Source organism: Lissotriton helveticus, chromosome 7 (genome assembly GCF_964261635.1).
Source record: "Lissotriton helveticus chromosome 7, aLisHel1.1, whole genome shotgun sequence".
NCBI classification, from domain to species: Eukaryota; Metazoa; Chordata; class Amphibia; order Caudata; family Salamandridae; genus Lissotriton; species Lissotriton helveticus.
The window spans coordinates 1,202,248-1,346,426 of NC_136068.1; the positions used below are offsets into that span (position 1 = coordinate 1,202,248).

Sequence of the window (144,179 nt, forward strand, 5' to 3'; positions counted from 1 at the left end):
GGGTACCTGAAAGCAGAGGGGACAGAGTCTGGGTCACTCAGCAGTGACCAGGGTGGAACCAGGACGGAACCAGGCAATGTCGGGCGCAATCAGGTGGTCGTTGAGGAGCTTCTCTTCGCTGTCACGTGGGCTCTGGGGCATCTGCGACGTCCAGGAGCAGGTCACGATCTGTCCCACGCAGGCTCTCGCCGTCGGCACTGTCGGCTTCAAGTTTGGAGCAAACAACACTTGGCAAGAGCAATCCACGCGGAATCGGAAGATTGCTTCTCACTCGGACCAGGAAGGTCAGAGTCGGGGCTCCTTTTCAGGGGAGCTGGTGTGGATCTGGAGCAACCAGATTCACGAGTCTTCTTTGTAGTTTCGTCGGCACAGGGACCACTAGCCGGCTGGCAAGTGACCGGGCCAATGCGTTGAGCCAAATGGAGCAGAAGGGCCCCACGCAGCACTCGTCGAGTGTGGAGGGCTGAACTTCGGTTCAAGAGTAGCTCAGGGTGGGGGCTTCTCAAACCCCAAACCCCGGTGCACAGCTTCGAGGGTCACTCGTGGGCTGCACGGTCAGCGTCTCATGGTCAATTCAAGATGGCGTGCCCCACGCTTCCGGTCGCCTCCACGGGTCTCAGCTCTGCAGGGACTGTGGATCGGGCTGTTGGAAGGCAGGCAAGCTTGATCTCGTCGATCTCTGTCGCTCGAGTTCCGGCGGGAACTGCAACAAAGTAGACGTCGAGGGCTGGATGGTGCCTGTTTGCACAGGGTGGTCACTCCTTGACCACAAGGGAGATTCTTCGGGCTTCCACGTTGAGTAGGAGGTCCAAGGGTCCAGAGTTTCGTTTCTTATGTTTCTTTCAGGAAATCTGAAGTGCATTGGCACTGCTCCCACTCTTATTCGAATCTGGGGGGCGTGATTACCTGCTAGGTCCCCCCCTATGGGTGGGACCCAGGAAGTGGGTGGATACACCCCCTTCCTTTGATCCAGGCCGCCCTGGCACGAGGGCTGGAGTGCCCCAGAACCGGTTTGGCCGGATTATGCAAGGGGCAGCCTTGTGCGCCCCAGGCAGTGTCTGGTTTCTTTCAGACCTCCCTGCTACAATCCACTATCTCCTGTCTGGAGGGCGGTGACACCCTCCTGTGACAGGAAACTCTTTGTCCAGGCCCCATTTGGCCGAGTTTCGGTCAGCTGCAGGGGTCCAGACATTTGTCTGTGGCAGAGGCATCCATTTTGTGGATCTTAAGGTCTTTGGAGAAATTAACCGCATTTAGTAAAGGAACATGTCTTACCCCTCTAGAGGGGTGGAATGCTATCCCCGTCGCCAGAACTGGCGAGGGGATAGTATTCCAAATCGTATGACACCTTACACGACATGTTTTGATAAAGCCAAACCAAAGTTGCTATTTAACCGCGAGAATTATAAGGCACTTAAGAGTATATGGTATGGCATTATCCTGAAACAACTTAGGGAGTTGTTCCCGACAGCTGCAGACAGGCTCAGCTCATGCTAGAGCTCCATCTCACATAAAACCACGCACTCAGCCTCCAGGATTGATGAGGCCTTCCATAGGAGTGGCTCACAGGTTTACATGTGTCCAGATATAGGTTTAGATATAGGTATACTATATCTAAGCAAGGGGTGATTACACCACCTTACCCCAGCTGAGTGATCAGCCAGTTGTGTCAATTTAAGAACCAGCCAGGGGTGGCAAAAGATATGCTGCAGCCCCTGGTAGGCCTTGGTGGCCCCTATGCCCTGGGCACCTATAGTGCATTATACAGGGGCTGACAAGGAGTCCATTTCCAATTGTGGTATGTACCTAGGGTACATGGAATCCATTTTACAGAGAGAGCAGATGGCCTGGGGCCCTGATTAGCAGGGAACCAGGTCAACTAAGTCAAAAAACCAGCTAAACACAGGCAAAAAATCTGGGGTAACCATAGTCAGGTAGCCACCTTCCTACACCACCCCAAATAACGCACAATACCGTTGGTAGGAATGGAAATGTAAGTGACAAGGCGTTAGAGAGCAGGCCCGGCCCAGCCTCCTACAGCCCCTGACGGCCACAGACGGCCCGCCCTTGTCCCGGGCTTCTCCCGCGCGCGTCCCGCGGCACGAGGTTCCGGCCTGTCTGTAGGAAGGTGGCTACCTGACTATGGTTACCCCAGATTTTTTGCCTGTGTTTAGCTGGTTTTTTGACTTAGTTGACCTGGTTCCCTGCTAATCCGGGCCCCAGGCCATCTGCTCTCTCTGTAAAATGGATTCCATGTACCCTAGGTACATACCACAATTGGAAATGGACTCCTTGTCAGCCCCTGTATAATGCACTATAGGTGCCCAGGGCATAGGGGCCACCAAGGCCTACCAGGGGCTGCAGCATATCTTTTGCCACCCCTGGCTGGTTCTTAAATTGACACAACTGGCTGATCACTCAGCTGGGGTAAGGTGGTGTAATCACCCCTTGCTTAGATATAGTATACCTATATCTAAACCTATATCTGGACACATATTAACCTGTGAGCCACTCCTATGGAAGGCCTCATCAATCCTGGAGGCAGAGTGCGTGGTTTCATGTGAGATGGAGCTCTAGCATGAGCTGAGCCTGTCTGCAGCTGTCGGGAACAACTCCCTAAGCTGTTTCAGGATAATGCCATACCATATACTCTTAAGTGCCTTATAATCCTCGCGGTTATATCGCAACTTTGGTTTGGCTTTATCAAAACATGTCGTGTAAGGTGTCATACGATTTGGAATACTATCCCCTCGCCAGTTCTGGCGACGGGGATAGCATTCCACCCCTCTAGAGGGGTAAGACATGTTGCTTTACTTAAATGCGGTTAATTTCTAAAAAGACCTTAGATCCACAAAATGGATGCCTCTGCCACAGACAAGAGTCTGGACCCCTGCAGCTGACCGAAACTCAGCCAAATGGGGCCTGGACAAAGGGTTTCCTGTCGCAGGAGGGTGTCACCACCCTCCAGACAGGAGATAGTGGATTGTAGCAGGGAGGTTTGAAAGAAACCAGACACTGCCTGGGGCGCACAAGGCTGCCCCTTGCATAATCCGGCCAAACCGGTTCTGGGGCACTCCAGCCCTCGTGCCAGGGCGGCCTGGATCAAAGGAAGGGGGTGTATCCACCCACTTCCTGGGTCCCACCCATAGGGGGGGACCTAGCAGGTAATCACGCCCCCCAGATTCGAATAAGAGTGGGAGCAGTGCCAATGCACTTCAGATTTCCTGAAAGAAACATAAGAAACGAAACTCTGGACCCTTGGACCTCCTTCTCAACGTGGAAGCCCGAAGAATCTCCCTTGTGGTCAAGGAGTGACCACCCTGTGCAAACAGGCACCATCCAGCCCTTGACGTCTACTTTCTTGCAGTTCCCGCCAGGAACTCGAGCAACAGAGATCGACGAGATCAAGCTTGCCTGCCTTCCAACAGCCCGATCCACAGTCCCTGCAGAGCTGAGACCCGTGGAGGCGACCGGAAGCGTGGGGCACGCCATCTTGAATTGACCACGAGACGCTGACCGTGCAGCCCACGAGTGACCCTCGAAGCTGTACACCGGGGTTTGAGAAGCCCCCACCCTGAGCCACTCTTGCACCGAAGCTCACCCCTCTACACTCATCGAGTGCTGCGTGGGGCCCTTCTGCTACTTTTGGCTCAACGCGTTGGCCCGGTCACTTGCCAGCCGGCTAGTGGCCCCTGTGCCGACGGAAACTTGAAACCGACTTGTGAATCTGGTTGCTCCAGATCTGCACCAGCTCCCCTGAAAAGGAGCCCCCACTCTGACCTTCCTGGTTCGAGTGAGAAGCAATCTCCCGGTTCCGCGTGGATTGCTTTTGCCAAGTGTTGTTTGCTCCAATCTTGAAGCCGACAGCGCCGACGGCGAGAGCCTGTGTGGGACAGATTGTGACCTGCTCCTGGACGTCGTAGATGCCCCAGAGCCCACGTGACAGCGGAGAGAAGCACCTCGACAGCGACCTGATTGCGCCCGACATTGCCTGGTTCCGTCCTGGTTCCACCCTGGTCACTGCTGAGTGACCCAGACTCTGTCCCCTCTGCTTTCAGGTACTTTTCGACTCGAGTCCACCCTTGGACTCCACCGGACACTTCTCTTTCACCCCGCCTGCAGCCCTTTCATCTTCAAGCACCAAGAGCCTGCGTGTCAAAACCCAACGCCACTTCGACCCTGTGCACCCGCTTCCTGTGGGTGAGGTAACTTTGCTCCGCCGGTGTTCCCACACTGGTGCACACCTCTAGGGTCTGTGTCTTAAGTTTTGTTCCTCTAGGTTCAGCGGAAGTGTCCTTAAACTTTAACTTTACAACTTTTACGCACCATTGGCTAACATTGGTGCATGCGTGCGCTTTCCGCACTGCTCCCGAATCCCGTGGGCCTCTCCTGACTTCAGCACTGCTTGTCCTGACTGCTCCCAGCGATTCCCTAGGCCCTAGGCCTAACCACTGTTTGATTGGTATCTCTTATACCACTTGTTTAGTATATGGTTTGAGTGGCCACCCGCCCTCATCCATAATTGTGCAACTTTGTATGTTTAAACTGTGCTTTTGATTTAACGCTTGTGCCCCTTTATTCATAAAGAATACTGGGGATTGTTTTTAGTAATAAACACATATATTTTTATAATATATACTTGTGTGGTGTCCTTTCATTTGATATTACAGGATTGTATGTGGTAAAACAGCTCGCTTAACACGACCTCTTAAGTTAAGCCTTTAGGCTGCTTAGTCCATGCTACCCCTAGGATAGCTTGTCTAACAAGGTTGACTTACAACCTGACACCATAAGGGATTGTTTGGTCTGATAACAGGTGGTTCCAGAATTGGAAACATCACCTATCAGGCCAACTTCTCACATTGGTGAGCAGCGGTGCGGATTTGAGCTTGCTGTTGTTTTACCATTGCAATCTTTTATCAAATTGAAAGATCACATCAAGTACCTCTAGGTACATATAAATCAAAAGCTTAGCATATTAAGTTCTACTGAACTTAGTAGTTGTGGATTAAAGGGATTAGCACACCCTGACTACAACTCACTAGTAAGGTACAGTAGGAAAACACTTAGTGTAGGTAGGTGCATCACTTACACCACACTAGAGTCATGTCTGACACAGGAAAAGCCTCAGGGTCTACTCCTGTGACAGTTGACCTTACCCAGGCAACTTCCAGCTATGACAAACTAACCCGAAAGGACTTGATTGCCTTGTACAAATCAAGAGGGTTAAAAAGGGGTAGAAGCCCCACCTGTCCAATCCTGATAGCCATTCTAGAACAGGATGACTTAGAAAGGGCGAAGGGAATTCCCCTAGGATCAGGAGATGGAGAGAACCCACCTGTAACTGGTACCCCTCAGGAGGAAGAAGGAGAAGAAGGAGAAGAGGGGGATGAGGGCTCAGAGGTTGAGGACACAGAAGACCAGGATCAGGAGGGTAGCCAGGTTGGAGTTGCCAGGCTTAGCCAGGCCAACTTAGACCTACTGGGGAATGGAGAGGGCCAGCACCTCCCCAGACCCTATAACATTCTCCCAGGCAACAGAAGAGTGAGATCTCCCTCAGGGGACTCTCATATTTCTAGTGCCTCCAGAGAATCTCAGAGAGGCATGACTGCTTCTCAAAAGCTAGAGCATAGGGCCAGAATGAGGGCTGTCAAACTCCAAATAGAGAGGGAGGAGGTAGCCTTGGCTCAAGCTAGACTTGCCTTGGCAAGAGAGCAAAAATTGTGTGCCCTAGATGCCACTGGTGGCAGCAATATTCCTAAAGAGAAACCCAGGTCCTATGATAGTAGAAACCTGACAAAGATTGTGCCCCCCTACAAGGAAGGGGATGACATCCACAAGTGGATAACTGCTCTTGAGAGAGCCTGCATGGTACAGCAGGTTCCTGAGGAACAGTGGGCAGCAATCTTATGGTACTCCTTTTCAGAGAAAGGGAGAGATAAGCTCCTCACTGTTAGACATGAGGATGCAAACAATTACAAAGTCCTGAAGAGTGTTCTGATAGATGGGTTTGCCTTAACCACTGAACAGTACAGGTTGAAGTTCAGAGACACCCAGAAGACACAGACTCAGGACTGGACTGATTTTGTTGATTGTGCAACTAAGGCTCTGGAGGGTTGGCTACATGGCAGCAAAGTACATGACTTTACAGGATTGTATAATTTGATTATGAGGGAGCAGATCCTAAGTAATTGTCAGAACCAGCTCTTACACCAGCACCTGGTGGACTCTGATCTGACCTCTCCCCAAGAATTGGGAAAGAAGGCAGACAAGTGGGTCAGAACCAGGATTAGGCCTAAGAATCAGGACAGTAACCAGAAGAAGGAGTCTACCAAGCCTCAAGATAAGGGTGGGGATAAAAATAAAGAAAAGACTTCCCCGGGGCCCCAAAACTCCAAGAATGGGGGTGGGTCCCAAGACACTTCTTCAACAGAGAAAAAGCCTTATTGTTATGCCTGTAAACAGGTTGGGCATTACAAAACAGACAACTGTTGTCCCAAGAATAACAATAAAGAAAATATGCCTCCAAAGCCAGCTCCAACACCTCCTGTTACTGTCAGCAGTAATCCCCCAGGAGGTGGGAGCACACCCAGGAATCTGGGTGGGTTTACTTTTGGAGCCCAGGAGGACCCTGGCCTATCCAGGTCCCCATCCCCAAATGATCTTGTTTATGAGACTGGCAGGGGGTTTGCCAACTTCTCTGATTGCCCAAATACTTTGAGCAAATATAGACAAGAACCCATCATCAATGGTTTGAAAGTTGAAGCTTTTAGAGACACAGGGGCTAGCATCACCATGGTGGCTGACTGTATAGTCCCCTCTAAGCAACTTTTACCTGGTGTCACATACCAGGTAACAAACATTGATGGCATCAAAACAAATCATCCCATGGCAGTAGTAAGTCTCAGCTGGGGAGGTGTCATTGGCCCAAAGAGAGTGGCAGTGTCATCAAACTTGCCTGTAGACTGCCTACTTGGTAATGATTTGGAAATCTCAGCCTGGGCTGAGGTTGAACAGGAAACCCATTCTAGAATGGTGAATTCCAATGGAAAGGTTAGTGGGGCTGTAATGGCTACAGCCCCAATTCAAGATGTCCTTCCTGAAAAGGTTGGTAGGGCTGAGAAACTCTCTGCCCCATCTTTAGCAAAAGCTCTTCCTGAACAGAATAGCAAAGCTGTTATGATAACAGCAGAAACCCAAACTGAGTCTCCTCCTGAAAAGGTTGGTGGGGCTGTGATGGCCACAGCCCAAACTCAAACTGATATGTGTGTTGTGAAGCCTGAAATGATGGATAACTCCACACAAACTGAGAGCATGGAGGAGGAAGAGAAATCTCCCCCTCACCAGACTTTAGGACAGGATCAGCCTCCTCAGGGAACTGATCTTACCCCTGATGAAGGCACTGCCCCAGAGGTTGTTAGGCCTGGCCTGACAGAGCCTCTGATGGCGGTGGACCCTTCTCAGGTGGGACCCAGTCTGGAGCAGGTAACCTGCCCCTCTCTCCCTTGCCTTAGCCAGCCCAGGGCTGCAGAGGACAAGAAGGACAGTGAGACCCAGAGGGCCCCCTGTCAAATAAAGCACCCCCATCAACAGATTAGGGGCACCAAAACTAGTAGCCCTAGTGAGGTGAAAACTTTAAAAACTCCTGAGGGAGCCCCCTTAAAAACAGTTAGGGACCTCCCACAGATGGATTCTGTTGGGCACAGCCAAACCTGGGACCCAAAGGGCCCAAACCTGAACTGTCCCTCCAGCAAGCCAAACAGAGGGACCCAGCCTCCAGCTTTAGGTAGCCAGAGGTTGACCCTGAGAGCACAGTGCAACTCAGTTAAAGAAAGAAAGGCACACATGGTGGAAGATAATTGGAGGAAGCCAAGCCCTAACTTAGTAGAGCCTCACTTCAATACTCCATATCCAAACCAGCCTTTAACTTTGCATAAACACACCCAAGGTAGTGATTCCCTATGGTGGAGACCCTCTAATACCCACAGGGTGAGGGACTGCTTAGTGGACCATGGGACAGGGGGTACCCATGCTAGTGCAGGTACTTCCTTATATGGCCACTCAGGCAATATAGGCTTACCTGGCCAAGGATAGCCTTATCTCCTTTCGTTTGGGGGGGGGGGGGGGGTTATATAGGAAGGTGGCTACCTGACTATGGTTACCCCAGATTTTTTGCCTGTGTTTAGCTGGTTTTTTGACTTAGTTGACCTGGTTCCCTGCTAATCCGGGCCCCAGGCCATCTGCTCTCTCTGTAAAATGGATTCCATGTACCCTAGGTACATACCACAATTGGAAATGGACTCCTTGTCAGCCCCTGTATAATGCACTATAGGTGCCCAGGGCATAGGGGCCACCAAGGCCTACCAGGGGCTGCAGCATATCTTTTGCCACCCCTGGCTGGTTCTTAAATTGACACAACTGGCTGATCACTCAGCTGGGGTAAGGTGGTGTAATCACCCCTTGCTTAGATATAGTATACCTATATCTAAACCTATATCTGGACACATATTAACCTGTGAGCCACTCCTATGGAAGGCCTCATCAATCCTGGAGGCAGAGTGCGTGGTTTCATGTGAGATGGAGCTCTAGCATGAGCTGAGCCTGTCTGTATCTGTCGGGAACAACTCCCTAAGCTGTTTCAGGATAATGCCATACCATATACTCTTAAGTGCCTTATAATCCTCGCGGTTATATCGCAACTTTGGTTTGGCTTTATCAAAACATGTCGTGTAAGGTGTCATACGATTTGGAATACTATCCCCTCACCAGTTTTGGCGACGGGGATAGCATTCCACCCCTCTAGAGGGGTAAGACATGTTGCTTTACTTAAATGCGGTTAATTTCTAAAAAGACCTTAGATCCACAAAATGGATGCCTCTGCCACAGACAAGAGTCTGGACCCCTGCAGCTGACCGAAACTCAGCCAAATGGGGCCTGGACAAAGGGTTTCCTGTCGCAGGAGGGTGTCACCACCCTCCAGACAGGAGATAGTGGATTGTAGCAGGGAGGTTTGAAAGAAACCAGACACTGCCTGGGGCACACAAGGCTGCCCCTTGCATAATCCGGCCAAACCGGTTCTGGGGCACTCCAGCCCTCGTGCCAGGGCGGCCTGGATCAAAGGAAGGGGGTGTATCCACCCACTTCCTGGGTCCCACCCATAGGGGGGGACCTAGCAGGTAATCACGCCCCCCAGATTCGAATAAGAGTGGGAGCAGTGCCAATGCACTTCAGATTTCCTGAAAGAAACATAAGAAACGAAACTCTGGACCCTTGGACCTCCTACTCAACGTGGAAGCCCGAAGAATCTCCCTTGTGGTCAAGGAGTGACCACCCTGTGCAAACAGGCACCATCCAGCCCTCGACGTCTACTTTGTTGCAGTTCCCGCCGGAACTCGAGCGACAGAGATCGACGAGATCAAGCTTGCCTGCCTTCCAACAGCCCGATCCACAGTCCCTGCAGAGCTGAGACCCGTGGAGGCGACCGGAAGCGTGGGGCACGCCATCTTGAATTGACCACGAGACGCTGACCGTGCAGCCCACAAGTGACCCTCGAAGCTGTACACCGGGGTTTGAGAAGCCCCCACCCTGAGCCACTCTTGCACCGAAGCTCATCCCTCCACACTCATCGAGTACTGCGTGGGGCCCTTCTGCTACTTTTGGCTCAACGCGTTGGCCCGGTCACTTGCCAGCCGGCTAGTGGCCCCTCTGCCGACGGAAACTTGAAACCGACTTGTGAATCTGGTTGCTCCAGATCTGCACCAGCTCCCCTGAAAAGGAGCCCCCACTCTGACCTTCCTGGTTCGAGTGAGAAGCAAACTTCCGGGTCCTGCGTGGATTGCTTTTGCCAAGTGTTGTTTGCTCCAATCTTGAAGCCGACAGCGCCGACGGCGAGAGACTGCGTGGGACAGATCGTGACCTGCTCCTGGACATCGTAGATGCCCCAGAGCCCACGTGACAGCGGAGAGAAGCACCTCGACAGCGACCTGATTGCGCCCGACATTGCCTGGTTCCGTCCTGGTTCCACCCTGGTCACTGCTGAGTGACCCAGACTCTGTCCCCTCTGCTTTCAGGTACTTTTCGACTCGAGTCCACCCTTGGACTCCACCGGACACTTCTCTTTCCCCCCGCCTGCAGCCCTTTCAGCTTCAAGCACCAAGAGCTTGCGTGTCAAAACCCGACGCCACTTCGACCCTGTGCACCCGCTTCCTGTGGGTGAGGTAACTTTGCTCCGCCGGTGTTCCCACACTGGTGCACACCTCTAGGGTCTGTGTCTTAAGTTTTGTTCCTCTAGGTTCAGCGGAAGTGTCCTTAAACTTTAACTTTACAACTTTTACGCACCATTGGCTAACATTGGTGCATGCGTGCGCTTTCCGCACTGCTCCCGAATCCCGTGGGCCTCTCCCGACTTCAGCACTGCTTGTCCTGACTGCTCCCAGCGATTCCCTAGGCCTAACCACTGTTCGATTGGTATCTCTTATACCACTTGTTTAGTATATGGTTTGAGTGGCCACCCGCCCTCATCCATAATTGTGCAACTTTGTATGTTTAAACTGTGCTTTTGATTTAACGCTTGTGCCCCTTTATTCATAAAGAATACTGGGGATTGTTTTTAGTAATAAACACATATATTTTTATAATATATACTTGTGTGGTGTCCTTTCATTTGATATTACAGGATTGTATGTGGTAAAACAGCTCGCTTAACACGACCTCTTAAGTTAAGCCTTTAGGCTGCTTAGTCCATGCTACCCCTAGGATAGCTTGTCTAACAAGGTTGACTTACAACCTGACACCATAAGGGATTGTTTGGTCTGATAACAGGTGGTTCCAGAATTGGAAACATCACCTATCAGGCCAACTTCTCACACTGTCCTTTAAGCGCCTCCTGGCGCCACGCACAGATGGAGTCAGCGTCCTCGCCGCAGGTAGGGCTGCTGGGAATTGTAGTCTGTTGAGGAGGGGGCTCGGCGGAGCCAAGCCCGGCCGAGGGGAAAGGCGGAGCAATGCCCGGCCCGTGGATACGAGCGGAGCTCAGCCCGGCCCGGTTGGTGCAAAGTATATCCTTCCCAAAGACAAAAAAGTAGTGGGTTTTTAGATACTTGTATTGCTGTGTCAATGGATTCAAATATGATACTCTGTATTTTACAAAGAGTGATGAAAGATTTTACCAGTGTACGAAAAGGTGTATGTGATTGTCACGTGGATGATGCCATCAGTGATGTCATCAGTGATGTCATTTGAGATGTCATCAGTGATGTCACTGTCCATGTCATGAATGATGTAATATGTGACATCATCAGCAGTGGATTGCGGGGGCGCGAAATATAGTTAGTACAACTAACTATATAGGAGCAATTTCAATGGTTTTGTATGAGTGAAATGTCCAGCTAACTCTAACACCCCTAAAACGTATAGTTTTTTTAGTGAATTTTAAAGATTTTTTAAATGCTAATTCCTAACTATATAAGGCCTGAAACCTATGGTTTTTTCAGTGAATTTCAAAGGTTTTTTAAATGCTAATTCCTAACTATATAAGGCCTGAAACCTATGGTTTTTTTCAGTGAATTTGCAAGGTTTTTTAAATGCTAATTCCTAACTATATAAGGCCTGAAACCTATGTTTTTTTCAGTGAATTTCAAAGGTTTTTTTAATGCTAATTCCTAACTATATAAGACCTGAAAGCCCACCAGGAATCTCCAGTATGCGTCAGGGGACTGCATTGCAGAGAGGTGTAATGAAGCCACGCCCCTTTTTACACCTCTCTGCAACGCAGCCACCGTGCATGTTTGAAGAGGGGGAACTAATTCCCCTTGCATACTGGGGGCCCCTGGGGGCCAACTAGCCCACCTGAAACCTCCAGTATGCGCCGGGGACTGCATTGCAGAGGTGTAATGAGGCTATGCCCCTTGTTACAACTCTCTGCAACGCAGCCCACTGGCGCGTTTGCAGAGGGGGAATTAATTCCCCTTGCATACTGGGGGTCCCTGGGGGCCAACCAGCCCACCAGGAGCCTCCAGTATGCGCCAGGGGGCTGCATTGCAGAGAGGTGTAATGAGGCCACACCCTTTTTTACACCTCTCTGCAACACAGCCCCGTGCATGTTTGAAGAGGGGGAACTAATTCCCCTTGCATACTAGGGGTCCCTGGGGGCCAACTAGCCCACCTGGAACCTCCAGTATGCGCCAGGGGCTGCAGTGCACAGAGGTGTAATGAGGCTATGCCCTGTTTTTACACCTCTCTGCAATGCAGGCAACTGGCGCATTTGCAGAGGGGGACTAATTCCCCTTGCATACTGGGGGTCCCTGGGTCATATCTGCCCAAACGCCGATATTCTGAACGATTGAAAATGACTTTTCTTGAGAAACATTTGGATTTGGATTATCATGTCCTATACTTTGGAATTTTTGCAAGACTGACTTTGAGGATGCTATAAATTACTCAAGTCTGCCCGAATTGTGTGGGTAAAATTGATACCTAGTCACTTTGAATAAGAATGTACTTACGTCTCGTCTAACATTTGGAAGAAATATCTAGTTATATGACAACAGGATACCAACATAACTTGAAGGAAATAAGAACGCCTTGAAGAAGTTCTGTTGTACAGAACGAAACGCGTCGGCGGCTGTGGTACATAAACTTGAGGAAAATAAAAGCATGTGAATGTACACCAAGATTCAGCACTTCAATAAGGACTCTAAGTGATATGATTTGATTGGACTTATTGTGCAAGTGGTGCTGTGCCAAACTTTGGAATATTCTCCACTACTCTCTACTACTTACTCTCTACTACTCCACTACTCTCTAATACTCACTCTCTACTACTCATTCTCTAACACTCTACTACTCTCTACTACTCTCTCTCTACTACTCACTCCCTACTACTCACTATCTACTACTCTCTACTACTCACTCTCTACTACTCTCTACTCTCTACTTCTCTCTCTACTACTCTCTAATACTCACTCTCTACTACTCTCTCTCTCTACTACTCTCTACTACTCACTCTCTACTACTCTCTACTATTCTCTCTCTCTGCTACTCATTCTCTCCTACTCTCTACTACTCACTCTCTACTACTCACTCTCTACTACTCACTCTTTACTACTCTCTACTACTTACTCTCTACTGCTCTCTACTACTCACTCTACTACTTACTCTCTACTACTCACTCTCTACTACTCACTCTATACTACTCTCTACTACTCACTCTACTATTCACTCTACTACTCTCTACTACTCACTCTCTGCTACTCTCTCTACTGCTCTCTACTGCTCTCTACTACTCACTCTCAACTCTCTATTACTCACTCTCTACCTCTCTACCTCTCTCTACTTCTCTCTCTACTAGTCTCTACCTCTCTACCTCTACCTCTCTACCTCTACCTCTCTACCTCTACCTCTCTACCTCTCTCTACAAGCACACATATACACATATATATATATATGCATATGCATTTATGTATATGTATGTGTATATATATATATACATACATATATAAACATATATAATCTGCATATCTATATAAATACAAATATAAATGCATGCATACATATACATATATGCATACATATGCATGTTATTTACATGAAAGTTTTAAAAACACTAATAAAAGCAAAGCTAAAAAGCCACCTCATTACAAACAGAATGGCTTTAACTTAAACGAGGGCGAGATCTATTGCATTTTCAATGCTTGTTTACTTTGGTTCCATCAAGAAGGCATTCAGATGTGTCACACATTTGCCATAAATTCTGAATGTTAGCACTCTAGTTGCTCATTAGATCACTGTAGTAAAGCTACTGCTCACCAGGGAAGTCTGCTGCTGGTATTTCAAAGTGCATGTTTCAGTCTGCATGTCAGAATTTTTTTAATGAAATAGAAGAGGATTTGAGAAGTCTCTCAAAATGTGCCCTAATTTTTCTTTCTGCAGCACTAATCATACTTTCTATGGCAAAATGAACCCCCTAATTTTGTTCCTTTTTAAATTAAATGTTTTCAGACTTACCACTTCATTCCAATCAAGATGGCTTCTGGTGTGCCATACTTTTGTCATAAGTAAGACTGTTAGCGCTCTAGTTGTCTTTAGAACACTCTGGGACATTCTGTCATTGGGCTGTACTTGGGCTACATCTGGGTGATATTTGGGCTACATTTGGGCTGTTTTGTCTCTGGTGGCCATCTTGGGAGACTGCATGTCAGAATTTTTTAATGAAATAGAAGAGGATTTGAGAAGTCACTCAAAATGTGCCCTAATTTTTCTTTCTGCAGCACTAATCAAACTTTCTATGGCAAAATATACCCCCTCATTTTGTTCCTTTTTAAATTAAATGTTTTAAGAGTTACCACTTTATTCCAATCAAGATGGCTTCAGGTGTGTCATACCTTTGGAATAAGTAGGACTGTTAGCGCTCTAGTTGTTCTTTAGAACAGTCTAGGAGGCTGCAGTAGAACACAAAGGAATCAGCTGACAGTCTCTGTCCTTGTTGGATGTACATGTTTTACTGAGAATGTCAGACTTCATTCTCACATGACTGAGAAAGATAATGTGAATTTACAGAAAATATGCTTTCAGTTTAGCTTATAGATGCCCTTCCAAACCACTGTGGGAAAAGCATGAGATAATAGTTTTCTTTCAAACATGATTCATGATATCCCAGCAGAAGGCTTTATCACATGGTAAAATCACCTTAGAACACACCACAATTCCGAAAATGAGTATGGTACCATCAACAAATGAATTATAATGTAACTAAAGTCCTAAAACCCTCCATGAACTACAATGCTTTTTAATGAGATGCGTTCATGTATATTGGTCCCAAGACGGCTGCCAACACTTCTTGGATGAAGTGCTGACAGCCAATCAGATCTCACGATGAGATGTGTGGTTAGGCTCCGTCCAGATATATATGTGTTTTTGAAGTTTATTTTCATAAAAACCACTGGAGCAATTTTCACCAAATATAGCAAAGGCACTTCTGCATACCAGTCCCTACAATTTTGCCAAGTTTGGTGTAATTCCGTTCAGCGGTTCGGGCTGTAGACTTGTCAGAACGTCCTACGGAAATTAACATGGGGAAAACACGTTTTGGGACCCCCCTTTTTTCTCAGCCCCCACTTCACGAATCCCCCCGAAACTTTCAGGGAAGGAGCGCAGCGCAGCTGGCCAAATTTTGGAAAATTACAAGCAAATTCCTCAACCAGCGCCAAAGTTATTCCCAATAGAATGTTGCGGATTTCCTATGGTAGCTAGTGTAAAGTATCCTGCTCTTCCCCACCACCGTTGAGGCGACCAACATCTATTGTAGGCGTCCTTGTTTATTTAATTCACAACCTTACAGAGAGCGGCGAGCCTCTTGCTTCTCTGGCTCCGGCACCCGTACTGAAGCCTTCTCGCGCTTCACCTAAAATGGCAGATCGGCGTGCTACGTCATCACGCCGATCCATACACTGGAACGCTAACTCTACATATCTCCCCTTTTTATATACATTCAATTACACTATGGAGTCACTGTCCATCACTCATTTCATAGTCCCGAAATCTGGCTGGCCTCATCACTGCTCTCCCCCCTATGGTGCACCTTACCGGGGTGGAGGTCACTTCTCTCCCACTGGATCTCCCCGGGGTATCTCCTCTACCTTCCTGGCTGCTTCCCGCCTTCCGGCTCTCCTGGGACCTCTGTTCCTGCCGGGGCTTCTCTCCGCTGGGCGATCTCATCGCCCCTTGCTGGCCCCTTACGTTCCCTTCCTCAGTCTCTCCTTCCTCCATGGTCTGTTCATACTCCACCCCGCTTCTCTCCATTCCTTCCTGATCTTGTCCGCCAATGTCCCACTGTAGTATTTTGTTGCATCTCGCCATGCGGTCTTGGGACCATACATTCCCGTCATTAAGCAGGGCAGCCCTGTTGTACACCTCCTTGACTTGGAGAGGTCTACTGTACTTGCTGTCCCCCTTCCTCGGCAGTACCGCCAACTTGACTCTCACCCATTCTCCTTCTTCTAGTCCAGTGTCTCTCACGTTCCTTCTAGAGTTATAGTGTTTTGTATACACTGCTTGGGCCCTTTCCAAATTCGCTTTGACCACGGCTGGCGACCATTTGCTGGTTACCGTTTTCTCCTTCCACGCCCTGTTGTCCTTCGTGAATGGATCTCGGCCCCTCAAGATCTGGAACGGGCTATACCCCGTGCTCGTGGGGGTGATTCGATACGCCCATATCATTTGCCATATCTCTCTCTTCCAGTCCTTGTCTCTCATTATTGCAGCCTGTATGGATCCCATCAGTACACGGTTAAACCGTTCCACCAGTCCATTTCCCGCTGGGTGGTATACGGATGTGTGTTTCGAAACTATGCCATTTCTTTCCATGAATTTGGCCCACTTAACTGAAGTGAACTGTGGACCATTGTCGCTTAGTATAAGTTTGGGAATCCCTTCCCTCAGGAAGGTGTCTGTCAGAAATTTGAGTACGGTTTCAGTGTCCATTTCCTCTTCCACTCTCACATCTGGCCACTTGGAGTACCTGTCCATGAGCACACACACATATTTCTGTGTTCCCTGTCCATCGAGTATCGGACCTAAAATGTCAATCGATAGTTCTTCCCACGGATTCGTGGGGGTGTCGAATTTACCCAAAGCTGGCCTCAGTCGTTTTAGAGTCTTGTCTGCTTGCTGGCATTGGGTACACTCCCTGACATGACATTCTGCTTGTATGTCCATGCCCGGCCACCAGTACCCTTCTTTAGCCCTCAATTTCGTCTTTCCTATCCCCAAATGTCCTTTGTGTAGTAGCGTGAGTAGTCTGGGGATGATTCCTCTCAGCGGTATCACCTTGTCTCCTCTGTATATGAACACCCCCTGATTGTCCACAGAGAGTTCTTCTCTCACCTCATAGTACCTCCGTAGGTGCCCGCTCAGATGTCTTTTCTCCGGCCACCCACACACGATGCTTTTCGTTACCTCCTGTAGATCCTGGTCTTCTCTGTAGGCTTCCTCCCATTCTTGGTTGCTGATGACCCTTTCATGGTCCTCCATCAGCGCTACCATTTCTTCGATGGCCTCCTGATCCTCTTCTTCCATTTCCATCGATGCCGCCCGGCTCAAGTAATCTGCCACCTTGTTCTTGTTGCCGGGGATGTATTCTACATCGTATCTATATTCTAGGAGCTTCAATGTCATCTTTGCAATCCTGGGAGTGGCGCTGGCATGTCCACTGGACGTGAGCACCTTTACCAGGTCTGTTTTCAGCTGGAATCTTGTTCCCCATAGAAATTGTCTGTATCTGTTCATAGCCCACACCACGGCTAGTGTAGGAAGGTGGCTACCTGACTATGGTTACCCCAGATTTTTTGCCTTGTGTTTAGCTGGTTTTTGACTTAGTTGGCCTGGTTCCCTGCTAATCAGGGCCCCAGGCTATCTGCTCTCTCTGTAAAATGGATTCCATGTACCCTAGGTACATACCACAATTGGAAATGGACTCCTTGTCAGCCCCTGTACCATGCACTATAGGTGCTCAGGGCATAGGTGCCACCAAGGCCTACCAGGGGCTGCAGCATATCTTTTGCCACCCCTGGCTGGTTCTTAAATTGACACAACTGGCTGATCACTCAGCTGGGGCAAGGTGGTGTAATCACCCCTTGCTTAGATATAGTATACCTATATCTAAGCCTATATCTGGACACATATAAACCTGTGAGCCACTCCTATGGAAGGCCTCATCAATTCTGGAGGCAGAGTGCGTGGTTTAATGTGAGATGGAGCTCTAGCATGAGCTGAGCCTATCTGCAGCTGTCGGGAACAACTCCCTAAGCTGTTTCAGGATAATACCATACCATATACTCTTAAGTGCATTATAATCCTCGCGGTTATATAGCAACTTTGGTTTGGCTTTATCAAAACATGTCGTGTAAGGTGTCATACGATTTGGAATACTATCCCCTCACCAGTCCTGGCAACGGGGATAGCATTCCACCCCTCTAGAGGGTGAAGACATGTTACTTTACTTAAATGCGGTTAATTTCTAATAGTGCCTCAGATCCACAAAATGGATGCTTCTGCCACAGACACAAGTCTGACCCCCTGAAGCTGACCGAAACTCAGCCCAAGGGGGCCTGGACAAAGGGTTTCCTGTCGCAGGGAGGTGTCACACCCCCCCCAGACAGGAGATAGTGGATTGTAGCAAGGAGGTTTGAAAGAAACCAGACACTGCCTGGGGCGCACAAGGCTGCCCCTTGCATAATCCGGCCAAACCGGTTCTGGGGCACACCAGCCCCCGTCCCAGCGTGGCCTGGATCAAAGGAAAGGGGTGTATCCACCCCCTTCCTGGGTCCCACACATAGGAGGGGACCTAGCAGGTAATCCAGCCCCCTAGATTGGTATAAGAATGGGAGCAGTGCCAAAGCACTTCAGATTATCCTGATGAAACATAAGAAACGAAACTCTGGACCCTTCGACATCCCACTCGACGTAGAAGACTGAAGAATCTCCTTTGTGGTCAAGGAGTGACCACCCTGTGCAAACAGGCACCATCCAGCACCTCGACATCTGCTTTGTTGCAGTTCCCGCCAGAACTCGAGCGACAGAGATCAACGAGATTAAGCTTGCCTACCTTCTAACAGCCCGATCCACAGTCCCTGAAGAGCTGAGACCCGTGGAGGCGACCGGAAGCGTGGGGCACGCCATCTTGGAAAGACCACAAGACGCTGACTGTGCAGCCCACGAGTGACCCTTGAAGCTGTACACCGGGGTTTGAGAAGCCCCAACCCTGAGCCACTCTGCACTGAAGTTCAGCCCTCCACACTCGACGAGTGCCGCGTGGGGCCCTTCTGCTTCTTTTGGCTCAACGCGTTGGCCAGTCCCTTGCCAGCTGGCTTGTGGCCCCTGTCCCGACAAAAAACGAAATACAACGTGTGATTCTGGTTGCTCCAGACTTGCACCAGCTCCCCTAAAAAGGAGCCCCCACTCTGACCTTCCTGGTCCGAGTGAGAAGCAATCTTTCGGTTCCGCGTGGATTGCTTTTGCCAAGTGTTGTTTGCTCCAATCTTGAAGCCGACAGCGCTGACGGCGAGAGCCTGCGTTGGACAGATTGTGACCTGCTCCTGGATTTCGTAGATGCCCCAGAGCCCACGTGACAGCGGAGAGAAGCTCCTCGACAATCACCTGATTGCGCCCGACATTGCCTGGTTCCGTCCTGGTTCCACCCTGGTCACTGCTGAGTGACCCAGACTCTGTCCCCTCTGCTTTCAGGTACTTTTCGACTTCGATCCACCCTTGGACTCCACCGGACACTTCTCCTTCACCTCGCCTGCAGCCCTTTCAGCTTCAAGCACCAAGAGCCTGCGTGACGAAACCCGACTCAACTTCGACCCTGTGCACCCGCTTCCTGTGGGTGAGGTAACATTGCAACGCCAGTGTTCCCACACTGGTACACACCTCTTGGGTCTGTGTCTTAAGTTTTATCTTTCTAGGTTCAGCGGAAGTGTCCTTAAACTCTATTTGTGTAACTTTTACGCACCATTGACTAACATTGGTGCATGCGTGCGCTTTCAGCGCTGCACCCGAATCCCGCGGGCTTTTCCCGACTTCAGCATTGCTTGTCCCGACTGCTCCCAGCGATTCCCTAGGCCCTAGGCCTAACCACTGTTCGATTGGTATCTCTTATACCACTTGTTTAGTATATGGTTTGAGTGGCCCCCCGCCCTCATCCATAATTGTGCAACTTTGTATGTTATACTGTGCTTTTGATTTAACGCTTGTGCCCCTTTAGTCATAAAGAGTACTGGGGATTATTTTAAGTAATAAATACATATATTTTTATAATATATACTTGTGTGGTGTCCTTTCATTTGATATTACAGGACTGTGATTGGTAAAACAGCTCGCTTAACACGACCTCTTGAGTTAAGCCTTTAAGGCTGCTTAGTCTATGCTACCCTTAAGATAGCTTGTCTATAAGGTTGACTTACAACCAGACACCATAAGGGGATATTTGGACTGATACAAGGTGGTTCCAGAATTGGAAACATCATATATCAGGCCAACTTCTCACATTGGTGCGCAGCGGTGCGGATTTGAGCTTGCTGTTTGTTTTACCATTGCAATCTTTTTATCAAATTGAAAGATCACATCAAGTACCTTAGGTACATATAAATCAAAAGCTTAGCATATTAAGTTCTACTGAACTTAGTAGTTCTAGATTAAAGGGAGTAGCACACCCTGACTACAACTCACTAGCAAGGTACAGTAGGAAAACACTTAGTGTAGGTAAGTGCACCACTTACACCTCACTAGCAGTCATGTCTGGCACAGGTGAAGCTTCAGGCTCTCTGCCTGTGACAGTTGACCCTACCCAGGCAACTTCCAGCTATGACAAACTTAGCCACAAAGACTTGGTTGCCTTGTGCATATCAAGAGGGCTAAGAAGGGGCAGAGGTCCCACCATTCCAACCCTGATAGCCATTCTAGAACAGGATGACTTAGCTAAGGCGAGTGCAGCTCCCCTAGACTTAGAAGATGGAGTGAACCCCCCTGTAACTGATACCACTCCAGAGGAGGAGGAAGAGGAAGAAGATGAGGATGGGTCAGATGTAGAGGATCTTGAAGATCAGGATCTAAGGGGTAACCAGGTTATAGTTGCCAGGCTTAGCCAGGCCAACTTAAACCTACTGGGGAATGAGAGGGCCAGCACCTACCCAGATCCCAAAATATCTTTCTCCCAGGCAACAGAAGAGTGAGATCTCCCTCAGGGGACTCTCACATTTCTAGTGCCTCACGAGAATCTCAGAGAGGGATGACTTCCTCTCAGAAGATTGAACACAGAGCCAGGATGAGGGCTGTCAAACTCCAGATAGAGAGGGAGGAGGTAGCCCTGGCTCAAGCTAGACTTGCCTTGGCAAGAGAGCAGAAATTGAGTGGCGTAGATGCCACTGGTGGCAGCATAATTCCTAGAGAGAAAGACAGGAGCTATGACAATAGAAACCTGACAAAAATTGTGCCCCCCTACAAGGAAGGGGATGACATCCACAAATGGATGACTGCTCTTGAGAGAGCCTGCATGGTACAGCAGGTTCCTCAGGATCAGTGGGCTGCAATTTTATGGTACTCCTTTTCTGAGAAAGGGAGGGACAGGCTCCTCACAGTTAGACCTGAGGATGCAAACAATTACAAAGTCCTGAAGAGTGTTCTGATAGATGGGTTTGGCTTAACCACTGAACAATACAGGTTAAGGTTCAGAGACACCCAGAAGACACAGACTCAGGACTTGACTGATTTTGTAGATTGTGCTACTAAGGCTCTGGAGGGTTGGCTACATGGCAGCAAAGTACATGACTTCACAGGATTGTATAATTTGATTATGAGGGAGCAGATCCTAAGTAATTGTCAGAACCAGCTCTTACACCAGTACCTGGTGGACTCAGATTTGACCTCTCCCCAAGAATTGGGAAAGAGGGCAGATAAATGGGTCAGAACCAGGATTAGGCCTAAGAATCAGGACAGTAACCAGAAGAAGGAGTCTACCAAGCCTCAAGAAAAGGGTGGGGATAAAAGTAAAGAAAAGACTTCCCCAGGGCCCCAAAACTCCAAGAATGGGGGTGGGTCCCAAGACACTTCCTCAACTGAGAAAAAGCCTTATTGTTATGCCTGTAAACAGGTTGGGCATTACAAAACAGACAACTGTTGTCCCAAGAATAACAATAAAGAGAATATACCTCCAAAGCCAGTTCCAACACCTCCTGTTACTGTCAGCAGTAATCCCCCAGGAAGTGGGAGCACACCCAGGAATCTGGGTGGGTTTACTTTTGGAGCACAGGTGGACCCTGGCCTATCCAGGTCCCCATCACCAAATAATCTTGTTTATGAGACTGGCATGGGGTTTGCCAACTTCTCTGATTGCCCAAATACCTTGAGCAAATATAGACAAGAACCCATCATCAATGGTTTGAAAGTTTAAGCTTTTAGAGACACATGGCCTAGCATCACCATGGTGGCTGACTGTATAGTCCCCTCTAAGCAACTTTTACCTGGTGCCACATACCAGGTAACAAACATTGATGGCATCCAAACAAATCATCCCATGGCAGTAGTAAGTCTCAGCTGGGGAGGTGTCACTGGCTCAAAGAGAGTGGCAGTGTCATCAAACTTGCCTGTGGACTGTCTACTGGGTAATGATTTAGAAATCTCAGCCTGGGCTGAGGTTGAACAGGAAACCCATTCTAGAATGGTAAATGCCAATGGAAAGGTTAGTGGGGCTGTGATGGCTACAGCCCCAATCCAAGATGTCCTTCCTGAAAAGGTTGGTAGGGCTGAGCAACTCTCTGCCCCATCTTTAACAAAAGCTCTTCCTGAACAGAATAGCAAAGCTGTTATGGTAACAGCAGAAACCCAAACTGAGTCCCTTCCTGAAAAGGTTGGTGGGGCTGTGATGGCCACAGCCCAAACTCAAACTGATATATGTGTTGTGAAGCCTGAAATGATGGATAACTCCACACAAACTGATAGCACAGAGGAGGACGAGAAATCTCCCCCTCACCAGACTTTAGGAAAGGATCAGCCTCCTCAGGGAACTGATCTCACCCCTGATGAAGGAACTGCCCCAGAGGTGGTTAGGCCTAGCCTGACAGAGCCTCTGATGTAAGTGGACCCTTCTCAGGTGGGACCCAGTCTGGAGCAGGTAACCTGCCCCTCTCTACCTTGCCTTAGTCAGCCCAGGGCTGCAGAGGACAAGAAGGACAGTGAGACCCAGAGGGCCCCCTGTCAAATAAAGCACCCCCATCAACAGATTAGGGGCACCAAAACTAGTACCCCTAGTAAGGTGAAAACTTTTAAAACTCCTGAGGGAGCCCCCTTAAAAATAGTTAGGGACCTCCCACAGATGGATTCTGTTGGGCACAGCCAAACCTGGGACCCAATGGGCCCAAACCTGAACTGTCCCTCCAGCAAGCCAAACAGAGGGACCCAGCCTCCAGCTGTAGGTAGCCAGAGGTTGACCCTGAGAGCACAGTGCAACTCAGTTGAAGAAAGAAAGGCACACATGGTGGAAGATAATTGGAGGAAACTGAGCCCTAAATTATTGGAGCCTCACTTCAGTACTCCATGTCCAAACCAGCCTTTAACTTTGCATAAACGCACCCAAGGTAGTGATTCCCTATGGTGGAGACCCTCTAATACCCCAAGGGTGAGGGACTGCTTAGTGGAACATGAGACAGGGGGTACCCATGCTAGTGCAGGTACTTCCTTATATGGCCACTCAGGCAATATAGGCATACCTGGCCAAGGATAGCCTTATCTCTTTTCGTTTGGGGGGGGGGGGGGTTATGTAGGAAGGTGACTACCTGACTATGGTTACCCCAGATTTTTTGCCTTGTGTTTAGCTGGTTTTCTGACTTAGTTGGCCTAGTTCCCTGCTAATCAGGGCCCCAGGCTATCTGCTCTCTCTGTAAAATGGATTCCATGTACCCTAGGTACATACCACAATTGGAAATGGACTCCTTGTCAGCCCCTGTACCATGCACTATAGGTGCTCAGGGCATAGGTGCCACCAAGGCCTACCAGGGGCTGCAGCATATCTTTTGCCACCCCTGGCTGGTTCTTAAATTGACACAACTGGCTGATCACTCAGCTGGGGCAAGGGGGTGTAATCACCCCTTGCTTAGATATAGTATACCTATATCTAAACCTATATCTGGACACATATAAACCTGTGAGCCACTCCTATGGAAGGCCTCATCAATCCTGGAGGCAGAGTGCGTGGTTTAATGTGAGATGGAGCTCTAGCATGAGCTGAGCCTATCTGCAGCTGTCGGGAACAACTCCCTAAGCTGTTTCAGGATAATGCCATACCATATACTCTTAAGTGCATTATAATCCTCGCGGTTATATAGGTTTGGCTTTATCAAAACATGTCGTGTAAGGTGTCATACGATTTGGAATACTATCCCCTCGCCAGTCCTGGCGACTGGGATAGCATTCCACCCCTCTAGAGGGAGAAGACATGTTACTTTACTGAAATGCGGTTAATTTCTAAAAGGACCTCAGATCCACAAAATGGATGCTTCTGCCACAGACACAAGTCTGACCCCCTGAAGCTGACCGAAACTCAGCCAAAGGGGCCTGGACAAAGGGTTTCCTGTCGCAGGGAGGTGTCACACCCCCCCAGACAGGAGATAGTGGATTGTAGCAGGGAGGTTTGAAAGAAACCAGACACTGCTTGGGGCGCACAAGGCTGCCCCTTGCATAATCCGGCCAAACCGGTTCTGGGGCACCCCAGCCCCCGACCCAGTGCGGCCTGGATCAAAGGAAAGGGGTGTAACCACCCCCTTCCTGGGTCCCACCCATAGGAGGGGACCTAGCAGGTAATCCAGCCCCCTAGATTGGTATAAGAATGGGAGCAGTGCCAAAGCCCTTCAGATTATCCTGATGAAACATAAGAAACGAAACTCTGGACCCTTCGACATCCTACTCAACGTAGAAGACTGAAGAATCTCCCTTGTGGTCAAGGAGTGACCACCCTGTGCAAACAGGCACCATCCAGCCATCGACGTCTGCTTTGTTGCAGTTCCCGCCGGAACTCGAGCGACAGAGATCAACGAGATCAAACTTGCCTGCCTTCTAACAGCCCGATCCACAGTCCCTGCAGAGCTGAGACCCGTGGAGGTGACCGGAAGCGTGAGGCACACCATCTTGGAAAGACCACGAGACGCTGACCATGCAGCCCACGAGTGACCCTCGAAGCTGTACACCGGGGTTTAAGAAGCCCCAACCCTGAGCCACTCTTGCACCGAAGTTCAGCCCTCCACACTCAACGAGTGCCGCGTGGGGCCCTTCTGCTTCTTTTGGCTCAATGCGTTGGCCAGTCCCTTGCCATCTGGCTTGTGGCCCCTGTCCCGATGAAAAACGAAATACGACTTGTGATTCTGATTGCTCCAGATTTGCACCCACTCCCCTGAAAAGGAGTACCCACTCTGACCCTCCTGGTCTGAGTGAGAAGCAATCTTCCGGTTCCGCGTGGATTGCTTTTGCCAAGTGTTGTTTGCTCCAATCTTGAAGCCGACAGCGCCGACAGCGAGAGCCTACGTGGGACAGATCGTGACCCGCTCCTGGATGTCGTAGATGCCCCAGAGCCCACGTGACAGCGGAGAGAAGCTCCTCGACGACCACCTGATTGCGCCCAACATTGCCTGGTTCCGTCCTGGTTCCACCCTGGTCACTGCTGAGTGACCCAGACTCTGTCCCCTCTGCTTTCAGGTACTTTTCGACTTCGATCCACCCTTGGATCCCACCGGACACTTCTCCTTCACAGCGCCTGCAGCCTCTTCAGCTTCAATCACCAAGAACCAGCGTGACGAAACCCGACACTACTTCGACCCTGTGCACCCGCTTCCTGTGGGTGAGGTAAGATTGCAACGCCGGTGTTCCCACACTGGTACACACCTCTAGGGTCTGTGTCTTAAGTTTTGTCTTTCTAGGTTTAGCGGAAGTGTCCTAAAACTCTATTTGTGTAACTTTTACGCACCATTGATTAACATTGGTGCATGCGTGCGCTTTCAGCGCTGCACCCGAATCCCGCGGGCTTTTCCCGACTTCAGCATTGCTTGTCCCGACTGCTCCCAGTGATTCCCTAGGCCCTAGGCCTAACCACTGTTCGATTGGTATCTCTTATACCACTTGTTTAGTATATGGTCTGAGTGGCCCCTCGCCCTCATCCATAATTGTGCAACTTTGTATGTTTAAACTGTGCTTTTGATTTAACGCTTGTGCCCCTTTATTCATAAAGAGTACTGGGGATTATTTTTAGTAATAAATACATATATTTTTATAATATATACTTGTGTGGTGTCCTTTCATTTGATATTACAGGACTGTGATTGGTAAAACAGCTCGCTTAACACGACCTCTTGAGTTAAGCCTTTAAGGCTGCTTAGTCTATGCTACCCTTAAGATAGCTTGTCTATAAGGTTGACTTACAATAAGACACCATAAGGGGATATTTGGACTGATACAAGGTGGTTCCAGAATTGAGAACATCATATATCAGGCCAACTTCTCACAACAGCTAACTGTCCACTGAACCTTTTTTGGCATCTTCTTGGATGTCAAGTCATTTAATGGTGTCACAATGGACCCATAGTTTTTCACAAACTTTCTGTAATACCCAGTCAGGCCCAAGAAGGCTCTGACTTGTGTCTGGGTAGTTGGAGGAGCCCAGTCCTGTATGGTCTGGATCTTGCTCTCCAGTGGCTGAACCTGACCCCCACCTACTAGGTGGCCCAGGTACACAACCTTGCTCTGCCCTATCTGGCATTTGTAGCCTTGATAGTCAGGCCTGCCTTTTGCAGGGCCTCTAGAACTTTCTTCAGGTGGATCAGGTGATCCTCCCAGGTGGAGCTAAAGACAGCAATATCATCTAGATATGCTGCACAAAAGTCATCCAACCCAGCAAGGACTTGGTTCACCAACCTTTAGAAAGTGGCAGGTGCATTCTTCAAACCAAAGGGCATTACCACAAACTGATAATGTCCACTAGGGGTAGAGAATGCTGTCTTGGCTTTTGACTCTTCAGCTAGTCTGATCTGCCAGTAGCCAGCTGTCAAATCAAATGTGCTCAGAAACTTGGCAGAAGCCAATTTATCAATGAGCTCATCTGCTCTTGGAATGGGATGTGCATCTGTCCTAGTGACAGCATTGAGACCTCTGTAGTCCACACAAAATCTCATTTCTCTCTTTCCATCTTGGGTATGAGGTTTTGGCACAAGGACCACTGGGCTTGCCCATGGGCTCTCTGATGGCTCAATCACTCCAAGCTCCAACATCTTTTGCACCTCAGCCTTTATACAATCCCTGACATGGTCAGGTTGCCTGTAGATCTTATTCTTCACAGGCAGACTGTCACCAGTGTCCACCTCATGGGTGCACCAGTTAGTTTGACTGGGTGTGAGTGAAAACAAGTGTCTGTGGGCTTGCAAAACTTGTCTGCAGTCCATCTGCTGCTGGTCAGTGAGGCTGCCTGCCAAGGCTACTCCATCAACTGAACCATCATCAGGGTTCTGGGAAAGCAGGTCTGGGAGAGGGTCACTCTCTTCCTCCTGTTCCCCATCTGTGGCCATGAGCAAGCTCATGTCTTCCCTGTCCACAAATGCTTTCAAACGATTTACATGGAGCACCCTGTTGGGGCTCCTAGGGGTTCCAAAGTCAACCAGATAGGTGACTTCTCCCTTTTTCTCAATGATAGGGTAGGGTCCAGTCCATTTGTCCTGGAGTGCTGCTGGGGCCACTGGATCCAACACCCACACCTTCTGCCCTGGCTGAAACTCAACCAGAACAGCCTTTTGGTCATGCCAAGCTTTCTGTAATTCTTGACTGGCCTCCAGGTTTTTGGATGCTCTTTCCATATACTCAGCCATCCTGGAGCGGAGACCAAGTACATAGTCCACAACATCTAGCTTAGGCTTTTTGAGAGGTAACTCCCATCCTTCCTTCACCAAACATAGTGGACCCCTCACAGGGTGGCCAAACAAAAGTTCAAAAGGGCTGTAGCCAACCCCCTTCTGTGGGACCTCTCTGTAAGCAAAGAGCAAGCAGGGTAAAAGGATGTCCCATTTCCGCCTAAGCTTCTCTGGTAAACCTTTTATCATTCCCTTGAGGGTCTTGTTGAATCTCTCCACAAGCCCATTGCACTGTGGGTGATAGGGTGTGGTAAACTTGTAGTTTACTCCACACTCCTTCCACATTGCTTTTAGATATCCAGACATGAAGTTTGTACCTCTGTCTGATAACACCTCCTTTGGAAAGCCCACTCTTGAGAAAACTGCAATGAGGGCTTTTGCCACCACAGGTGCTGTGGTGGTCCTTAGGGGAATTGCCTCTGGGTACCTGGTGGCATGATCCACTACCACCAGTATAAATCTGTGCCCAGATGCTGTTTGAGGATCCATGGGACCCACAATGTCTATTCCAACACGTTCAAAGGGCACCCCCACCACAGGTAGTGGTATCAGGGGGGCCTTTGTTGTGCCACCTGACTTACCACTGGCTTGGCAAGTGACAAAGGAGCGACAAAACTCCTTGACATTTTCTGACATATGAGGCCAGTGAAAGTGTGGAACAAGCCTGTCCCAAGTCTTGTTCTGGCCTAAGTGTCCTGCAAGGGGAATATCATGGGCCAAGGTGAGAAGGAAACCCCTAAACTTCAAAGGTATGACCAACCTCCTGGTTGTACCAGGCTTGGGGTCTCTAGCCTCTGAGTAAAGGAGCCCATCATCCCAATAAACTTTATGGGCACCTTGAGCATTCCCTGCAGCCTCATCAGCAGCTTGCTGTCTGAGGGGTTCAAGTGAAGGGCAATCTAATTGGGCCTGCCCCAGGTCTGCCCTTGAGGGTCCCCCTGTCCCCAGAAACTCAACCTGATCAGGCTCAAGTTCCTCAGAGACAGTCTCCTCTTGGACTGCAGAATCAGCTTCCTGTGAAATCTCATCCTCAACCTGAGGCAAGGGGGAAGGCACAGCCTTAACCCTTTTGCTCCTTCTCTTGGGTTGTGGTTGGTCTATTGTTCCAAGATCCACCACTGGTTCAGGAAGGCACTTCTTAGCCTGAGTCCTTGTCACTGCAAGGACATGTGCTGAAATCCCTAGCATTTCTGCATGAGTCCTGTACTCCACTTCTGACCAAACTGAGCTTTCAAGATCATTGCCTAACAGACAGTCTACAGGGAGGTCTGCACTCACAACAACTTTCTTTAGGCCATCTACCCCTCCCCAGGAGAAGTTCACAACAGCCACACTATGTGAAGTAGTGGAGTTGCTTGCATTGGTCACTAGGTAACTTTCACCTAGTACAATCTGTCCAGGGTCCACAAAGTCAGGTGTCACCATAGTGACACTGGCACATGTGTCCCTGTAGGCCTGAGCCAGTTTCTCATTTATCAAAGGCGTCTGCCTATATTTGCCCAGGTTACTGGGACTCACTGCAGTGGACAAAGATAAGTCCACATCATATAGGAGAACTGCCTGAGTAGGGATTCTGACTAGGCCAGATTCCATCTCAGTACCCAAGGTTAACCCCACTATACCCTTAGGTTGTGCACCACCACTTCTAACTGTACTAGGGGGTGCAGGTGCTTTAGGAGCTGCAGTGGTGGGGACTGGATTTTTCTTGGTGCAGTCACTGCCCCAGTGTGAAACTGATTTGCAGGTATTACACCAAGGTTTCTTTGGGCCATCGTTCTTCTTTTTCTTGTTTCCATTTTGGGAACCACCCTCCTTATTACTAGTTTGGGGGCCTGAAGACTTCTGGTCCTTTTCCTTATCTTTCTGATTCCCACCCTTCTGGTCTGTTTTCTTCTGGTCACCACCTTGGTTCTGGGGTTTCTGCTTAATCCTTGTTCTGACCCATTTGTCTGCCTTCTTTCCCAATTCTTTGGGAGAGGTCAGATCAGAGTCAATAAGGTATTGATGCAACAGCTGGTTCTGACATTTATTAAGGATCTGTTCTCTCATGATAAGATTGTACAATCCTGTATAGTCTGAGACTTTACTTCCCTGCAGCCAACCCTCCAGAGCCTTAGTGGCACACTCAACAAAATCAGTCCAGTCCTGAGTCTGTGCTTGTTGGGTGTCTCTGAACAACAACCTGTATTGCTCAGTGGTTAGGCCAAACCCTTCAATAAGAGCACTCTTCAGGACAGAGTAGTTTTTGGCATCCTCAGGTCTAACTGTGAGGAGCCTGTCCCTCCCTTTCTCAGAAAAGGAGTACCATAAAATTGCAGCCCACTGATCCTGAGGAACCTGCTGTACCATGCAGGCTCTCTCAAGAACAGTCATCCATTTGTGGATGTCATCCCCTTCCTTGTAGGGGGGCACAATTTTTGTCAGGTTTCTATTATCATAGCTCCTGTCTTTCTCTCTAGGAATTATGCTGCCACCAGTGGCATCTACGCCACTCAATTTCTGCTCTCTTGCCAAGGCAAGTCTAGCTTGAGCCAGGGCTACCTCCTCCCTCTCTATCTGGAGTTTGACAGCCCTCATCCTGGCTCTGTGTTCAATCTTCTGAGAGGAAGTCATCCCTCTCTGAGATTCTCTTGAGGCACTAGAAATATGAGAGTCCCCTGAGGGAGATCTCACTCTTCTGTTGCCTGGGAGAATGATATTTTGGGATCTGGGTAGGTGCTGGCCCTCTCATTCCCCAGTAGGTTTAAGTTGGCCTGGCTAAGCCTGGCAACTATAACCTGGTTACCCCTTAGATCCTGATCTTCAAGATCCTCTACATCTGACCCATCCTCCTCATCTTCTTCCTCCTCTTCCTCCTCCTCTGGAGTGGTATCAGTTACAGGGGGGTTCACTCCATCTCCTAAGTCTAGGGGAGCTGCACTCGCCTTAGCTAAGTCATCCTGTTCTAGAATGGCTATCAGGGTTGGAATGGTGGGACCTCTGCCCCTTCTTAGCCCTCTTGATATGCACAAGGCACACAAGTCTTTGTGGCTAAGTTTGTCATAGCTGGAAGTTGCCTTGGTAAGGTCAACTGTCACAGGCAGAGAGCCTGAAGCTTCACCTGTGCCAGACATGACTGCTAGTGAGGTGTAAGTGGTGCACTTACCTACACTAAGTGTTTTCCTACTGTACCTTGCTAGTGAGTTGTAGTCAGGGTGTGCTAATCCCTTTAATCTACAACTACTAAGTTCAGTAGAACTTAATATGCTAAGCTTTTTATTTATATGTACCTAAGGTACTTGATGTGATCTTTCAATTTGATAAAAAGATTGCAATGGTAAAACAAACAGCAAGCTCAAATCCGCACCGCTGCGCACCAATGTGAGAAGTTGGCCTGATATATGATGTTCCCAATTCTGGAACCACCTTGTATCAGTCCAAATATCCCCTTATGGTGTCTGGTTGTAAGTCAACCTTATAGACAAGCTATCTTAAGGGTAGCATAGACTAAGCAGCCTTAAAGGCTCAACTCAGAGGTCGTGTTAAGCGAGCTGTTTTACCAATCACAGTCCTGTAATATCAAATGAAAGGACACCACACAAGTATATATTATAAAAATATATGTATTTATTACTAAAAATAATCCCCAGTACTCTTTATGAATGAAGGGGCACAAGCGTTAAATCAAAAGCATAGTATAACATACAAAGTTGCACAATTATGGATGAGGGCGGGGGGCCACTCAGACCATATACTAAACAAGTGGTATAAGAGATACCAATCGAACAGTGGTTAGGCCTAGGGCCTAGGGAATCGCTAGGAGCAGTCGGGACAAGCAATGCTGAAGTCGGGAAAAGCCCGCGGGATTCGGGTGCAGCGCTGAAAGCGCACGCATGCACCAATGTTAGTCAATGGTGCGTAAAAGTTACACAAATAGAGTTTAAGGACACTTCCGCTGAACCTAGAAAGACAAAACTTAAGACACAGACCCTAGAGGTGTGTACCAGTGTGGGAACACCGGCGTTGCAATGTTACCTCACCCACAGGAAGCGGGTGCACAGGGTCGAAGTAGTGTCGGGTTTCGTCACGCTGGTTCTTGGTGCTTGAAGCTGAAGAGGCTGCAGGCGCTGTGAAGGAGAAGTGTCCGGTGGGATCCAAGGGTGGATCGAAGTCGAAAAGTACCTGAAAGCAGAGGGGACAGAGTCTGGGTCACTCAGCAGTGACCAGGGTGGAACCAGGACGGAACCAGGCAATGTTGGGCGCAATCAGGTGGTTGTCGAGGAGCTTCTCTCCGCTGTCACGTGGGCTCTGGGGCATCTACGAAGTCCAGGAGCGGGTCACGATCTGTCTCATGTAGGCTTTTGCCGTCGGCGCTGTCGGCTTCAAGATTGGAGCAAACAACACTTGGCAAAAGCAATCCACGCGGAACCGGAAGATTGCTTCTCACTCAGACCAGGAGGGTCAGAGTGGGGGCTCCTTTTCAGGGGAGTGGGTGCAAATCTGGAGCAATCAGAATCACAAGTCGTATTTTGGTGTTCATTGGCACAGGGGCCACAAGCCAGCTGGCAAGGGACTGGCCAACGCATTGAGCCAAAAGAAGCAGAAGGGCCCCACGCGGCACTCGTCGAGTGTGGAGGGCTGAACTTCGGTGCAAGAGTGGCTCAGGGTTGAGGCTTCTTAAACCCCGGTGTACAGCTTCAAAGGTCACTCGTGGGATGCACGGTCAGCATCTCGTGGTCTTTTCAAGATGGCGTGCCCCACGCTTCCGTTCGCCTCCACGGGTCTCAGCTCTGCAGGGACTGTGGATCGGGCTGTTAGAAGGCAGGCAAACTTGATCTTGTTGATCTCTGTTGCTCGAGTTCCGGCGGGAACTGCAACAAAGTAGACGTTGAAGTGCTGGATGGTGCCTGTTTGCACAGGGTGGTCACTCCTTGACCACAAGGGAGATTCTTCAGTCTTCTACATTGAATAGGATGTCGAAGGGTCCAAAGCTTTGTTTCTTATGTTTCATCAGGATAATCTGAAGTGCTTTGGCACTGCTCCCATTCTTATACCAATCTAGGGGGCTGGATTACCTGCTAGGTCCCCTCCTATGGGTGGGACCCAGGAAGGGAGTGGTTACACCCCTTTCCTTTGATCCAGGCCACGCTGGGTCGGGGGCTGGGGTGCCCCAGAACCGGTTTGGCCGGATTATGCAAGGGGCAGCCTTGTGCGCCCCAAGTAGTGTCTGGTTTCTTTCAAACCTCCCTGCTACAATCCACTATCTCCTGTCTGGGGGTGTGTGACACCTCCCTGCGACAGGAAACCCTTTGTCCAGGCCCCTTTGGCTGAGCTTCGGTCAGCTTCAGGGGGTCAGACTTGTGTCTGTGGCAGAAGCATCCATTTTGTGGATCTGAGGTCCTTTTAGAAATTAACCGCATTTCAGTAAAGTAACATGTCTTCTCCCTCTAGAGGGGTGGAATGCTATCCCCGTCGCCAGGACTGGCGAGGGGATAGTATTCCAAATCGTATGACACCTGACACGACATGTTTTGATAAAGCCAAACCAAAGTTGCTATATAACCGCGAGGATTATAATGCACTTAAGAGTATATGGTATGGCATTATCCTGAAACAGCTAAGGGAATTGTTCCAGACAGCTGCAGACAGGCTCAGCTCATGCTAGAGCTCCATCTCACATTAAACCACACACTCTGCCTCCAGGATTGATGAGGCCTTCCATAGGAGTGGCTCACAGGTTTATAAGTGTCCAGATATAGGTTTAGATATAGGTATACTATATCTAAGCAAGGGGTGATTACGCCACCTTGCCCCAGCTGAGTGATCAGCCAGTTGTGTCAATTTAAGAACCAGCCAGGGGTGGCAAAAGATATGCTGCAGCCCCTGGTAGGCCTTGGTGGCACCTATGCCCTGAGCACCTATAGTGCATGGTCCAGGGGCTGACAAGGAGTCCATTTCCGATTGGGGTATGTACCTATAGCACATGTATTATAATTTAGAGAGAGAACAGCAGGCTGGGGGTCTGATTAGCAGGCCCACAGCCTCAGTAAGTAAAAAACCAGTGAAGCAAAAAGCAAAAATTTGGGGTGACCATAGGATAGCAGACCCTACTCTCCTACACCACCTCTCCTATCGCTGCCCACCTCTCCTATCACTGCCCACCTCTCCTGTCACTGCCCACCTCTCCTATCACTGCCCACCTCTCCTATCACTGCCCACCTCTCCTGTCGCTGCCCACCTCTCCTATCGCTGCCCACCTCTCCTATCACTGCCCACCTCTCCTATCGCTGCCCACCTCTCCCATCACTGCCCACCTCTCCCATCACTGCCCACCTCTGCCCACCTCTCCCATCACTGCCCACCTCTCCCATCACTGCCCACCTCTCCCATCACTGCCCACCTCTCCCATCACCTCCCACCTCTCCCATCACTACCCACCTCTCCTATCGCAGCCCACCTCTCCTATCACTGCTACGTTCTCTGATATGGCTCATCTTTGATCACTCTGTATTCTCAATCTCTCCTTATAGTTTCACTTGCAATTTCCTACCACTCATTGCATATCATGCCAGCTTTCCTGTCTCATATTCATCACTGCCAGCCACCTGATGGCACTGAAAGCCTGGCAATGGAGGGACAGCATTAGCAGGATATGTCACTGTGTCCCTGACTCTTTCCCTACACCCATTACACAACCGGTATCCTACAAAAAGAAAATGTCAAAACAAAATCTCCCCTTTGGGTAAATTGTCTACAGCATCCACATTTATATACACAACATTCACTTCAAAGAGGAGCAAAGAGGAAAATATAAAAATATAGTCGCTTCATAAAAAGTGTACAGTTTATTCAGATATAAGTTAAAAACACAATACACAATATAATTTGATAAAAATTAATACAATAGTAAATGTAAAAAATGTACACAAGTGGGAAACAGAAAGAAGGAAAGTATGATTCCTATTAAGCTAAGGCAGATACAATAATCCAACACACAATCCAACTCTAATACATGTATGACTATCTTGGTTAGAGTCGTTGTTTCACAGACTTAGCGTATCGCTACTCAACGATTGCATCGATGCGTTTCGGTGGGCATATATTTTACCCAGTATACCAAGGAGGGACACCTACATCAATCTAGTCTAACGATGTTTAAATGCACTTTACGAAATGTAATGCTGTTTTTTGTGATTTCCTATGATACGCTAATGCGATCAAAAAGTTGAAAATGTGTATGAATGTGAGTAGGGTGATAAAGTTTGGAGAGCTGAGACTTTGTAAAAATATAATTCTGTTTTTTTTAAAAAAATGTGTGTGTGTATGTAATTTTATAAATATGTATCTTATACTGTGTATTGTTCTTATATTTCAGATATTTAATGTATTTGTGGGATTCATATAATTCATCCTGGAGAAGGTGTTGGCTCTTTAAAATATATGCCCACCGAAACGCGTCGATGCAATCCTTGAGTAGCGATACGCTAAGTCTGTGAAACAACGACTTTAACCAAGATAGTCATACATGTATTAGAGTTGGATTGTGTGTTGGATTATTGTATCTGGCTCAGCTTAATAGGAATCATACTTTCCTTCTTTCTGTTTCCCACTTGTGTATATTTTTTACATGTACTATTGTATTCCTTTTTATCAAATTATATTGTGTATTGTGTTTTTAACTTATATCTGAATAAACTGTACACTTTTTATGAAGCGACTATATTTTTATATGTTCCTCTTTGCTCCTCTCTGAAGTGAATGTTGTGTATATAAATGTGGATGCTGTAGACAATTTACCCAAAGGGGAGATTTTGTTTTGACATTTGTCTTTTGGTACCCTACCCCTTTGGCTCTTTGGGTCCCTCTCTTTTACTAGAGATCCTACAAAGCAATACAGGAATTCCAATAGAGGGAAAGTCGTCCCCAATACCACCATCCTTTCAGAGGACTAAGGAGGAGCCATTTGTCCCCAGGAAACCCCTCCCCATCAGTCAAGGGATATTTGGAAGTCTGGGTTTGCTTCTTTTCCATGAGCCATGATGAGCCCTGACAAGCTGTGCCAGCCAGACGATTGAAGTGTGCCAACCCTGCAATAGTCTCCGGCACTTCCAAGTGACAGGAATAGTGTTTCCCTCTGCAGTGTGTGTTTGCCCACAATTGTCCCATGCCACAGAATCAGACTCTGTTAAATATGACATACCCCAGTACAGGCCCCTTTTCAATGCATTAGTCATTTTAGCTAATTTATGCCAAAAATGTGCTGTAAATGCGCTTTTGATTTCATCTTTTTCTGAAGTTTAACGGGGCAGAGGAACCTCCGATCAAAACCTTACTTGGAAGAAGGATCCCTTGCTGAAATTCAGATCGGGTATTACATCTGACTTTCAGCAGTGCCAGGTGATGATGTGGGTGGAGCCGATAGAGCATGTGGGTGGAGCCAGGGCAGGAAGTGCGTGGAGCTGGGGAAAGTGGGTGGGGCCTCCGACAAACATTTGAGCACCTGGACTTCATATTTTACAAATTAAGCACTGTGGACCCTTGATGTAGAAGGTCATTTAACGTGGGAATGAAAGAGTTAAACATTTAGCGCATTCCTCAGAGTTGAAGGTGGTTCAGAGATGTTTCTTCTCAGAGGAAGGCTCTACAACCTATCCATGGACGCGACTGCAAGGAAGGGAGGAGACGCAGGAGGCTGCCATGCAGAATTTTATTTATGATTCATTGAGGGGCTTAGATGTTGAATTCGAGGACACATTGTTGAATTGATTGCATAGATCAAAACACAGAAAATGAACATTAATAGTAACAAAGCAGTACAGATGTTAAAGAGAGGAGCCATGGGCAGGGAAGACATGTGAAGAAAGATCAGAGAAGTAAAGAGAAAGATTGACAGAGAGAGAAGGGCGCGGCTGGGTGGAAGAGAAGCAGAGGGATGGAGCGGGAGAGCAGAAGAGAGAACCGTGGGGGAGGAAAGAAGAGAGTAGAAAGGGAGAGAGAGAGGGAGAGAGAGAGAAAGAGAGGGAGAGAAAGAGAAAGAGAGGGAGAGATATAAAGAGAGAAAGAGAGAGAGGGGGGGGGAGGTGCAAGAGAGGTATTTAAGTGCAACAGAGGTTTAATCATAAGTGCCCACTCGTCCCAAAGACAGAAGGCAAAGGCTCTCCGGATCTTGTGATCTGTGTCTGGTTGCCGGATCCCTCTTCTTGCCTCTGATCTAAGCTTGACATCTAAAGATTTTTTGATCGTTGGTGATCGCCCAGATCAGGCCGAGGTCCGCCGACACGTGCCTGAACTTCCGGTTCTGGTACTGCAGACTGGTCCAGGAGGTTCCAACTGGTGCATTTGCAGTTATTCCGTTCCTGAAATGGGTAGATGATGTATAATGGATATTGAGATCTTCTAGTTCACTCTAAGCATTATAAGACCAGCACATGGCACATGCCTTGGATTTAACATACGTGTTGGAGACAGTACACACATACACACACACACCCCTGCTCCGCGTGTCCACCTGTGGGCGTGCACTGAGGGGTGCCGGCAGTGCTCCCCCTCACGGTGCTCCTGGGTGTCGGAGTCGCGGGGAGTCTCGAACGCCCTCGACAGAGCCTCAGAGAGCGAGCTCCGTGGCCACCGACCTCCTGTGGCAACGCTGACACCGCGGCTCCCACTGCACTCAGGGGCAGTTATGAGCCCCTTACGCTGCCCGAGCATTCCTTCTTGTGGTGCTCCAGCGGCACAAACTACAAAACCATTCCTATAAGAGCACGTAAAGCCACCCTGCGTGGATCTGCATGGATCTGCATGGATCTGCGTGGCCTCATAGATATGGAGTAAGCCCGGGCAGCACACATCGCTGCGTTGCCGTACCCTGCGCTTGGGAGGTGCTCCGTGGGTGCTGCGGAGGGTGACCCAACCAACATCCATGGATTTTGAGGCTTCCCTGGATTTAAAGGAGCATGTAAACCTGTGGAAGCGCCAAACCCTTACGCCCCTGCAGGAGGAGTATTGAGGACCAAACGCACTGTTTATGTACAATAAGGTGTCCCTTCCCTTCCTGCACAAAAGCAATCCAGCTGACAGCACAGGCTCCCTGGCACCATGGTGCAAGGTCGCCTGCTTTCACACTTTGCTACTTGACAGGATTTGGTGCAGGGCAGCGCAGTAGGTCGCCTTGCTGTGCTTCTGTCCACCACAGTGAAAGGGCAGCAATGCACAGTATTTAAGCATTCGGTGCATTCCTGAGGCACCCTGGTGCAAGGCGCCTCCATTCCATTCCGTTTGCGCTGCGTCGCCTTACTGAAGGTTTATGAGGCCCCTCAAAGCTGAGCAGAGTGGCTTTCCGCATCATCATAAATCGATTCAGAGCCCTGTGTGGCGCACGTACCACTTTACATGGTGCTAAAGTGACGCAAGGCTCTCATAAATAACCCTCTCAGTGTCTACGCACGGGCAGCTACCTCTCGTTGACACAACTGCACAGCACATGGAGGGCACTGCCCTCTCTCAAAGAGCAACGTTGTGCTCCTTGTATCCTCGCTTCAGGTTGATATGGACTAAGCTCGCCTATTTAGGGCTATTTGTGATTTCTTATCCATTCTTCTTGGTTCCAGTGGTGTGTACACAGATCTAGCACATGAGGAAATACCAGCCTGAATTCACAGGAGGACACAACCACATCCCAATGCGTGCCAGCGGTTGTGGGTGGCCACACATCTGACCACCACAGTCCCTTCAGGACCAAGTGGGCCATGCAACCTATATTCATACACATTGGCTTCTCCGCGGCTAGGTGGGTGAACGTGAATTGTAATCTAATCCCTTTTATTGCTGTGTGCTTGAATGCTCTCACCGACTGTTGATCTTGCAATCTATTTCACTTCAATGGAATATTTATAGAAGGGGATGTGTGCTATGTTTATATGAGCCTTTCAAGCAGTAGTAGGAATGTTATATGACTTTCCCCAGATGCATCAACAACCCATTTTGCGATTCCTTAATAGCAAAAAATACCGATTCGCTATTAAGGAATAGCAAAATGGAATGCATCAAGAAATCACTAAAAGAATAGCGATTTCTTAGAATTCCTTAATTGCGACTCGCCAATTACGAGTCACATTTAAGGAATACCTCCCCATTCATTCCTATGGGCCTAGAGGCCCATAGGAATGAATGGGAAGATGATCTCAATTTGCGAATCGCAATTAGCGAATCGCAAATTGAGATTGCGATTTCAAGGGTGCAGGGGTGTCCAAAGGACACCCTGTTGCACCCCTGAAATTGATCTGTGCACATATGTAGCGCACACACATGCCCTTGAAGCATGTGTGTGCGCAACATGAAAGTTTGAAAAATGCACTTTAGAGCATTTTTCAGAGTTTTTGCAAATTACCATGAAGTTGTACTTCATGGTAATTTGCGCCCCCTATTAGCGAATTCTCTATTTTTAAAACTTTCATGCATTGCATTTAAAGAATCTCAATTTGAGATTCCTTAAATGCAAATAATCGCAACTTAGCGATTTCTCAATTTGCGATTTTTGCATTTGGGAAGATGCATCCCAAATGCAAAATTACCGGTCGCAAAGGGGCAGATTCTGAGAATCTGCCCCTTTGCGAGCGGATTTTTGTTTGGTGCATCTAGCTGAATGTCTCTTAGTTAAATGTATTCTAGGATTTACGCAACCTTCGATTAGCTGTACACTGCTACACTTATAAAATAATAATAATACCTAGAGCAGAAATATATTAAGCAAAATTGAAAACAGGCACTTTTTTGGAGCTGAGTTCCGCTTATAAAGTCGTTCACGGAAATGTTGTCTTTAATGCACATAAGATTCAGAGTTCAAGTAATTTAAATGTTTTTAAAGCCCTCCCTCCCCAGGTTGAAGGGTTCCCCATTAAAAATAAAGGGCCTGATTTGCATCTTGGCGGTATACATACTCCGACACAATGGCGACAGAGTATACATACCGCCAAGAAAATGGTCCGCCCACCAAATGTATATGCTGGTGGACCATAGGTTTAATCAGAGCGGAGACGACTTTGTCTCTGCCGTGATTAACCCCCTTCGATGGCCCTCGGGAGTAAAGGCCGTCAAAGGCAGACCTGAATTTGTGCACACCAGATTCAGAGTAACAGCATTGGGGTCAGTTGTCACTGCCAGTCACCGTCAGGAAAACCCTGGCAGGAATGGGCAGTGAAAACTGCTACATGCTCAGCTCACCATGGGATGGGAGAGTTTTCGTTCTTATTTTTTAAAGTAAAAAAAGATAACTGGGGCATATTATCAACAAGTAGTAATATTTATCGCTAACTAAGCTTAGCGAAATTTTTTCTATCGCCGTGCATCGCCGGATTTTATCGCAGAGATAACGTGGGATTAGCAACGTTTATCTCAAATGTGATAAAATTTCCAGCGTTAGCGGCGAAATGCGTGAATATCGTTGGCAATCCAGCGATATTCACTCAATATCACCAATGGGGATTTAGCCAGAATATCCACCTCCCATTGGATATAATGGCTAAGAACTGGTCTGAGCAGGCGTTCTTTTTCAGCGAAATTCGCGCTTAGCGCAAATTTTTTAATCGCTACGCCTGCTTTGATAATAGGCCATAGCGATGTTAGCGACTGCTCTCAGTCGCTAACAGGTTGGGAACACCCACTTTGCATGTCATTACCGATAAATATCGCTGACTTGCAAAGCGGGCCCCAAACCACTCGCTATCGCCTACAAACTGTCGCTAACTGCTGTTAGTGACAGCTTGCTAATAGGGCAATGAAATTATCGTCGCTTTGCGGCCGAAAACGGCAGCTAAAGTGGCAATAACTTCATATCGCCCGCCTTGATAATATGCCCCAACTGTTTGGTGCTGGGCTCTGTTCTGCTGATGGAGCCTGCACCAAATAGAGAAATGCATTGACAGGAACTGTTGTGTAGGCAATCCCTGGCAGCCTTTATATGCTTCCTCAGACGAGCGACGCCTGCTGGTCTCGCCCCCCATCAGTTTGCATGTTTGTCTCTCTCAACAAGAGCACACCATCTGTGTTCTCTTGAATCCACCTTTTCTTCCATTCTCATGACTTTACCTGCGATACAGTACACCTGCGCTGTTGACTCCATACACAGACCCATCGCTCCCAACTTCAATCATGACCAGGCTCCCACTGACGAACTGCCAGCTGGTGCCCGCGCAGGAGGCGGGGGTGGTGGAGTGTCTGTAGTAGATGGCATTGCCCGAGTTCACTCCCCAGCAGCCCCGCGGGCCACAGCTGTAGTACTTAAGGATCCCTGGAACGCTGGTCCAGGGCAATGGAGAGCCACCGTTCGCGGACACCGTGGCGCTGCCACTCAGGCAGTAAATGTTGTTATTGGTGTTGACCCCTGCTACAAACTGCGCTCCTCCAGCATCAATCTGCTTCAGCAACCCTGAAACAAAGGTAAGAAATGGTAAGACCAAAATATATTCCTTTTTTTAAAAAAATGTTTATTGATTTTGTGACAGCAGATAGTTATTGGAAGTACAATGCATAACAACATTCATACAAAAAGAGAATGATACATAGAAACCATACTAAGAGGAGAAAAAAGTAAAAAAGAAGACATGGAAAATAATTCATGACATTCATTCAAGATTAACAATGTTAAATCCAATTAAAGATCGGGGCCCAAAGTTTTTGACCGAATAACTTTCTTCTTCGTCCCTTTAATTTATAAATCGCTTTTTCAAGATGATAAATATTTAATAATTTAGACTGCCAAAGCTGAAAGGTTGGTGGGTCAATATCTAGCCAGCGTGTAGTTATACAGTAACGAAATACAGACATACATATAAACATCAAGCCTTCTTCTTCCATTGTTTTTCTACCAATTTGATCCGATTGTATACCCAATATTACTAATTCTGCGGATAAATGAGTTGATGTCCCCAAAATACTATTTAGAAAATATTGTATATCATTAATAAATTGAGTTAATTTGGGGTGTAGGAAGGGGGAGTCTCTGGTTGGCGCAGTGCAGCACTGGCGACAAGCAGGGCCTCTCTCTTCCCCGTCAGGGCTGAGGGTTACCTTCAAGACAACCTCTGCTTACCCTCTAGGTAGTGTGGCTTAAGCAGTCTTAGGCTAATCTCTGGGGCATGTAGGGTTAAACATTTGCAATATTACACCATCACAACCAACCCACCACACAATGACACCAAACTGTATTTGTAAAAATATATATCTTTTATATAAGTTTCAAGCAGGCTTGTAAATACAGTCTTGGTTACTTTCTTGTAGGCAGGTTCCAGTTATCTTTATCAGTAGTCACAGTTCTTAAATAAAAGCACTCTTTTGGGCTTTCTGCCCAGCTTTAAGAAGGTTCAGGTGTCTTATAGCGCTTCAACGCGCTTCCCGCGGTCTCCGCTCTAGGAATGAGTCACCCTTCGGGGGCTCGACTCGGGGAGAGGATGCCGCGGGCCACAGGAAGCGTCAGGCGGGGCCTCGGGGGCCAAGAGCAGAGCGAGCCTCTGATTCAAGGGCGGCTCGCGCTGCCAGCAGACAGCAGCTGCGAGGCTCCCGGGGTGCCGGAGATCAGTCAGCGCGGTGCGAGCTCAGGTTGCAGGACGCTCGCACCGCGAAGGGCAAAAGACAGTACCTTGAACTTCTTGTGGTGATCTTCGAAGAGGACGGCTGCAGGGGGAAGCTGTCCCACGTCGCGTTGCTTCCTTGACGGGCGAGGCGAGCTGCGGCTCGAGGCAGCAGGTCACGGGTCACCCGGGGGCGGCGGTGCTCGATGGGGTCACAGGTCCTTCACTCAGTCTTCTCTTCAGTCCTGACGGCGGCGGCTGGGTGTGGCGCAGTGGCAGTACGGTCCCCAAGTGCGGGACGTACCCAGCCAAAGTGCCGGTCGCGGTGATGCCCTTTCAGCGGGGCAGTCGGGCAAGACGCTGATAGCGGGGGAGGACAGAAGGGCGGCAGTCCGTCTTTGCGGGGGAGTCTACGGCGCTTGAGCCCAGTAGACCTCGATGCTTGGACCGGACGGGTCCTCCGTTACTTTGTTCTCGTGGGGCAAAAGGCAGACCCCGTCACGGTGCTCGGGCCAGCGGCGGCTGGGCCTCACGTTGCTAGGGCGACTGGCTGAACCCACGGTCACGGTGTGCAGGGGGGTAGATGCCCTCGTCCTCCTCAATCAGCGCTGCAGCGATAGGCAGCACACACAGCAGATGCCTTAGTCAGGGGGTAGCGCTCACTGTTCCTGGAGCGCTGGTCAGGGGGCAAGTTCACAGGCAAGCCCTTGGAGATCTTTTCAGCAGAGTTTGGCACAAAGTAAAAATAAAAGCAAAAGTCTCTTGTAGTCTTTTCTCTTCCTCTCCTTTGGCAGCAAGGCACCAGACACAGGCCAGAGTCAGCACTCCTCCTTGTAGTCCTTCCAGGTCCTTCTCTTCGGGCAGAGTTTCTTCTGTGGCACAAACAGGATCTAATTTACAAGGAGCAGGGCTCCTTCTTTTATACCCAGTTTCTTTTGTTCTAGCAAGCCAGGGGGGCCTCTGCATAACTGCTCCAGTCTCTGAGCACTTGTTGTGGGTACTTCTGGCTTCTGCATGCAGTGTGAGGGCAGGCACATCAGCCGCTCCCCAGGGGGGCGGAGCCGGCATTGTGAGGACAGGAGTAGCCTGAGCACTTTGTTGACGAGCTTCGGTCCTTCCTGGGCCAGGTGCAGGCTGAGTCATCAGTCGCTCCCCAGGAGGGCGGAGCCAGCATTGTGGAGGCAGAGCACAGCCTGATGCATCATTCAGGGGAAAGTCCCACCACCCACTAAGGTGTCATCTGGCTATTCACTACCTGTCAACTCCCAGCCCTGTCACTCACACACACCAGACAGTCAGATCCACATCCAAGCAGAGGCGGGCTGAAATGGTTAGGCAAGCAAATGCTAACTTTCTAAAAGTAGCATTTGCAAACACAGGATATTAAAATAAACTTTACTAAAAGAAGTATTTTATTATTCTGAGTTCAGGCATACTAAACATTAATTTCTACCATGTTCCCTGAGCCTGCTGGGATTATAGAGTGTAATAATTCCAGCAGCCCATCTGGCCTAGAAGGGAACAGGTAGCCTTACAATAGTGAAAAACGAATTTGGCAGTAATTCACTATTAGAACATGCCACGCACATCAGGGCATGTTCTACCTTATACTTACAATGCACCCTGCACTCAGGCCTACCATAGGGGTGACTAATATGAAGTTTAAGGGAAGGTTTAGGGGCTGGCAAGTGTGTGCACTTGCCCAGCTAGCATGACAGTACCAGACTGCACGCAGGTTCTGCAATGGCAGACCCTAGACACATTTTAAGGCTGCTTCTGTGGGTGGCGCAACCAGCGCTGCAGGCCCACTAGCAGTATTGGCATTCACAAGCCCTGGCACTCCTAGTGCACTTTACTAGGGACTAACAGTAAATCCAATGAACCAATCATGGACATCAATCACATGTACATTTTACAGTAGGGAGCACTTGCACTGCGGCACGGGTTGGCCGTGGCGCAGTGCCCTGAGTAGCAGACACCAGCAAAACATTTGAGGCACAACAGCAAAAAGTGGAAGGGAAACTCACGCCAAGGTGCCAGGTCTAACACGTGTCCCCTCCAGCTGAAATATGGGGGGAACTACCCTTCCCCAGGGAGTTCCACATCACTAAGGCGGAAAAATCTGGACAGACCATCAGCATTGGCGTGATCTGTGCCAGGGCGGTGTTCCACCGTGAAGTCCATACCCTGTAGGGAGATGGACCACCTCAACAGTTTTGGGTTCTCACCCCTCATTTGCATCAACCATCTGAGGGGCCTGTGGTCTGTCTGAACCCGGAAGTGAGACCCAAACAAGTAGGGTCTTAGCTTCTTCAGTGCCCAGACCACAGCAAATGCTTCTCGCTCTATTGCACTCCACCTACTTTCCCATGGAAGTAACCTCCTACTGATGAAGGCTACGGGTTGGTCCCAGCCCTCCTCAGTCATCTGTGAGAGAACAGCCCCTACACCATGCTCTGAAGCGTCTGTTTGCACTATGAATTCCTTGGAGAAGTCAGGAGCCAGGAGCACGGGCGCCGTGCACATGGCAGTCTTCAGGGTGTCAAAAGCCTTCTGACAGGTGTCAGTCCAAATCACATTCCTGGGCTGCTTCTTAGAAGTCAGCTCTGTCAAGGGGGTCACAATAGTGCCATAGCCCTTGACAAACCTCCTGTAATACCCAGTGAGCCCCAGGAAGGCTCTCACTGCAGTCTGGGTCTTGGGGGGTTCCCAAGCCAGGATGGTTTCAATTTTGGGTTGCAAGGGTGCCACCTTGCCACTCCCCACTTGGTGTCCCAAGTACACCACTGAACCCTGCCCAATCTGGCACTTGCTTGCCTTGATTGTGAGGCCTGCCTTGCGCAGCGCCATCAACACTTCCCAGAGGTGCCGCAGGTGTTCTGGCCAGGTGCCACTGAACACTGCGATGTCATCCAGGTAGGCGGCACTGAACTCATCCAGCCCGACCAACACCTGGTTGACCAACCTCTGAAAGGTGGCAGGGGCATTCTTCATCCCAAATGGCATAACCCGGAACTGGAAATGCCCATCTGGTGTGGAGAATGCGGACCTCTCCTTTGCCCCATCGGTCAAGGCGATCTGCCAGTACCCAGACGTTAAATCAAACGTGCTGAGGAACCGGGCAGCCCCCAGCCGATCAATGAGCTCATCAGCTCTGGGGATAGGGTGCGCGTCAGTCTTGGTGACTGCATTGAGTCCTCTGTAGTCCACACAGAACCGGAGTTCAGGTGTGGCTCCCGGCGCAGCAGCCTTTGGGACCAAGACCACGGGGCTGGACCAAGGACTGCTGGAAGACTCAACCACCCTAAGAGCAAGCATCTTGGAGACCTCCTCCTTGATGCAGGCCCTGACCCTGTCAGTCACTCTGTAAGCCTTATGCTTCACAGGTAAGCTGTCTCCTGTGTCCACATCATGGACGCACCAATCTGTGACACTAGGAACCAGGGAGAACAGATCTGGAAACTGCCCCAGCAATTGGCGGCAGTCTTCCTGTTGCTCAGGGGTCAGTGTGGGTGAGAGGTTAACTCCATCCACTGACCCATCTTTCTCACAGGCCACTAAGAGGTCAGGAAGAGGCTCAGACTCCTCTTCCATTCCATCATCAGTGGCCAACAGCATGCCCACTTCGGACCGTTTCAAGTGGGGCTTGAGGCGGTTGACATGTAGGACCCGTAAAGGATTCCTGGGCGTCTTCATGTCCACCAAGTATGTCACTGAGCTCTTGCGCTCCACAACCTCAAATGGGCCTGTCCACTTATCCTGAAGTGTACAGGGTTCCACTGGGGCCAAGACATACACCTCTTGTCCAGGCTGAAGCTCTACCAGAGTGGCATTCTGGTCGTACCACCGCTTCATCTCCTCCTGGCTAGCTTCCAGATTTGCCTCAGCAAGTTGTCTGAAGCGCCTGGTTTGGTTTCTGAAGGCCAGCATGTAGCTATATACATTCTGGGGAGGTTTCCTGGGAGATTGCTCCCAGCCTTCCTTTACCAAACTCAGTGGTCCTCTCACGGGGTGACCATACAGCAGCTCAAAGGGGCTGAACCCTAGAGACTTCTGTGGCACCTCGCGGTATGCAAAGAGCAGGCATGGTAAGAGGACGTCCCACTTACGCCTCATTGGACCTTCCAGGCCCATGATCATGCCCTTCAGGGTTCGGTTGAATCTTTCAACCAACCCATTTCCTTGGGGATGGTAAGGTGTGGTGAACTTGTAGGTTACACCACACTCTTGCCAAAGGGACTTCATATACTTGGATATAAAGTTGGTCCCCCTGTCGCTCACCACCTCTAGAGGGAATCCCACTCTGGAGAAAATTCCCATCAGTGCACGCCCCACCACGGGGGCCGTCACTGTCCTCAGAGGGATGGCTTCAGGGTACCGGGTGGCATGATCCACCAAGACCAGGATGAACCTGTTGCCCATGGCTGTCTTGGGGTCCAGAGGCCCAACAATGTCAATACCCACTCGTTGGAATGGAGTACTGACCACAGGGAAGGGTTGGAGGGGAGCCTTGTTCTTCCCTCCGCTCTTCCCACTTGCCTGGCAAGTTGGACAGGTCCTACAATGAGCATCTGAGCTCTTGTGCATTTGGGGCCAGTAGAAGTGGGTGACAAGCCTGTCATAGGTCTTGTCCATCCCCAAATGTCCGGCTAAAGGCACATCATGAGCCAGTCCCAGTAGGAAGGCTCTGAACTTCTGGGGTACCACCAGCACACGGGCTGACCCAGGTTCAGCAGCCTTAGGCTCTGAATACAGGAGGTCATTCTCCCAGTACACATAATGTGTTTTGGCCTGAACACCATTGGCCTGGTCTGCAGCCTGCTGCCGCATACCCACGAGAGAAGGGCATTCTTTCTGCTCCCTGCAGAATTTCTCCCTGGAGGGGCCTCCTTCTTGCTGCCAATGGGTCAGCTCAGGCAGGTCCCCCAGTTCGGCAATCTGTTCCCCAGTAGGCTCCAGGGCATCCCCCTCAAGGTCTGCTTCCTCCTGGACCGTGGGAACTTCAGGGGCCGGTTTCCCGCGCACCCTGCGCCTTCTCCCTAAGGCCGGTTCCTGGGCCTCTCCTTCAGGCCCCAGGACCTCTTGATCACCCCTACTGGCTGCCATTGACCGGGTGGTCACGCACGCCCAGTCAGGTAGACCCACCATCTTCAGGTGAGTCGTCTTCTCCACCTTTTCCCAAGGGGAGTCCTCCAAGTCGTTCCCTAGCAAACAGTCAACAGGCATGGCTTTCCTCACACAGACCTGCAGAGTACCAGAGACCCCCCCCACTCGAAGGGAACTTGAGCCATTGGACATTGGCTCTCAGAGTTGTCAGCATTGACAACCCTACAATAGGCATGGGGTACAACCTGCTCTTGAGACACCAGGTGATGCCTCACTGCAGTCACACTGGCTCCTGTGTCTCTAAGAGCCTCAGCTTTCCTACCATTGATGGTAACCACCTGCCCATATTTTTTAGTGTTAGAGGGCAGGTAGTTTGTAGGGACCATCTCACTGTCTCCTAGTGAGACTAGGGTCATCTGAACAGGATCTCCACCCCCCGGGACCATCACTTCTTCTCCTAAGTGAACACTGGTCACTTGTCGGGGCGGAGCACCAGTGGGTGCTGGTTTTCCAAACAGGCGACACTTGGGGTCACTGGCTATGTGCCCCGGGTCACCACATTTGAAACAATTGAAGGGCCCCTTTGGAACAGGTCTACCTGTCGGGGCCCCATTCTGCTTTGGGGGTGGGGGAGGCTGAGAACCTTTCTGCTGGTCCCCTTGGGGATTACTTTGGGGGCCTTTTTGGAACCCTTTCTGTTTTCCCTTGTCCCCCCCACTCTTCTGCTGGGGACCCTGCCCCCCCTTGGCGGAGTCTCCCACTGGACCCTTGTGGACCCTGGTGCTGAGCCAGCGGTCCGCCTCCTCAGCAAGCTTCCTCGGGTTGGACAGCTTGCTATCAATCAGGTGCTGGCGTAACTCAGGAAAACATTGATCAGACAAGTGCTCCCATGCAATTAAATCAAAGAGACCTTGAAAATCATTCACTTTGTTACCCTTCACCCAACCATCCAGTGCTCTGCAAAAAAAAGTCACAAACTCCACATATGTATTCCCAGGCCGCTTATTACACCCCCTAAACTTCTGTCTATACATTTCAGGGGTAAGCCCATACCTGGTCATTAAAGCTTCTTTCATATGGGGATAGGATCTCTGGTCTTCAGTGGGCAAATCTAGCAGGGTGTCCCGCCCTTCGCTAAGGAACCTTCCCCATAGCCCCGCTCCCCAATCCTTCTCAGGGACCCGGTGGGAAAACATGGCTACCTCATATGCCCTAAACCACTGTCCTATGTCATCCCCCTTAAAGAACTCTTTAACTACATCTTTGGGGATGTGCACTCTTGACTCTACCTGCACCGGCGCTGCGCTGCCACCAGAGGGAGGATGATCCAAGGTTTTCTCTTTTAGACTCATCTCCCTCATTTTCACATCATACTCCAATTGGAGTTTTCGCTCTTCCAGAGCCATTCTTTTGCTTTCAAGCTCCATTTGGCCCTTTAAATTCAATTCTGCCAGTTTTATCTCATGATCCCTGGTTGCCTGTCTGTCTGCCAGCTCCTCTGGCGACAGGCCTCTGCCAAAGCTAAGAACGCTGTCTGGTTTTTCCAGACTCACAGGATCCACAGGTGCACCCTGATCCTCAGGTGCCTTCCTAGATTCCATCCAGGCCTTCAGGGCTTTGTAGAACTCAGGTTTGTTTTTGCACCCTGCGTGTGGAACCTTGAGTTTCCTGCAAAAAAAACTCAACTGCTTCTTTGTGTAGTCATCCAGCTTTGATGCATCCCATTCTAGCTCCTGCGCACCAGAGGCTATGGACTCTCCTCCATCAATGCTGTTTGTGCCAGGCATGCTTGCAACACTAGGGATCTTCTTCTTTAGCAAAATTAAGAACCAAAAAGTCTGTGGCTAAGTTACTGGACTGTAATCACTATGCAATGGTCAGTAGCTAAGGTAAAACACTGCAAATGTAAATTCGCGAATCCTTCCGCTGCTGCCAATGTAGGAAGGGGGAGTCTCTGGTTGGCGCAGTGCAGCACTGGCGACAAGCAGGGCCTCTCTCTTCCCCGTCAGGGCTAAGGGTTACCTTCAAGACAACCTCTGCTTACCCTCTAGGTAGTGTGGCTTAAGCAGTCTTAGGCTAATCTCTGGGGCATGTAGGGTTAAACATTTGCAATATTACACCATCACAACCAACCCACCACACAATGACACCAAACTGTATTTGTAAAAATATATATCTTTTATATAAGTTTCAAGCAGGCTTGTAAATACAGTCTTGGTTACTTTCTTGTAGGCAGGTTCCAGTTATCTTTATCAGTAGTCACAGTTCTTAAATAAAAGCACTCTTTTGGGCTTTCTGCCCAGCTTTAAGAAGGTTCAGGTGTCTTATAGCGCTTCAACGCGCTTCCCGCGGTCTCCGCTCTAGGAATGAGTCACCCTTCGGGGGCTCGACTCGGGGAGAGGATGCCGCGGGCCACAGGAAGCGTCAGGCGGGGCCTCGGGGGCCAAGAGCAGAGCGAGCCTCTGATTCAAGGGCGGCTCGCGCTGCCAGCAGACAGCAGCTGCGAGGCTCCCGGGGTGCCGGAGATCAGTCAGCGCGGTGCGAGCTCAGGTTGCAGGACGCTCGCACCGCGAAGGGCAAAAGACAGTACCTTTAACTTCTTGTGGTGATCTTCGAAGAGGACGGCTGCAGGGGGAAGCTGTCCCACGTCGCGTTGCTTCCTTGACGGGCGAGGCGAGCTGCGGCTCGAGGCAGCAGGTCACGGGTCACCCGGGGGCGGCGGTGCTCGATGGGGTCACAGGTCCTTCACTCAGTCTTCTCTTCAGTCCTGACGGCGGCGGCTGGGTGTGGCGCAGTGGCAGTACGGTCCCCAAGTGCGGGACGTACCCAGCCAAAGTGCCGGTCGCGGTGATGCCCTTTCAGCGGGGCAGTCGGGCAAGACGCTGATAGCGGGGGAGGACAGAAGGGCGGCAGTCCGTCTTTGCGGGGGAGTCTACGGCGCTTGAGCCCAGTAGACCTCGATGCTTGGACCGGACGGGTCCTCCGTTACTTTGTTCTCGTGGGGCAAAAGGCAGACCCCGTCACGGTGCTCGGGCCAGCGGCGGCTGGGCCTCACGTTGCTAGGGCGACTGGCTGAACCCACGGTCACGGTGTGCAGGGGGGTAGATGCCCTCGTCCTCCTCAATCAGCGCTGCAGCGATAAGCAGCACACACAGCAGATGCCTTGGTCAGGGGGTAGCGCTCACTGTTCCTGGAGCGCTGGTCAGGGGGCAAGTTCACAGGCAAGCCCTTGGAGATCTTTTCAGCAGAGTTTGGCACAAAGTAAAAATAAAAGCAAAAGTCTCTTGTAGTCTTTTCTCTTCCTCTCCTTTGGCAGCAAGGCACCAGACACAGGCCAGAGTCAGCACTCCTCCTTGTAGTCCTTCCAGGTCCTTCTCTTCGGGCAGAGTTTCTTCTGTGGCACAAACAGGATCTAATTTACAAGGAGCAGGGCTCCTTCTTTTATACCCAGTTTCTTTTGTTCTAGCAAGCCAGGGGGGCCTCTGCATAACTGCTCCAGTCTCTGAGCACTTGTTGTGGGTACTTCTGGCTTCTGCATGCAGTGTGAGGGCAGGCACATCAGCCGCTCCCCAGGGGGGCGGAGCCGGCATTGTGAGGACAGGAGTAGCCTGAGCACTTTGTTGACGAGCTTCGCTCCTTCCTGGGCCAGGTGCAGGCTGTCATCAGTCGCTCCCCAGGAGGGCGGAGCCAGCATTGTGGAGGCAGAGCACAGCCTGATGCATCATTCAGGGGAAACTCCCACCACCCACTAAGGTGTCATCTGGCTATTCACTACCTGTCAACTCCCAGCCCTGTCACTCACACACACCAGACAGTCAGATCCACATCCAAGCAGAGGCGGGCTGAAATGGTTAGGCAAGCAAATGCTAACTTTCTAAAAGTAGCATTTGCAAACACAGGATATTAAAATAAACTTTACTAAAAGAAGTATTTTATTATTCTGAGTTCAGGCATACTAAACATTAATTTCTACCATGTTCCCTGAGCCTGCTGGGATTATAGAGTGTAATAATTCCAGCAGCCCATCTGGCCTAGAAGGGAACAGGTAGCCTTACAATAGTGAAAAACGAATTTGGCAGTAATTCACTATTAGAACATGCCACGCACATCAGGGCATGTTCTACCTTATACTTACAATGCACCCTGCGCTCAGGCCTACCATAGGGGTGACTAATATGAAGTTTAAGGGAAGGTTTAGGGGCTGGCAAGTGTGTGCACTTGCCCAGCTAGCATGACAGTACCAGACTGCACGCAGGTTCTGCAATGGCAGACCCTAGACACATTTTAAGGCTGCTTCTGTGGGTGGCGCAACCAGCGCTGCAGGCCCACTAGCAGTATTGGCATTCACAAGCCCTGGCACTCCTAGTGCACTTTACTAGGGACTAACAGTAAATCCAATGAACCAATCATGGACATCAATCACATGTACATTTTACAGTAGGGAGCACTTGCACTGCGGCACGGGTTGGCCGTGGCGCAGTGCCCTGAGTAGCAGACACCAGCAAAACATTTGAGGCACAACAGCAAAAAGTGGAAGGGAAACTCACGCCAAGGTGCCAGGTCTAACACGTGTCCCCTCCAGCTGAAATGTGGGGGGAACTACCCTTCCCCAGGGAGTTCCACATCACTAAGGCGGAAAAATCTGGACAGACCATCAGCATTGGCGTGATCTGTGCCAGGGCGGTGTTCCACCGTGATGTCCATACCCTGTAGGGAGATGGACCACCTCAACAGTTTTGGGTTCTCACCCCTCATTTGCATCAACCATCTGAGGGGCCTGTGGTCTGTCTGAACCCGGAAGTGAGACCCAAACAAGTAGGGTCTTAGCTTCTTCAGTGCCCAGACCACAGCAAATGCTTCTCGCTCTATTGCACTCCACCTACTTTCCCGTGGAAGTAACCTCCAAATGATGAAGGCTACGGGTTGGTCCCAGCCCTCCTCAGTCATCTGTGAGAGAACAGCCCCTACACCATGCTCTGAAGCGTCTGTTTGCACTATGAATTCCTTGGAGAAGTCAGGAGCCAGGAGCACGGGCGCCGTGCACATGGCAGTCTTCAGGGTGTCAAAAGCCTTCTGACAGGTGTCAGTCCAAATCACATTCCTGGGCTGCTTCTTAGAAGTCAGCTCTGTCAAGGGGGTCACAATAGTGCCATAGCCCTTGACAAACCTCCTGTAATACCCAGTGAGCCCCAGGAAGGCTCTCACTACAGTCTGGGTCTTGGGGGGTTCCCAAGCCAGGATGGTTTCAATTTTGGGTTGCAAGGGTGCCACCTTGCCACTCCCCACTTGGTGTCCCAAGTACACCACTGAACCCTGCCCAATCTGGCACTTGCTTGCCTTGATTGTGAGGCCTGCCTTGCGCAGCACCATCAACACTTCCCAGAGGTGCCGCAGGTGTTCTGGCCAGGTGCCACTGAACACTGCGATGTCATCCAGGTAGGCGGCACTGAACTCATCCAGCCCGACCAACACCTGGTTGACCAACCTCTGAAAGGTGGCAGGGGCATTCTTCATCCCAAATGGCATAACCCGGAACTGGAAATGCCCATCTGGTGTGGAGAATGCGGACCTCTCCTTTGCCCCATCGGTCAAGGCGATCTGCCAGTACCCAGACGTTAAATCAAACGTGCTGAGGAACCGGGCAGCCCCCAGCCGATCAATGAGCTCATCAGCTCTGGGGATAGGGTGCGCGTCAGTCTTGGTGACTGCATTGAGTCCTCTGTAGTCCACACAGAACCGGAGTTCAGGTGTGGCTCCCGGCGCAGCAGCCTTTGGGACCAAGACCACGGGGCTGGACCAAGGACTGCTGGAAGACTCAACCACCCTAAGAGCAAGCATCTTGGAGACCTCCTCCTTGATGCAGGCCCTGACCCTGTCAGTCACTCTGTAAGCCTTATGCTTCACAGGTAAGCTGTCTCCTGTGTCCACATCATGGACGCACCAATCTGTGACACTAGGAACCAGGGAGAACAGATCTGGAAACTGCCCCAGCAATTGGCGGCAGTCTTCCTGTTGCTCAGGGGTCAGTGTGGGTGAGAGGTTAACTCCATCCACTGACCCATCTTTCTCACAGGCCACTAAGAGGTCAGGAAGAGGCTCAGACTCCTCTTCCATTCCATCATCAGTGGCCAACAGCATGCCCACTTCGGACCGTTTCAAGTGGGGCTTGAGGCGGTTGACATGTAGGACCCGTAAAGGATTCCTGGGCGTCTTCATGTCCACCAAGTATGTCACTGAGCTCTTGCGCTCCACAACCTCAAATGGGCCTGTCCACTTATCCTGAAGTGTACAGGGTTCCACTGGGGCCAAGACATACACCTCTTGTCCAGGCTGAAGCTCTACCAGAGTGGCATTCTGGTCGTACCACCGCTTCATCTCCTCCTGGCTAGCTTCCAGATTTGCCTCAGCAAGTTGTCTGAAGCGCCTGGTTTGGTTTCTGAAGGCCAGCATGTAGCTATATACATTCTGGGGAGGTTTCCTGGGAGATTGCTCCCAGCCTTCCTTTACCAAACTCAGTGGTCCTCTCACGGGGTGACCATACAGCAGCTCAAAGGGGCTGAACCCTAGAGACTTCTGTGGCACCTCGCGGTATGCAAAGAGCAGGCATGGTAAGAGGACGTCCCACTTACGCCTCATTGGACCTTCCAGGCCCATGATCATGCCCTTCAGGGTTCGGTTGAATCTTTCAACCAACCCATTTCCTTGGGGATGGTAAGGTGTGGTGAACTTGTAGGTTACACCACACTCTTGCCAAAGGGACTTCATATACTTGGATATAAAGTTGGTCCCCCTGTCGCTCACCACCTCTAGAGGGAATCCCACTCTGGAGAAAATTCCCATCAGTGCACGCCCCACCACGGGGGCCGTCACTGTCCTCAGAGGGATGGCTTCAGGGTACCGGGTGGCATGATCCACCAAGACCAGGATGAACCTGTTGCCCATGGCTGTCTTGGGGTCCAGAGGCCCAACAATGTCAATACCCACTCGTTGGAATGGAGTACTGACCACAGGGAAGGGTTGGAGGGGAGCCTTGTTCTTCCCTCCGCTCTTCCCACTTGCCTGGCAAGTTGGACAGGTCCTACAATGAGCATCTGAGCTCTTGTGCATTTGGGGCCAGTAGAAGTGGGTGACAAGCCTGTCATAGGTCTTGTCCATCCCCAAATGTCCGGCTAAAGGCACATCATGAGCCAGTCCCAGTAGGAAGGCTCTGAACTTCTGGGGTACCACCAGCACACGGGCTGACCCAGGTTCAGCAGCCTTAGGCTCTGAATACAGGAGGTCATTCTCCCAGTACACATAATGTGTTTTGGCCTGAACACCATTGGCCTGGTCTGCAGCCTGCTGCCGCATACCCACGAGAGAAGGGCATTCTTTCTGCTCCCTGCAGAATTCCTCCCTGGAGGGGCCTCCTTCTTGCTGCCAATGGGTCAGCTCAGGCAGGTCCCCCAGTTCGGCAATCTGTTCCCCAGTAGGCTCCAGGGCATCCCCCTCAAGGTCTGCTTCCTCCTGGACCGTGGGAACTTCAGGGGCCGGTTTCCCGCGCACCCTGCGCCTTCTCCCTAAGGCCGGTTCCTGGGCCTCTCCTTCAGGCCCCAGGACCTCTTGATCACCCCTACTGGCTGCCATTGACCGGGTGGTCACGCACGCCCAGTCAGGTAGACCCACCATCTTCAGGTGAGTCGTCTTCTCCACCTTTTCCCAAGGGGAGTCCTCCAAGTCGTTCCCTAGCAAACAGTCAACAGGCATGGCTTTCCTCACACAGACCTGCAGAGTACCAGAGACCCCCCCCACTCGAAGGGAACTTGAGCCATTGGACATTGGCTCTCAGAGTTGTCAGCATTGACAACCCTACAATAGGCATGGGGTACAACCTGCTCTTGAGACACCAGGTGATGCCTCACTGCAGTCACACTGGCTCCTGTGTCTCTAAGAGCCTCAGCTTTCCTACCATTGATGGTAACCACCTGCCCATATTTTTTAGTGTTAGAGGGCAGGTAGTTTGTAGGGACCATCTCACTGTCTCCTAGTGAGACTAGGGTCATCTGAACAGGATCTCCACCCCCCGGGACCATCACTTCTTCTCCTAAGTGAACACTGGTCACTTGTCGGGGCGGAGCACCAGTGGGTGCTGGTTTTCCAAACAGGCGACACTTGGGGTCACTGGCTATGTGCCCCGGGTCACCACATTTGAAACAATTGAAGGGCCCCTTTGGAACAGGTCTACCTGTCGGGGCCCCATTCTGCTTTGGGGGTGGGGGAGGCTGAGAACCTTTCTGCTGGTCCCCTTGGGGATTACTTTGGGGGCCTTTTTGGAACCCTTTCTGTTTTCCCTTGTCCCCCCCACTCTTCTGCTGGGGACCCTGCCCACCCTTGGCGGAGTCTCCCACTGGACCCTTGTGGACCCTGGTGCTGAGCCAGCGGTCCGCCTCCTCAGCAAGCTTCCTCGGGTTGGACAGCTTGCTATCAATCAGGTGCTGGCGTAACTCAGGAAAACATTGATCAGACAAGTGCTCCCATGCAATTAAATCAAAGAGACCTTGAAAATCATTCACTTTGTTACCCTTCACCCAACCATCCAGTGCTCTGCAAAAAAAAGTCACAAACTCCACATATGTATTCCCAGGCCGCTTATTACACCCCCTAAACTTCTGTCTATACATTTCAGGGGTAAGCCCATACCTGGTCATTAAAGCTTCTTTCATATGGGGATAGGATCTCTGGTCTTCAGTGGGCAAATCTAGCAGGGTGTCCCGCCCTTCGCTAAGGAACCTTCCCCATAGCCCCGCTCCCCAATCCTTCTCAGGGACCCGGTGGGAAAACATGGCTACCTCATATGCCCTAAACCACTGTCCTATGTCATCCCCCTTAAAGAACTCTTTAACTACATCTTTGGGGATGTGCACTCTTGACTCTACCTGCACCGGCGCTGCGCTGCCACCAGAGGGAGGATGATCCAAGGTTTTCTCTTTTAGACTCATCTCCCTCATTTTCACATCATACTCCAATTGGAGTTTTCGCTCTTCCAGAGCCATTCTTTTGCTTTCAAGCTCCATTTGGCCCTTTAAATTCAATTCTGCCAGTTTTATCTCATGATCCCTGGTTGCCTGTCTGTCTGCCAGCTCCTCTGGCGACAGGCCTCTGCCAAAGCTAAGAACGCTGTCTGGTTTTTCCAGACTCACAGGATCCACAGGTGCACCCTGATCCTCAGGTGCCTTCCTAGATTCCATCCAGGCCTTCAGTGCTTTGTAGAACTCAGGTTTGTTTTTGCACCCTGCGTGTGGAACCTTGAGTTTCCTGCAAAAAAAACTCAACTGCTTCTTTGTGTAGTCATCCAGCTTTGATGCATCCCATTCTAGCTCCTGCGCACCAGAGGCTATGGACTCTCCTCCATCAATGCTGTTTGTGCCAGGCATGCTTGCAACACTAGGGATCTTCTTCTTTAGCAAAATTAAGAACCAAAAAGTCTGTGGCTAAGTTACTGGACTGTAATCACTATGCAATGGTCAGTAGCTAAGGTAAAACACTGCAAATGTAAATTCGCGAATCCTTCCGCTGCTGCCAATGTAGGAAGGGGGAGTCTCTGGTTGGCGCAGTGCAGCACTGGCGACAAGCAGGGCCTCTCTCTTCCCCGTCAGGGCTAAGGGTTACCTTCAAGACAACCTCTGCTTACCCTCTAGGTAGTGTGGCTTAAGCAGTCTTAGGCTAATCTCTGGGGCATGTAGGGTTAAACATTTGCAATATTACACCATCACAACCAACCCACCACACAATGACACCAAACTGTATTTGTAAAAATATATATCTTTTATATAAGTTTCAAGCAGGCTTGTAAATACAGTCTTGGTTACTTTCTTGTAGGCAGGTTCCAGTTATCTTTATCAGTAGTCACAGTTCTTAAATAAAAGCACTCTTTTGGGCTTTCTGCCCAGCTTTAAGAAGGTTCAGGTGTCTTATAGCGCTTCAACGCGCTTCCCGCGGTCTCCGCTCTAGGAATGAGTCACCCTTCGGGGGCTCGACTCGGGGAGAGGATGCCGCGGGCCACAGGAAGCGTCAGGCGGGGCCTCGGGGGCCAAGAGCAGAGCGAGCCTCTGATTCAAGGGCGGCTCGCGCTGCCAGCAGACAGCAGCTGCGAGGCTCCCGGGGTGCCGGAGATCAGTCAGCGCGGTGCGAGCTCAGGTTGCAGGACGCTCGCACCGCGAAGGGCAAAAGACAGTACCTTTAACTTCTTGTGGTGATCTTCGAAGAGGACGGCTGCAGGGGGAAGCTGTCCCACGTCGCGTTGCTTCCTTGACGGGCGAGGCGAGCTGCGGCTCGAGGCAGCAGGTCACGGGTCACCCGGGGGCGGCGGTGCTCGATGGGGTCACAGGTCCTTCACTCAGTCTTCTCTTCAGTCCTGACGGCGGCGGCTGGGTGTGGCGCAGTGGCAGTACGGTCCCCAAGTGCGGGACGTACCCAGCCAAAGTGCCGGTCGCGGTGATGCCCTTTCAGCGGGGCAGTCGGGCAAGACGCTGATAGCGGGGGAGGACAGAAGGGCGGCAGTCCGTCTTTGCGGGGGAGTCTACGGCGCTTGAGCCCAGTAGACATCGATGCTTGGACCGGACGGGTCCTCCGTTACTTTGTTCTCGTGGGGCAAAAGGCAGACGCCGTCACGGTGCTCGGGCCAGCGGCGGCTGGGCCTCACGTTGCTAGGGCGACTGGCTGAACCCACGGTCACGGTGTGCAGGGGGGTAGATGCCCTCGTCCTCCTCAATCAGCGCTGCAGCGATAAGCAGCACACACAGCAGATGCCTTGGTCAGGGGGTAGCGCTCACTGTTCCTGGAGCGCTGGTCAGGGGGCAAGTTCACAGGCAAGCCCTTGGAGATCTTTTCAGCAGAGTTTGGCACAAAGTAAAATAAAAGCAAAAGTCTCTTGTAGTCTTTTCTCTTCCTCTCCTTTGGCAGCAAGGCACCAGACACAGGCCAGAGTCAGCTCTCCTCCTTGTAGTCCTTCCAGGTCCTTCTCTTCGGGCAGAGTTTCTTCTGTGGCACAAACAGGATCTAATTTACAAGGAGCAGGGCTCCTTCTTTTATACCCAGTTTCTTTTGTTCTAGCAAGCCAGGGGGGCCTCTGCATAACTGCTCCAGTCTCTGAGCACTCGTTGTGGGTACTTCTGGCTTCTGCATGCAGTGTGAGGGCAGGCACATCAGCCGCTCCCCAGGGGGGCGGAGCCGGCATTGTGAGGACAGGAGTAGCCTGAGCACTTTGTTGACGAGCTTCGGTCCTTCCTGGGCCAGGTGCAGGCTGAGTCATCAGTCGCTCCCCAGGAGGGCGGAGCCAGCATTGTGGAGGCAGAGCACAGCCTGATGCATCATTCAGGGGAAACTCCCACCACCCACTAAGGTGTCATCTGGCTATTCACTACCTGTCAACTCCCAGCCCTGTCACTCACACACACCAGACAGTCAGATCCACATCCAAGCAGAGGCGGGCTGAAATGGTTAGGCAAGCAAATGCTAACTTTCTAAAAGTAGCATTTGCAAACACAGGATATTAAAATAAACTTTACTAAAAGAAGTATTTTATTATTCTGAGTTCAGGCATACTAAACATTAATTTCTACCATGTTCCCTGAGCCTGCTGGGATTATAGAGTGTAATAATTCCAGCAGCCCATCTGGCCTAGAAGGGAACAGGTAGCCTTACAATAGTGAAAAACGAATTTGGCAGTAATTCACTATTAGAACATGCCACGCACATCAGGGCATGTTCTACCTTATACTTACAATGCACCCTGCGCTCAGGCCTACCATAGGGGTGACTAATATGAAGTTTAAGGGAAGGTTTAGGGGCCGGCAAGTGTGTGCACTTGCCCAGCCAGGGTGACAGTACCAGACTGCACGCAGGTTCTGCAATAGCAGACCCTAGACACATTTTAAGGCTGCTTCTGTGGGTGGCGCAACCAGCGCTGCAGGCCCACTAGCAGTATTGGCATTCACAAGCCCTGGCACTCCTGGTGCACTTTACTAGGGACTAACAGTGAATCCAATGAACCAATCATGGACATCAATCACATGTACATTTTACAGTAGGGAGCACTTGCACTGCGGCACGGGTTGGCCGTGGCGCAGTGCCCTGAGTAGCAGACACCAGCAAAACATTTGAGGCACAACAGCAAAAAGTGGAAGGGAAACTCACGCCAAGGTGCCAGGTCTAACATGGGGCAACTAAAAAACATATGAATAGCGTCCGCCGCAAAAAGGTTGCATCGACTACATTTATCCCCTCTATTGGCTTTCCATTTAGCAAGTTTTGCTGTGGTGTAATATGAATCAAAAACAGACATAAAATGTTGGCTTTTAAGCGAACCGTTAAATAATACCCTGCTAGCCAGTTCAATTAATCTAGATAGATCAATAATTTCAATTCCAAACTTTCTTTGCCATTTATTTATACATACATACAAATTGTCCTGTGTTCTATTTATCATCAACTGATATATTACACCAATTTTGCTTCCTTTCCTACAACTTTCTAATACGTCTATTTTTCCCATCATAATAGTGTTTAATACATTTTTTGACTCCAAAAACTACGTATTTGTAAATATTTAAAGAAATCCGTTTTTATTAAATTATATTTTTCCTGTAGGTCGGAGTATGAGGAATATTGCCCCGCTGGATATAAATCTCCTAATAGACACAACTCATTGGTATGCCATCTCTGAATTATAAGGCCTCTAAAGATTTCGGGTAAGACCGGATTAGACAAAAGAGGTGTATAATAGTTTAGATCTAGGCAGCAATTAAATCTCCTTTTGAACTGCTTCCAAATTTGAAACACTGAGATCATAATTTAAAATTTTGTTTTCTTGTAGTAACTAGGTTCTATTAATCTCAGCAAACATTGTCGTGCTTCAGAGCCCAGAACCATTTCATAAATTGACGGTCTGACTTGACTCATCCATAGGGTAATTTTGGAAAATTAGAATTCCCATATATCTCAAGGAAACAGCCCAATAGTATAGCCTAAAATTTGGAACGCCCCCAGCCTCCCCTGATCCTAGGTAGAGTACACCATTTAAGGGACTTTCTGGCTCTCCGATAGCCCCAAAAGAATCTGGAGATGGTTCTATCTAATTTACTAAAAAAAACAGAAGGGAACAATAAAGGTATAGTGCGAAACAAATAAAGAAATTTAGGGAATATCATCATTTTTAAAACATTGGTACGACCGTACAGAGATAAATGCATATTATTCAGTCTCTCCAGGGTCCTATTTACTGTATCTAACATGGGGTCTGTATTAAGTCTCACAATATCTTCCACTTTAGCGGATATTTTTATACCAAGGTATGATGCTTCAGACGAGATCATCATATCATCCGGTCTGCCCTTAATAGAATGAATCACTTGGGTTTTTGAAATGTTCAATTTATATCCAGATGATTCACCGAATTCTTGGGCTAATTCTATGATTTTGGGTAACGCCACTTGAATGTTAGAAGTGACGATCGCGACGTCGTCGGCATATGCAAAGACTTTGTATTCTACTTGATGAATTTTAACCGGGGGAATAGCGACTTCTTTTGTTAATCTATTCAGATAAGGATCAATATATAATGCGAATAACAAGGGGGAACAAGGACACCCTTGCCTTGTCCCCCTTGTTATCATTAAAGGTTCGGAAGTCTCAGTAGCGACCCGAATAACAGCTTTAGGATTGGAGTATAACGCCCTAATTGCATTTATATATTCAATAGGAAATCCTTTCCATGTCAGAACAGACCACAGGAATCCCCAGTCGACCCTATCAAATGCTTTTTCTGCATCCAGTAGGGTTAATCCGACTGGGGATCCCATGGCCTGCGCCCAGTCCAGCAGGGTGATAATACGTCTGACATGGTCAGTTGTGTCTCTTTTTTTTTTATAAAACTGTGTTGTAACTTGGAGAGCAGAATGGGCATAAAATCCTCTAGCCTATTGGCGAGAATTTTGGAAAAAATCTTGCTATCCGCTGTTATGAGAGAAATTGGCCTGTATGATCCTAATTCAGTACTATCTTTGCCTTTTTTCCTAAACACGACTATAATAGCCAGAGACCAGGAATCAGGTGGGTGACCCTGAAAAGCCTGTTGGTACAACTTGAGTAATTCTGGTTTCAGGACATTACGAAAAGTGCGATAAAATTCCAATGGTATACTGTCGGGACCCATCGCTTTACCCAAAGCAAGGCTTAGGATAGCTGATTCGATCTCCTCCCAAGCGATGGGAGCAGCAAGTATCGCCTTATCGCTTTCTAAAAGTGCAAGCTTATCCAGGCTATTCAAATATGCCGATGCATCACTTGCCATACCTGGACAATCATTTGATTTATTATATAAAGAATAAGAAAATTCACGGAACGCCTTTAGAATCGCAGCTTTGGATTCCTGAATTACTCCATTTTGATCTATAATCTTTATATTATCATTATAGGCAGCTTTTTGTCGAAGTCTTTGTGGCAGCATTTTACCGGTCTGTTCATTTAACTCATAACATTCAGTCTTATATTGATTATATTTAAGTGCTAACTGATCAGCTAAGTTAGTATACACACTGGCACGCTCGATGGTTAAAGCACGTTGAGCATCTTCTATACCATGACCCATTTTAATATTAGAAGCAAGTCTTATTTCTGCCTACATCACTTTATCTAAGTCTTGTTTAAATTTGAATCGCTTTTTTTTCTGTAGAAAATTAGAGTAACTGATGGTTTCTCCCCTAATAATTGACTTAAAGGCGTCCCAAACTATTTGAACCGAAGCCGCCTCATTGTTACGTGCAAAAAACTCAATGATAATTTTGGACATATGTTGTAGGTAGTCCCCATCTAACATCAAATTTCTTTGAAAAGACCAGTGACGGCTACGGTTTTTGTTTTGGGAGACTAGTTGTATTTCCAGGATAACAGGTTATGATCTGAAACTAACTGTGGCTTTATGTCAATATTTACTTTCTCCAAAAGTTCTGAAGAAATAAAAAAATTATCTAGAAGCACAAATTTTTGGTGTGGAGCCGAGAAAAACGTAAAACCAGACTCCAAAGGTCGCAGCCTGTTCCACACATCAATCAGACTATTCCCCAGAACAAGTTCTCTAAGGGCTTTATAGGTCTTGATCTTACGCCCATTATAGCTCCAAGTTGTCCTGATATTGATGTCAGCATCAATGTGCACATTTAAATCACCACAGAATATTATCGGTTGACACCAGGCGGCAAGCTCTGAGTTAACTGCATTCAATGCCTCACTATCATCTAGATTTGGCCCGTACATTGAGCAAACGGTAAACCTATTTCCCTCAATATCTAATGTTGCTAAACCCCATCTGCCCCACTTATCTGCGAGAGTTCTGATACATCTCCCCAATCCCTGTTTCATAAGAATAGCAATTCCTCTTTTTATCCCAGTCTGTCTTGAACAGATTAGAAGTTCTAGACCCAGTTGCTTCAACACATTCCGCTTGTCCCAGGAGATATGTGTCTCTTGTAGACACAAAATATCTATTTGTGATAACTGAATTATATTACACAAAATCCCTCTTTTTTTGAAATCATTAAGACCATTGATATTCAGCGTACATATTTGAATTTTTCGATTCATTGTAATGCTTTTAGAAGTGGCAAGATTAATGTATCAGTTGGCATGTGTGGTATGTATGAAAATAAGGAAGCTCTAGTCTGTACAACTATATTTTCTGAAATAACTATCGCTGTCTTACACCCCACACCCCTCCACCCACCACAGACCCACCACCACCCCCTAACCTGTAGCCACCCCTCCACCCTACCCACCCATCCCATCAAATGAGGCATTGGGACCATTAGTCTCACACTCTCATACCGAAGGGTGGATTAGGCAGCTTGCTGACTTTTTTGTCACAAAGATTAAAACTATTCAGGATTTCTTTCCTCCCGTGGACTCTTCCGGGGTTGCCGACGATTTCGCCTGCAACGGGCCGGTACCATCTTTAGAGGCAGAACCTGAACCCACACTATCGGTCTTTCCGCAGCTGTCCTGTGCAACATCGCTGGAGCTACTGTCCCGGCTTCAATCTGGCTCACACCTGGATGCATGTCCAGCAAGGTGCTTGGGCAGGGTGGCACCGGCAGTAAACAGCTTGCTGAACCCCGTGCTCAACTTGTCTTTGAGCTCCGGAGTGGTGCCTCGGGATTGGAAACACGCACTCATTCTGCCGCTGATCAAAAAGCCTCAGTTAGATCCTTTGCTGCTGGCTAACTATAGACCGATCTCCCTCCTCCCTGCTCTGGCGAAGGTGGTTGAGAAGCATGTTCAGTACACACTTACCACCTTTATTGAGAATAACAACATTCTCCATGATTCTCAATCCGGTTTCCGTGCTAATTATAGCACGGAGACTGCCCTCGTGGAGGTGACCGACGCCAAAAGGGAGACGCTCGATCTAGGGGGAAAGGCTATGTTAGTCATGCTGGATTTGTCGGCGGCTTTCGACACCGTCCCTCATGCTGGTCTCCTTTTAAGACTCAGGGAGATCGGACTGCGGGGGACGGTGTTGGATTGGTTTCAATCCTTCTTATCGGGCCGCCGACAGGTGATCTGGGCTCCTCCGTTCTCCGCTGAAATGCCATCGCTAGAGGTTGGGGTTCCCCAAGGGTCCATTCTGAGCCCCACCATTTTTAACATCTATATGGCCCCTCTGGCGGTGGTAGCGGAGGCTTATGGGGCCCGGGTCATTTCATACGCTGATGACACCCAGCTTCTGTTCACATGCAGCAAAGGAGAGGCTTTTGACGGCGACAGGATCAAAGACTGTGAGTGCAGTCTTTGCGTGGTTTCAGCGGCACAGCCTGAAATGCAACTCGGATAAGTCTGAGCTGCTTTTCTTTGGCTGTGCCCCTGACCCGGGCTGGAAGTCCTGGTGGCCCTAGGATATGTTCCCCCCTGAGAAATCATCTTCCCAAGTGAAAAATCTTGGAGTGGTGTTTGATGATGACCTCTCCTTTCGTCCCCGCATTATGGGGATATCCGGGAAATGCTTCGGCATCCTCAAGATGCTGAGGAAGTTTCTTCCTTTGCTCTCCCTACAATATCGGAAGACAGTAGTTCAGGCGCTAGTGGGATCTAGGTTAGATTACGCTAATGCGCTTTTTGCTGGTCTGCCCAGGTACCTCCTGGCCAGACTGCAAATTGTCCAAAACTCGGCGGCCAGAGCTATATTTGGCCTGCCTAGGAGAGCCAGCGCCCAACTGCTTCTAAACAGGTTGCATTGGCTACCTATTTCCAAAAGAATCAGGTTTAAAATCCTCACGCTGGCTTTTCAAAGCCCTTCACTCTGTCGGTCCTAATTATATCAGAAAGCATATTGCTTTCTATGTGCCGCGGAGGATGTTGCGGTCAGCCGATTTGGCTAAAATGGAGGTGCCTACTGCCAAACGAGTTCGGATGGGAGGACGGTCCTTTCAATTTGTGGCAGCTCGCCTTTGGAACGAGCTCCCTCTCTCCCTCCGCAAAGCTAAGAGTCTCTTAGCTTTTAGGAAAGAGCTGAAGACCATGCTCTTTTCCGCGTAATCACTGCGACTGTGGTGTTGCTGCCTTTGTGTTTTTAGGTTTCAGGTCTCTTTGCCAAAGCGCCGGGACACCCCTTGGGGTAGCCGTGCGCTCTAAAAGTACGGCCTTAACATAACATAGTCCCTGGGAACCCTAGGTGCCCCTCTGCTCCCTTGAAGGTTGGAAACAAGAGAAATATTATAAAGAAATACCTTTTTTTTTTTTACAAATTACTGGTGAACATTGACATCAGGCTCAAATTAATAAAAAACAGAAAACCACTATGGCATTAGGAATAAGAAAATAACATAAGCAGTAGGATTGTTAGATGCATGTGACCGTTCTATAATGACATCAAGTATTCCTTGGCCATTATTTCTGAGACAAAAAAGGTTGTTTGCCCTTTAATAGTTACTTTTAGCTTTGCCGGATTTTGAAGATACACAGTGGCTCCTTTCTCTTGGAAGCCGGCAATGAGTTGACGTAAATGCCAACGTTTCGAAACAGTAGCAGGGCAGAAGTCTGGCCATACAAAAAAACTACAGCCCTTTGCTGACCTCAATTTGTCGGGCCGAGCCAGGCCGAACACCGCCTCCCTAGCCAAAAAATTATTAAAACGGACTAGAATTGCTCTAGGTTGTTCAATCTCTGATTGTTTTGGTTTACTCAATAGAAAAGGGAAGCGGTGTGCCCGTTCAATGACAATGGGCCAGTCCCAAGAGGTAAGTTCTGGAAAAGCGTCTTGAAAAAGGTCACACACAAGTTTCCGTATATCAGGCCCCCCCATTTCTTCCGGGACCCCTAAAATATGCAAATTACTCCTTCGTGCTTGATTTTCTAATTCAGTAAGTTTGAAAGTTATATCGTCCCGTTGAGTTTTTATAGCACTAAGTTCTGTTTTTTGCGCAGCGACAATGTCCTCTAGCATAGATATTCTTGCTTCAGCCTCTGTAACTCTAGAGGAGATGTCTGAGCAGATCTTAGTTACTCGTCTGACAGCATTTTGAACCTTCCTACATGTAGCTTGTGTGCGAGAAATTTCAATTTTAGTTTCAGCCCGATGAGCGACCATCGTCTTGTAAATCATGTCTAATGTCACTTCTGAGGAATTATATGGCTCATGAACCTGACTGGTATTAGAATTCACCACTTGCGTTTCTTCTTCCATCCTGGCCTCCCCGGCCTCAGATGTTTTACCCTTTGAGCTGGATTTCCTAGCTCTGTGTCTCCGAATAGTTGTAACCGACGTTGGCGAGATCTCGCTTGCTCTAGAATCTTCGTCTATGCTGCTATCATCTGGATAGTCTCCCCATGCCTTATCGATACTCTCATCTGAGGAAAGATCTGACATGGAGTAGAAATTATCAGCCGCTTCTTGGGGAGCCAGAGAATCAACATCAGCCGCCAAAGGTATTGTTGTCTCCTCAGTAGTATCATTAGGCTCAACAGGATTGGGAAGGCTCAAATCTGGAGTCGATCGAACTCCAACTCCCATAATGCAACCATTCGAATTCGTTATAACTTTATCATTAACCGTCGGTTGCTCTCCAATCCCTGTAATAGCTGGTGGTGTAATAGCAGCATCATTGCCCTGAGTACAAACTCCAACTCCCACAATGCACCTACTCAGGCTTTGCTCAGTGTTTTTCCTGGTTAATATAACAGTTTTAGGAGCAGCAGAATCCAATAATACAGTAGCAGCGTTATCAACCTGGAGTTGTGGACACGTTAACACATCTTTAGTGGGCTCTTGTGGATTAATGCGCATTGCCTGTTTGACAAACATTTCGGGAAGCGTTAGCGTTGTAGAAGTTGCAGTTGCATTTTTCTTGAGTTCACCTCCATCTCTGGCTGAGATCCGCTCGACGGAGTTTTTTCAGTAGCAGGTGTCTCCACAGCAACCACCTTCACTTTACAACTTCTGGTAACTGGGGCTTTCGTCGGAAGCTTCGGTGGCATCCTCGTCCGTGAGCAGCTTCCTCCGCGCAGATAAGCTGATACTCCGAGGGGAAAAGGAAGCAGCCGCCAGACCGATACTCGAGGGAAGCCGGGACAAAGGAGAGCGGTAATCATGAAGCAGTGAGAGGCCAACGCCCCCCGGTCTTTGCAGGACACAGCCGCCGGTCATGGACAGCGAAAAGGTAAAAGCCGATCTTTCACTGCCGACCGATATGCTGCAATGCCGTGAAGCCAAACAGCTGCATGTCGAGATTCAAAACCGGGTATCACGCTATAGATCTCATAGGTCGGATTCCGGCATCTAAAACGGCAGTATAGCACCAGCACCAGCAATTTTCTCCTCTTCCTTCCAGCCAAGAAGCAGAGAGCAGGCACCTTACTCGGCCACTGCAGCGGCCGCCATCTTGCCCCGACCAAAATATATTCCTTCACTATATTCCTTCTCTATTTATGGGAAGACTGTGTGAGCAGCAGGAAATGATAACCAGCAGGTGCAATGTATTCAGCAATGCTGCAAAGGCCTGCCTTGTTGTTGACACCCAGGCCATTGCACCTCTCTGCTGTGCATCTGAGCCACTGGGTCCAGCCACCACTTGTTATTTTATGAAAAGTGGGTTGTGCAATAAATGGTCATTCTTCCAATGCAATAGGCAAGGCATCACATGCGCAGGGGTCTTTATTTGGGGTGTATAAAATAAATCCTGCCATAGATATATCTGTAATTATTTTTTTGTATAGCACGAACCTAGACATAAGGAAAATGAGAGGGCACATAGCTGCAGCCATGTGGGAGCAGCATGACTCATCCTGCGATCACCTCAGCCCGCAGACCTCTGACTTCACTTGGAGTTGTTGGCAGGCATTAAGGCTTCGACCAGAAAGAGAGAGACCCAGGATGTTGGGATGTGGTGCGGTCGGGCGCGGTGATGTCTGGCATGGTGGGAGGGTATTGGGTGTTGAAGCTGCCGTAGGTGTGCTTAATTTTGTGGTGGAAGAAGGGGTTGAGTTTGTTGCATTGGTCACAAATGGTGGACACTGTGTCGGACACCTTGTTGATGGATAAGAGTTATTTGCTATTGTGTGCGTTGACGTTTCTTCTGTCTTGCAGGGCCGTTTTCTTTGGCGTTTTGAGGAGAAGGTTGTGTGCGATGCTGGTGTCTTTGAAGGTTGTATAGGTTTCCAGGGTTTTGTTGTTCCTTCATCACAGGTAGTGACTATTTAGCTGATCACTGGGTAAATAGTGAATGTCCTCTGCCATTTATTGGCCAACTGGCTAATTGGTAGATGTCAGAAATTGGGAGGTTATTTAAAAACTAGCCTGCACTGCGAGCTTCATTTTGTTGATGCTTCAGTGGTGCAGGCCTGTAGGTGAGTAGGATCTCCTTCTTATAGTTACCCCCACTTTTTGCTGATGTTTCACTGTTTTTCGACTTTAGTCTGGCTGAGATCCTGCTTTCCAGGACCCCAGACTAGCTGATTCCTCTCTAAACTGATTGCATGTACTCTAGGTACACTCCAGATTGGATTCTAGGGTACCCTTATAAGTCCCTAGTATGTGGTATACTATATACCCAGGGCATAGGTACACCGGGGCCTCCCAGGGGCTACAGCAAGTATTATACCACCCCTGAGAGGCCATTCAAATTGACACCACAGGTCTGCTACTGCAACCTGTGTACGGTGGTGCATGCACCCCTTACTTAGATATAGGTTCACTATATCTACCTTATCACATATATACCTATCAGTCACCCCTATGGCAGGCCTTATCAATCTTGAAGGCAGGGTGCTGGGTTTTATGTGAGAGGGTACTCTTGCATGAGCAGGGCCCCTATGCAGCCTTTGGAATCTATCCTCCGAAGTTGTTCTGTGATGCAGTTGGACCTTATACTCTTAAGTGCATTATAACCTTGGGATAAATGCTAACTTTGAAATAGCTGCATGGAAACATGTTGTTTGGTGTGAAACACCTTGGAATCATACCTCCCGTCAGTCGTGGCGGTGGAGGTATGATTCCACCCTCCTAGAGGGAGAAATATGACTCACCGGTACACCCGGTACCAGCTTAACAGAACCCTGGCATCACAAAGTGGATGCTGCCAGCCACAGACACGTGTCTGCCTTCCTGATGCTGGACGAAATTCTGGCAGGGGAGGCTGCACAATAGGTTTCCTGTCACAGGGAGGAATAACCACCTCCCAGACAGGTTTTAGTGTGTTGGGGCTGGGTGGGTGCACTCCAAGAGTGCTTTGATGTCTGCACCGAGGGCACATTTGGTGTCCCTGTGCATAGTCCAGCTCAAACATGTTGCAGGGGCTACCAGCCCCTGCTCTGGCATGAAATTGGACAAAGGACATGGGTGTAACCACCCCTCTGTAAATAAAAAAAGAAATCTGTATTTGTAAAGCGGAACTACTCATCCTTACGGGTCTCAAGGCGCTGGGGGCCGTTGTGGAAATTAAGTGAGCTATTGCCCAGAGTCACATGGTGCTGAGCTTTGCTGCTGCCGGAGATCGTACCGTGAGCCCTGTGCTCCGAAGTCAGCTGCCCTGGCCGCTGCACCACACCTCTCCACCTCTGTATCCTGACCCTCCCATAGGTGGGTGTTGGACCCGGCCTCGTGGCGTGGTCCTACCCATCCCGCATGGCGGGCCCGGGACGACATCGGCCTCCGTCGACCTGCCGTCGACCCCCCGGAACACGAACCATCGACGAGAGCAGCCCCCCTGGCAACCCACAGCCCCCCCCCCCCCCCCGGGACCCCAGCGGACCCTGCTCGCCAACACTGCCGGTCTGGCGACCATGCCAGGCCACCATTTCCGGCCCGACTCCATCTTGGGCCCATCACGTCCCGAGCACGTGGCCGCAGCCATCCCTGGCTCCGGCCCCAGCGAAGCCCGACATCGAGGCACCAAGATCCTCCCAGGTGGTAGAGTGGCCACTTGGCGGATCCCGGAGGAGGGGAGTTTCGATGGGCCTCCAGCCATCCCCGGACGCCTGGTGTCGATCGCCCTCCAGCCTCCCTGGGCCCTGGCTCCACCTCCCTGCTGGGTGTCTGGACACCTTCATCCCGGCCCTTCGGACCCCCAGGCGCGAGGGTCCGGACATCAAAGGACTCCAGTCCTACATCTGGGCCAGCCCTGGATTAGGACGGGAGTTGTATCTTGGAGTCGAAGCCCTGCTGACCTTGTCGCGGCTGATCCTGATCCGAACTCTTGCACCTGAACCATCTTCGAGGCCCTGCTGACGCTGTCGCGGCCTGACCGAGCTGAACCATCTTCGAGGCCCTGCTGACGCTGTCGCGGCCTGACCGAGCTGAACCATCTTCGAGGCCCTGCTGACGCTGTCGCGGCCTGACCGAGCTGAACCATCTTCGAGGCCCTGCTGACGCTGTCGCGGCCTGACCGAGCTGAACCCTCTTCGAGGCCCTGCTGACGCTGTCGCGGCCTGACCAAGCTGAACCATCTTCGAGGCCCTGCTGACGCTGTCGCGGCCTGACCAAGCTGAACCACCTTCGAGGCCCTGCTGACGCTGTCGCGGCCTGACCAAGCTGAACCACCTTCGAGGCCCTGCTGACGCTGTCGCGGCCTGACCCCTTGAACTATCCACGCACTCGTTGGTGCCAAGACTGTCCCGCTACCCCATTATTCCCGAAACCACGACTTTTTGGATCCCTCGATCCCTGCCTGCTAACCTGCTAAGTACCTGCCTTCAATTCTTATATAAAGATACTTGTGAATATTCCGTCGTGTGGTGTCCGTCTGTAGTAGTGTGATTGCTCAGCTGGTACGATTGTAGGAGAGGAGCCTCGCCAAGGAGGCCTCCCTACGGCGCTCGGCCTATTCCATAGAGAGAGGAGAGTCTCGGGGCGGGCAGTCAGACATCTTCTGTCTCCCCTGGGATCGCCTTTCCAACATTGGTGGCAAGCGACGGGATCCGAGCCCGCGCAAATCGTACAGCGAGTAATTCGCCACTACTAACAGAGACCCACAACCACGATGACTACTAAGGAAACCGGAACAACCACAGAATTCCAGAAGGAACGATTAGAGGAGTACACCCATAAAGAACTCAAACAATTCTGCAAAGCCCTGGGTATCGCTACCACCGGACTAAGCACAAAAGACGATTTCAAAGACGCGCTGCAAACGTGGGTGGAGACCGGAGCGACCCCACCCCAGGCTAACAATGACATTATCCTAGAAGTACCCCTGAGTACGGTCATAGCCCCAGTGGAAGAAAGAACCACCAACAGAGAACCGGGCCTCTCCCACGAAGACGCCCGGGAGTGAGAGAGGAGTCGGCTCCATGAACTAGAGCTCGCCCGACTCCGGCTGGATGGAGAACTTCAATTAGCAGAAAAGAAAATGGCCATTGAGCAACTACGATTAGAAGATCTGGAAGAGAGGCGGAGGCAAAGGGAATTGGAAGAAAAAAAGCTCACGTACGAACACGAGCGTGGCCTCAAAGAACTAGAGATCAAGTCCAAAACCGAAGAGGCTGGCGCCGCGATAACCCGGGACCCTCCACCTCCTGCCAACCCGAAGGTCCACATTCCCAAAGATATCGTCAAGGAATACTACAAGAATGACGATATCCAGCAATGGTTCAAGGCGTATGAAGTTGCCATGACCGCGCACCGCATCCCACGAAAAGATTGGGGTGCCGGCTTATGGGGGAGATTTGTCAGCGAAGGGAGAGACACCCTGCTTGAGCTGGCCGAGGAAGTGATGTCCTCCTATGACCACATGAAGGACGCCCTGCTCACCCGGTATGGCCTCACCCCCGAGATGTACCGACAGAGGTTCAGAGACTGCAAAAAGATCCCCGGTACCACGTGGGTGGAATACGTAAACTTTTATAGCCGGGCCCTGGAAGGATGGATAAAGGGCAGCAAAGTGTCCACCTACGAGCAGCTGTTCGACCTCATCGTTTGGGAGCACCTCTCCAACAACTGCTTTGTCGAGCTCAGACAGCATCTCCTCGACAGCAAGCTGACCGAGCCCCGAAAACTCGCCGTCGAGGCTGATCGATGGGTGAGCACCCGGGTCCCCCGGACCCCGATAGGAGAAACGGGACGGAACGGCCAGGGGCACCCCCGCCAGCGTGGCGGCGGAGGAGGCCAGAACAGGAGCCGAGACTTCCCGTCGGCCCCGGGCCGGAGCCCGCCTCGGGGGTCCCCCCAAAATAAACCTTCGCCAACCCTGACCAGAAGAGGACCCCCTCCAGCACGGCCGGGGCCCCGCCCGAACATTACTTGCCACAGATGCCAGCGGCCCGGTCACAATGCCAGTGACCCCCTCTGCCCCATGAACCAGCGCCCCGGCACCACCGGGCCTCCGACCCGCCAGTTCGCCGCTGCAGCCCTGGGGGAAGGGGGAGAAGAAGGCGAAGAGGTCTACAATGAAGATCAGACCGAGTATGAACCGGCCGCCATGGCCCTAGCCAGCCTGGGCGAAAGAGGCATGGTCCCCCAAGCCCCTCTACCGAGCAACACTCAAAAAAAACGTCAGCGGGTCCACATCAATGGACGACGGACCGAAGCCCTCCGAGACACGGGAGCCAGTGTGACGGCCGTCCGCTGCCACTTGGTGACCCCTGAACAGATCATACCCAACGTGCGATGCCCCGTGAGGGCCGCCGACAACTCCGAGACTCTGTGTCAGATGGCCCGAATCCCCTTCGAGTGGGGGGGGTGTCGGGCACCCTCAAGGTGACCGTCCGGGACGACGCCCCCGTGGACTGCCTCCTCGGAAACGACCTCGGAGAGAACATCTAGGAATGATGGGACTACCAGAGTGGGTCTGCGCTACGACCAGATCTATGACTGCCCGGGCCCCGGCGGCAACCGAGGTCACCCCGACTGAAGAGCCGGAGTGGCCCGCGCCACCACCGGCCGCCGTCAATGAAGAATCCGAGCCCGAACCATCAGAGCATGACCGAGAAGGCAGCGCCGAACTCAGCGACATACCCGAACTAGCCCAATGGCGCCAGGAGGGTGGTCCCACCCGAGAACAATTCCGGCAGGAACAGAAGGCCTGCCCCTCCCTCGAGGGGACCCGGCAGCAAGCCACAGCCCAAGCTGCCGGGGACATCTCGGGGTCCCACTGGATATACTGGGACCACGGCCTCCTATACAGTGAACAGAAAATTGCCGAGCTGGGGGCCAGCCGAGTGTTGGTGGTCCCCCTACGATTCAGAGACTTCCTCTTGAACCTGGCACACGATGTGCCCCTCGCCGGGCACCTGGGACAGGACAAAACTTACAGCCGCCTGGTGACCCATTTCTACTGGCCGAAAATGCGCAACGATGTGCATAACCACTGCCGCACCTGCCCGACATGCCAAGCCAGCGGAAAGAGCGGGGGAAGGTGAAGGCCCCGCTCCAACCCTTTCCAGTGGTGACCACTCCCTTCGAGCGAGTGGGGATCGACATCGTGGGGCCCCTGGACCCCCGAACCTCACAAGGGCATCGCTTCATCCTCGTCCTGGTAGACCATGCCACCCGCTATCCCGAAGCCATCCCCCTACGAACCATAACGGCTCCCGTGGTGGGGCGAGCACTGATGGGGATCTTCTCCCGAGTGGGGTTCCCCCGAGAAGCCGTGAGCGATCGGGGCACAAACTTTATATCGAAGTATATGCGGTCCCTGTGGCAACAGTGCGGGGTCACATATAAGTTCACCACCCCGTATCACCCCCAAGGGAATGGACTTGTGGAGCGGTTTAACCGAACACTCAAGGGGATGATCCAGGGCCTAGAAGAACCCCTCCGCCGCAAATGGGACGTCCTGCTGCCCTGCCTCCTGTTCGCCTATCGGGAGGTACCACAGAAATCCCTGGGGTTCAGCCCCTTCGAACTCTTGTACGGGCACCCTGTCCGAGGTCCCCTCAGCCTGGTCAAAGAAGGCTGGGAGACTACAGTCCAAGACGCCCCGCCGGATGTCTACCGGTACCTCCTGACCCTCCGAAGCCAGACTCGGAGGTTCCGGGCCCTTGCCGAGGCCAACCTTGAGGCCAGTCAGGAAGACATGAAACGCTGGTATGACCAGAACTCTTCATCCATCGAGTTCGAGCCGGGCCAGCAGGTCTGGGTCATCTCCCCGGTCGAACCTTGTGCCCTCCAGGACCAATGGTCGGGCCCCTTCAAAGTGATCGAGCGCAAGAGCCCCGTCACCTATCTCGTGGACATGGAGTCACCCCGAAACCCCCTCCGGGTTCTGCATGCCAACTGGCTCAAGCCTCATTTTGCCCGCACAGAACTGAGCCTGCTGCTAGCTACCGATGATGGGGCCGAAGACGACTCCGAGCCCCTGCCCGACCTCCTGAGGTGCGCCGAGAAAGACGGCTCTGTCGAGGGAATCTCTCTCTCCCCCGACCTGACCCCCGCACAACGCCGAGACTGCCAAGAGCTGTTGGGGAAATTTACGGACCTGTTCTCCCTCACCCCCGGGGTTACCCAGTGGTGTGTCCACGATGTCGACACCGGGGACAGCCAGCCAGTGCGACACCGGGCCTACCGAGTTCCCGACCGAGTTCGGGCCTGCATCCAGACAGAAGTTACCAAAATGCTGGCCCTGGGGGTGGTCGAACCCTCCGACAGTCCCTGGGCCAGCCCAGTTGTCCTGGTCCCCAAAGCCGCCGCACCTGGCACCCCTCCAGAACTCAGGTTTTGTGTCGACTACCGGGGACTAAATGCTGTTACCAGAACCGACGCACATCCCATCCCCCGGGCCGATGAACTAATCGACCGCCTGGGAGCCGCTAAGTACCTCAGTACTTTCGACCTCACAGCAGGGTACTGGCAGATCGGCCTCACCCCTGGCGCCCAGGAGCGATCGGCCTTCTCCACACCCGATGGCCACTTCCAATTCAAGGTGATGCCCTTCGGCATGAAAAACGCCCCAGCAACTTTCCAGAGACTGGTGAACAAAGTGCTGGCGGGGCTAGAAGAATTCAGCGCCGCCTATCTAGATGACATTGCAGTGTACAGCCTCCACTGGGCCGAGCACCTGAAGCACCTCTGGGAGGTCCTGACGGCCCTCCGACGGGCCGGACTAACAATAAAGGCCAGCAAGTGCCAAATAGGTCAAGGGTCCGTGACCTACCTGGGACACCAAGTGGGGAGCGGCCACGTGGCTCCCCTCCAACCCAAGATTGACGCCATTGTGGCCTGGAAGCCCCCGGTCAGCCAGACAGCCGTCCGAGCCTTCCTGGGGCTCACTGGATATTATCGGCGCTTCATAAAGAACTATGGGAGCATTGTGGGTCCCCTCACTGAACTGACCTCGAAGAACCGGCCCCAGAAAGTACCATGGACACCCGCGTGTCAGGTGGCCTTCGAGACTTTGAAAACAGCCATGTGCACCGCCCCTGTGCTCCAAGCCCCTGACTACAGCCGGGAGTTCATAGTCCAGACCGACGCCTCGGAGCACGGCATTGGGGCGTTCCTATCTCAGATTGACCCCGAGGGGATTGACCATCCTGTGGCCTTCATCAGCCGGCGGCTGCTGGCCAGAGAGCAGCGATGGAGCACCATTGAGAGAGAGGCCTTCGCCGTTGTGTGGGCCCTCAAGAAACTCAGGCCCTACCTCTTCGGCACCCACTTCCGGGTCCAGACTGACCACCGGCCCCTGCGGTGGCTGATGCAGATGCGTGGCGAAAACCCAAAGCTGCTGCGATGGTCCATCTCCCTCCAAGGGATGGACTTCACTGTGGAGCATCGCCCTGGCAACGACCACGCCAACGCTGACGGCCTGTCCCGCATCTTCCGCCTCGACGAGGAGAATACCCAGGAAGATGGGTGACTCTCCCCGCCTTCAGCTGGAGGGGACGTGTGTTGGACCCGGCCTCGTGGCGTGGTCCTAACCCTCCCGCATGGCGGGCCCCGGACGACTTCGGCCTCCGCCAACCCGCCGCCGACCCCCCGGAACACGAACCATCGACGAGAGCAGCCCCCCTGGCAACCCACAGCTCTCCCCCCCTGGGACCCCAGCGGACCCTGCTCGCCAACACTGCCGGTCTGGCGACCATGCCAGGCCACCATTTCCGGCCCGACTCCATCTTGGGCCCATCACGTCCCGAGCACGTGGCCGCAGCCATCCCTGGCCCCGGCCCCAGCGAAGCCCGACATCGAGGCACCAAGATCCTCCCAGGTGGTAGAGTGGCCACTTGGCGGATCCCGGAGGAGGGGAGTTTCGATGGGCCTCCAGCCGTCCCCGAACACCTGGTATCGATCGCCCTCCAGCCTCCCTGGGCCCTGGCTCCACCCCCCTGCTGGGTGTCTGGACACCTTCATCCCGGCCCCTCGGACCCCCAGGCGTGAGGGTCCGGACATCAAAGGACTCCAGTCCTATATCTGGGCCAGCCCTGGATTAGGACGGGAGTTGTATCTTGGAGTCGAAGCCCTGCTGACCTTGTCGCGGCTGATCCTGATCCGAACTCTTGCACCTGAACCATCTTCGAGGCCCTGCTGACGCTGTCGCGGCCTGACCGAGCTGAACCATCTTCGAGGCCCTGCTGACGCTGTCGCGGCCTGACCGAGCTGAACCATCTTCGAGGCCCTGCTGACGCTGTCGCGGCCTGACCGAGCTGAACCATCTTCGAGGTCCTGCTGACGCTGTCGCGGCCTGACCGAGCTGAACCATCTTCGAGGCCCTGCTGACGCTGTAGCGGCCTGACCGAGCCGAACCCTCTTCGAGGCCCTGCTGACGCTGTCGCAGCCTGACCAAGCTGAACCATCTTCGAGGCCCTGCTGACGCTGTCGCGGCCTGACCAAGCTGAACCACCTTCGAGGCCCTGCTGACGCTGTCGCGGCCTGACCAAGCTGAACCACCTTCGAGGCCCTGCTGACGCTTTCGCGGCCTGACCCCTTGAACTATCCACGCACTCGTTGGTGCCAAGACTGTCCCGCTACCCCATTATTCCCGAAACCACGACTTTTTGGATCCCTCGATCCCTGCCTGCTAACCTGCTAAGTACCTGCCTTCAATTCTTATATAAAGATACTTGTGAATATTCCGTCGTGTGGTGTCCGTCTGTAGTAGTGTGATTGCTCAGCTGGTACGATTGTAGGAGAGGAGCCTCGCCAAGGAGGCCTCCCTACGGCGCTCGGCCTATTCCATAGAGAGAGGAGAGTCTCGGGGCGGGCAGTCAGACATCTTCTGTCTCCCCTGGGATCGCCTTTCCAACAGTGGGTCTGCAGAATTTGTCCCACCCCTTCCTTGGGTATAAAGTAGGAACCGCTGACTACAGGACTTTAGATTTACCTGGATGAAACTCTGATACTGAATCCCAGAACTTCAACTATCTACACTTCTTTGGATGACCGAAGAATCTTCCTTGGAGAAAAGGAGTTACTCCCCTGCAAGGCAGGCACCAAAGATGCATCTGTCCTGTTGGCAACTACACAGCTCCTGAAGGACTCTGAAGACTTTGCAACACAGGAGGTGGGTTTTCAAGTTTCTCCGCAGCCAATCCGTGCTCTCAGCAAACCTGTAATCCAAAGCCCGCGTGGGGACTGTGCAACCCGAATCCCTTGCTGCAGCATATGCTTCTTGGCGATCCCTGAGGCTGTGTTGTGGGCTGCTTGTAGTCCAGGCCCTGAGCAATAATTCCAATGAAGATTACTGACCTACACTCCACGAGTAACCCGTGGGCTGGTGTTTAGTGATTCCTCTCGAGGTCCCTTTGCGATCCCTTGTCCTTTGACTTGTGGGTCCCTGAGAAGGGTACTATAACTTTCAATGGGCTTACCTGGTTGCTCCAGATGTGCCTTGACTCTCCATCGCTTGGGGAGTCACCAAGACCTTGCTGGTCCACACCGAAGCCTTTTTACTCTCACAGCATGGGTTGCTGTTTGCCGAGGCTTGTTGGTCTATGATACGGACACCGACCCCCCCCAGCACTCACCCTTTGTGGGTCAGCTTGCCTGTGGACTCTGGTCATCATCAACGTCTCCAGGTCCCCGTGGCAGCGGGGTCAATCTTCTCCTCATTCCAGCTGAAACACCCAAGATTTGTGGGTATTAGTGTACCGTTCTCCTGGTCACCCTGAAGTGACCCAGACTCTGTCCCCTCTGCTTTCAGGTTCTTCCCATCTCTGATCCAGGCTTGGATCACACCGGGCACATTTCCTTTCCACGGCAGCGACAATTCCCGACACCATATGGCACCTATGCACCCGGCTTCCCTGGGTGAGGTAACACAAGTACTCCGGTGCTCACATGGGTGCTGGACTTAGAACTTTCTAAGTCTAAAAGGGTTGCTCCAAGTCCTCTAGGAAGTGTCCTTAATCTTCAAAATTCCAACCAAGACTTTCCCATAGGATTATACAGAGCTTGCGGCTGTGTTCTCACACTGCAAATGGGTCCCTTTGGGTTCCCAGCGATTCTATATGCTCTAAGAACTGTTTCTAGTCAAGTTGTGGTTCTTATACCACTTTCTTAATATATGGTTTGGTCTCCCCCTGGGGCCCATTGTATATTGTGCTAAATACTTATGTTCTAGTGTGTTGATATTGTGTAGCTTACTCTCTAATCTCATAGAGTGTTTAGTAATAAATACATATATTTTTTCTATATACCTTGTGTGGTTCTCCTTTGCTTTGGTAATTCAAGAGGTTATAATCTGGTAAACCAAGCTGCTTTACACTCCTTCAAGACTTAGCCTGAAGGCTGCTCTTCATTGCTACCACTAGGATAGCTTTCAATAAAGGTTGTCTTAAACATAACCATCAATAAGGGTTGTTTGGACTGGTACAAGGTGCCCACTATAACTAGTGGACAGCATATGCCAGGCCAACTTCTCACATTGGTGGCAGCGGTTGGATTCAAGCTTTCTATTGCTTTACTTGATAATCTCATTGAGTGACTAACTGAAAACCACTATAGGTAGTTAGGTGCATATAAAACAAGTCTAAAATAAAGTAAGTTCTACTGAATTTAGAGTTGGGTAAGTCAAGGGTCTAGCACATCTTTTCTCCAGCTCAAGAGAGAGTTTAATTGTCCACTAGGTTAGGTAGGTGCCTACGCCACCTAACACTAGTATGTCATCAAGAGCTGAAGCCAGTGGCTCCATGCTTACTAAGTGTGACCATTCCCATTTCAGTAATTGAGAAACATGTGTGCATCTAGAAAACTGAAGACAGGGAAAAACCCCAGGGCTCAACACCTCATAGATGTACTGCTTTTAGATGACCTCAGAAAGACCCCAGGGTCTGATGAGGCAGGCAGGTTGGGTGGGGCAGCAGAAGAGGAAAGGCTAGGAAGTGAAAACTTCCAAGACCTAGACTCTGAAGCTGACCAGGAGGATCATAATGATTCTAACTTGGACAATCCAATTCTCCCTGTGGATGAAGAATAGAACCCCAGTGGCCCTCTCTTCACTCTACCAGGAAGAGTTAACAGAGTGCCTAGAAGGTCCAGATCTCCTTCACAGGAATCTACTAATTCTGGTACTTCTGTAGGGACATCTGGCCTGGAGTTCAGTTCTTGGGTGTGTGAAACCTTTTGCTGACTGAGTGTGTGCAACACATGCTTTACACTGTCCTCTGGTACTGCCTTACTGCTCGACCAAGCTACCACAAATAGAGAGTAAGGTCAGTTCTGACTTTAATCTCTGTTATACCTCTGGGGTTTGTGGACTCTATACACACTGTACTGCCTTATTGTCCAGTATATATAGAGCCACCTTCACACATTGGTGGATCCGCGGTGGGATACAAACTTGCATTTGTTGGACTACCTGGTTACCATCTGATCACACAACAGAACTCATAAATTGCCTTCAAAATTCTGAAATTGGTCTTTTCCAAAAATACAAAAAATCTGACAGGGCCTTGCTTAAGTCCAATTAGAAGTTTGTGAAAATAAAAGTCACTACAAGCTAGGGTAGAGGGTTAGAACTATCAGGTTAGAATGTCTCACCAGAACCCAGCTGTTAGTGAAGATAATATAAACATGGTGGAGGAACTCGACCTCACACCCTACTTGCACCTGGACTTCAAGGAATTGGGGGCCCTATGCAAGATAAAGAAAATAACTGTAGGTCTGCATCCAACCAAACAAAAGCTCCAAGAGCTCCTGGCTGAGTATGCAAAAGACCACCCCTCTGAGCAGGGTGACACCCAGCCAGAGTAAGATGGAGTGGACGAGGAGGAGGGCACTGAGGATCCCCCTGTCATTCCTAGGGAGGAGGGGGTCCCTGTACCCCTGACTCCAAGAATCTACCTCTGGGAGCCTAGGGATCACAAAGGTGGACTAGCCCCCAGGGGACACATTGGGGAAAGTCCCAGTGAAGAGGACAGCTTCCTAGCAAAGTTGGCCAAAAGGTTAGACCTAGAGACCAGGCTCCTGGCTCTAGAAAAAGAAAGAAAAGAGATGGGCCTTGCCCCCATCTCTGGTGGCAGCAATACCAATAACGAGGACAGAGAGCAATCTTATGATCCCAACATCCCCAAAGGGATTGTCCCTAAATTTGAGGAAGGTGATGACATCACCAAGTGGTTCACAGGCTTTGAGAGGGCTTGTGACATCAGACAGCTAAAGAAACCTCTCTGGGGGCACTCCTGTGGGAACTGTTCTCTGGTAACTGCAGAGACAGACTCCTGACCCTCTCTGGGCCAGATGCAGGGTCCTATGATCTCATGAAGAAGACTCCGATTGAGTGATTTGGACTCCCCACTGAGGAGTACAGAATTAGGTTCAGGGGGGCTCACAAAACCCAGACGCAATCCTGGATTGATTTTGTAGACTACTCAATAAAGACACTAGATGGTTGGTTAACTGGACACAATGTGCATGACTTTACTGGGCTGCATAATTTGTTCATGAAGGAACACATTTTGAGTAATTGCACAAATGAAAAGTTACATCAGTATTTGGTAGACCTGGTCTAATTTCTCCCTAAGAATTGGGAAAGAAGGCAGACCACTGGGTCAAGAATAGGGTGACAAGGACAGCCACTGGGGGTGACCAAAAGAAGGTGGTCACAACCCCCCCCCCCCTTAGCCCCCCCCCCCAGTGGAAAGGTAGTGAGAATCCCCAAGATAAAAGTCTGAGTCTTCCAAAGGGCCCCAAAAACCTGTTCAGGGGGGTGGGTCCCAATCTACTCCCTATGTGCCTCAGCCCTATAGGGGAAGAAACTTCGATCCTAACAAGGCCTATTGTAACAACTGTAAGAAGTTGGGACATTTAACTATGGATAAGAACTGCCCCTACAACAAAGCCCCTAAGACACCCATTCCAGCTTCTCCAGGGACAGTAAATCTACAGATGGGATCAGAGGAGTGACCAGAGCAAATCTGGGAACACACTCAGGCTAGCCTGGTCTGCTTGGGGAACATGGAGGTTGCCAGTGTGGCTGGGTGGCCAACCAACTGTAACAAATATCTGCAATACCCCTCCATCAATGGAACCAGAGTCGAAGCCCTGAGGGATACAGGTGCCAGCATCACTATGGTAAGGGAAAAGCTGGTTTCCCCAGAGCAATACCGGATTGGGAAAACTTGCCCAGTCACCAATGCTGACAGCATTATCACCCAACGCCCCCTAGCTATGGTAACATTAGGATGGGGGGAGGTTACTGGCCTAAAACTGGTAGTGGTCTCACCACAATTTCCAGCTGACTGTCTGCTTGGGAATGACCTGGAGACCTCAGCCTGGGCTGAAGTGGAGAAAGCAACCCATGCAGCCATGCTGGGTATCCCTAGATTGGTGTGTGTCCAAACCAGAGCACAGAGCAAAAAGAAGGGTGAACAAGTGGGGTTGGAGCCTGAAAGTATGGTCCAACCAACCAAGAGAAAAAGCAAGGAGACTGGGGAACCAGCTTCTACACAGCCAGCCTCTCAGGACCCCTCTCCCTAGGGAGAGGACTTGGAAACCCTAGAGGGAACTGAGTCTAGGGAGCTTGAGCCTTATCAGGCTGGACTCCTGGGCCCAGGGGGACCCACTAGGGAAGAGCTGTGCCAGGGCCAGCGATACTGCCCCACTCTTGAAAGCCTGAGGGAGCAAGCAGCTGCAGAAGCAAAGGGAGATGTCAGTGGTACCCACAGAGCTTATTGGGAAGAGGGATTACTGTATGCTGAGGCAAGAAACCCCAACCCTGGAGCTACCAGGAGAGTGGTAGTGCCACAGAAGTACAGGGAGTTCCTCCTAACTTTGACTCATGACATCCCCCTAGCTGGACACCTGGGGCAAACCAAAACTTGGGAAAGGTTGGTTAGCCACTTTTACTGGCCCCAGATGAACCAAAAAGTGAAGGAGTTTGTGAGCACCTGTGTTACATGTCCGGCCAGTGGCAAGACAGGTGGCAAGCCAAAGGCCCCCTGATACCACTACCAGTGGTGGCGGTGCCCTTTGAAAGGGTAGGTGTAGACATTGTGGGTCCACTGGAACCTCCCACAGCCTCAGGGAACAAATTCATTCTAGTAGTAGTGGATCATGCTACTAGGTACCCCGAAGCAATTCCCCTTAGGGTGACTACAGCTCCTGCAGTAGCCAAAGCCCTCCTAGGTGTCTTCACCAGGGTAGGGTTTCCTAAGGAGATGGTCTCAGACAGAGGTACCAACTTCATGTCTGCTTACCTGAAGCACATGTGGAAGGAGTGTGGGGTGCAGTACAAGTTCACTACCCCATACCACCCACAGACCAATGGTCTTGTAGAAAGGTTCAATGCGACATTGAAAGGTATGATCACGGGGCTCCCTGAAAAACTCAAAAGGAGATGGGATGTCTTGTTGCCATGCCTGCTTTTTGCTTATAGGGAAGTGCCACAGAAGGGAGTGGGGTTTTCACCCTTTGAACTTCTGTTTGGTCATCCTGTAAGGGGACCACTCTGTCTTGTAAAAGAGGGTTGGGAGAGGCCTCTCCAAGAACCCAAACAGGACATTGTGGACTATGTGCTTGGCCTAAGGTCCAGCATGGATAAGGCATCCAAAAATCTTGAGGCCAGCCAGGAGCTACCTAAGCACTGGTATGACCAAAAAGCTGCCATAGTTGAATTTCAACTTTGGCAACAGGTGTGGGTTTTGGAGCCAGTGGCACCAAGGGCTCTCCAAGACAGATGGAGTGGCCCTTACCCTATCCTGGAAAAAAAGAGTGAGGTCACTTACTTAGTGGACCTGGGCACCAGCAGGACACCCAAAAGGGTTATCCATGTGAACCGTCTCAAACTCTACCATGACATGGCTGACCTCACCATGCTGCTGGTGACTGATGAGGAACAGGAAGCAGAGAGTGAACCCCTCCCTGATCTCCTCTCTACCAGCCCAAAAGATGGGTCAGTGGATGGAGTAGTCTTTTCAGACACCCTCACTTCCCAACAGCAGGCTGACTGCAAGCAAGTCTTACAGCAGTTTGCTAGCATCTTTTCCTTGACCCCTGGCCTGACCAGCTGGTGTACCCATGATGTGGACACTGGTGACATTAACCCTGTCAAAAACAAGATCTATCGACAATCAGACCAAGTCAAGTAAAGCATCAAAGCTGAAGTCAGCAAGATGCAGGAGCTAGGGGTGATGGAACCCTCTGAAAGCCCCTGGGCCAGCCCAGTGGTTCTAGTCCCCAAACCTCATCAACAGGTCGGAAAAAGAGAGATGATGTTCTGTGTGGACTATAGAGGGCTCAACTCTGTCACCAAGACAGATACTCACCCCATTCCAAGAGCAGATGAGTTGATAGACGAACTAGGGGCAGCCACATTTCTAAGCACCTTTAACTTGACTGCAGGGTTCTGGCAAATTGGCATGGCCCCAGGAACCAAAGAGAAAACAGCATTCTCCACCCCTGATGGGCACTATCAGTTTACTGTGATGCCTTTTGGGTTAAAGAATGCCCCTGCCACCTTCCAGAGGTTGGTGAATCAAGTCCTGACTGGGTTGGAATCCTTCTTCTTGATGATATTGCTGTCTTTAGCTCCACCTGGCAGGATCACCTGATCCACCTTGGGAAGGTTCTGCGAGCCCTGCAATCTGCAGGACTGACTATCAAGGCATCCACATGCCAGATAGGGCAGGGCACTGTGGTGTACTTGGGCCACCTTGTTGGTGGAGGCCAAGTCCAACACTTACAGGCCAAGATCCAGAGCATCCTGGACTGGGCAGCTCCAAGAACCCAGACCCAAGTCAGGGCATTCCTTGGCTTGACTGGGTATTACAGAAAGTGTGTGAAAGGTTATAGGTCTATTGTGGCTCCCCTCACAGAACTCACCTTCAAGAAAATGCCCAAGAAAGTAAACTGGACTGTTAGCTGCCAAAAGGCTTTTGACACCCTGAAAGAAGCAATGTGCTCAGCACCCATTCTAAAAGCCCCAGACTACTCCAAGCAGTTCCTAGTGCAGACTGATGCCTCAGAGCTGGGAATAGGGGCAGTCCTCTCCCAGATCAATGAAAGAAGGCCAAGACCAGCCTGTTGCTTTCATAAGCAGGAGGCTACTCCCCAGAGAGCAGCGTTTGAGTGCCATTGAGAGGGAGGCCTTTGCTGTGGTTTGGTCCCTGAAGAAGTTGAGGCCCTACCTATTTGGAACTCACTTCCTGGTTCAAACTGACCACAGACCTCTCAGATGGCTAATGCAGATGAAGGGGGAAAATCCAAAACTACTGAGATGGTCCATCTCCCTACAGGGAATAGACTTTGAAGTGGAACACCGACCAGGGACTGCCCATACCAATGCAGATGGACTTTCCAGGTTTTTCCACTTAGACAATGAAGACTCCCTAGGGCAAGGTTAGTCTCATCACCTTTTGTTTGGGGAGGGGGGGTTGTGTGAGAAAGTGCCATCTTTCTTGCCTTGGTATGCCCCCACTTTTTTTCTGAACTGCTGATGTGCTTTGACTGAGTGTGCCCTGGGTCCCTGCCAATCAGGTACCCAGGGCCTGTGTTCCTTCCCTAAAACTGTACAGAAACAAAATACCCAATTGGCATCTCTGGCCACCTGCCAGTCCCCAGTAAATGGTACCCTAGGTACCCAGGGCATGGTGACCAGAGAAGACCCCTGAGGACTGCAGCACTGATTATGCCATCCTCAGGGGCCCTGTACCCTGGCACCCACACACTGCCTTGGCAGGATGACTGCCTAAGTACAGAACCAAAACCAGAGTCAACAGGGCACACATCCCTATGTGCCCTGCCCACAGAACCCACTGCCCTGGTATACCTCAGTCACCCCTCGAGCTGGGTGCCCTATGCCAGAGGTGAGGGCACGGGTGCATGAGCCCTGTGCCCCTACAGTACCCAGGGCCATTCCTGGGCACTGTAAGTGCAGTGATGCCATTAAGAGTATATGGTGCTGGAAGGTTGTCATTACGAACCCTACAGCACCATAATGGCTACACTGAAGACTGACAAGTGTGGTATCAAACTTCTCAGCACATTAAACCCGCACTGATGCCAGTGTGGGATTTAATGTAACATGCACAAGAGGGCATCTTAGAGACGCCCTCCAAAACCCAAACCTACAATCCACGTCTGGGCTGAGTGACTGCAGAGGCTGCCACACAGCAGACATGTTGCTGGACCCCTGGGTGGAGAGCCCCCCGCTCTCCTTGGTCTGCAACAAAGCACATCCTGGGTGAGGTGCTATGTCTCCTCCCACAGGATGGACAGGGGGAAGCTTCAAAGGCATACCGCCTCTGAGAGCTTCTCCAGACCATTTTCTGTTCCCAGCAACCAGCCCCCCACCAGTCCAACCTCCACTTTGGCGGGAAGACTGGCGGGAAAAACCACGTCAGGAAGGGGGGTGTGCCAACCTGTGCCAACTCCACCCCTCAGTTGGAAGAGGCAAGGTGAAGCACGACCCCGGGCCCCGGCCATCTTGTAGATGGGGAGCCCTACCCAATCCCAGCTAGGCTCCTGCCACCATCCCACAGGAGAGGAGCAGGTCAGGGGGTGTACTCACCCCAGGACAGGGACCCATTGGTCCCTGCCCTTCCCCTACCTGTAACGCCCCTAAATTCAGTATTTAGGGGCTCCCTGAACCTTCCTTCCTCAGATCACGATATCAAAAAGAAGAAAGAAGATAAAGAAGAAGAAGACCCGCCGCGCAGCTGCTAACAACAGGACAACACCAACTGACTTGGCCCCAGCCCTACCAGCCTGTTGATCCTGGAACCTGCTCCTGCCTGAACCCGGCGACCTCGACGGAGAGTGACCTTAGGACACCCTGAGGACCTGCCTGCCGTGACCCTCTCGACGATTGGGACTCCCTCCAGCAGAGGCTCTGCTGCCACAACCCACCTGGTGCCAGCCAGGAAGCTCCGGACCAGCCCACTCTGCACCATCCGAGCCTGGGCCGGGCCAACCCGAACCAAGACCAGGAGGACGTCCCCACGGCGACTGGGACCCGAAGTCCAGTGCCCAATGACCCTCCTCGACGAACCAGCCGACGCCTGCCGACTCAGAACCAGGGGCCACCCCAACTGCGACCAGCCGAGGGTAAGCTTTTCCAACACCCAAAGACACCCCAGCACCCGGTGCCCTCCAGCCCCCTGTGCCTCCCTTTGGGGTACCTACCTGTGCTCCAAGATCCCTACTTACCCCTCGAAGTGCTGGTCGCCTCTGGACAGTCTCTGCCCCCGAGCCTGCAGCCTTTGTTCCTTTTTGCAAGATCCTCATTGGATAACATTGAGCGCCCGAAGGCTCAAAAGCACCCTGCACCCAGCCGCCCGAGTGCCGCTGGCTGCTACCTCTCTGTCCTAACTTAATTCCCCCCTTGCCCGGAGCAAGTGACCAGGAGCACAGCTCAGACCACCGCGTGGCCTGCGAGGCAGCAGCCACCAACCGAAGGCCCCCTTTCCCTCATAGGATATCATTGGGCCTACCTACCTCTGCACCCGGCCGCCCCTGTGCCGCTGAGGGTGAACTAACTGTACCTACCTGACCCTGGGGGACCCCTGAGTCTATGCCCAGAACATTGACTTCATCAACCAAGTACTCACCTGGAAACCGGTAATTCACTTACCTGCCATTGGATAACATTGGCTCATCTTTACTCGAAAAAATTTGTGTGAAGTTTTGAAAACTGAAAATATTCCTATAAAATCAGCCAAAGTCCGAATCCGAAAGTACTCACCTGTGATCAGGGGAGAAGCCAGTACTGTACCTGTCAGCCCAGTACTGAACCGCAAAAGTAATCCCTAGCGGGTTTACTAGTAACCTGTATTTTCTCCATAGGAACCCATTGTCTGCTTTTCTATGAAATTTCTTTTAAGTGTCTACTTTTGAAAACTGCAAATATTTTTTAAAAATCATACGACATACTGAAACGCAATTACCTACCTGTTTTGAGTTAAGCCCCCAGTGCTGGCCCTAGGAGACTAGTGCTGGGTTACAAAAGTAATGCGACCGTACTTTACCTGTAACCTGAATTTCCTCCCATTGAATAACATTGTGAGAATCACCTCGAAAGGTTTCTAAGTGGGAACTTTTAAAACAGCTTTATATTCAGGAAAAATCATCACTATAAGTAAAACGTTTTTGCTAATCTGGTTTCAGCTTAGACCCCAGGACTGTATCCAAGATCTAGTCCTGGAACTACCAAAGTAATCCATAAAGTAATCAACTGTTCTTTCCTATGAAAATCATTGAGTTCAATGCTAGAGTGTGTTGCAGAACTGTATTGCTATTAGCTAACCTGTGACTATTGTGTGTACAAACTTATTGCTCCTCTGCAAAGTATTTACCTGAGAGTACTCATACCTCGAACAGTATATTTTTACAATTGTTGGTTCTAAAAATAAAACAACTATATCTAAGGATATAATAACAATTGGCCTGGAGTTCAGTTCTTGAGTGTGTGAAACCTTTTGCTGACTGAGTGTGTGCAACACATGCTTTACACTGTCCTCTGGTACTGCCTTACTGCTCGGCCAAGCTACCACTTTGGAGAGTAAGGTCAGTTCTGACTTTAACCTCTGTTATACCTTTGGGGTTTGTGGACTCTATACACACTGTACTGCCTTATTGTCCAGTATTTATAGAGCCACCTTCTCACAAGGGCCCTGGGCCCTAAGACATTACATTGTGCTGTGTACAGCGGATGCAGAAATGTCACCGCAGGCAGTGGGTTAGAGCTTGGACATGTAGCTTTGTCGTCACCCACTCGATTCATAAGGGGAGTCGACTGGGCTGTCGTACGCAGAGCCAATGTGGGTGTGTGACTGATATTTGTGTGCCCCTAGGCGTGGTTCTGTACTGGGGCTGTGCATCTGCCTGTGTCTCTATGGCAGTGTGGGTCTCCTTTGTGGGGTGTCGGTGGTCCCTGAAGGATAATAGACACCCACATATGTGATCTAGTTTGCCTTCCATAGGTTCAGACCCCATCCGCACCTGTTAGGCCACCTCCTTTTTTAATTCTGACACATGGCATTGGGGTGCCATGAGTTGGTCGGTGAAGTGTTGTGAGGCAGCCGTGCTTGCGGGTGCTTCCTGCTGTGTGGTCTGTTGCAGGGTCTGTGTTCTCCGCTAAGTAGCTTGGCTGCCCTGGTCCTGGTGGTGGGTTGCGTGGGATGTCCATGAAGACTCCAACAGGAATGTGCAACAGCAAGCGTAGCAGGTGTATCTCTGGAGGAGGAGCTCAAGCACGCACAAACACACACACTCACACAAGACCTGGGGTGTAACAGCTCACACTGCAGTAGCATCTCTGCAGCAGGAGCTCAGCATACATGCACACGACACACACACACTCTCTCTCTCTCAGTGCTTGCTACTTGAAGTCTCCTGCAGGAATTGGGGTGGGTGTGTAACAACACGAACCGCAGTTCAACATGTCTGCACAAACATGCACATACTACACACATTCAGTGCGTGCTGCATGACGACTCCAGAAGGAGGCGGGTGTGTAACAGCACGCACTGCAGCTCAACATGCACACACAAACATGCACACACCCACACCTACACATTCTCTCAGTGCCTACAGCATGAAAGACTCCAGCAAGAGGCAGGTGCAAACAGCATGGACTGCAGCACCATCAACTCAGCATGCACACACAAACATGCACATTCCACTCACACACACATGCACACACACAAGGTCTGCTGCATGAAGACTCCAGCAGGAGGGGATGAGACAGCACACACTGCAAACGGAGCTCATCATCCACACGCACATACACACTCTATTCTGCATGAAGGCTCCAGCAGGAGGGGTTGAAAACAGCATGCACCCACTGCAGCAGGAGTTCATTGTTCACACACAAACATGCAAACACTCCTTGCACACACTCTGAGCCCCTGCTGCATGAAGACTCCATCAGGAAGGGTTAAAGCAATATAAATAGGGTGACAAGGTTTTTTGTAGCCTTGTAAATGCGTATGTTTAAATATATACATATTCACTTAAAAAAACAAAGGTTTATGAAATAGAAAAAAAAACCTTGGAAATTCACTAAAAAACAAAGGTTACAGAGACGTCATAGTTAGGCTCAGATTTCACTCATGCAAAAACATAGAAATTCAGCACTTATAGTTACCTGAGCTAACAATAACATACGTCCCCGCAATGCACTGCTTATTATTACCTCACATATTGCATCATTCCTGAGATGGTCAGTGACATAACTGATGACATCTCAAATGACATCGACTTACCTACTTACCAACTTACTACAAAAATCTGATTAGTATTATAGGTGCACTACTAATGAGTGATACTACTCTAACATATAGTATGTGCGCAGATGTATGACTCTGTGTATCCATGTGTGAGTGGGTGTCTCAGTAGCTATTTGTGTGTATAAGTGGGTGTGTGGGTAGATGTGTGGGTGAGTGAGTGACTGTGTGAGTGGCTGTATTAGTGAGTGAGAGGATATGTGAATGGCTCTATGGGTGAGTGGGTGGCTGTGTGAGTGGCTGTATTAGTGAGTGAGAGGATATGTGAATGGCTCTATGGGTGAGTGGGTGGCTGTGTGAGTGGCTGTATGGGTGTGTGACTGGATGTGCGAGTGCCTGTATGGGTAAGTGAGCGGGTGTTTGAATGGTTGTATGAGTGAGTGATTGGGTGTGCAAGTAGCAGTATGTGTGAGTAAGTGGTTGTTTAGTTAAGTGAGCTTTGTTAGTGGCAGTATTAGAGAGTAAGTGTATATGTGAATGGCGGTATGGGAGAGTGAGTGGATGTAAGAGTGCATGAATGGATGTGTTAATGGGTATGTGAGTGTGTGGGCTTGTGAGTGAGTGTGCGAGTGCTTGAATGGATGAAAGAACGGCTGTGTTGAAAGACTGCATGGGTGAGTGAATGGGTATATGAGTGGCTGTATGGATGAATAACTGGGAGCATGAGTAGTTGTTTGGGTGAGTGTGTGACTCTGTGAGTAACTGTATGGGTAAGTGACTTTTCCCATATTCCTCTCTTGCCTTGAGTCACACATTTCTTTTCATAAGTATTTGAAGACCTGGCTCTTTGCCCAGTAACCAATTCTTAGAGAGGGTTGATACTTCTGCCCTCATGTAGTGGATCCGCTTAGTTTAGGAAAATTAGGAAGTCTTTTACCATTCACGAGGGTGCTCACATGTCCTTTGATACAAGTTGATTTATGAAGGAATATATTTTAATTATATATATTCGTTCTTTTAATATTGTGAATATGAGATATATTGATGTATAGATGAGGGTATGAAAAATTATATGTAAAAAATTGTATATATCCGAATTTTTGTGTAGGTTAAGGATAGTTAGAAAAATCAGAATTGTTAGTTTTATTATTGTATTAGACAAAGATTTGATATTCATGGCTAAAGTAGTCGAATAAAGTTTGTTTGTGGATTGAATGACACAGAACCGTATCAATAAATAAACGTTGATACCTGGATTTGACACATCTTCTCCCACATATAACCTTACCAGTGGTTAGGGTCCAGGCTCCTCCCACAAGTTTATAGATCATGTTGGCATTGTTGACGCCCCACACTCCTGCGGCGCCGGTGGTGACGTGCTTCAGGGCTCCGGAGAGCTGAACCCACTGGCCATTGAACAGGGTGTAGATGTTTGCACCTTGATTCACTCCAAACACCAGTCCGTTCCCAGCATCGATCTGCACCAGCGCTCCTGGGACCTGCACACAGGCCATGGGGATACCTTGAGGGTGACAGAGATGTCTCATGTTATTGTGGTGAAGCTTCCATCTTTGGGAGCACCTGAGAGGGATCATAAAGCAGCCAATAGTGACTCCTCAGACCTGTCACAGGATGTACTGATTCTTCTGAGCATGGGGTTAGGTTTAAGGACATCTGTAACAACACAGTGGATGACAGAAGAAAAAGGCACATTAGATGAGGACAGAAAAACAACTTTCATTTAATAAGTCAGTGAGATGCTAAGAACAACGGGGCATATTACCAACGATTAGCGATATTTATCGCTAACGAGGCTTAGCAACACATTTTTCAACGCTAAGCATCGCCAGAAATTATCGCAGAGATAACTTGCTATTAGCAAGGTTTATCTCAGAAGTGATAAAACTCCTCGCACTAACTGCCAAATGGGAGATTATCGCTGGAAAACCAACGATAATCTCTCGAAGTTTGGCGTTAGCTTGATGATAGGGGCTCACAAACTTAGCCATGATATCCACCTTCCATAGGATATCGAGGCTAAGTCAGGAAAATACCAGGTGTAAAAAAAGCAGCGCTAACCGCGGTTAGCGCTGCTTTTTTTTATCACTAACAGGGTTAGCGAAATCCTTGATAATAGGAGAAATGTCGCTTAACAATATTTCTCCTATTATTTTTCTCTGGAACGCCCCCTTTGCATCTCATTAGAGATGCAAGGGGAAGCGTAGAGAAAAAGGGTGCTAACATGTGAATTTGCGTGTTAGCACCCTGTTGCTGATAGGGAGATAATTTTATCTCCGCTTCCTTGGCTTTTAAAGCCAAAAAAGTGGAGATAAATCCCTTGATAATATGCCCCAACATCTTATAAACATGTTTCATTGAGGAGTGATAGGCAGGAGACATTAGAGAGGATGACATGCCCTGTTACATGACCTCACGTGTCAAGAGAAGCACCAATGAAAAGATAGAATAAAGAGACACAGGGAAATGTGCGTTTGTGTGACTCCCGCTGAGAGGACGCGTCCTTCTCCTTCTCATATCTCCACCTGGCTTGGTCCCAGTTGATGCTGAGCCTTCCTCCTGGGCAGTGATGAAGAGTGGGCAGTGGTGATGCATCTACAACCCCTGGTCAAGCCGCATCTTCTGCTTCAGGGACCACATCATGTCAAGTCTGCTCTGGAATTGATAACTAAGACGGATTTCTGCCCCAATTTTGAGCTTATTTCAGTGTTGAATGTGTTTCGTTGTTGTTCATGTTCTAAGTAGTTCGAGAACTGGAGCCGCAGTATCTTACCGCCTTAGACAGTGGGGAGCGGCATCATCCAAAAATCCTTTGGGGTTTGCACTCGGTCACTCTACTTTAGGATGAAGAAGTCCTAAATAAATGCTCAGAAATCAGAAGCTAGGGAACAGGGCTTGTCCCTACAGAGATGTAAGGGGTGGTACACACAGGGCAAAGTGTCTCCTGGATTGACTCTTGAAAGAAGAGTTTTTTGTCCAAGAGAAGTGGTAGAGGAAAGACTCTCCTCAGCACCCTCTTGACTCTCCCACGTCTACTGTCAGTGCCCTCTTAAGGTCAGAAAAACTTGACCAAAGTCCTGCCCTTAGGGAGTACTCCGGATCCGCCATTAGGAATCCTTATGATGTGAGTGAGTACCCTTAGTGAGTACACCGGATCCGCCATTAGGAATCCTTATGATGTGAGTGAGTACCCTTAGGGAGTACACCAGATCCGCCATTAGGAATCCTTATGATGTGAGTGAGTACCCTTAGGGAGTACACCGGATCCGCCATTAGGAATCCTTATGATGTGAGTGAGTACCCTTAGGGAGTACACCGGATCCGCCATTAGGAATCCTTATGAGGTGAGTGAGTACCCTTAGGGAGTACACCGGATCCGCCATTAGGAATCCTTATGATGTGAGTGAGTACCCTTAGGGAAGCACACTGGATCCTCCTAAGCTTCAGGGATCCATATGACTTGAGACCCCATAGGGGAGTACACTGGATCCTGGTTTAGGAATCCATATGAAGGGAGACCCTTAGGAAGCACACTGGATCCTCCGTCAGGATCAGTATGACTTGAGGACCCGGTACACTAGATCCAACTTCAGGCATCCATATGACTTGAGACCACTTAGAGCAGTATATCGGATCCTTCAGGAATCCCAAGGACCTGAACTCCCTTAGGCGATACACTAGTGGGCACATGCATCAAGGGAAATTGCATTCGCAAATGGTGCGAATCGCAAAATTCGGCCGTTTGCAAGTGCAATTCCCACTTTTGGGATGCATTATCATTTTTGTTATTTTCGCAATTTAAGAAATCGCAAAATTGCGATTTCTTAAATTGCGATTGCATTTAAGGAATCTCAAATTGAGATTCCTTAAATGCAATGCCTCAATCTTTTAAAATTTGCGAATTCGCAAATAAGGGGAGCAAATTACCATGAAGTTGACCTTCATGGTAATTTGCGAAAACTTTAAAAAATGCACTAAAGTGCATTTTTCAAAGTTTCATTTTACACACACACACACATGCCCTTGGGGCATGTGTGTGTGCAAAATGTACTAATGGGCAGATTTCAGGGGTGCAACAGGGTGTCCTTTGGAGACCCCTGCACCCTTGAAATTGCATTCTTAATTTGCGAATATCTAATGGTGAATCGCAAATTAAGAATGTCATTCCCATTCATTCCTATGGGCCCCTAGGCCCATAGGAATGAATGGGGAGCTATTCCTTAATTGCGATTCGCAATTTGCGAGTCGCAATTAAGGAATTTTAAGAAATCGCAATTTATTTGGCAATTTCTTCATGCATTGCCATTTGTGATTCCTTATTTTTCGCAAATAAGGAATCGCAAATGGCAATGTTGATGCATGTGCCAGGAGATCCTCCTTTAGGAGTGCGTATGACTTGAGACCCATCGGGGAAGAACACTGGATCTTCCATCTGGAATCCCTATGATTTATGCGTTCATACATCGTTTACAAGACGGCCATCCTAATGCACCTACTGGCACATGCATCAACATTGCCATTTGCGATTCCTTATTTGTGAAAAATAAGGAATCGCTAATAAGGAATTGCAAATGGCAATGCATGAAGAAATTGCCAAATAAATTGCAATTTCTTAAAATTCCTTAATTGCGACTCGCAAATTGCGAATCGCAATTAAGGAATAGCTCCCCATTCATTCCTATGGGCCTACAGGCCCATGGAAATGAATGGGAATGACATTCTTAATGTGCGATTCACCATTAGATATTCGCAAATTAAGAATGCAATTTCAAGGGTGCAGGGGTGTCCAAAGGACACCCTGTTGCACCCCTGAAATCTGCCCATTAGTACATTTTGCACACACACATGCCCCAAGGGCATGTGTGTGTGTGTAAAATGAAACTTTGAAAAATGCACTTTAGTGCATTTTTTAAAGTTTTCGCAAATTACCATGTAAGTCAACTTCATGGTAATTTGCTCCCCTTATTTGCGATTTCGCAAATTTTAAAAGATTGATGCATTGCATTTAAGGAATCTCAATTTGAGATTCCTTAAATGCAATCACAATTTAAGAAATCGCAATTTTGCGATTTCTTAAATTGCGAAAATAACAAAAATGATAATGCATCCCAGAAGTGGGAATTGCATTCGCAAACGGCAGAATTTTGCGATTCGCACCATTTGCGAATGCAATTTCCCTTGATGCATGTGCCCACAAGATCACTCTCCTGATCGGAGATCACAACTAAGAACCTTCTGCTTCATTCCTGCTCGGACGCGCCCCGCCACCCTCAATATCCCATCAAGCATCTCTTTTCAGGCTCCTGCAGCGATTGCTCCTTTAGTTCCTCCCCAGAAGCTCTCTGCGTAGACATGGCTCTGCCTTCTTGAAAGCGCCCCCTTCCTTGGAGGTCTGGAAGGACTGCCTGAAGCTCCAGGGGTTCTAAACCACCATTGCTGTCCCCCTCCCTAGTGTCGACAGCCAGAGGTAGAACCCTCCGGCCTTTGCTGATCTCCTTACGTCACACCCTGAGGCTCATCTACACATGTCGGGCTTGTCATTAGAGGCGTGCCCTTTTATCAGTGGAGTTGTGGGTTTTCCTTGGGCTGTTTGTCTCAGAGCAGGCTGGACAGTAGGCATTGAGTGCACTGCACTTTAACATATATATATAGAGATGACCTTTATAACCCGCCTCACTTTCAATCTTTTCAGCTCCAGCTCAGAATGAACAGGTGAATGTGAGAGAAAGAGGAATCCAGACATGCCTAAAAGAGACGACAGTTTTGCTGAAAAACAACTCATTAAAATTCAATGGAGAGAAACCCAAAGTGTCTGTGTCTCACCCTCTAAAGAGCCTCGCCTCGGACGAGCACGAGCAACCTAGAGACGCGACAGTGTGTGTGTAATCCAGGAGTGTATGTTGATGATAAGCTCTCCATGGGGACACATATCAACAACACAGCAGCCACGTGTTTCAGATGACTCCGGAACCTTAGGACTATCATGCCACCGCTCCCACAGCCCGCAACTGCTATCCTCAGCACAATCTCTCAGTGTAGTGCTTTGATACTCGAAGCCCCAGACTATCTAATCGAAGGAGTGTAGAGAGTGCAATGGGCGGTGGAAAGCATGGACTGGATTAACCTCACCCCCTGGCACCCGTAGGGAACTCCACCGGCTCCCAGTGAAGGAGAGGGTGGTTTTAAATCACTGTGCCTGGTCCACAGGGAAATAAAGGAAACAGGACCCACATTACTGCAAAGAAAATGTAAGCACTACAGGCCAATCAGGAACATACGCGTCTCCTCTGCCAAACTACTATATGTCCAGGAATTTCGGAAAGTGAGGTTTGGAGAGCGAGCCTTTGAGGTGAGGGCAGCTCAGCCATGGAATAAGCTGCCAGCCCCCCTCAGAGGCAGGAAAAGTGTTATGCATTTTAGGAAAGCTCTAAAAAGCTGATTTTCCCATGAGGCACAGGGCCAGAGCTGAGTTGCATATGGCCATGTCTGAACTGGGGTGGTGTGGAGTGCAAAAAAACGATGGATTTAGGCCCAGATCTCTGTACTGGGGTGAATGTGTGACATTGTTCTGCATTCTGTCCATCAACTGTTGGTTTTGCATTTTAGATAAATAGCCGTCTCCATCTCAGGAAAGGACACACAGGATGGATCCCAAACGGGGTGAAGTTTCTGTGCTGCTGAGCTGGCGAGGGTGGTTTAGCGCCAGGACACCGGTGAGGTGAAAGCTGAGCTTTACACATATTTGTATTAATAATAATGATGAGAGAGGCTTTGGTAAGAGTTTGTAAGGTGTACAGGTGTGGGAGTGTGGGTCTGAACACCTTGAGGTACATGTGTTCGTCATCACCTAAGAGACCCATCCTTTGCCAATCCTTCAGCTGTCCTTACTTTTGATCGCCTCTGACGGATCCTGACGATAAGGACAGGGCGAGGAGCGACGACTCAACACAAGACAGTGGTGGGATGTGATTTGTTTCCCGGTCAGCCAAGCAGTGGCATTAATTGTAGCTATTACTCCCTTAAGTTTGGACTAATAGAATTTTTGCTATATTTTAGATCTCAGCCTAATTTGGATTTATTGACCAGCCGGGTCGGAAGTATAACCGGCGGAGAGGTGAGATTCACCTTTTCCTCTTATGTTTGACTGCTTCTTATAGATATAGGGCCAGATGTAGGTAATCCTAATTTACCGATTCTAAAATACCGAATTTTACCGATTCGGTATTTTAAAATCGGTAAATGCTAAGTAGAAAAAAAAATTGGTAAGTATTACAGAATCGGTACGATTCGGTAATTACCGAATCAGTATTTACCGATTCGGTAATTCCCATTCATTCCTATGGGCCTGGAGGCCCTATTTAAATAGGGAAACATTCAAGGGTGCCAGGGTGTCACATTGACCTGTTGCACCCCTGAATAATGCTTGTGTGCACATGTGGCAGACATACATGCCCTAAGGGCATGTATGTCTGCCACATGGCACTGTTGAAAATGCACAGATTTGCATTTTCAAAGGTATTCGGTATTTACCACCAATAGTTGGTGGTTAATAACGAATCCTTAAAGCACATAGGCACTCTTAAAAGTGCTTCCTACATGCCATTTACCGATTCACTAAATACCGAATTGGAAAATAATGATTGGGTAATTACCGATTCGGTATTTACCGAATCATCCCCTACATCTGAAATGGCTCAATACCAGTCGGTAAGCCTGACATTTTCGAATTTCGGGTTTACCGACCAGTAATGGCCCTTGGGCCCTTGGTTTGGTGACATATATTGGAATTGTTTTGAATATTAACACTTGATTCACTTAATCCCATGTCTAGGATATAGAATTTTGGACGTGCTTAAATAAAGCAGTTCTTTTTAAAATGCAGCCCATTTCCTTAAAGGAATTGGGATGCATTTAAAAAAGAGAAATGAAGGGCAGGTAGTGGTCCCTGGGACCATTGCCTGCCCCTAAAAAATATTATCCCTGCATTTACAAAGGTGAAGGGGTCACCTGGGGACCCCTTCCCATTTGTGAGTGCTTTACCACCCTTCTGAGAAGGGTGGTAAACTGCGACTGTTTTGCGACCATGTTTGCGGTCGCAAAACAGTCTTACATAGGGTTCAGACTCGCTATTAGGAAGGGACGACCTTGGAACGCCCCTACCTAACAGCAAATTGCTAATCCTATTTAGCGAGTTGAAAGTAATTTGCGACTCACTAAATAGGGTTAGTACATGGGCAATTTGTTTTTTGCGTACACAAACAAGTCACAAACCCATTTGCGCATGCACGAAACAATTGTACATCGGACCCCTAAGTATTTCTGAAACTTTTCTTTTCCCATGCCTCGCATGTTGCCTCCTGCTCTCTGTCGGGGTCCACTCCGTGTCCCCTATCATCATCATCATCATCCAAGTGGTGCTAGGAGTGGATGATGCAGAAGTGCCCTTCCTTTTCCTTTGATGGAAATCTGCGAGCCAATGATTCTAAAAGAGGACGTTCAACTTCTTGCTCTGAAGGAAGCTCAACCTCCTGTTCTGCTCCAACATCAGACTAATGTACTATTGCTGGCTGCGGCTGCTGTCCACTTTGCTGTGTTTCCTGAAAAGATTGTGTACTACTTTACAAAAGGGACAAATCCAATTCAACATCACAACTCACCGGCATCGACATGATTGCACTGGCTGCCTCACTGGCAGACATGGTCCGGGGCTTAGGTTGGGGAGGTGGTGCTGTTGACGTAGGAATGCTGCTCTCAGCTTGCTCGCCGGAGGCAGGTGAGGCAGGCACATCTTTCTTGAAAAACAAGGCCGAACTGGGAATGAAATCCAGCCCGGGCAAAGTGCTCGGGGGCCCCACCGGGGGTTGGATGTGCAACCGAGCTGTTTGCCACGGCTGGTTTCGGCTGATTTCGCTACAGCGGCTGATATTGCAGCCATGCTGCAAAAATGGACCCGTAACAAAATCGCCCCCCACGGGCCCAACACCGGACCCCAACCCTGGCAGCCCACTGTGGTAATGCCCGGTGCCCGCTACGGCCATTCCGGCCCTGCTGAATAAGGTTGCACTCAGCACACCAGTGATGGAAATCTGCTTCTTCTGCTCCCCACTAGCCACTTTCTTGGCAGCACCTTTCTTTGGTGCCACATTGAAGCCGTCAGTCGGCAGCGGCACTTAGCTTCACAACAAGTTGAAGAGATGACCATGTTGCGTAGTCAGTCACGAGTCACATCTCGCACACAGGCCTTCTGCCTTGCAGTACTATGTGTGATGGCTTTTCTCTTGTGCACCTAAAAGCAAATACGCAAGAGTTCTCCCTCTCTTTCCTTCTCTCTGCATAAAACACCCATTCAGGCCCTTGTGATCAGCCGTCTGGACTATAGCAACGCCCTTCTGATGGCAGCCAATGATTCTCATTTAGATAGACTCCAGGTGGTACAAACCACTGCTGCCCGTCGTGTTAGGAATGTACCAAATAGAGCTGCCTCCCTCCCCATCCTGCATCAACTCCATTGGCTGAAGATACGCAAGAGAGTGAAACTCAAGATTGGTTGCATCGTACACAAAGCATTGAATGGGTGAGGTCCTTCTTATATAACAGAAAAAAGTATCCCTTACCAGCCTAATAGAGCCCTTCACTCAGGAGGAAACCTCCTGCTTGTCATTCCTCATTTCAGGAAATCTCTGTGATTGCAACTGATCCCAGGAGGGGTACAAAATTACAATATTCCTAATGTATTATTATTTATTCTACTAATTAGGAACGTTGTTTTATGACCCCCTAAAATTATTTAATTTGTGAAAAAAACTCAAAAAAAGGTTAATTTTCAAAATAAAATTCTAATTTAAAAAATCAGTATGTAATTTGCGACCGCTTTTGGTAAGACCCTTTGCATGGAGGCGTGCTGGGGCAGCTACTTGAACATACACAGCTCACCCTGGAGGAGGCGCTGCACTCACCTGAGCTGTGCCCCAGCAGGGCCAGGAGGAGCAGGGCGGTCACAGGACTCATCTTAGGTCTGTCTTCTGCCTTTCTTCTCCTCTCTGAAAGATCTTCAGAGAGGACTCTGTGCTGGGGTTTAAAAGGCCTCAATTCACAGCCCATCCCAGGGGAGGGGTCAGTGGTTGCCATATGGGGCGGTTCCTAAAGCCTCGCCCACGTGATCTTGTGTATTCAGCTGCCTGTGTCTGACCTCTGAACACCGGTGCACCTTGATCCTGCTGTAAAGCTCTCTGGCTCGACCCTCCCAGCGCTAGGTGTGTGCGGACTAAACGCCTCTTAGTACATTTCAAGAAATAAAACGTAATATTCACTAGTGCCCAGACATTTCACACCAAACATGCACAGTGCAAAACACTAGTGGTTAGATCACAAGTGACACTGGGGCAGGGGTCGTCAACCTTTTCTGTAATGAGAGCTACTTCTGATCAGTGAAATCCCTCATGAGTTTCTGACGGCCGAGTAACGCAAGCATTGTTACCAGACACCCCCTGAACCAGCTTCATTGTCTTTAACCCTTTGCGTGCTGGTGACGGAACCACTCCGTCACCAGCCACGGATGCGCTGTGCTAATGACGGAGTGGTTCCGTCACGGTCCGGCCGCGGCACCTGCGCGGCATCAATTCCGCACCTGCGCTGAGCGTTCTATTGAGTGGGCGGGGCCGTGACGGAACCACTCCGTCATTAGCACAGCGCGTCCGTTGCTCGTGATGGAGTGGTTCCATCATGAGCATGGCGGCGGTGCCGCGCGGACCCCCCTCCCACCCCAGCGCCGCGGCGGAATTACCGCCGTGGCCAAGGGATTAAACCTAATGTCCAGGGTGCTCGACATTATGGTTTGAACAAAATACTGTGACTAGGGGCAATCTGATAGGCTGCCATGTGCGACAGTGAGGGCAGGGTCAGGGGAGGTATGAACATGTGGTGAATGAATGGGATATATGTGCATGGGTGACTCACAGCCTGTGTCATATGTACTTGTGGGACAGGGCCTTACGCCATATGAGTCACCGTTACTTGTACAACACAAACATACAAACATTTTTTTTAACAGGAGAAATTTAGAGAGCTGAAAAATTTTCTGCAAAATTGTTCATAAGAAACATTTGTCTGCACTTTAAAATTATCCTATTTAAAAAAAGGACTGTGGGGCATATTACCAAGCAATAGTGATAATTATCGCTATTGCTTGGTTAGAGACAAAATTTTACCGCTGAGCTGCGGCGATTTTTTTACCGCAGATAAACCTTGGTATTACCAAGATTTATCGCAAATGCGATAAAAAATGGCTGCAATGCATGAATATCGCTGAAAAGTCCGCGATATTCATGCATTACCGAGCTAATGCTCTTAGCCATGTTATCGACCTCCCATTGGATAACATGGCTAAGAACTGCTCTGGGCAGGTGTTAGCTTTTGGAGATATTCGCGCTTAGCGCGAATATTTCCAAAAGTTGGTAATAGGAGATAGCGATGTTAGCGACTGTTTCCAGTCGCTAACATCTTGGCACGCCCACTTTGCATGTCATTAGTGATAAATATCATTGACATGCAAAGCGGGGCCCAAGATGGTCGCTATCTCCTACTAGCTGTCACTAACTGGTGTTAGCGACAGCTAGGTAATAGGGAGATCATTTTATCTCCGCTTTCTTGGCTTTTAAAGCCAAAAAAGCGGAGATAAACCCCCTTGATAATATGCCCCTGTATTTTTCAGTTATAAATGTGGCAACCACTGGGAGCAAGATGCCTTCTGTGTGTCAATGCGAGATTCTGAAATGGGAGAAGATTCAACTCAAGAGTTAACTTTATGTTTATTTACATTGCACACAATTCATTTTTCAATGTTCTCCCTTGTCCAAATGTCTTTACAAAAAGCAGGCATAATGCTCCCAGTGACCTGTAGACCTGGTGTCATATTTATAACAGGAAACTACAATCATCTGTTTAAAGGTGAGGAATTTAAAGTGGGGAAACATGCTTCATAAAAACATCAGGACTTAATTGGCTTAATTTAAAGTAGAGAAACATATTAAGACAATGATTTATGGAAAAAAATATCTCCCATTAAAAGAAATGAACGTGTTTTTCAGTAACAAATATGGCAGTGTGTCTACCAGGCACCGGGAGCAAGATGCCCGCCGTTCGGAAAGGGAGACATTTGAAATGAAGAGGCAACGTCATCATTAAGTTAACTCTTCTTTTTAATTTTCTCTCATTGAAAAGCATTCAGAAATCTTATTAGGTTCTCATGCTCTAATATTGAGTTGAGAACAGCTTTTATTTAAGAGTGAAAGACCTCAGTGCCTCACTTCTGAACCACCGTGACCCACATGTGTCATTAGGTGAGCAGTCAAAATATCGAAAAGAAAATATTGACCTACATTAATATCGAGGTGACAATATCAAAGGGACATAATATCGATTTTAAGAATATCAATGGACAGAATAGTGACCCTAAGGTAAGTAATATCGATTTTTTTTATATCGAAGTTAGTAATATCGATGTCAAATATATCGATGTTACTAATATCGATTTTTATATTATTGCAATGTATTTTATTATGTATTTAATTTGTATATGTTATATGTGTTTTGTTAAGTGTTCTACTTGTTTTAAAATATATGTATACAATCTTTATATGTTAATAATGTTTTTTTCAGTAATTTTGGTTTTTAGTACCGTAGCGGGTTGTGGGCTTATAGGGGAATAGGGTGGGAAGTTATTTAATTATACTAAATGAATGAATATTTTTTAGGAATTATAAATTCATTTTAATTATTTTTTGTGTTTAAGTTCTGTAGCGGGTTGTGGGTTTATAGGGGAATAGGGTGGAAAGTAATTTAATTGTAGTTAAGTAATAATTTATTTTACAAAATTGGTATTGATAATTATATTATTGTTAATTAATTAATAATTGCTTATTTAGTTTCATTAATTAGTAATTAATTTTTATTAATTAATTGATAATTATGTAAAGTGTATTATTTTAATATTGGAGTGTGTTGTGCGTTTATAGGTGAATAGTGTGGAAGTAATTGAAATCTAATTAAATATTTATTACATTTATTGTTAGGTATTGATAATTAATTTATTGGACATTAATTATTAATTGGTAAGTATTTTAAAAAAGAATGTATTGTTGTTTTATCATTAATTGGCAATTACATATTAATACATAATATTTATTGATACATGTAATGAATATAATAATAATTAATTAATAATTGGTAATTATTGTTTAAGAATTATTATTTTTGGTATAAAAATATTTTAATTGTTCAATATTTGTTAATTTGCAATTAATATGTATTAATAATTATTTATTCTTATTTATTATTAATTTATTTTTAATTAATTATTAATTGGTAAATATGTTTTTCATAATTATTTATTGGTATTTGTATATAGTTTAGAATTATTTAATAATTCATTCACTGATTATTTTTTAAATGTATTTTATTTATATGAATGTTATTTTTGAATTCTACGCTATCCAGCACTTTCCCTACTGTTGCACTCTCTGGAAAGTTTGTAATTTTTCTTTATGTTATTGTTTTATTTATATAGATGTATTTGTAATGTATAATATTTTTAAATAATTTATAAGTAATTAAAATAATTATTAAAACTGATTAGGTAAGTATATATATTACATTTTATATGTATTTTTATGAGTGTTTTATTAAATTATATATATTAGTTATTAATTTTAAACATTATTTAAAAAAAATTAACTGTTTCTTTTATTTTTAATTATTATTTAGTTTATTTTACGTATTTGTTTTAACTAAAAAAAACAATATTTTTGACATCGATATATTTTTTTCGATATTTTTGTACTTACCATGTTGTAGATAGATTATCAATATTCTTGACATCGATATTCTTGCTCCGATATTTTTGTAGGTCGATTTTTTGACCTTTGATATTTTGTCAGTGATCCAGGTCATAAATCTGAGTGGAGCACTTCTCTTTATTTGGTTCCGCTATCTGCATCCTGATAATAATGTAAAATAAACATAGCTTTTTTAACTTTCAACGTAATTTGCAAGACTTGTATATTGCAGTTCTTAGTTAAAAATGAACTGAAGGCTTGGAGCTACTCTGAAGGTTTCTACAAGCTTCCAATTGACTTTTCTCTAAGCTCACAGGAATACAATTTGTATTGGGTGGTTTTACCGGCCTATAAAGGGTTAAATTATATCCAGGTTGAAGTACAGCACACAGAGCCATTTGTCTTTTCAATTACAATTGTTCAAAGTATAATGGAAAGGAACAGCGAGGACGAACTTGTGCCTCTTCTAAGGTCAGCGCTGCAGGTCATGCTGTTCCAGGAGACGCGTGGATACACAGGTAGTCTCAGTCGCGTCTGAGGTGAACAATGACTCCAGCTCAAGGATGTGTGTATCAATGTCGCTGGTTCAACTCTCAGGGGCATATTATCAAGGAGGGCGATAGGCAATTTTCGCCAAGCGGCGATAATTCTATCGTCCTATTAGCAAGCTGTCGCTAGCAGCAGTTAGCGACAGCTTGTAGGCGATAGCGAGTGGTTTGGGGCCCGCTTTGCATGTCAGTGATATTTATCGCTAATGACATGCAAGGTGGGCGTACCCAACCTGTTAGCGACTGAAAGCAGTCGCTAACATCGCTATCGCCTATTACCAACACAGGCGTAGCATTGGAAATATTTGCGCTATCGCCAAAAACCAACGCCTGCTCAGACCAGTTCTTAGCCATTATATCCAATGGGAGGTGGATATAATGGCTAAGACCCTGTTAGTGATAAAGTGTGAATATCGCTGTATTCTCAGCGATATTCACGGATTTTGATGCTATCGCCGGGAATTTTATCGCTTTTGAGATAAAAATTGCTAATAGCAGGTTATCTCAGCGATAAAATCCCGTGATGTGCGGTGATAAAAGAATTGCCGCTAACCCTACTTAGCGATAAATATCGCTATTTGTTGATAATATGCCCCTCGTTCCTTTATGCTACATAGGGTATTAACCTTAGCACCTTTCAGATTATTAAAATAAATATCTTTATTGAAGAAATAGGAAATGGTTTAGAAAATAAGCAGGAAATTAAGCTGCCATCCAGCAATCATACTTTTTATGCGTAACAATTTAATAAGTTAAGAAAGAATAAAATAGATTTTGAACTAGGTTGACCACATATTAGGAGCTATTCACAGAGGTAAATTACATCAGTTACGCGTATAACTTTACTCTTACATGTTTGAGCAACTTTATTGCTTAATGGCAGTCACAATTTTTGAGTGTAAAGTTACTCAAAGATGTAGACGTACATGTCTCCACCCTGTCAGTTTAGGAGGGTGGAGTCAGAATAATCACAATTTACAACCATATTGTTACTACAACTTACTTACTACCATATTTTTCATGTGGCAAAACATCCACACGTGTCGTAGAACCTCCACACGCAGTTCTGAGAGGTACTACTGGGAGTAATTTTTGAGGATGGCTGTAAGAAATAGTTTCAAGCAACAACTTAAATTCTTGTAGGGGTGTTTTTTTTTTATTTATTTTTTATTTTTTATGGTTTTATATAGCACGAACAAGACTCTTACGAGTATCAGAGCGCTTTACAAGTCAAATGAAAGAAGAAAAACAAGAGATAGATGAAACAGTGATACATAGCTTTTACATCTACAAATCAGCTATCTTAAAAGACAAAATGACAGCTATTGAGCCCAGAGACAGAGGGGCATTTTATCAAGGACCGGTGTTAAAATTATCGCCGTTTTATCGGCAGGAAACTGCCGATAAAGAGGCAAAAATGGGCTTGATAATACGTCCTTGTGAATTCTCATAGAAGCCCAGGTTAACACCAGAACATGGGCTTCTATGGGAATTCACAAGGGCGTATTATCAAGCCCATTATCGCCATTTTATCGGCAGTTTCCTGCCGATAAAATGGCGATAATGTTAACACCGGTCTTTGATAATATGCCCCATAGATAGGTATAATATACAAAAAAACTAGCAAAACCGCCAAAGTTCACGTATCGAGAATCTGCCGCTGGAAGACAGGTGCAGTTCAACCAGGTACAGGCCAGTTTTGTGCACTGCTCGGCTGCTGTTATCAGAAGAATCCCTTGCAGCTGTAATGTTCAATGAAATATACGGCAAGAAGTAAACCCTTACCCAGCCATTGGCAATGCGCCGGGCAGCGCCTTGACGCATGGCTCTGTACAACAGAAGCTGAAAGCTCGTCTCCATGAGTCTGCTGGGACATTGCTCTGAACCGGAGGGCGCTTTCGGAAGAAACAGCTCTCACTGTGATATTGTCTCTAAACGTCCCCCCTAAGCACAGCAGGGGATTTCCATTCATGGGGGCGCGAGGGATGCGCTGCACATGTCTGTCACGTCACTGTGAAGGCCGATGTCACCTTCAGGGGAGCGGTGAAGTTTCCCGCCCAATGACCAGTGATGCAATGAGAGCGGAAACCAGTGTGAAGGGCGCCACTGCCAGAAGCCCTGTGATGGGGACCACTGATGGGGACCATCCCCCGGAGCGGCCCGGGAGGCCGAGGTCCAGGTCCATCACGTCAGTGACGTGTAGAGTACTTATGGGGTCGGACCAGCCAGTGTAAGCTCGGGCTGCGTTGTTTTCATTCAAAATAAAGAAATGCACCCAGGGCCGGCTCTAGGCTCATGGTGGCCCTGGGCAGGGAGCGTAGGTAGGGGGCCCCGGAAGAGGGGGTCCGGGCGGGGTGGAGCGCGGAGGCCAGTGAGGAGGGGGGGTCAGTGTGTTTGGAAGTGGAACAGACCCGGAGGCCGCCAAATCCCTGCCAGGAGCCGCCACACAAATATGTATCCATCCCCGGAGGATTATTATATTTAGGATATATATTGGCGTGGAGGCCCCTGGGGTTTGGTGGCCCTGTGCAGGTGCACAGCTTGCACATGTCTAAGGCCGCCCCTGATGTACCCTGTAAGGTGACGAGGGCTGCAGGGTCTGGTTGCAGTAGGACCCTTGCACCGCGGCGCAGTCTTCCATCCCCACCTGGTCGCCGAGGACCGTGGTCAGGGTGAAGCTGCTGCTCAGGCCCTTGTGCTGACCTGACCAGGTCTTGGGCCGCCCTGCAGGGCACGGCCTTCAACTGCCCCGCATAGTACACCGCAGGGACGGCCAGAGGGATGTGATGGCATCTGTGTCCATCACACCTGGCACGGCGATGGTGGGGACAGCGACCAGGATGGAGGAGGGTGTGTACCCCGCGCTGGAGATGCAGCTCGGGATGTTGGCGACAAAGGAACGTCCCACAAAACCACAAAAGTTACTTCAATTCACCTGTGCTTAACTCTCCAGTTGCTTGGTGCAAAAGCAGCCAGGTTTAACTTAAATACAAACAGTAATAAAATGAAAACAGAACATAAGATGAGATCCACACCAATTTAGAAAAATAGAGTAAAAGGTAACAATTAAAATGAGAGCAAAATGACAAAAATCCAATCTGTAGAACTGGAAATATTCAATTCAATTTCAAAGCTTTTGGTAGGTATATCGCCTAAAAGCACAAAGCTCCACTCGTGGCCATCTAGTCATGCCAGAGCAGGCGAATGGTCAGTTCAGGCCAACGGGAATGCAGCGCGCGTGGATACAGGGCCAGCTTCGTCCCACTGCTGCACCTGGGAATGCGTCAAAATGTTACTCCTTTCCCTGGGAGCCGCAACAAACAGAAATATCTTTATTTCGCCTCGCTGTCTCCTCTTTCCAAGTGTGCTGCATTCTGCAGCATTCATAGAAAGAGGAAAATGCCCCAGAGGATTAGTTTTGTGGAGGTAGGTGCTCCATCGTGACAAAAACAACCCAACCTACATCTCAGGCACCCTTGCACCACGATGCAAGGGTGACTGCATTAGTGCCCCGCTGCCAGAAGGGCGCCCGCACAAGGGAAGCAGGGAACGTGCTGTGTGATACTGCATTAGTGCTACGCTGCCAGAAGGGTGCCCGCACAAGGGAAGCAGGGAACGTGCTGTGTGATACTGCATTAGTGCCCCGCTGCCAGAAGGGCGCCCGCACAAGGGAAGCAGGGAACGTGCTGTGTGATACTGCAATAGTGCTACGCTGCCAGAAGGGTGCCCGCACAAGGGAAGCAGGGAACGTGCTGTGTGATACTGCATTAGTGCCCCGCTGCCAGAAGGGCGCCCGCACAAGGGAAGCAGGGAACGTGCTGTGTGATACTGCAATAGTGCTACGCTGCCAGAAGGGTGCCCGCACAAGGGAAGCAGGGAACGTGCTGTGTGATACTGCATTAGTGCTACGCTGCCAGAAGGGCGCCCGCACAAGGGAAGCAGGGAACGTGCTGTGTGATACTGCAATAGTGCTACGCTGCCAGAAGGGTGCCCGCACAAGGGAAGCAGGGAACGTGCTGTGTGATATTAAATACAGAGCATTCCTGCACTTTCAGGCAGTGAAACGCAGCAAGGTGGCTTGCTGCGCTTCATGAATGTGGCCCTCAGTCCCTGTCGCTGCAGACTCAGTGGGGGTGGCTGAGCAGGAATCGCAGAACCAAGCCAAAGGTCTGGATTTACTCCAAGAGCCGGTACACGAGCCCAGGCATATGTAAAGCATGGAACAAACATCATCTCAAAATATGACAGACACTGCAAAAGAAAAAAAATCATAATTCTTTAAAATGCGTTTCACTCTGGTCCTTCAGAATAGCATCACTGATTTGGGAGGTACTTAATAAAAGTACTGCTTTTGAAACATGAGCTTAGAAAAATGTCATGCCTCCTTCTGCCCTGATGGAAATGCCACCCTTCAACTGAGAAGCAAGTCATTGTCAGTCATATCCTATTTGTGGCATACATTTAATTTACAAATGGAGCAACAGTCCAATCTGTTATACACAAGAGGTCTTTGTACAGAACCCTTCCTAAACTCCAGTGCTCTCATCTTCTAAAAAAGAAAAAGAAGGTTTGGTAAAATTAAATATTTGCTCAGGATCACACAATGGGGCATATTCACAAACCCCTATCACCACCACAACATAATTTTTAGTGACGTTGTGGTGGCGGTAGGGTCTCCGCCTTATTTACAAGGCAGTGTTAAGAAAGATGCCTTGTAAATAAGGCCCCCTTTCATGCTGCGCACATACAATAGGAGTCAAGAGGGAATAACAGAACTAGGGCGCCCTCCACTCAGTAAGTCAACAAAACCAAATGTCCTAGTTCTTAAGGCAAATTAATTACAAGTCTGTGAACAATACTGGATCGTCAAATAGTCACCCCAGCAACACCTCTAACTCTAGAGATTGTTACCATGTCCCAGTCTATTGCCATAATAAAAGGCAGCCAAACTCTGATCAAAACATTACAGACAACACAGGACTCACAATCACCAAAAAGGACGACAAAAAATGAGTGAATAGCTAGGTAGCACCTCACGGGCGCACCACCAATGGGACCCCTGGTTGGTACTCACCAGGATGGCCCTGTTCTCATCATCGGTGCCACCTAGCTTTAACGTAAACGTGTCCGAAACCCCAAAAAAAGGAAGGAGACAGTGAATGGTGCAGTGAACACAAATTTGTATGTGACGAGGACTAACAACGTTCAACATATAACAAAAAAGTTACTGTGCAAACAGGACACAAACTTTTACTCGCATTCCTTTTTTGCAAACAGTAAACACATATACGTAAAAAAGAGAGATGTGAATACTACCTATCGATTCACACCCTGCTTACAGCCGACATGTTTCATTGCCTTGGTCTTTATCAGGCAATTTCTTCAGGGCAAAATAATGAGCTGCCAATGCCAAAAACACTGTGCTTTACGTGCCCATTGGCCAGTTTTTCTCTCATACCATCCCAGAGGAAAACTTTCAATATCAGATCAAAGCCCCCAGCGGTGGGCGTGATCCTTTCTCCCTTCCGTTCTATGTCAGTGGAGAATATTCGTTCTGCGTCTTCTCGGCACTGTTCCCCTTTCATGCTGCACCTAGCCTTGTACAGCACACATGGAAACAGCAAATTGCCTATAAATGTTTATGTGCAGGAAGGTCCCGCTTATTTAAAAGAAATTTAAGTTTTGCGATTCCGATTCGCGTCGGAAATCGGCCCGACCGACTCATACTCAGAACGGAGTCCGACTGACATCTATCGGCACCCTACGACCTGTGCAGTACGATGCAAAGCCTGTGATTTACAATCGAGCCGTATGGAAACCAAGCCGTCCGACCGAGCTGTACAAAATTCAGCCATCCGGACGGAAATTGACACAAGCCGCACCGACCGAACCGAACCCGGAATGAACCCGACCGATACGTACCCGCGACGTCCAAGCCGCACAGTACGATGCCAAATGAATAAAATCAGACCGAATCGCATGGAGCACAAGCCGCATGACCGACCCGGAACGAAAACGTACCTGAAACGAGAGAGACCACGGCGATAGACTCGCATGCAACACAGAACACAATCAGCGTGAAAGATACGGAGCAGCCCGCACAAGCCAACATGAGAGTCCGACTTGGTCAGAAGAACATCTCCTACATGCCCACCAAAAACAATGCCAAAAACACAAAAAAAGGACCAGTCAAGCCATGACAAAGTTAATAAATACACAATTTATTTTTTTTAAACACAAAGACACACCCATAACTCCACCTATAAAAAGGCAAAACTACACTACCATGACCCTTTGCAAATACAACAGAGCAGCCAGCACAGAACAACTTGAGACACCAACCAGAGACACACACAACTCACCCATCACACAAACCACACACCATCAGCACTCCTCCAAAGGCTCTCACACATACACCTAACAAAACAGACACCCACCCACCAACCCTCACTTGCACCCAAACACCCACCCACCCACATCACTCCTCACTACCACCCATCACCATGCCCCCTAAGAAGAATCCACAGTTCACAGACACTGAGTTAGAAATATTGGTAGATGAGATCCTCAGTGGTGCCACCTTTGTTTAGCCCATTGGTACAAAGGACCCCCATGTCACAGAAATCCAAGATGTGGGACAGAATCGTGGCAACGTGAACGCAGAAGCACCAACGTATCGCACAAAGACCGACATCCAGAACAGGTGGTATGACGTGCGCAGGAGGGTCAAGAAGCTCCTCCAGAAGGAACACACCTTGAGCCAGGTCCCCGGCAGTGGCCCTCCTGCCAAACCAGTCTTCTTCAGGTCCTGGGAGGAGAAGGTGCGGGACATCCTACCACCAGAGGGGTGCATGGCCTACCTGACATACCAGAGCCTGGTGAGTACACAACCAATATGCCCAATATTGTGTCGCAATACACACACAGCACCGTTAAGGGGACTGTGAAACCATGCACTGAGAGCAAAGGCATAGGAAGCAAAATTCAATTAGCCCAAGACGTCTATGCTAGTCAGACAAACACAATAATGGCCACATCATAGTGAATTATAACTGTGTCATGACATGTACAAACCTACCAACAAATAGGGCAAGACAGTGGCACTAATCTGAGTTAACACTGTCAGACATCCCTGCCACCATGACCAATAGCTCACAGTGAAGCTGGCTGACAGGAAGGAATAGTGGGAGTGCTGGTGAAGTGAGTGTATACCAAAGCATGATGGGGTTGTTGTCACAGATAATGCACCCCCTCACAATTGCACCATCAACACCTCTCTGAACAATGTTCACCTCACAGGGGCATGGAAATGGACTGGCAAGTACCCTGGGACTGGGCTCTGTTGTGGGGAGCACAAGGCCCTGCTGGGAATTGCCCACTACCAAACACCAGAACTCCACTGTCAGCCATCTTGTCAGCACACGCACACACCCTCACAGGGAAGCAGAGTCAGAAGGAGAGAAATGAGGGCATGCTGGGAAGGGTGGTATAGCCCAGAGCATACTGGGACTTACAGTCACTCACAATACCCACCCACCCAACTGGCCCAGCAAGATCACACTGAACAATGCTCATCTCACAGGGAGTGGACATGGACTGACAAGATGTCTGACACTGGAACCTGTTGTGGGGAGCACAAGGCCGTGCTGGGAACTGTGCACCAACAAACACCAGGACTGCACTGTCAGCCATCTTGTCAGCACACGCACACACCCTCACAGGGAAGCAGAGTCAAATGTGAACAGGGATCACACTCCTGTGCCAGCCAACTGATGGCCCTTGAGTATCAATTTCCATGTACATGGAAATCCATACATGAGCTGGGTATGTGCACACATCAACATGCACATTGAACGGCTCCATGTTGGCAGGACAATGTGCTACCACATCAGACACTGTCTGTGACAACTGAAGACAATGCAGTGTCCAGGCATGCATCCTGACGTCGCGTTGCAAATGTCATGTATATAAAATATTGTTACAAAGCTCAAGGAGGGATGAATGGTCCACTCCTCCTGTGCAACCTGGTTCATTACTGATTGTGTTGCCTCCATTGAAAGCCACACATATGTACACATGCGTGGTGCATGATATCATGCTTTTCCGCATCAGTGTACTGTAGCAGCAGCATCATTGGCTCCCCATTGTTGCAAATATGCTGTGCCTCCAGCTGGAGGTAACTTGGCTGGTTCCCCAGCAGTACCCAGGGGAGGAAACTGAGAGTATGTTTGTGCTCAAGTGCTGTTAGTCAAAAACACACAACACCCAAAGGCAAAGGAAAAATGTTGAACATTGTGATGTATGATATTACAAACAGAGGTGTTGTGTGTGGATCCAGCTACTCATCCACCACACCAGAGTCGGTCACTGTTGGTCAACATGTAGCAACCCCATGTGATCCTAGACCTAATATCTCCTCAGGACACTACTGGGAAAGCAGCCAGTCTACCTCCAGGTGGAGGCGCATCATATTTGCAGTAAAGGTGAACCAAAGTAAATGCATCTAATGTACACGGAGGCGCACCAAACAGCACAGCCCCATTCCTGTGTACGTATAGGAGGGAAATTACTAAGGAATGGAATCCTGTACATATCAGGGATGCACAGGATTTGTGATCCACTGCCCCCTCCTTCATTGTTAGTACTACCCATTGCAAGATTAATATTTCAGTACCTCTTCCCCCTTCACTGTTGCAATATACATAGGTCAACCATTGATGTCTGTAGTAACATAACTGACAATGTCTGTCTCTTCCAAACACAGTTGCCACTGGTTATTCAGCACCAAGTGAAGATGAGTCCCTGGCCCAGACTCTGGTGGAGGATGCACTTTCTGGTGTCAAACTGGCTCTGTCCTCTTCGGATGACGACAATCAACCTGGAACCTCCGGGGTGAGTCATCAGGCAGCCCCACCATCAGAAACACCTGCACCCCCTGCAGCCATGTCAACACCAACTGTCCACAGACCTAACACCCCTGTCAACAAGGACTGACCTAGTAGACCAAGTTCAAGCAGCACAGGGGCCCCGGCCACCCAGGATGCTATGAACAATGACACCAGTGGCAACAGCCAAGGAGGCCCCGGGTCAACTGTGCCTGCCACCACAGGTACAGCCCGTGTGTCTAGGGGTGGTGGAAGTGGTGTTAGCTCGAGGGCACGGTCTGCAGAGGGGCCTGGACTGCCTGATGACCCCCAACTGGTACGCATCCTAGATGCGTACCAGGATAGCACCGGAGGATTCGGCCAGGTAGTGGTGGTCCTCAAGGACATGCAGCAGGAGCAGGCTGCCCATCATGCACGCATGGAGGCCAAGTGGGACAAACTCACGGCGGTGCATATGGACATATTGACCTGTCTCCGCCAGATCGGCACAAGTATGTCCACACCTCCCTGTGTACCTACAACATCTCAAGCAACAACACCTGCTAATGCCACAGGGAGGGAGGATGAATCTGGTGGCGACTCCGATGCACCGTCGGCGCCTGCTCCTCAAGATCCCCCACAGAAGAAAGGGAGGGGTCGTCCGAAGAAGGACAAGTGATCCACAGTTGTCCTTGCACATCCCCCAGGAACCCAGAACCTGTTTTGGATGTTGGTCTTTGTGTGCAAAGCGTTCACCTTGTTGCACATGACACAACTCCCCAACATGACATGGAGGGTCCATGTTGTACCAATGTAGAAGATGAATGTGGACTTCACTCTGGACATTTCATCTACCAATACTTTGGACTCACGTGTGAACTGTGGAATCTAAGCCTCATGTACAGCACATCTCCACACATGTATGTAAATAAAATCACCATTACACTATACTTGCCTATGTTGTGATTCCAACTTGGTATGTGTCACGGAGTTGTTGAAATGATGAAGCACACAGTGCATGCCGACTTCTACAGCAATGGCATTACAATTATGTGACTTATGTTGATGCGACACCTATGAGGGAGACACACCAATAGGGCCCCACAACACATACTCACCATGGACATGTGGCACTTTGCCTTCAAAGACGGTTGCCAGATTTACGGGGAAATGCACAGACACCACACCTTTCCAAAGTAACTGCCAACAAGCCCACACGTGAGGTTACCCAATGCCAGTCAGATGTGTGAAGACAGACAACACACATAACTAAGTGAAGCACATGTTCATTACAAATCAGAAACAAGTTTATTACATAACAATATAAAGGTGAATCCACATGACAGCGAGCACAGGGTCACCAAGTGTCGTCAAATTGCGCATTAAGGGTGGATTCTGGATGTCGGTGTCAGACTTGCCTGTGGAACAGGCAAAGTACCTTGGGAAGGACAGAAATGAGACACAGTCAGAAGCACACCAGAACAGGATGGAAATGCAGTAGACATGTCACAAGAAACCTACACACTAACAGCTTAGCATGTCAACACCATTGTGGACTAAAGACCATATAACAGGACACATCACTGCACGCTTCGAGTCAAGTACCACACTGCCAAACTCAAACAGCAACTGAGCTGCACAAACACATCACAGGCTTACTCAGGACATTGACATGACAACCCTGTGAACTCACCTTCAGCTGAAAAAGTTGTTAATGAGCTGTGTGTGGACGTCACCGTTATCATCATCATCACTGGCCTCGTGGCACAGGCCAGGATCCTTCACAGGTGGTGGATGTTGGTAGTCGTCGTCCTGGATGAGAGGCACCTTCTTCTGCACTGCCATGTTGTGGAGCATGCAGCAGACGATGATGATTTTGCACACCTTTGCAGGCTCATATGGGAGGGCTCCTCCGGTCTTGTCCAGGCAGCGGAAGCGGCTTTTGAGGAGACCAAAGGTACGCTCGATGACTCGCCTGGTACTGCCATGTGCCTGATTATTTTATCAAGCAACAAGGGTCCTTAACTTAACGAAAATGAACAAAACAATGGATTATAGACAACAATCTGTTCTATAATGAAAAGAGTGTCCAGCCGGACACATATTTAATTATTTGAAAGGATTAAACAGATAAGGTGAACATTTATACCGTGGGATACAATCCTGTATCCAATCCACAAAGCACAAACAGGACAAAACCAAGGGATTTAAAAGAGCGGGGTATTTGCAGGCAATTATATAGTAACCAGACGCTAATAACAAGTTAAAGATTGGTCTAGCTGTACTCATGTAGTAAACACAACTGGTTAACAAAATGAAAAAACTGGTGTGTAACTACATAAACGGTCGACGGCGTTACGATCCTATTATAATGAAGGATCATCATCAGGACTAGCAATGTATTGCCTGAGTTTGCAAGCCTGTTGGGAGATTAATTGGGGAACAAAAACACGAAACAATAGTTTAAAACCTGAGCCCTGCATAGCGTAGCATAAGTTGCTTTCCACACCATGCTTAAGGTGAAAACCTTCCAGACGTGCGTGCGTGTGTGATCAGTGTCACTCATTCTCAATGCATATTTCCATTTGTGACATTATTGAGTGACTCAGGCCACAGTGAGTAAGGAGGGGTATCAGCACTGCTACGGAACGGTGGGAAGTGAGAGGAACCCAGTAATGGGGGGGGGGGAAATGGGTTGGGCTGGAGCGGGGTGCAATTAGTAAGCAGCCTAATATACCTAGGAGGCTCTTGTTGGTGATTCTACGGTCCCGTAGAATTAGGATGATGGAGCTTGGTGGGAATTCCAAGGTCCTATGGCCTTCCGGGGTTGGTGAAGGGGTTCAGAATTGGAAGGGAAGGAAGGCGGTCAATGGTGGATAAGAGCGGGGCAAGGGGGGATTTCTAAGGAGGGAGCAGCGTGTTAAACTTTACCTGGAGGGGGTTAAAATGAACCAAGATGAGGGGCTTTGGTAAGAAGCGAAGAAGGCAGTCAGTTGGAATTGCCGAATTTTAGGAATCTGGGGGGAAGACAAGTGGGGGTAAAAAATTATATAACCATGAGGGGGGGAAAAGGGAGATGACACGTATGAGAAGGTGCGGGAAACCGAGCTGCCAGGGTCTCATCTCCAAAATCACGTCTGAAGCCCTTGAACTAGGTTTCATTAACCAAAAAGAATTCCTTTTTCTTAATGTTAAATCACCCAGAACCCCTGTAATTTACACCCTCCCTAAGGTCCACAAAAGTGTCAACAACCTTCCTGGTAGGCCTATAGTGTCTGGCTGTGGCTCCATCCTTGAGCCCTTGGGTCATTATGTCAACTTTTTTATGAAAGATTTTGTGCCGACCACCCAATGCTATGTGAGAGATAGCATGGCTATGGTTAACCTAATTGAAGATCTCCCCTTTTGTGAAGACAACCAACTACTGTGTACATTAGACATGTCTCTCCAGAAAGTTCTTTACATTTGACCAACAGTATTACCAACAAGACAAGGGAACTTCCATGGGGGCAATTTTTGCCCCCAATCTAGCCATACTCTTCATGGACCACATTGAGACTCATACAATACTCTCTCCCACCAACCCTTTCTCGGCTGCCATCTCCATTTGGAGACGGTATATTGACGACGTTTTTCTCATTTGCCACCAAAATCTTGATAGTCTCCAACAATTCATCCATTGGTTAAATAATAATTGTTCCGGTTTGAGATTCACTGGCACAGTTGATAAATCTTCTATTTCCTTTTTAGACCTCACTATCTCCCACTCAGAAGGCTCTCTACACACGAGACTATATCGCAAACCCACTGTGCGGAATACTTTGCTAAGCTATGCAAGCAACCATCCCAGAGCTCTGAGGGACTCATTGCCCTACTCCTAATTCCTTCGAATTAGAAGGAATTGCTTTGCTAAGGAAGACTACTTTAGGGAAGCAACCACACGTGCCAACAAGCCCAAAGATAGAGGTTGCCCCAAAAGACTAGTCCACAGGGTTGTCAAAAGAGCATGGTATTGCCCTAGAGAAGTTCTTCTCTGCCCCAAGCAAAAAGATCCCACTACCAAGATTGTCTGCGTGACCACCTTTTCTCCAGCTTCTAATGCCTTGAGAAAATGTATACTGAGGCATTGGCCCCTACTAAATGCTGGCACATTACAAATTGATTCAGAAAAGGGGGTGGTGATGAACAGAGCGTCTGAATTAAGCAGACCACTCTTACCCAGTCCAAAGATCAGGGCTTGATCCATCACCGTTATTTAGCTCACTGCCCCATCCCAGCTCAGAACCTGGCTATATGCAAATTAGTCTGTCCCTGGCCCAGTGCATCATGGGAACAGGGCAGACCAAACTACCAAGCCAATTCTTCACCAGAAAGGAGACAAGCTTCCGGGGACCGGTTTCTGCCATTTCAGGCGTCGTCGGCCCGGCTTGCTTGAATCCTGATGGAGCAGTGAGCAAGGGACTCATGTCTGAGTATACCCTTCCACGCTTATGGTGGACAAAATGATACAGCCGGGTTCTGAAACTGGGATGGTGCAATGAGCTAAAAAACTTTGTTGGATCTAGCCCTGATCTCTTGACTGGGTGAGAGTACTCTGCTTAATTCAGAGACTCTGTCCATCACCACCCCTTGTTGTAAATACATTACAAATTGAGCGTCCTGTTTTTGCCTTCCATAAAAGCTCTAACCTTAAGGATCGTTTGGTGAGAGCAGCACTCCCTAGCCCACCACAGCGACAAACAATTAATGCACACTGGAACCTAACACCACTTATAGGGCATGCTAAATGTGGTTCTTGTAATGTTTGTGATTACACCATGGAAGGTAAATCCTTCAATTACAATAATGTGCAAATAAACTGTAAATCTTTCACAAATTGCAATACCAGTGATGTCATTTATCTCATTCAATGTCCATGTCCTAAAGTATATATCGGCCAGACCAAACAGAAAATTAAAACAAGAATTGGACAACATCGTAGCAGGGTCTGAACATTTCACATTTCACGCAGGAAGGCCATACGGAGAATGACATTAAATGGACTGTTTTGAAAGCACTGAAATTACCGCCACGTGGAGGAGACATGGCCCTCCTTTTGAACAAGGAAGAACTCAAAATGAGTATACTAATGGACAGCATAAGAGGTGGACTCAACAGAACTGAGGACTGGACATCTCTCTTATAGAAACTGCAATTCTTGTTCATTGATACTGTGTACTTTTGCTGCCTTAGAGTTAAGCTGTTACCTCACTATTTATATTAATTGTACATATTCACGGGTGAACTGTTAGGTTCCTTCCTCCCTTATTCCATAATGTTCCACACATTGCAAAGTCAATAAGCCCTTGACCCTCGTTCCCCTTCCCTATACAAAATGGCTACCGCCTTGGTCCCCTTCCTTGCATGGGTCACCTCCAATCGAGGCCTTCCCCTGGTCCCCCACTAATTCCATTATACATTGAATTGTTGGTCTTTGGACCAATCTCATTCCCCCGCAACTTTTGACACCCGGCCTGACATGATCGCCTCCTGTCACCTTCAAGATGGCCGCCGTTGCTGCCACACACGCAGGACACGCAGTCTTCCGCCTCAACCGAGATGGCGGGCCCCATAGAGTACTTCTAACCCGAGCCGCCCGGGCTCATTCCCTTGACAGGTGCCATCGAGCCTGCCAGTGGATTGAAGATGTTCCATTTGGAACTCTAGGTAAGACACAGAATTCCCCCTGAAGCACGCCGCGAGCTCTGCCTGCCCAAGTAGCTTCCTTCTTATCGGTTACTATCCTCCTTAGATCTCACCACTACCCGTGGACCTTCTCGTGACTGAACCCCCCGCCGAGACGCCCTGCATCATCAACCCGTACAATCGGTACTTGTAATCTCCCCTAGGGATTGGGTAAGCGCCTGGCAGCTCGGTTTCCCGCACCTTCTCATACGTGTCATCTCCCTTTTCCCCCCCTCATGGTTATATAATTTTTTACCCCCACTTGTCTTCCCCCCAGATTCCTAAAATTCGGCAATTCTGACTGACTGCCTTCTTCGCTTCTTACCGGAGCCCCTCATCTTGGTTCATTTTAACCTCCTCCAGGTAAAGTTTAACACGCTGCTCCCTCCTTAAAAACCCCCTTGCCCCGCTCTTATCCACCATTGACCGCCTTCCTTCCCTTCCAATTCTGAACCCCTTCACCAACCCCGGAAGGCCATAGGACCTTGGAATTCCCACCAAGCTCCATCATCCTAATTCTACGGGACCGTAGAATCACCATCAAGAGCCTGCTAGGTACATTAGGCTGCTTACTAATTGCACCCCGCTCCAGCCCAACCCATTTCCCCCCCCCCCATTACTGGCTTCCTCTCACTTCCCACCGTTCCGTAGCAGTGCTGATACCCCTCCTTACTCACTGTGGCCTGAGTCACTCAATAATGTCACAAATGGAAATATGCATTGAGAATGAGTGACACTGATCACACACGCACGCACGTCTGGAAGGTTTTCACCTTAAGCATGGTGTGGAAAGCAACTTATGCTACGCTATGCAGGGCTCAGGTTTTAAACTATTGTTTCGTGTTTTTGTTCCCCAATTAATCTCCCAACAGGCTTGCAAACTCAGGCAATACATTGCTAGTCCTGATGATGATCCTTCATTATAATAGGATCGTAACGCCGTCGACCGTTTATGTAGTTACACACCAGTTTTTTCATTTTGTTAACCAGTTGTGTTTACTACATGAGTACAGCTAGACCAATCTTTAACTTGTTATTAGCGTCTGGTTACTATATAATTGCCTGCAAATACCCCGCTCTTTTAAATCCCTTGGTTTTGTCCTGTTTGTGCTTTGTGGATTGGATACAGGATTGTATCCCACGGTATAAATGTTCACCTTATCTGTTTAATCCTTTCAAATAATTAAATATGTGTCCGGCTGGACACTCTTTTCATTATAGAACAGATTGTTGTCTATAATCCATTGTTTTGTTCATTTTCGTTAAGTTAAGGACCCTTGTTGCTTGATAAAACTATTACCCCTGGTCCTTGATTACCTAGAGGGTTCCCTTGTCCTTTTGAAAATGTGCCTGATTGTAGCGCATCTCGGATGCTGTCACAGGGTTCCTCAGGGGTGTCAGTAACCATGGCATGTTGGGGTATCCAGAGTCACCTACATACAAAGAATCGACATTAGTTGAGTATTGTAAGGGGTGGGAGACAACATTGCAAAACACACGCAATGGTAAACAGTACACACCAACAAGCCAGGCACGCTGGTTTGGCATCTGTGACATCATCAATGGTATGCAACTCCTCCTCATGATGTAGGCATCATGGGCCGAACCAGGGAAACGTACACACACATGTGTAATCACCATGTCCGCCAGGCATACCACAAGAGCATTGATGGAGTGGTAATTTTTGCGGTTGCGGTATGTCTGTTCCTGTGCCCGTGGTGGTATCAGGGCCACATGTGTGCCATCGATTGAGCCAATCACGTTTGGCATCCTCGCCAGTCCATAAACGTCATCCTTGATCTCTGCAAGTTCACACAGTGTCGGAAACTTGATGTAGGAGTCCAGGTGAGTCAACATCCCCTCCAAGACATCTCGTAGCACACGGCTGAACATTGTTTGTGACATACCACCAACACAAGCCACGGTGTGTTGGAGGTACCGGTGGCAAAGAAGTGCAGGGCTGCCATCACCTTCACCTTTGGTGTCAGTGCAGTCGGGTATGTGCGGCCAGGTAGCAGATTTGTGCCAACTGCTCTGCCAACTCATCAATCATGCTCCTGGTGAAGCGGTACCGTCGCATGCTGTCGCGTTCCACCATGGTCTCGAGGTCAAGGAGCGGTCTATGGACTGCTGGGGTCCTGCAGTACAGAGATGAGCAAAGTCACATCATATATTCAGATACCCATGTGGCGCTCACCTTGCAAAAAAATCACATTTTACATCATAGCTATTCACAATTAACTAAGGTGTGTGCGGTTGGTTATGGACACTTATGTCTCCTTCATGCCCATCATCTCACATATTATTCACACATGTGTACATTAGTTCCTTGGGGTGCTATGGCAAATCATTGGGCTGTGGCACAGTACCCATGGACTGCTGTCACGTTCCAAACACACAAAACAGTGACAAGGGAGGACTGATGGTTCAGAGGCACCACAACTCCATGTCAGGGAACTAGCCATGGTTCTGGAATGTCACATGTGCACTGGAATGACATGTTGTATCATGGACATCACACAACCAATAATGAGTCACACAGTTAGTGGCCCCTGTGGTCCCTGCAGGCCATACATGGATGCCCCTTACACACACACACACACACACACACACACACACACACACACACAGCATGATATTGAATGCACAAGGCACATGATGGACCCTGTCTCACATTGGGCACATTGAACCACAAACATCAGAGACACAACATGCACACAGACTGTGTGGGTAGATCATTATTGTTGCAATGGGTCTAGCTGTGACGTACATGACAAGCAACCCTGTACTCATGGTGTATGTGACAGATCATACACAGCTCCAAACTGGTACTGTGTCCATTACTCATGCCCATAAGCCAACACTTTGAAATTACATTTGTGAGGTGCACCACACCAAAACTAATCTGTCCCCATGAACTCCTGCCCAGCCTGGGAGTGGCTTGACCTAAGTGCCATTCAAGATTAGGAATGTTGCCCCCCTACACACACAGGTGACACAGCCTTACATGCCATGGGATGCACTGTGGGACTTGCTGTGGTGTTGAAGGTGTGGGCATGGCACTTAGATCTGTGTTAGAACCATCTGCAAGTCACACCAATATGATCCGGCGCGGCTGACTGGTATGCAGACGCGCTGTACATGCATGGACCGAGTAGTGCACACACTTTGTCCATTGACTGCACGATGTGTATGCATTACAGTCACCTGCATCTGATCACATTGATGCCAATGGGCAATGCGTGCGCACGGCTCGGTTCATGCATGTTGGGCGCGTATGCAATCTGACCCGATGCGGGTGATTTGTAAGCAGAAGCATCGTACAGGCATGGACCGAGCTGTGCGCACGCATAGCCCATAGAATCATAGCCTGACGGATGTGTATTGTTAAAACAATATGTGTCGGATAGTCACTTTACTGAGCCTTGCGCAGTCATTGGCAATGGGCTGTCATGGAGATGGACGCAAATTCAAAAAACGTTTGAGTCGTGCGCTGGAAATACAGTTGGATGCGTACAACATTGTTGCAATCCTATGGCGTCCTGAAGGTGAGTGATTTGAACGATGCGGAAGACGTGTAGGAGTCTTACTTTTCCATGGATTGGACAGATTCATAGAATGCAACCGTGTCTGGCCTATCAGTGAGGGGCAATGTCACAGAATCTGCCCCTGTAGCACTGATGTAAGGCTGCCAGGCCCCCAGGGAGCTCCCTTGCCTGCACTACTTGCTACAGGACCAATTTCCAAAATCCACTGAAGCTGTCGCCTCCTCGCCGTAGGGGAGGACACCTGACCCTGACCCCCCACATGCTAAAGATCCTGGCGGTGGTCTTCCTGGACATGGATGGGCAACTGAAGGCCAGACAGCAGCAAGGAGGGAGTAAGTCCATGGCTGATCTGTGAACATGTCTGACATGCTATTTGCAGTCTTTTGGTCTGGTCATTCTTCCACATTACATTGGTCCTGGAGTCCAGGACTCGTGTCACTCAATTGTGTAAGTAACACTCCTCATCTGATTCACAGTTGGGGCCCCTACAGTCTGTGAGTTTTTCAACTTGGGCACTGTGTCCCTTCAATCAGCTATGCTGAGGGTCCTGCGCAGCCTTTGTTTCTGGGACTCTGATGTGTGCGCCGTGGGTGAGTCTATTCTTTGCACTATGCCTGGTCTCTGCCATGTGTTCTGTGTGTGCCTTTCATATGTGTTCAAATTTCTGGTCTGGGTCACAACATGTGTGATGGGGTGCTTAAAACATGCACATGCATCTAGGTGGGTCCATGTAATGTCCTCAGGAGTTTGTTTAGAAAGTATGTCACACTAGCCCAGACACCTGCCTACTGTCCCGGCCAATACACTGTTTTAGGTTAACCTGGTCAGTCATGCCCACTCCACGACTATTGGGAGATGCTGTACTCACACTCACGTGTATGGACCAACTGATTGTGCTTTTGGGAATGTGCCGTCAGGTGTCTGACACAATGTCATTGTGGTGTAGCTTTCTTTTTGTGATGAATGTTGTGTTGAGGATTTTCGTGTCCACAGGACATCTGAGTTGTGACAAAGGTGATCATACCTGTGCAACATATAGGGGTGTGGTCATTTGAATGTGCACAATGCTGTATGCAAGAGTGACTTTCACACAGCTGTGTGTCATTGTCAGCAGACTGTGAGGTGCTCATATTCATGTAGTTGTGTTTGCAGTAACTCATATGTGAAATCTGAGTGATGTAGGTTCATCATAGTCCAAGAGCAGTGTGTGGCAGGGGACAGACTGGTGCACTTGTCAGCTGCAGAGTTTGGCATGGGCCTGAACTATGATTGTGATGCAGTGCAGACTGATGTTGTGTGGATGCATTGCCCCATGACATGTGACAGTGAAGACTGACTTACCATGCATGTCTGTGCCAGGGAATTAACTTGAGAAGAGGGATCCTGCATTGGAGCCAGAGGTGCTCCATGCACTCCATTGTGTCATTTACTATCAGGACGTGAGGACATCATTGTGTGTTGTGCTGCTAGGCATAACAAGATTGTGAAAGGTGAATCTGGGCATACATTCATCCTGACACCTGTACTGAGTGATTGGCATGTGATGTGATTTGTGTCTATAGTACTGTACTTCTACAGGGTCATTTGCAAGCTCAACACCTGTGTATGTGGTGCATGTGTGCACTTTGGGGTATTATCAGCCAGCATGCAACAGACATATGGGTCCAGGTCCAGGAGGGATATGGGTGCCATGGTTGATGTTCAGACTGGCTATTGCCCTACGTACACCTGTGTGGGCTTTTTGAGCAAATATCAGCTGAGGATGCCACTGCATGCCTTGTAATGTGCTGTATTTACAGTGGTGTGTGCAGTCAGTGCAGGCAACTAATGTGGGCCCTGTTTTCCTAATTATATGCAGATACATCCACAGGCACAGGAGACAGCGCTACGGAACAGGAGGAGCCGCAGAGCCAGCCGGGGCCAGTGACTGAGGTGTAGGAAGGACCAAGTGGCATGGAGGGTGAGGGGAGCCACCGTGAGGAGTCCTCAGCACCATCCACCTCAGCTGAGGACCACAGCAGCTCGGAGGATGACTCCCTTGTGTGGGTGGGTGTGAGCAGCCAGGAAACAACAGATAGTGAGGCTGTCACCGCCACTCCCACCACCACCACCACCACCACCACCCTCCCCTCGGCTCCCATCCCAGAGGTCCGTGGCAGCTCCTGTGTTCGGGAGCATGTCTCCTTAATGCCAGGCACCGCCCCCCCTGTGTCCCCTGCTGCCCTGAGTGTGGAGTCTGTGGACCTTCTTAAACAGATCCATGTAGGACAGACATCAATGCTGAGTGTCCTCCATGCGCACACCAGTCTGTTGACACAACTGGTGTTGTTCATGAAGGGCATCTCATCTGGCATGTCTGCTCTACAGAGGACCAATCAGTCCATGGCCTCCTCACTGACGGCAGCAGTATCCCTCCTACAGCAGTCCCTGACCCCTTCATCCTCAGCCCAAACAACTACTCCTAGCATCCTACCTGTCCCTCGCATACACACACCTGCACGGTCACCCAAGCACACAGACACAGACAGCACACAATCACCCAAACATAAGTCTAAACGTGCACGCAAGCTAAGTCAGGGGACTGATTCCACACACACACAGGGGATGGGTCGCATACACACAAAGGCATCCACAACCGCTCCACAGTCCTCAGATCCCTCTCCCTCCAAGATCCCTTCCCTTGCCCTACCTGCAACCCCGTCTCCTAAGAAGCTCTTCCTGTGTGACCTAGGTTTCTTCCCCGCAGATCCAGCAGATCCTGACTACAGGGGGAAGGGGATGTCCCCACACACAGACAAAAGTGCCCCTCACACACGGACACCCTCCCCCAAGCGCAGGCAGACTGAGGCCCCCACCCGCAAGTCACCCCATACCCAGAAGAGCAAGACCCCACCCCCCAGCTCCACTGCACATTCTCCTTCCTCCATCGCCCAGGTGGGCACACCACAGGTTCCCCCGCCACTCCCTGTCCCAGATTCCCCCACCCACAGATACATCATCCCCAAAAAGCTCAGGCCCTCCCCAACTCCCACTTGCTCTTTCATTGACACCACCACTAGTCTGTCTGTTACTGCAAGTACTGTGGGGACCGTCCCCCCCAGCTGTCCCGCCAACCTCACCTGCACCCCTTTCCACTCCCATGTTGTTGTGCACTGCAGTGGAGTCCACGACCACCCATCTGACATGGGCACTGCAGTGGGGACCATCTCCACTACACCTGACCTGCCCACTGCAGTGGTTCCAGCACCCACCCTATCAGACCTGTGCCCCACAGTGTGACGGCACAAACCATGTCAGACCCCTCCACTGCAGTTGCCACTGACTCTTGCACCCAGCACCCCTTCACTACCTCCTTCTGATGAGCCTTGACCTACTGTTTGGCATGTTCTGCTATTTCCATGATGTCAACTACCTTGTGGTCACTGTGATGATGGGTGATTTTCACCCTTTGCCACAATGCTCAACTTCAGCTGCAGTTTGTGTCCACACATTTTACATTGGCTGTACACACTGATGGGGTTTTTCACACATTGGCCCAGTGCTATTTCAAAGCTTGACTTGTGTAGCCCACACTCCGGTGTTGTTCATACATGGGATGGTAGTTACTTTGTGTGTGATGAATCAAAATCACTGTTGGGGGTATTTGTCAGGCACTACACACTGATGGCATGATGTTGTTGTGAAATGTATTTGGCTGATATTCCTGTGGTTGATGTTTGATGATGTGTGTCGCATCATCCTCCCTATGGGTGGGGGTGTCAATATTGTCTGCCACACTGACCCCTATGGGTGGGTGGCATCAGTGATAGGTAACAGCCCCTATGGCTGAGGTGGCATCAGTGGTAGAGCACATGACACATATGGGTGGGGTGGCATCAGTGATAGGGTACATACCCCTATGGGTGGGGTGGCATCAGTGGTAGAGCACATGACCCCTATGGGTGGGGTGGCTTCAGTGGTAGAGCACATGACCCCTATGGGTGGGGTGGCATCAGTGGTAGAGCACATGACCCCTATGGGTGGGGTGGCATCAGTGATAGGGTACATACCCCTATGGGTGAGGTGGCATCAGTGGTAGAGCACATGACACATATGGGTGGGGCGGCATCAGTGGTATTGCACATGACATATATGGGTGGGCGGCATCAGTGATAGAGCACATGACACGTATGGGTGGGGTGGCATCAGTGGTAGAGCACATGACACATATGGGTGGGCGGCATCAGTGATAGAGCACATGCCCCTATGGGTGAGGTGGCATCAGTGGTAGAGCACATGACACGTATGGGTGGGGTGGCATCAGTGGTAGAGCACATGACACATATGGGTGGGCGGCATCAGTGATAGGGTGCATACCCCTATGGGTGGGGTGGCTTCAGTGGTAGAGTACATGACACATATGGGTGGGGTGGCATCAGTGATAGGGTACATACCCCTATGGGTGGGGTGGCATCAGTGGTAGAGTACATGACACATATGGGTGGGGTGGCTTCAGTGGTAGAGCACATGACCCCTATGGGTGGGGTGGCATCAGTGATAGGGTACATACCCCTATGGGTGAGGTGGCATCAGTGGTAGAGCACATGACACATATGGGTGGGGCGGCATCAGTGGTATTGCACATGACATATATGGGTGGGCGGCATCAGTGATAGAGCACATGACACGTATGGGTGGGGTGGCATCAGTGGTAGAGCACATGACACATATGGGTGAGGTGGCATCAGTGGTAGAGCACATGACACATATGGGTGGGCGGCATCAGTGATAGAGCACATGCCCCTATGGGTGAGGTGGCATCAGTGGTAGAGCACATGACACATATGGGTGGGCGGCATCAGTGATAGAGCACATGACACGTTTGGGTGGGGCGGCATCAGTGATAGGGTACATACCCCTATGGGTGGGGTGGCTTCAGTGGTAGAGTACATGACACATATGGGTGGGGTGGCATCAGTGGTAGAGCACATGCCCCTATGGGTGAGGTGGCATCAGTGGTAGAGCACATGACACATATGGGTGGGCGGCATCAGTGATAGAGCACATGACACGTATGGGTGGGGCGGCATCAGTGATAGGGTACATACCCCTATGGGTGGGGTGGCTTCAGTGGTAGAGTACATGACACATATGGGTGGGGTGGCATCAGTGGTAGAGCACATGACATATATGGGTGGGGTGGCATCAGTGGTAGAGCACATGACATATATGTGTGGGGTGGCATCAGTGGTAGAGCACATGACACATATGTGTGGGGTGGCATCAGTGGTAGAGCACATGACATATATGTGTGGGGTGGCATCAGTGGTAGAGCACATGCCCCTATGGGTGGGGTGGCATCAGTGGTAGAACACAGGGGCCGGAGGGGGAATGTCTGCCGCACTGTGTGGCACTGACCCTGCAGGGGGAGGAGGAGGGCCAGCCAGAGTCCTTCAGGGAATGACAATTTCAACAGAAAGGGAAGAGCACAGTCCGCACTCTGAATGCTGTGTCATTGTTGACCAAAAGAATATGGCAGTCCATGTCTAGGTCCAAGGTGAGTGTGGCAAAGTGTATCGGGGGATAGTGGAAGGTGATGATGCAGAGGGCAGAACCAAGCAGAAGCCGTCCATATGGTGAGATGAATGCTACAATTTTCTTCTTACCAGTAAGGAAGATTCATCCGCATCTTCGTCCTCTTCTATTTCATGTGCCTCACATGTGGGCGGTGGTGTTCTAATTCCAGCACTGTGTGGCTGTGATACCTCAGGGGCCGGAGGGGGAATGTCTGCTGCACCGTGTGGCACTGACCCTGAAGGGGGCAGAATTGTGGACGTAGTGGTAGCAGCAGCATTCATCAGCGCCAGGCCTTGTGGCAGCAATGCCATGAGAAGGGTCTTTAGGGCATTGAGGAAACCAGCTACCCAGCTAGCTCTCGCTTGTGTGCGGCCTTGGCAGCCGCTCTTTCCACCTGCATTCGCTCCATGGTCGCCATCATCCTCTGCATGTGTCCCAACTCCCGGATGACATCGCTGGAGCCACTCTGACTACACAGTTGTTCGTACCTCTGAGTCAGGACTCCCGTGATGTCAGCCATGGATCATTGGAGAGCATGGAGCGGACTGTGGGTGTCCGTTAGGAACTGTGAGTGGTCCCTGTTGGGACTTAGACACCCACATATGGCATCTAATTTAGCTGCCATGCGGTCGAACCCCAGCTTCTCCTCAACACATGGTGTTGGAAGGTTGTTCCTAGGGGTCCTTGGAGGAAGCCGTGGTGGTGGGTGCTGCCTGCTGTGTGGTCTGTGCAGGGGTGGGGTCTCATCGATGCAGCTGGGCTGTCCTACTCCTGGAGGTGGGTTGACGTAGCTGTCAATGAACTGTTGGAGGGCATTGGTGTCTGTCGTAGGTGTTGTGGTCCTCTTCATCATCAGAGAAGAGAGGTTTGGCCTGCTCTGCAGGAGGCATTGGATTTCCCTCTGCAATGTGAAGGGGAGATGCAGTTTACATTGTGTTCACATGTATGTTGAAGCATTGTACATGATTACATTCAGACTGAATGACAGTGTACATTGTGACTGTTTGGGAGGAGCTGCTTATTTGATGCGGGACAGTGGACATTTCGATGCCATCACAGATGTGTGTTTGTACTTGTACATCATCATCTCACATTTCCCTGCAATGCCATATGTGATTGGCCAGTTTCTACAAACAAGCGGCACTAGTTGTGTCCTCTGTTCTGTTGTGGACGTGTTGCAGTTTGTATCACATTGTTGTCAATGTTGATGTGCTTTATCTAGTATGTGTGTGTGCAACATTTTGGGGGAGTCGCCCCTGTAGCTCTGATTTTGCTGCCCCTTCTCCCTTTCATGTGGTGTGCCTTTGACTTATGTGCATATACAGTGCTGAGATGTTGCATACTTGGGTACATTGGTTTCTTGGTGGGAGTTGGGGGTCTGGGGCATGTTTTGTCCGCAGGTGTGTTCTACTTAATTGTGCATGTGTGCCATTGTGCCCATCTCCCCTGCCCCCAGTCCCTGGTCGTTAGTCACCCTGGTGCTGTTGTGTCCTGTCATGTTGAGCAGTGTCCGGTCCCCCAACTCCTGCCACCGTCTCCCCTCTGATGACTGTTGACACCATTTCCTCCATCTCGTCCAGGTCCTCCTGTGGCGCTCGAGTGCCACCTCTAGTCTGCATTGCTGCTTTCCGGTTGTTGGCGAGTTTCTGCTTGGTTTTGCGCTTCACATCATTCCAGAGCTTCTTGACCTCTTCCATTGTCCTCTTCAGCACTCCGACTGCATACACCTTGTCCACGATGGACAGCCATATTCTATTTTTTGTTGCCAATGACACAGGGGAGGTGACGAACAGTAGTTGATGGTGGTCTATCACCTCCATTATCAGGATCCTGTTTTCCTACGGACTGAACCGCTTCTTCCTACTCTTCTTGTCCTTTCCCTTCCCTGAACCCGAGGTCCCAGGCTGGTCCTCTGTGGGGCTTGTGGGGTTCTGGTTGTCCTCTGTACTTGCTCCGGCTACCTCCATTGTGCTTCGCAGTTGTTTTGCTTTTGTTTGTAATTTGTTTCTACTTTTATGGTGATTTTTCCCACTTGACTTGTGTGACTTGGAGTCCTGGCGCAGCTTATCGCTGATTTTTTTATCGTGGTTCGGCCCATCGCTACTTTTTTCGCATTGGGGTTTAGATTATTATCGCCGTCCCGGTGACTTTATCGCGGACATTTGACGCGTTATCGGTATAATATTGCATGTTACGGCCCTGCTGTGATTAGGACGTTAACACAGAGTTATTTTCCTGCTATAGACAGCGATGTGAAACATTGCGTTAACCAATTTTGGTGCTGATTATCGCACGTTGTTGAGACTATCCCCCTGTAACTTTTTTTCTCTTTAATCATTACAACTGTGTGTCTTGTTTATGTTTGTTAACTTGACTCCTATAGTATTTTAATTGTATTTGCTATCTTTCAAAGCCCGCTACAAGAACATAATGTAACTTGAGTCTCTCTGGGGGCAGACGGAAAATGTATTTACCTGTACTAGTCTAGTAGTACTCATCATCATGCATGTATTTCCTGTTCCTCCCATAACCGATTTATGATGGTCGGCAGGCAAGATGAATGTGTTGTCCTTCTGTAGTAATGTTTGTCTTTGTCAAATTCTTCCCTCAAATCGACCTTCCTATCCATTCATCGAACCCCTAACCCTCTTCCCCCGAGCTGTGTTATTTATTGGTGTGACTAAATTAAATTTACACCATTAATTGATCACACACTTGGTGGGGCAGATGTGGTAAAAGCAACACCAACTCAAGGAGGGCAGGCAGGGCAAGGATCTTAGGTTCTGCTCTAAGTATAACTATACCCCACACTGGCAATATATATATTAGATTGCCCATCCATGTACAGACAGTATTCGATATTCAATTTTTTTTTTCAGAGAAACATAATCCATCATAATTGCCAGCATCATCATCCTTCCAGCACTAAAGGTTAGGCTTGTCAACTCCACCTCATAGCTTGAGTCGACTTCAGTTTGTAACCTGTACTAGCCCACCATTTTGATTATTTTTTATTTTACTTTAGCATTGCTTACCTTGTTTTCTCGTTTGGAAGTCGTATTGTTGTGTACTGCTAGTCATACTCTACTCAGTCTATCTAGTCTCGCTCAAGTCACTACCTCATTTGTTTTGCAAAGCTTGCATATCAAACAGCATTAACTCAGTTTGTAAATTTCATTATTTTGTTCGCTGCAATGAATATTCCTCATCCTACAGTTTGAGTTTGGCTAGGAGGGAGTGGAACCTAGCTGCTGAATCTGGTGCTTCTAGTATTCAACTAGTCCACCAGCATGCTCCTACTGTCTACTACTACTACCACCATGGCCTCTTGGGAAACCATCAGCATGTATTGCTTCGCCTAATCACAGATAAGAGAGAAGAATGGGAGATTCATTGAAGATGCAATAATCTATATACTATTGAAATGAATTCACATTCCCACACCCCTTCTGAGTCCATAGGGATTTTAGTTGCAGACTGCATAGACTAGGAGGAGAGACCGACAGTACAGTAGTAGGACAAGTGAGGTTACTGCATCTATCTGTTGGTGTGTTACACTATCAGCAGATTTTTTTTAATGGCTGCAGCAACGCAGCAAAGGAAACATTGAGAAATAAAAGAGTACCCGCCCAAAAAAGTTTACATCGTATGTAAAACTATAAATGTATTCCCCTAACAAATACATGAGAATGAAAAAAACCACAACATCTGACCCACCCCTCTCCCTAACTCCAACCAATGTCCAGTAATAAGACAAATTGTCCATAAAAAATCCAAATGTCCATAAAAAAGAACAGGCAAGGTTTTCCCAACTCCCACATTCCCACCCTCTCCCCAACAAGTCCAACCCAAGTCCATTCCACCAAAAAAAAGATTAAAAAAGGGGCAAGATAGGTCTATCATCTAGAGGTGGGCTGGAGTGGGAAGGGAAAAATACACCACTGCTGAGTAGGCACATGCTATGTATTGGCTGTGGGGTTATTCAAGCTTGAAGGATAGTTGCCCCCTACATTGTGTATAAAATTTGATCTCATTTGCCATAGAACCTTTTCAACAGTGTATGTCGAAGAGAACCCTGAATTACATGCGAATGCAGTGGGGAGGGGGAACAGGAAGGTGCAATAAACATTTCAGGAAATGTTAGAAATGCACTTAGTTTAAAACTAGAAGAGTTTAGAGTTTCAGAATTAGGTGGGACTGTTACATTCGTGATTGAGGCACAAGAGTCATTCAGGATGGAGGTATTCTATTCATGGGTTAAATTCCCACCTGCAGATGCATGCATTAATACATTCCATACTTACACCCCGGATGAAATACTGGAAGAATAGTGTAAATACGAGGATATTGAAGTTCTGCTCAGTTACCAGGAGCATACAAACTGGTTTAAAGGCACCCTCTCACCCACCACAGAAAAGTGAGACTCAGAGGCATATTCTCAAGGACTTATCGCCGAGTTAACAGCACTTTAATGCAGCCAAAGTGGTGATAAATTCATCGCCCCTTCTCAAGCTGGTGCTAACAGCCCATATCACCAGTTTACCTGCGATAGCTGCTGCAAAAAACCTCGCCACAGATGACTACCGCAATTATCGCTAATGAGATGAAGAGTAGGCATTCCCCTGCCTAAAGCTGCGACAACACCACTCCGCTACATTCTCAATGACCAGCCAGATAGGCAATAAGAACCTGAAAAATGCGATAATCTGAGTTAGCAGCAGGAAAATAACACCTGCTCTGACCTGGTGCAAAGTCAGACAGCAGCCTGCACCACAAAATGGAGCCCAGCCTAAAGCCACACCAGAAGATAAACAGATGCCATGGAGGCAACGATCATGCAGCTCTCAGCCCCAACAGAGCCACAACACCAACTGCCACCCCTCAAAATCCCCAACACTGAGGCAGTGCAGACAAAGACAGTGACCTTCAGAAAATGCACCAGCCTCACAGACCCAACACCAGAGAATGACATTGCTCACTGCAGGCTCAAAGGGACAACCATCCTCTGCATCCTGACCACCATTGTCCACAGGCTGCTGGTACCAACATAGTGGACAACCAATATGCCACCTCAGACAAAACTGCTGGCTGTGCTGCATGTGTTGGCCTCAGGTACCCTCCAACCAACAACCGCCTGAGTCGGAGGAGTCACAAAGCCAGCCCAATCCAAGTCCCTCACAACGGTCATGAATTACACTATCAGCTTGGTACCCAACTATCTATACTTCCCACACATTGCACAGGAACAGCCAGAGACCAAGCAAGGCGTCTACACCACAGCTAGTTTCCCACACATGTCAGGGGCAATTGACTGCACACATGTCCTACTTGTGCCCCCGGGCAACACTACACACAATAACCACAACAGAAAGCACAAATATTCCACCAATGTCCAGGCAATAGTGGACCACCGGGGAATCTCCACCAATGCTGACACCCAGACAGTGACGGGTCCCAACAGGTATTATTTAAAAGACTGTTTCAATAGGAGTATGCCACAAGCATTACTAAGAACAGAACACAAAGCTTCAATTACAGAACAAGTCCTGTTCCCGCATTTACTGCCGACCAGCCACGCCAGATGAGCGCTTGCCTTCTGTGCTTTTCATTTTTCCAGACGCTGCCCAACTCTGTGAGCATCCCTAGGACGGAACGCGACCAGCAATTGACGCTAGTAACAGCCGTGTGCCGCCAGACTCGCCATCCCAACTGGCAACTCACTGTATCCATCGACAACCCCGTCCTGATGACGATCCCAAACCAAGGGGATCGAAACGCCGTCGACCACACAGCTTGAATCATACGACGCATATCACACTTAAAGCTTTTACCAAAACTATTTTTCAAGTGATTGTAACTTGTTCTGTAATTGAAGCTTTAAATGATGTACATAATTTCATGTATGCGTCACTTATGCTGTTTTTAAAAGCACTTGCACTTCTCATTTTCACTTCAAACTGTATATAGCACCTTGCACCAAGTGCCACTGGGTTGTCATAAGATCTAATCTTTACAGTGCTGTCTTAACTGTAAATGCATTACCCCTTGCCCTTGGTGAATAATACCACCCTTTTTTCAATCCTCTGACTCCTTGTGTTCTGTTCTTAGTAATGCTTGTGGCATACTCCTATTGAAACAGTCTTTTAAATAATACCTGTTGGGACCTGTTCTTGTTTACATTACGCACCCTTCCCAACGTGGTTTATGGGTTACCTCCTGTGCTTCCTACAACGACACCCAGACAGTGTGCATGATTCCTACATCTGCCGACAGTCTATCATCAACCACCGCTACCAGGATGGCACCCACGGAAATGCACTGTTCGTTGGCAAATACCAAATAAACACACCCCCACTCCAAAATCATGCAACTCAGAACACTGGGAATGCATACGTCACACCTCACATAGAACATGCCAGTCAACATGCACACCCACCAGACATGACAACACAACTTACTGTGGGAACCAGGACCAGTCATGTACAATAGCCCTCAACAGCATGGCATCTTGGCCACACAATAGCAGAATGTGGGAAGAGGTGGGGACCAGGCATGTGCGAAGGAGGCAAGTGACCAATGAATGAGAATGTACACAATGGCAAGTGTGGCGTGGATGTCTTGGCCAGACTGCAGTATGCAGGCCACACACATATCCATGTCGACACACACCGCTGGTGTTTTGAGTGTAATGGACACCAGATGCAACCATGTCACCCTAACCAGTGGGGAAGATCACAGAAATGTAGCTTGTTACGCCCCCCATAAGTGTGAGCAGTGCAGGCTGGCCCGGCATACGCCAGGCCAGCATAGGGGTGTGAATAAAAGGCACATATCTCTGGGTGTGGTCGTCTTCCGGAATGCCCAACATCTCTGCCAGGGCGGCACCTCTCACCCCACCATGAGGCTGACGCCGTCGCCATGAGCTGGGTTGCCTGAAATCCTCTGCACCTGCTGCACCCCGGGATGCTGGTCCCGAACCAGTCTTGCCCGCCCCTGTGCACCCAGGCCTCAATGCCTACCTGCGACACCGGCGTGTGTCAAAGAGGGCCCACCATGTTCCGGTGCAAGCTCCAAGCCAGAGGCCCGCGATTTTGGCAGACGCCTCCAGACCATCGCTGCCTCCGCAACACAGGCCCGCAGTACTTCTTTCTCATTGATGTACTCCACTGGCAGACACAGCGGACAAGTAGGTCACACATTTGGAACTGAAGCCTTGATTACACCATGGCAGAGAACATTTATTATGGCTGAGTTTATATCACTATACTCCCTTCGATGTGGTGCCACAAAGTCTGTGCATAGCATTTCAGCCACAAGTGTCTGTGGGCCCACACAGACTACTGCCCTTGGCCTACGCTGGGCATGAGTAGGTCACACAATTGGAACTGAGTATCGATTTTTCAGAGGCAGAATACATATCTTTGCACGCAAGGAGAAGTGTAAGAGGATGACATGTTGCAGTCAGGAAGAAAAAAGGATCATCATTATGGAGGTGATCAAACATTACCGACAACTGCCCTGATGTCACTGACTCAGTGCATCGCAAGCGAATGACACGTGACTGTGGGCCACTGCTGACCGCTGCTTCCAGCGGTCGAGTAGGTCACACAGATTGGGACTGAGGCCAGATGTAGGTGGTCCATTACCAGTCGGAAACGACCAAAATTAACGATTCAGTAATTTACCGAATCGGTAATTTAAGGAATCAGTAAATTACCGATTTCTTAAATACCGATTTGGTAAATTACCGAATTGCTAATGTAGGGAGAACTTAAATGAGTGCATATCCCATGTTAGGATTCGTTATTTATCACCAACTACAAGTTGGTGGTAAATAACGAAAAAAAAAAAAGCAATTTAATGCAAATTGCTAACGGAACACAGTGTATTCTCATATAGCCGAGCAGATTGCACAGAAGCGTAGACAATTCAAGACGGAATGTTATGAACTTAGTGAACAAACAGGGAGAGTATTAGCTCAAAGACTTAGACAGAAGGCTGCATCTAATGATATTTTTAAAATGTGCGATTTAAATGGGGTTATGCAGCGATCAAAAACAGATGTGTTAAAAGCATTTCGTGATTTCTATCAACTATTGTATGCTGAGTCTCGTGACGGTACGGATGTGGGAAGGAATGAGCTACTGTATCTTGAAAATATTGATAGAGTTGGACACGTTGAAGCACAGAAAACGTTATTAGCCATCCCCATTTCATGGGAAGAAATCGAATCAGCTATTTTAGGTTTGGCTCTTGGGAAGGCAATGGAACCTGACAATATACCCCTTGAATTTTATCGCGCCTTTCGTGGATTGCTAATATCTGAGCTTCTTAAAGTGTTCCACAATGCCTTTTTTGGGTTATCCTCCTGAATCATGGTCTTTTGTCAATATAGTTTTTTTTTTTTTTTAAAGGAAAGGAGTCTACCGATTTAGGGTCATATAGACTCATCTCACTTATTTCTGCTGAGAGTAAGATTTTTCCTAAACTTTTAGCTAATAGGCTGAACGAACTAATGCCTGCTTTGGTTTCAATAAGACAGCACGGATTTATTTCAAATAGGGATATGACGGATCATGTGAAGAGGGTCATTTCACTTTTGGACTGGGCGCAGGCAATAGGATCTCCGGTCGCGGTGGCCCTGTTGGATGCTGAAAAAGCATTCAACAGGGTCTCCTGGAGGTTTCTGTGGTCTGTTTTGATGTGGAAGGGATTCCCTAGAGAATATATTAGTGCAATACAGGCATTATACAGCTATCCTAGGGCCACAATCCGAATAGCTGGTGACGTTTCCGATTGTTTTGTAATAACAAGGGGGACGAGGCAAGGTTGGCCTTGTTCGCCCTTGTAATTTGCATTGTATATCGAACCTTACTTGAACAAATTGGAAAATGAAGCCACAATAAGCCCGGTCAGGATTCATCAGATCAATTACAAGGTGTTTGCATATGCAGACGATATTGCTCTTACTACTGTTGATATCAAACGATCTCTACCTAAAATTGTCGAACTAGCTCAGGAGTTTGGGGGTATTAGGGATACAAATTAAATATCTCTAAAACGCAGCTGATTCATTCTGAGGAGGGTCGCCCAAACAACATGGTTTTTGCTACAAATGGCCAGTACCTTGGTATTACAATTAGTGCCAAAATAGATGATATAGTGCGCCTTAATATAGATCCTGTATTAAACTCTGCTAATAGAACTTTGGAGAGGTTGAACAATTTACACTTTTCACTATATGGCCGCACTAACATATTGAAGATGTTCATTTTTCCGAAATTTCCATATCTATTTCATATGATACCTTTGTTATTCCCATCGGCTTTTTTTTTGTAAGATAGAGAGAATGTCTTCCAGGTTTTTATGGAGTTACCGACAATCTAGAAGAGCTCTGAAGTGGTGTTCTCACCCCAGAATGAAGGGTGGCTGGGGGATCCCGAATTTTCGGCTGTATTATTGGGCTACACTATTGAAACATATGGGTATTTTAATTTTTCATGATGTCAGGTTAAGAGAATCGGATAGTCCCTCAATCTATGAAATGCTACTAGGGATGGAGGCTAGGCAATGTCTAGTAAGAATAATTGAGCCTAGTTACTACAAAAAAACAAATTTAAAACCATGATAGCTGTTTTTTGAAATATGGAAACAATTGAAAAAAAGATTTGGTCTTTGTTTTGACTTAAATTACTATACGCCCCTGACAAATAATCCGACTCTACCCGTGATTTTTAGGGACCAAGTGATGAAAAAATTGTATTATGCCGGTGTTCATTGGTTAGGAGATCTCTATCAAGGGGATCAGGTTGCTACATTTTCCTCTCTACAGCTTAAATTTAATCTTTCGAGAATTGATTTTTTCAAATATCTCCAATTACGAAGCTTTCTGGATTCCAAGGGATTTCTAGATCATCCTCTGATGAATAAGATTGATGTACTTGAAGTCAGCAGAAAGGAAAAGAAAATTGGCCCGTGTATCAGACAATGATAAATAGACTACGAGATGATTTATCTTTATTTGAAAATAAATGGCAAAGAAAATTGGAAATAGATAAATAGATTTGTCTAGAGCATTAGAAATATTATCTATATATCAATTAGAGATCGCTGTTTATAAATTAAAGGGGGTAAAAAAGAAAACATTTGGACGAAATGTATGGGATCCTATCTCAAAATGGATCTGAATTTTTCTTTTTTGCTTTTTTGATTGACTATTCTAAGCGCCTGCAATATTATTTTTGTCTCCTTATGTTATTGTATATAATGATTGCTCACTTGGTCCATGTATCACGGAGTTTTACTTTTTCATGTTTTTCTTTGTATAATTGTCTGCTGATGTAAAATAAAAAAAATATTTAAAAAAAGAATGCAAATTGCTTCAGTGCCATATTGCAGACATACATGCCCTTAGGGCATATATGTCTGCAGCATGTGCACCCATACACAATTGAGGGCGGAGGCCTTCAATTTGGGAGGGCACAGGCTGCTTGATTTTTGATGATGATAAATAGTTTTCTAGGTCTATTCTTAGCTCAGTCGAGTTGTGTACGGAAGAAGGAGGCCATTTCATTAAGGATGCGGTTTTTATAATTAACCCTAGCAGCTCTGAGGAGGGCAAGGCTTGAGGGGGATGGATGTTGTCTCCACGAGTGTTCGGTCATCCTAACGGCGCATCGCTCGCTATTGAGTTCAGCTTAGAACCACGATTTGGCGGGGATGTTTTTTGTGATTTTAATTTGGCTGGAGCAATTAAGTCAAGAACCTCCATGATTGATTTGTTGTAGTTATCGGTCAGATCATTAACATTTTGTGAGGGAGGTGGAAGTTGAAGTTTAGCTCTGACCTTGTTCTCCAATTCGCCAGGCGGAAAAAGGTGAAGATTTCTGGTTAATCTCTTATGTCTGTTTTTTTGGGGGGAAGGGGGAGGAGCAGCGCTATTAATCGTGAAGAGGATAAGATGATGGTCCGACCAGTCAATAGGGACAATGTGAGTCAGGGAAGCCAGATCTTTACTAGTAATGATGGCGTCAAGGGTAGCCCCTTTGCAATGGGTGGATGAATGGGAAAGTTGAGTTAAGCCAGTGACCTCGAGGACATCATTGAGGATGTTAACCCAGGAATCCATCTTATTGTTCCAGTGAATATTGAAGTCTCAGAGGAAGATGTTTTTAGAATTTGAAATCGAGGATTGTCAGAGTAGGTCAGACAATTTCTCAACAAATGGAAAAGGGTCACCAGGGGGATGGTAAATATTATGTAGTCGAATAGGAGGAGCCCCCTGCACTTTAAGTTCGGCTCCCATGTATTCAAAAGTGAGTTGGGCAGAATTCTTATCTAGGGAGAGTTGGAGTTCATCTTTTTAAAAAAATCTTTTTATTAAACATATATAAACAAAACAATAACAGAAACAAAAGGGGTGCCTCGGGTGACATCTGATGTTTGCAATTATAAAGAACTTCCTCAGTTACAGCAACAATGAAGGATAAACAATATCGGAATCAGGAGGAATTCAACATCTCAGTGACATCTGCTGGAGCGGGGGGCACACAAACATCACCATGGTAAGTATTCCAAGCACCCCAGATCTTCCACCATTTTCGGGGTCTCCCCCTGGCAACATACACTGACCGCTCACGAAACATACACCAATCCAGGTCTTCCATCCATTTCCCAATCTGAGGGGCCTGGCTGGCACCCGACAACTGCGCAATATTGCGTTTGGCAACCATACAAGCAAGGGTGACTCAAAGTTTCCCATGGGTCGTGAGATCGGACGGCTCCCATACATTGAGCAAGCAACGGCGCACTTCCAATTCAAGCTGCACTCCCCACACCTCCTGTTTTCCCATGCACCGCAGTCCAATAGTCACGGACCTCTGCACACTCCCACAGCACATGTATAAATGTCCCAATCACCCCACATCCTCTACGGCAGTCCGCATTTGCAGCCAGACCCATCCGCAACAATCTAGGACCTGTGGTGTAAGAGCGATGGAGAATCTTAAGCTGCACCAATCCGAGCCTCATAGGGACGGCTACAGTCCTAGGAGACAATACTGCCTCCCCCCAGTCTTCATCGTCTAAGACCAACCCTTCAGCAATCCATTTTTCCCTGAGTGCCACTAAGGGGTCATCGGTGTGGTTAATCCGCTTTTTATAGATCAGTGAAATCGCCTTAGTTGGGAGATGCCAATCCAGTACTCGGTCCTCCAGCGGAGAGAACACGGGTGGCGTAACACCACGGGGAACGCCAGCCATCAACGCATACCTAATCTGCATGTAGCGAAACCGCTCACTCTCTTGCAATTGGTGTCTATCCTGCAACTCTTCAAACGTGAGGATCCCGTTCTTCCCCCACAAATCCTTCACCTGCGAGATCTCGATAAGATCCCACCAATCAAATCCTTTCATTTTCCACAAACTGCACAGACCCTCCGAATTCCATAGCGGAGTCGCCAAAGTAATCTTTCGGTCCCACTTAAGAGAATGGTTGGCCTCATGCCACACCCGCGTCGCGATCGCCGGCGGTCCCACCAAAGGAAACCGTCCCCGTCTGGCATATAAAACTCTGGTGTACTCACCCCCCGGCACTTGGCCATGGTCCATCGCATACCCCGGATCGACCTGCGAGCCATAAATGGCATGGTTGATGGGCACCAACTGGGAAGCCCAATAGTACTTCCGGATATTGGGCAAACCAATCCCCCCGTCATACCATGGCAACATCAATTTAGAGAGTGCAATCCGCGGTCTCCCATCCCAAAGGAGCTGTTGCTGAAGAGACTCGACTTCATTAAAATACGAGGGAGTTACCGGGTCAAGGGTGTTATGAAGGGCATACAGGAAGCGCAGCAGAGCCAGCATCTTAAACAAAACCGCCTGACCCAACAGGGATAGCGGCAGAGATTTCCATCTCGCCACATCCCCCCGAAGCCTGGCCAATGGGGGCACCAAGTTATCGCTATATCGCACCTTGGGGTCCTTCGATATAAAGATACCCAAATAGCGAAAGCCCTCCATCTCCAGTTTCACCGGACAATTCGCCGGGACATTAGTCGGATCTCCACTCAACACGAAGAGGACGACCTCGCCCAATTAATAGCGAAACCAGAGTACCTCTCATAAATCGCCAGAATATCCAAAAAGACAATCAGTGAATGCCTAGGGGAGGTCAAATACAGGAGGATATCATCCGCATAAAGTGAAATTTTGTCTTCCCAGTCTGTCGTCCATCGCAGCCCTTTAATCGACCTGTCCCTCCTCACCCAAGCCATGAGCGGCTCAGAATACAAAAGGCGAATCCATCGAACAAATTCAGGACCAAACCCTAGTTTGTCCAAGACCGCAAAAAGGTAAGGCCACTCCACTCTATCAAAAGCCATAGTGGCATCCAACGATAGAAGAACCGCCGGCTCATGTATGTGGGATGCACCGTCCAGGACACCACGCAGTCTACGGAGATTAAGGGCAGTATTCCGGCGCGGCATCAAGCCAGACTGGTCTGGATGCACCAAGGATATAATGACTTTCACTAGTCTAGCAGCAAGTAATTTGGCCAACACCTTTGGTTCTACATTCAGGAGCAAAATCGGCTCATAGGAAGGGCACTCAAGTCGTGGTTTACCGCCTTTATAGATCACAACAATATTAGCGACACGCTGATCATGAGGCAGACTACCCTTGTCCCTAGTTTCCTCGTACATATCCTTAAGAAACAGAGCCAGCTTATTAGCGTTCAACTTGTACAACTCTATGGGGAGCCCGTTCGGGCCAGAGGCCTTCCCGGAATGAACCCCTCTAATGGCCGCCGCCACCTCATCATTCGTAAAGGCGGAGTCCAAAAACGCTCTATGCTCGTCTGACAGGGTGGGCATGGGAATGTCCCGTATCATGTCAGCATTGTCACTCTCAGAATATTTCCCCTCCGTCCTATACACCTCTTCATAATACCGGGCAAATTCATCCACTATCTGCTGGGGATCCGTCGTTTTGCCCGAACCTTCAATCAGGAGCTCCGGCACAAGACGAGACGCCCACTCCCCAGTCCCTAACCACGCAATTAGTTTACCGGCCTTGTCGCCGTGCTCATAGATTCTGCTCTGGGTGTCCACGTGCTGTGTCTTGGCCATGTCACGTGCCAGACTCCTATATTCATCCCGAAGGAGCCAAAGGCAGTGCAAACCCCCTGGGTCGTCGCTAGAAGACACCTCCCTCTCCAGGGCCAACAGATCCGTCTCCACTTTATCTATCTCTGCCCTGCTCTTCTTCTTCTGCCCGGAAATGAGAGAAAGCACCTCCCCTCTGACAACAGTTTTGTACGCTTCCCAGAGGGAACACTTCGAGACTACCGTACCGGCATTCTCTTGAAAATAATGATTGGTAACACTCACAATCTCCTTCCTGGTGCCAGGGTCCCTCAAACGCCATGCACTAATCGGGGCAATCATAGCCACATCACCCTGTCCCAACTGAAGTCGAAGCCAAATCAGCGAATGATCGGACACCCCCCTAGCCAGGTGTCGCACCTCCTGGATCCACACCGCCTGCGGCGCAGTCAACAACACATAATCTATCCTCGAGAGGGAGCGGTGCGCAGCGGAAACATGCGTGTATTCAATGTCCCCGGGGTGCCTCAACCTCCACCCATCAACCAGGCCAGAAGTAGCAATAAAATCCGACAACCACCTATGGGACGGCAACAAAACACAGGAGGGATGCCTATCAGTCTCGCCATCCATTACTGCTTTAAAGTCCCCCCCAACACCAGAACCCCAACAGGCAAAGTAAGGAAGATCTTACACAGGTCGCGAAAGGTATCAGCCTGCAGAGCTGGAGGGACATAGACTGACATGAACGTGACTGTTCTACCCTCCCACAACCCCAAGATGCCTAGATATCGTCCCCGGTTGTCGGTCCAGGTTGGCTGTATAGTGAAAGGGAACGAGTTCTTCACCAGGATTCCCACCCCTCTAGACCCGGTGGTGAAACCAGCTTGTAGCCCCCTCTGTGCAGTGCCATACATCTCTTGCCCATGAGGTGAGTTCCTTGCATCAATACCACTTCTGGCGAGTGTCGTCTGATCAGTTGCTCCTCCATAGCTCGCTTGATCTAACCCCCTAAACCATTCACGTTCCAACTGAGTATGGAAAAGCCCAATCCCGGCCTACTGGAAGTCATAATTATCATTCAGCAAGACCGGAAAATTCGATGACACCCGATGCAAAAACAAAAAACAAACAAAAACAACACACCACCAAAAATAACAAAACCCTACCCCCAACCCCCTGCCCTGCACCCCTGCATACAGCTTGTTCTCATCCCCAACTAGCAGTGTGCCTGTCTCCCCAGATCTAAACTACAGGTATCTAAATGTAGACAACGGAGGAGGACCTTAACACAGGGCCGCCAACAAACCCCCCCCTCTCTCCCCCCCCTCCCCCCCCCCCCCGGCTCGGTAATATCCCCCCCTCAAGGACTAATGCATATAAGGTCCACAACACACTGCAAACGGGGGGAACAAATAGTCACCCCTGCCAACCCAACAGCCGCGCCACTAATGGCAAGTCCGCTCAACCACAGATAAATAAAGTCATTGTTCCTCGTTCTCCACCTGGGCGTGAGCCTCAGACTCCGACCCTCGGACCCGGTCCAGCCAGTCCGCTGCCACCTCAGGATTGTCAAAGAACCAGGTCTTGCCATTGTGTTCAATCCGGAGACGGGCGAGGAACATCATTGAGTACTTGATTTCCATGCCCCTCAATCTCCGCTTGACCACCATGAAGCTCTGCCGCTGTTTCTGCACGAGTTGCGTAAAGTCAGGGAAGAACAGCAGAGAGGCATTCTCAAAGGCCAACGGGCCCGAAGTCCGCGCCATCTGCAGGATGACATCCCTGTCCCGAAAATTCAGGACCCGTGCTATCATGGGGTGTGGTGCCTCCCTCGGCTTCGGTCGTCCCCCAGGAATCCTGTGCGCCCGCTCCACAGTTAAAAAAGTTTCTAAGGCCCTTGGGCTGGAGGTGATTGAGTATCAGATTTTCCACGAAGAGATCTGGAGTAAGGCCCTCAGATTTCTCCGGCACACCAAGGATGCGTATGTTGTTAAGCCTTGCACGCCCCTCGTATTCATCAAGTTTCCGATCAACTTGAGTCCTGGCTGCCCTAAGTTCCCTCACCTCCTGTCGCTCGTCTTAGTGAGATCTGCCCTAATAAGTCCCACCTCAATGGAAACAGTGTCCAACTTGTTGTCCATCTTGCTCACGGAGGACTGGACCCCAGTGATCGCGACCATTAGATCTTTCATCGTCGGGTCCTGATTGAGGTGAAGCGGGGCCCCGCTTTCATGAGCAACTCCAGCAGTGCCTCACTTTTGCACCAGCAGATGCTTCAGAATTTCTGTTGCATCTGTTAATCCTTGTGCCATGGAGCACTGTATTGTAAATACAGCGCATCCATAGTGGTGCTAGGACATTCAGCGCTGACGCAAGGAAACTATGCAGATGTGTCAGTTCCTTGTAAATCTGCCCCTCTTGCTGGTGATGTTGTGTTCTTTGGTGAGGGAGAGGATGAGCTGGGTGTCGTCAGCGTAGGATACTATGCTGAGTCTGTGTTTACTGACTATGGTTGCAAGTGGGGCCATGTAGATGTTGAAGAGCGTGGCGCTGAGGGAGGATTCTTGAGGTACTTCACATCTGATCTCTGTAGATTTGGAGAGGAAGAGCAGGAGTCTGATTCTTTTAGCTCGACCGGCGAGGCAGGAGCGGATCCAGTCTAGGGCAGTTCTCTGTATGAGAGAGTTGTTGAGTCTGGCGGCTAGTATGCATTGGGAGACAGTGTCGAAGGCTGCTGAAAGGTCTAGTAGAATAAGGGCTGCAGAGTGGCCTTGGGCAAGGATGGTGTGGATGTCGCCCATGTTTTTGACTTTTGCGCATTTCCAGTCATCGGGGAATGTGCCT

The 144,179-nt window shown here is 48.9% G+C and overlaps 1 protein-coding gene across 1 annotated transcript; it reads right to left on the reverse strand.

Annotated features, from left to right (window-relative positions):
• Positions 1-36,528: 36,528 nt before the first annotated feature.
• Positions 36,529-99,183, reverse strand: LOC144766552 (fish-egg lectin-like). The gene is made up of 4 exons (XM_078650356.1): positions 99,109-99,183; positions 90,423-90,656; positions 40,497-40,836; positions 36,529-36,769 (listed from the first exon to the last, which is right to left on the reverse strand). Exons 1-4 carry the CDS (start codon positions 99,158-99,160, stop codon positions 36,625-36,627), a joined length of 771 nt encoding a protein of 256 aa, XP_078506482.1. The 5' UTR covers positions 99,161-99,183; the 3' UTR covers positions 36,529-36,624.
• Between the last annotated feature and the right edge of the window lie 44,996 nt (positions 99,184-144,179).

Bases quoted from the DNA above. Each gene is read 5' to 3' on its own strand.
- LOC144766552 (XM_078650356.1), bottom strand. From the start codon at position 99,160: ATGAGTCCTGTGACCGCCCTGCTCCTCCTGGCCCTGCTGGGGCACAGC. The intron at 90,657-99,108 runs GTGAGTGCAGCG...GTCACCCTCAAG, and splicing joins CCTGCTGGGGCACAGCTCAG to GTATCCCCATGGCCTGTGTG. The intron at 36,770-40,496 runs GTAAAGTCATGA...TACCCATTTCAG, and splicing joins GCAGGTGTACTGTATCGCAG to GAACGGAATAACTGCAAATG.